A 121,896-nucleotide genomic window follows, 5' to 3' on the forward strand; every position below is an offset into this window, starting at 1 on the left:
GCCCGAACATACAATAAATTCTTTAGCAATATCGACATATTCCTACACAGTACTAAATTCGCATTCAAGACGAAGATTCTAAATCAAATAATCGAAAGTAGTGCAGTAAATAAGGCCAATTAATTAATACATAAAACTGCAATCAAACATCTTAACTAGGGGACTCAAACACTATCCTCCTTATTCATAGAAAAGTTACAATACGTTTTAACTAATAAACTGTTTTGTCCCTCTCTGTCAAAGAACAAATTGCACTTTGTCGGAGAGGGACTAAACAGTTTATTAGTTAAAACGTTTTGTAACTTCTCTATGAATAAGGGGGTATATCTTTATATATTTTATAATTTAAGCATGTGTTACTTAAAACTTATAAAGTTATGTTTGTGTATGTAAACATATGTATACCATATAATTATCTATGTAGGTATTTCTTAAGAAAATATTTATTTATATATTTATTTATATATTTATTTATATATTTATTTATTTGTGTATCTATCTTATCTTATTATTTATTCCACAAATTAGGATAAACTTGATAAATTTCAGTTCATAATCTACAGTAAGTAATTAGTATTAATTTAACTTTAATTGAGTACTTTTGTGTGCACCATTGTTTCGTGGTATATGAAGGAAAATTTGTAATTTGCCTTACTATTTAAGCATGTTAGTATATAAGCTGTTGTTGTTTACGCTGTAAATTTTCTTAATAAATAAAATAAAAATAAAATAAAATAAGATTTATTTTTTTTTCTTTTTTTTTTTTATTTTTTTTTAATTAATGGTTTTCAGAGTCACACTTACATTAGTAATGGCAACAAACTTAACAAGGACAGGGCCAATGCCAGCTGTCTTCGGAGAACTTAGTAGACACCTGGCAATGGCTCGGCCCCTCAGTCGTTATAGGTCATGTTTTGCCTGATGTTAGTGTGTGACTCTGTTCTTAAAGATAACTTATTTTAATTGTTAGTTATGATATAATAATCAATAGGTTAGTTATATAAATAATTTTCCCAATTTGACCTATATTTTGCGCTCTTAACCAAAATTATATTTTATGATTTATTCCGCCCCGTTTTGCCTTCTAACATTTCCCCAGAAAGTGCAATGACCTCTTCGTCTCGATTCTTAACTGCCATTTTTAGATTGTACTCGAGGATGCGTTTCTTTGGCGCTGTTATTGCCGTTTTAGCGAGGTTGCCGATAGCGTCCTCGGTGTCATCCGCATAGTAGGTGCAGGCGGTGGTGTGCCTCGACAGCGCCACTACTGCGTGAGGTATGCTATCGTGCAACTTTATTTTATCTTTTGTTCTTATGATAATAACGAGGTTTGTGTTAGATATTAAACTGTCACGCATTGCGGAGTTGTGTGGTTGTTGTACACTTTGGGGTTTCAACTTTACGCGGATGACGCTGATGGTCCGATTTTTTTATTGGCCGCAGAAGTGATTAATCTTTACGATATGTTTTGAAATAATTATTAAACAGACTGATAAAATTAGAATTAGGTAATAATTATCCGTAAAAGTATAATTTCGAGAAAGAGCTCCTATACATTACGGCACTATGAAAACAATAAATGCTATATTAGTAGAGTATTAAACTCTAGAACCAATTCAAATTTTAGATTAAGGTTTTGTCACGTTCCTCAACAAACTCCGTTTGTATCGAAATTGTTTGCGCACATACCATAGGGATTGAAGGATCACTTTCAAAACATTTTATTTTAAACTTTGAAGTGTTATATTTCGGATTGGAAAACTGAAATCAAACACGACAAACAAGACGTCTCGAGTCTCAACTATATAATGGATAGCAAACAAGTGAGAGAAAATAGACGCAGCTAACTCCGTAGTATGAGAGTTGTTGTGAAAAATAAGCTTGGAAATGAGAGGAGCTTTCAAAAATAAACGGGGAAGTGAATTCATGATGCACAGCATTTGCATATTATTTTCTTTTTGTATGAGATAGCGGCGTGATGAAGCAACTTCTCACCCGCACTAGACTCAAATAGATACACTCTCTTCGTAGAGGTCTTAAAGGGGAGCATTTATTTGTAGGTTTTACACAAATGATGAGTTGATCTCTTTGTTTCATAAATTAAAATCTGTTTATACAACCATAATAACATTGTGTACCTTGATAAACCTAATTAATAAATTATAGATTACAGCATCAAAGAATAGAATTTAGAAGACGCATTATTACAAAATAAACTTTAAGCGGAGAGGATCTTAACCTTTATTAACTAGCTAATTTAAAGGTGCAAAAATAAAGAGTATTCTATTCTATTATATTCTAATCATTAATATCGCAGTAATAATAAAGTTAATAGCCATGCCTAGAGGACTTCTCACACGATATTTTGTGCTCAAGAAAGAACAGTTCTTGAGTGATCTTCAAAAATAACCCGGATGAAGTAAGCTTGCCTTCGTTTGCTCGTATCATGAGCTTTATATGTACCTATGTATGTATGTATGTAGGTAATGGAATACTGCACTTTAGTAGCAACTTGGATTATAAGGAGCTTTGAGAATGTTTGAGTTTCAGCTCGGAATATTTTAATATTTGACTTCTGACGTACTTTAATAGACATCATTATTTCTATGAATTCATAAATATTGCCCGTAGTTTTTTTAACTGGAATTGCTAAACCCGACTAAACAACTTCAAATTACTCGAGGATTCTTAGACATAGTTACCTACAAACAATGTAAAAAGAACACAGTTTCACTGAAGTTTTTTTTTAAGTGACTCAAAGTCAAGTGATAAACGTGATACAAAGCTTTAGCGGTGAAAGTAAAAAACAAAAAAGATTTAGGTAGGTACTAATTATATTCTGTGAATGGCCCTAATCTGGTTCAGAAAAATAAATTATTTTTCTTACGAATACTCTCTGTTTTTTAGTTATATTACCTACTTCTATGGTTTTTCTAATAGTTTGACCCGTCTAGTGATTTCAGGAGTGCATTAATTGTTCAGTATTCATCATGGGTACATTATATAATAATAAGGTAAATAAACTGAAGCAAATAACAAAAAATCATAATATATTTAGGTAAATCTTTCCCAAATGAAAATACGAAACGCGCAGAACTCGCTACTTAAATAATGATACGTTTTCAGTATGCAAGAGTTCCAGTTAAAAGTGTAATGAGAAAACGTTAAATGTAACCAAATGCAGCTCATTAAATAACATTGATGCAGTCATTCCACTTAATAATTCACGGGATGTGGTAACAGTTGGCCGAAATGGAATTTTCGGTTAAACTTTTCGGCGTACTTTCGATTAGCTCGTTGGATTATAAATAGTCAATTGTTTGTTTGTTGTATATAACATCATATTACTTTAATAGAACACGTTATTGCGTGTAGAATGTAGAACAGATTGTAGGTGGTGGTAGCTAACATATATAATAACATTGAGGAGAGTATTGTTTTCACTAGTCGGGTGTATTGCCTTAACAAAACCTAATCCATTATTTAAAGAAACAATAAAGGTGAAATCATAAACGCAATAAAATGCTGCGGCACCAAAGCGCTCGGTATTACATAAAGAAACGCGTAAAGTGAATATTAAAATTCATGGCAATTTCATAAAGCGTTTGCAACATTTGTAAGTTAACACAATAATAAAAAGCTAAAATCAGACTGACTTGAACATATTCTCGTAAGCTATGTGCCGTCGCGTCGGTGAGAACGATTGATACGAAGTGAGAATATTAATACCTACGTTTTCATTCATTCATAATATATGTAGTCTCTAGTAGAATTGTTGTACAAATCCTCCTTATTCCATACCATTTTTATCTCGCATGTTTCTGTTAAGTAGGCAGGGTAGAAAATAAAAACAATACTAACAGCAAGTGTTGCAATAACTGTTGAAGCCATAAAAAACTACTCGTATTAATAAACTCATGATAAATGAAAAAGTTCCAGTGACATATGGAACGTCAATGGCAGGTGGAACTTTTTCATTGATCGTGAGTGTAAAGCTGTGTATCGACTGCATGCGTGCATTGGTTTGCGCGGACCCGCGCAATATGGGGACGGATCCTTAATAATTACCAAAATGTTACTAAGAGTTTTTTTGGAAGCAGTATGGATTTGTATCAGTCTGGGAGCGTCCTAAGCGCGCAGTTCCGTTCCTACACATTTATTCGTTAAGGCGACAAGACGACAGTGAGCCAAATAGCGCGGCGTCGTTCGTGAAATAAGGACCGTTCTAATTTACATTCCGTATACAAATTGCACAAATGCGGGTATGAAAATAAAATTTGGGCACGTTGTTCTCTCGTGGGGTCCTTTCTCACGGTATGTAAATTCATAATAATGATATGAATTTAGTTGAATCGTCTCATTACTTTAATTTATGTCGAGTTAGTTTGGATTGCGCAGCTTACAAATACGAGTACGTGTCTCTTTTTGTTTACTTTGAAGGTTCCGTAGCCAAATGACAACTAATAGATAAATAAAATGAAACATCGACTTAAAACATCACTAAAAAGTATCGGACCGACTCTATGTGACAGTATGAAAATACCTAAGCAGATACTATTCTTTTATGAAATTGGTACGGTTTAAACCAAATCTGAACTCATGGCAGTGGAACCAAAACACACCACACATATGATAGAACGCCCTTTTTCGCCGGGGGTTAAAAAGGCAGTGACATTAATCGTTTTACAGCAGTAATGGAACCGAGGCAAGTCAAATGAGGATCTGAAACCATAGTCATTACCGTAAAAAGTTTTTGAATAACGGTCTTCGAAGGTTAGCTGAAAGGTAGTCAAGTCTATTCAGAAGAATTATGCTGAAAAAATGGAAATTGGAACGTTGCGTTCTAACTTTTAACTTATATTATATCGAGTAACGGTTTTTTTATGTAACGTATGTACCTATTTGTAAGGTACTACACAGATATTTGTATTACAATGAGTTATTTAGGTGTGATAATGAATTCCATTACAAGAAATAAGTAGCGCTATATCTAAAATATCTGACCACAATCAATGACCGTGCCATACTTATAAGTTTTTCTAACACTGCCTATTTTATACAGTGAAACAGCTTCTAACTTGTGGGTTACGAACGGAAAAACGAACGAACGAGAGCTGTCGTGCAATCGGCACGTTTAATACAACGAGATAGGGTCGTGGCTCGCGCAGCAGCGCTCCAACTTAATAAAAAAACTTAGTTTTTCGTCATATAAAGTAACCCCTCTGGTATTATCTTCTTATCCAAGTCTTGATACGATCCGACGTGTTAATCTCACGATTGTCGGTAACATATGACGATATTATTTTTCTTCGAAGAGATGATTAATATCGTAAGCCTTGAGCGGTAATGGCATATCGGTAATATCGATAATATACTACGTCTAAGTGCTAAATAAATAGACGTCTGTTATAAGCAATATATTGAGTAAATGACTTAGTTAGGTATCTAACTGTGTGGATACTGGTTGAGGTTGGAATATAGGTAGGTGCTGTGTATTAAAATTAAATGTCTTTATAATCCCGCAGCATAAAAATACAATTTATAAAACTTTTCATACAAACCATCAATTTATGAGTTTAAGGGGATCCCTAAAGCTAAAATGCTAAAGTCGGCTTGATATACTTGATTAGATTGGAAAAACGGTGGCTTCTATCACATTGATAAAAATATATTTTGTAGCAGAGGGTATACTGAACATGTTAGTTGCTTATAAATTGGTGCAGGATTATAATAAGTATGTTAAAAAAAATTGCAAACACACCATGTCTTTTGCCATTTTTTGACTTATTATGAAAAAACCCTCGAAATCAGAGGGCCCATTTTCATGGAATCTTATATGTATGTGTAGGTAATTAAATTCTTAACAAAGTTACCTTAAAGAGTTGGATTTAATGGACCAGAAGTCAACTTTTTTTGCAAAAAACTAATAAATTCCGGTTTAAAAATGATGACACAGTGACAGATTTCAGATTTCTTCAGTCGTCGCCCTGGTGGCGGCCTGTTAGGAGCGATACCCACGCCATTTTATTTTTTATCAAATATTTCACAAAAACTGATTAAATCAACAAATTATGACTACAAGTATTATAATACATATGCATTTGCTATGGAAAGTTAATTTTCTAATCATTTTAGATGCAGAAAAGCCGAAAATTCTTAGAAAACATTTCGCCTTTTCGATTTGTTTACATTTTTTACTATAGAGTTAGGCAGCGTTCCCACTACGCCGGACCGGCAGATCTGCCGCGCCGGTAAATCTGCCGGAAGAGCTAGTGGCTGTACAATTTATATGAAGCTATTCACATTATCCCGGGTCCGGCATTTTTGCCGAGTCCGGCATTTCTACCGAACGTTTTGTCACTACGAATTGCCGGTAGAACGACCGGGCCCGGAGTAATGTGAACGAGTTTGTGCCGGTATCTGTCCCCCCCTCGCCCCGCTCGTGCGCCCCTGGATGTAAAATGAAAAGAATGGAAAATCTTTCCCGTAAAATAGGGTGTACCCAATGTTTTCTTTTATTTTGCCTTCTATTAAGATACCACCACAACACAACAATTTCGTCGTCCATTGTGCGCGCAGGTCCAAATTCAACTGAGGACTGTCTGAATTTCTTCCGGGATCCGATGTAATGTGAACACTCTGTCCGGTGTCCGGTTTTCGGCAGATCTGCCGGTCCGGCGTAGTGGGAACGCTGCCTTACAGATGCATATATAAAGGTAAACATTGCACATAATGACACTTATTAGATTCTCCGAATAAGAACTATACGGTCAATGCAGTATGCCAAAGCGCGAGCCTGTTTATATTCTGAGGGGTAATTTATTTTATTTTAACGGTTGTGTATGGTAGGTAAGCTACACAATATACAGGGTGTTGAAAAGTAAGTTCATAATTTGTTTTATTTGAAACCAAAAACCGTAGTTAATTAAAAATATATATATTTTAAGATGTGGTAGTCTGTACACTACAGGTTGTTAAAAATAAGTAAGTATTTTTAAAAATTGAAGATCTAAAATTTACATAATTTTTTAAATCTATTTAACAAGCTTTGCAAAAAAGCGGTTAAGTGCGACTGTATCTCGCCATGAAAAAAATGAAATGTTTACTGTAGCTATGAATTTTATGCGTTACAAGTGGAATAAAATACCGCATAATATTATGTACAACTATGTAAGAGCCTAGTTTTAAAAAAAAACTCATAAGAAAATATTAAATACACAGGTTTTTTAACCCCTGAAGGAAATAGAGGGGTGTTATAAGTTTAAAGTAAGGGCTGAATTTTTTTTTTAAATTAGAGTGATAGGTAATGTATATTTTTAATGATTTTTTCAAATAGATAAATGTTATACCATTTTTAAATTGCCATAAAATTACCTATAGTTATAGTTATAGAAAAGGGCAGGGCTACCAGTGCCCATTCGCCACTGCAACCTAAAAGATCTATAAATTATGACTCCCCATGCCGAGTCTCACTCTACAGGCCCAGGTCTTTTATAAACCTGATATTACCTATACAGGATGTTGCAAAAAGGGTATACTGTGCCGAAAGGGTTTGACTCAGGGGTTATTCTGAACAACTTTTGTTCTCCAAGTTTTGGAAATTCTCGAAAAATAAATTCGGTCTCTATAGTAAAAAGTCACGTGATCGAATAAGTTTCTATGTAAAAGGTTTTGTTACGTGAATTTTCAAAATTGTAGAAGAAAAGTGGATCAGAATGGCACCTAAATCCACTTTTGGCTAAGCTTTATACCCTTTTTTCAATACCTTGTATAAAATATCGTCAGCGTCACCTTAGATCGTAATCATCGTAACTCCTCGTGACCAAATTTTAGAGGAGACAAAAATACTGTTTATTTGTAGTTCTAGTTGGCATACTACCCACCTAAAGTTTTTTTTAACTAGCCTAAAAATGATTTGTTTAGACAGTCTATCTTCCTGTTCAACCGCAGCCTGAGTGCCAGTGACTCAATGACTGAAAGGAGGCCATTAGTGCTCCTAAATAAATAAAGCAGGCCTGTAGATTATCTTTCAGTGTACCGACACATCTGATTGCTGTAAGAGCCTGATAAGCTCTTCGAACGAGTCATACCTCTGTGGTGGTACGGTTTCGACCTTTCGGACAGTCAGTTTGGCATCCGAAATGCGGATTCGAATAGTGGGTACAATACTTTGCGTTCGTTCACTGTCGGAGCAGGATAAGAACCACGGGCGAGTTGTTGCGCTGGCTGTTTGCTTAAAAATAGTAACCGCGTTCAACTCTATCCCCTAGAGGGCGAACCTTTAGGGCGGCTCTTGTATACCATCACTTGTCTTCTTATCTGCAGAAAATTGACAGAGGTCATACGTGTCTAACAAGTACATTAAGGATGCGAAAAGAGAGGGTTTGTTTTCACTGAAGAAGTTCAGTTGCGGAGTTCCACAGCGGTAGGTCTTGGACCCCTCTGCTGTGGAACTTGGCATACAACGCGGTCCTGCAAATCAAGCTCGCAAACGGCGTTAGCACAGTGCATTTTTCTAATGTCACACAGGTCGTGAGGTAGGCTGAGAGCCTCCTTCGGGGATGACATCCCAATGATTCATTACGAAAAAATAGCTGCAGCTGTGCTCGCCATGCAGTGCATGGGCTACTTCCGAATCTGGGGGGCTGTTGCAAAGGAGTCCGTTGCCTCTATACGGTACGGGTTCCGTGCGATCTATGATCCTTCCGGGAGCACCTGTCTTGTCAAGTTGAAGAGAATGGCTCGTATTCGACGCAACCTGCAGTACTGGTGGGATTGGTTGGAGGACAGGACAGCAGGAAGCTGCAGCAGCCGTCATGCTGTGATTCGACGCATAGATGCAAAAAAAAGTTGAAAGTAACTTCATGTTAATAAAATATTAGATCTTAATTTAACAACATAACATTGCAAAAAAAAATTAACATTGTTGAGTATGTTATTGTAATTTACTAAAGTAGTAATAAAAACAAAGGCTTATTGCATAGTTTTCGTTCACGTTCGCCTACATCGCACGTTGTATATGAGAATAAAGGGTATAATTACTAAGTTTTCTTGTTTAAAAATCACGGTTTGGGGTTTAGAGGAAAACAAATGGTAAAATGCGGAATACAGTTTTTTTTTCGAATAAAGAGGAAAACATGTGAATTCAAAAAACGTTTCTATTGACACCAAAGAGTACTTTTCGCCGAGAAAAGTGGAGTTACAATGTTTGCGATCTAAAGTGATGATAGAACTAGAACTTATTTTTTCAGTTCACCTGCTGTGAGTGAAATCATAATTAGGTAAATGACTCCTTGACATGAACATAACTTTTTTTTTATAATCGTTATAACAAAACCGTTTTTTTTAATACAGCAATATTTGTAGGTGTACTTACAGTGAGCAAAAGAGCGCAGCAAGGTGTAAATTTTTTGGTTTTTAAGAAACAAAAATATTATTTCTATCATATCCCAAATACACATAAGTACTTAAAAAAAAAAATACACACTCTCGCCTTGTACTAATGTACTCCCTTGCGGGGGTACTTACATGTTATTATTTTTCTGGTGACCTCCCCATATCCCTTTGCCAGCTACGTAACCTTTTGTGACACCCTGTATATGCAGAGTTCTGCAAACTACTGTTCTGCTTTTGAAACACCAAAAAAAAACAGGTCGTCTAACTAAAAGGTCACGTGACCAAAAAAAAATTATATGAAGAAGCGTTTTTTTCATGAATATAAAAAATTACGTAGGATAAAAGTTTTTCAGAGTGACGCCTGAGTAACGCCCTTTCGGCTAACTATACTTTTTTTATTACACGGGGGCAGAGTTTAATACAACACCCTGAACTATTAAACTCTGATAATATTTTCGCGATTTTTTTACATTCTGATTTCATTTCCTGGCTTAGAAATAACATCAATAACATGCTGCACACGTAGGTTTCGGCATAGTATTAAACCCTTTTTGCAACAACCTGTATAAATATCGGCACGGGTACGACTTTATATATAATTAATTATTAAATATTAAAAATACTTACTTTCAAATAAAAATAAATATTTTCGTATCACAAAACAATATTACTTACTTAGTATATTTTTAACAAAGTGGCATGTCTTCACTTTTATGTTTTCGAGTACTATGTTAAAATTTCATGTCATTGTCCGTAGAACGCCCCGCATACCTCAACCCCCCCTCACTAGATTTGACAGATTCTGATTTTCTTCCAGCTTTAGTGACAGCCTTAAACACAGTTAATTGAGTAATTTTATCACGGGCTTAATCGAAATTTATACTGACACGTTATAGGTAATCCATAAGTACTTTATTTACACTAAGCTTTTATTATATAATCAATGGGGATTTCCGATGTAAAATATAATTACTTATGTAATTATGCGTTTAACAATAAAGTAACAGCTAGTCGGGATTTATTTTAACAATGGTGATCAGATAAAATTAAAATCATTGTTTTCACTCACACTTACACAATTGATATTTTTGTAAAATGTGAAATCTAGGATAAAGGCATAGAGTGATATGTAGACGTATTTTTTAATCTATTACTTTACTTCCACCCACAGACCGTTATAACTTGTCTCTTTACATTTTGGTAAAAACCTTCATAGGTTAGTTGGATATTGGTCTCCCTGACCAGGATATTATTTTATTATGCAGTCTTATTAGAGTGATCAGAAGATAACGCTCCTTTCATCCACACTCACACTCTTATTAAGAACAAAAGCTAGCCTTTGTAGATTGAAAGCCATACAATTCTATTTTATCTACATTGAGTAGCAGTAAGACCAAAATATCTGCCAGCGGCGGCGTGTTTGTAAAATATAGTTTTATAAAAAGGCGCCCTGTCCAATAGCTCGCGACTTATCGAAATCATATTTCAGGGACGTGCGGGGGCCAATGTAGGCTTCTTTATGTATTCTACTTGATCCAGATAGTATTAATTCTTTCAAGTGTACTTGCCTACTTACTTGATGTAGTGAAGTTCCTCTTAAATTATAATAAGGTTCCGTGAAACTGTTGAAATGATAATGCTCTGTTATTTATCTCTTCTAGAATTTCAGTTTTGCGAATTTTCATTTCGAGTATCATTATAAGTTTTTCTGTAAATTTTCTCAGTCATGGCAAATTGTTTTAGATATTTCCTTATTGTTCTTAAGTATGTTACAGGACTGTAGAAATAGGAATAACAATAATCTTAATAATTATAATAATATGTGGGGAAATCTCACATACGCCCATCCGATCCCAAACTACTGCCTAGTAATATGGGTTGGGTATAGGACAGCTGATATTTATCTATATAGATACATACATAACAGAATGTTAATTTTGATCGTCTTTGTATGCACAATTCTATTCTATTCTCTGTGGGGGTGTAAGTACCTGCACCTGGCTCTCTCGAATGGAATCGTTGTGTATACAGGGTTAAAGTTTACAACTTTTCGCATCGAACAGACGTGTTAAGAAACCCATTGTCACCGTAAACAGTTGAGGCGTGTTTCAAAAGCACTAGTACCTCCGTAGTTGAACTCGACTACACGGTGTAAAATGTATGGCTGTTCGTGGATCAAGTTCCCAACTTTCTATCTCGATTGATTGAGGGTTCGAAATAACCAACTTGGGCCCCTTAGTTTAACTTAGCCATTCACTTCGAGTGACTCCATCCAACAGGCACGGAAAGTGTTACTTGAAAGTTCGGCCGCAAGTTCGGTGTGAACGCACCTCAAACCCTTTTCCAAGGCATTGTCTATATCACATTGTCATGAACACCCGGCGACAAAAGATATCTGTTACGATATAAGTTAATACTTGTTTTTTTCTCCTCTATATTTACGTGGTGGCTTGAGGTGTCAGATTATGGTGTTAGTAATAAGTTCGTTACGCTCTAAAATTACTGTTTTTAAGATGAAATTAGCGATTATTAGACACAAGAACTAAATAAAAAATACGATGAATTTTCCCCTTTGTTCGCTATTGGAACCGTCATAAAAGCACGCTGAAACTTGCCGGCAGGTAAGCTGCGAGAAAGACTCGTGAATATTTCGCAACTTGCCTAAGCCTCTTAAATTACTTCTCTCTCTTAAGTTTCGTATCCGCATGTCGTCTTTGAGAGGTACTTAGCATGTTGAACGATCGATTGAGAGAGCAGCGCCTTACCTGAGACACTCGGGACTAACGAAGTAGCCTGCGAGCAGGTCCGAAACCGTCAGCGCCTAATGAGGGCGCCTTCATCGTTAAATAAATTGGATAAAGACTTTCGTGATCTCTCAAGAACCTCTCCAATGCGACTGGCAATTAACTAAATTAAAAGATTGTACGAACACTCTACAGAGCGCCGCCGCTTTTCGTCTAGCTAGACATTTTTAACTATCAAAATTGCCTTTTTATTTTCCATTTTCTTGAGACTCAAAGGCTCGTTATTTCAAACCTTTTTCTTTTAATGCGGCAATTCTCAAGTCCCCTTTTGTTGAAGCGGAATACTTTAGTGCCTAGGTGCTTACATTACCGGCTTAGTGAGTTGTTGTTCGGGCCCGAGCTTTCTGGCGATCTGAAACTTACAGGATGTATGTGTTGAAATACAATCATTGTTTTACATACTCAGTTATCATATATAATGTCATACTTATCGGTACTTTACGTAATAAATGAGAACCTACTCTAGTTTCTCGTATAATAATTTTTAATTCATCTCTAAATAGGTATAATCAGTTAAATTAAAATAAAACATCTTCATACGTTAATGTGAACTAATTCAATAAATTGTAATAATAACAATAAAGTGATCACACGCTCGCTCTATGTCAGAATCCTTAGCACAATTGCAAATAACAAATGCCGGTGGCACGGGCGGCGTATCTATTTCGCTTGTTTGTCTACTGTGAGCTTTGAACGTGTCGCTTCAAGATAAACAAAGTAGCAAATATAACATCGTTCAATATCTTAGTACCTAATCCATATTTGCCTCAGTAATTCTTCGTGAGCCAACATAACTGACGGGTCTTTGTATTGTTGTCATTATATTGCTTTATTCATTGTATTTTCCGAGTGATACTGGGTTGACTTAACGTAGGTATAGTAAATAAACTTTTTCTGTCATCGGATTTTTTACATAATAACTTAACACGTAGGCAACGTATTAAAACGAAATAGTCTAAAATGATTCAGCAGACGCTGCAGACTACTGAACGTAGATTTCTATCGAAAAAATGCCGTCATATCCACATATACGACATTTAAGTGTATTTTGTGTCACGTTAAGTCCTCATAAGGACACCATAGATAACAAACAAGGAACGTGCTGGTTTTCCTATTGCCACGTCGTCAGTTGTCTGTTTATCTCGGAAAAGATCTTGAAGATTTGGCTGACTCGCTTAGCACAACTTCTGATAAAACAACATTAAACATTTCAACAACACTAAGTTATGTAGTAATAGTACAGCAGTAGCTGTCGGATATTGGTTTAGTTACCAAAGCGTGCAGATGAACTTAATTTCAAAAAAAGTAAATTGACCCAAATCCCATCATGGGTATCGATACCAGTCCAGCGGACGGCAGTCAATAAAAATCAAATAGCAGACCTAAAAATGCAAAACAAAAGAGAGCTAAACAAAACGAGAAACAAAACAAAATCAGTGCATGGCTGTCCGCGTTCGAATCGGGCTATGACGCGCGCGAGCGACGCGGGATCACCGCGATCCAGTGATCCACCGGCGGCGTGATCCACTGTGATCCAGCGGCTCACACCATTCAAGTCTTTTAATCGCTGCGTCGCGGCAGAAGCGACACACCCGGGGTTATCGCGAGCGCCGCAAACAAACAAACGCCCACTACGCCATGCGCCAATAACGCGAGGATAAAAATTGATGACCGCCGCACTGCTCCGCTCACTGATACCTATTTTTCCTCGGCAAAATGAGTAATTGCTGTCCATTTTCGCTATTAATTATCGCGCCGCGATCATTTATCGGTTATTCCCATTTCGTGTTTGCTCGCAACAGAGTCTTTAGCTTTATAGTGATTATTAACGTAGGCGTAATTAAACTTCCGGCGATCTCTATAATTAGGTTGATAGTAGCACAATGTGTGTTTTGTGTTGTTTCAGCAACAAAGCGTGTGCTGAATAGAGTTCAGATAAAGTGGATTTACAAAATGGTTCCGTGCAGCGAGATTACGTGAAATTGCAAACGAGAATGATTTTATCGTGGCCGGTAAATATTTCAATCAACCGATGTACCGCAGGCTACTTCTTTATATATTAAAGGTTTTTGTAAATCGAAGTAGGTAATTACGAGTAATAATGAAACTAACAATGACATACTGGTAAGTATTTCAAGTTGTATGAAAGTTTTATGATACCAAAGGTAAAAAAATATTAATTAAAAAAAAAATATCCCGACGAATTGAGAACCTCCTCCTTTTTTTGAAGTCGGTTAAAAATAAAACCGTAATATGTATGTATCTTACGAGTAAATGAGCTATATATATTTTATTTATTTTATTTTACTTTATTAGGGACAATAAACAGTTATACATTAAAGTGTAATACATTGTGTTAAATTTTAAAACTTACATAAATGTACAACCCACGACAATGTCCACAGGTTACAAAGAATCAATATTTATAAAAGAGGATACGCTATAAGAATATACTTAGGATAGCATTAAACATAAATCAGTAAATACAAAACCAAATAAATAAACACACACTTACAAACAGTGCATAAAATAAAAATAAATCACTATTTATAAACATAATGTGGATTTTGTGTAAACATCAGAACAAGAACAAGAAGAAAGAGAACAAGAAATCATTTACAAACACTGTTGATTAGAAATAAGTACACGAGTGCAATGGTTTTTAAAGCAGGATGGTGAAAGGGCAAAAATATCCACGTCCACAAAAGTTCCATTATAGGTTTCAACCAGGCGATACAGGGGAGATCGTGAACCAGAAATGGTGCGATTAGTCCTCATGGCAAACAATCGTCGCACGCGCACAGCACGACGGTGAACGGTTCTTGGTACTAAGTAGCATAGACTGTTAGTTAACTGATTGCAATCAAATTTGTTGTGGCAGATTCCGTACAAAGTCATGGCTTCCAAAAGTTGGCGTCGGGACTGAAGAGAGAGAATTTTGTATTTTTCTAGTAACTGAGGATAACTGAGGGAGAATTTGAAAAATTTAAAGTGTACTGAACGAAGGAATTTACGCTGAACTCTTTCAATCATATTTATATATTTTTTGAAGTAAGGATTCCAAATGGGCACAGCGTATTCAAGTTGTGGTCTAATAATTGTTTTATAAAAATGTAGGTATGTTGAAGGTCGCTTAAAGTCTACAGCTGCTCTCATGACAAAACCATACATTTGGAAGGCCTTACTGACGATTTGTTCTATATGCTGGTCGAGTTTAAATTTAGAGTCAAGGGTAACACCCAGATCGCGCACCGTAGTAACTTCTCGCAAGGGGGCCTCACAGAGAGTGTAAGTGAAGCGAGTTATATTTTTATTTTTGGTAAATATTATTGTATTACACTTAGAAAGGCTAAGATGTAATTTATTTGTGATGCAATAATTAGAAAAGCGGTCGAGATCATCTTGAAACAGATTGCAGTCTGCAATGCTGTGAATTGTTTTATAAATTTTAAGGTCATCCGCATACAGTAAGAATTTCGTATTTAGGAAACATTTTTTTATATCATTTATAAAAATTACGAAGAGTAACGGCCCTAAGATAGAGCCCTGGGGAACTCCTGATGTTACTCGTACAGAATTGGAGGCAAATCCGTTGACCACAACTCTCTGGCTTCGATTCGAGATATATGAGCAGAACCATCGTAGAAGATTACCTCTAATTCCGTTATACGCTAGCTTATTTAGAAGGAGAACATGGTCAACCTTATCAAAGGCCTTCTGAAAATCCGTATAAACAGCATCCACCTGCTCTCGATTATCGATACTTTCAAAAATAAACGAAGTAAATAACATAAGGTTAGTAGTTGTTGAACGCTTTTTGACGAAACCATGCTGTTCGGGCAGTATGATCTTATGGAGAGCCGGATAGATTACAGAATGTATGAGTCTTTCCAGGAGCTTTGACAAGGCTGACATGATAGATATAGGTCGATATTTATCTACTTCACTTCTGCTACCACTCTTATGCACGGGAACAATGTTCGACATTTTCCACAAAGCCGGACAGGTTCCCTCCCTCAAGCATTTGTTGTAAATAATGTAAAGAGGAGTGCAGACGCTTCCAGAAGTATTCTTTAGGAATATGGCAGGGAGGCCATCTGGACCAGGTCCTTTATTAGCATCTAAATACTTTAATTCATATTGAATCTTTTGCAGAGATAAATGGATATCACTGAGATGAACATCGCTATCAGAGAGAACAGAAGGGGGTTGCCAGGAGCTGGTATCAAGTGAACTTGGTTCATAGACTGATTTGAAAAATGATGAAAACATATTGCAGATTGATACAGGATCATTTACCACTTTATTGTTAAGTTTAACTTGTGAGGGTATCCCAGACTTATGTTTACGGTTAGAAACATACGACCAGAACTTGTTGGCATCCAACTGTATACTATCCTCCACGCTTATAATATATTTATTAAAACATTTTTCACATTCGTTCTTAAATCTTTTCCTGTACAGAGAGAAAATTTCATAGTCAGAAATATTACTGTATTTCTTCCACTTTAACCAGTATCTACTTTTGTTTTTATGAATATGGATTAAAGATTTCGAGAACCAGACCGGGAAGTTCCGTGTTTTGGAACTACAGAGAGGAACGTTTAATTTAATTATTTCGAATATTTTTTCGTAGAAAACATTTAACGCTTCCTCTGCAGAAAGATGATTTAGAAGGGACGACCAGGACATATATAGAATATGATCTACTTGTATATGATAACTTTGGTCGATTCAACGTCGGTTAGCTTAGACGTTTCAATTTTTTACTAAAAATCAGGAGATTGGAGAAAAATACGTATAAACCTGTATTTATTAACGCAGAAAAATCTGAAACCCATTCAAAAATCATACCGTTAAATAAATAAAACGTACCTAAAATGAAGCGGAAAAAAATCCGCGTCTCACCTAAAACGTGGCTGACTAACGATGTATAAAATTTCCATTGTCATCAATCTCTGACGCCTCGCAGAGGATTCAAAAACTCTTCACTAATTGCGATTTGAACAAAAACTAAAACGCAAGTCATCGCGACCCGGTTTTTTTGTGCGCGCTTTTAAAATGGAAATGCCCAAAGTTGTTGTGGATTAAAAAAGTTGTGTCGCAAAGCCATTTTTATAAGCAGACCGTTCATCTTTGTTTAATATTAAATCAAAATAGCTTTATAAAGTATTTTTAATTAGCTGATCAAATAAGTACTTAATGATAAAACGTCCAATTGCATTCACTTAACAACAAGTAAACATTTACAAATCACTTGGCCGCTCAGCACAAAAACGCTTTTGTGCAATAAATCAAAATGGCCAGAGATTTTAAATCAATTATTTAAATATACTGAAAAATGCTGGGAGAAAATATTGTGTGTTTTTTTGGGCGGCGTTGGGTTGTGGGCGGGCGGCGCTTGCCCCAGGTGTGAGGATTCATGGCTCTCATTCTAGCTCTCTGTGCGCGACTGTACCCGCCTTTTATGTGCTATTGTCCTGGGTTTAAATTTCATTTGAAATTTGTATTAGGTGTTTATGTAAATAATGAAAAAAGACTAAGAGATCGTTTGGTTTTTTTATAATAAATGAGTAGGTATAGGTACTTAGTGAATTAGCGTCTAATTATAGGTTGACTTGACAATTAATTCTCAGATCAGCAATAAGAACTCGACTCTATATTAGAGATCTAAATAACACTTTATTAAAAACACTTTTTTTGTCAATGTACAGTAGCGTAAGTGTAAATTTTTATGGAGTAAACTGTACATCCAATGCATAATACCTTCTCATAAGTATTGCCTGTCTCCTCACTCTTCACACCATCGAACAACAATTAAACATCACGAACAGAATGTAACATAACATAATCTCATGTAATATTGTAAACACGGCACGTAACAAAACTTAGGGAATACCGTTACAAGATCTCGTCATGTAGAACAAAGTCGGGCAAATTAGCCGGGATACAAACTAATCCGGGATGAAGCGCCGTGTCCCGGTGTGAGCGCAGCTTTATTTGTTTTAAATATTTGCATAAGAACTTGCCTTTGTTTCACCGTGTATGTCGACTCGGCAGTATGATTATTGTTTGTTTTGCTGCCGGATAATACTCGGATTAATTTTATCGGAATCTAGCAGACTCGAAAGTATGAATATCATAAACATTGCAGCTTTTTAAGTTATAGATTTTTAATACAAGTCCAATAAGAGAGAATAGTATTATTATTTATACCTACCTAGTTTATTTTAAAGTGAATCGCCGAAGGTTTAGTCAGAGGTGTATAGAAAGCGAGCCACCCGATTTTGGCTAGATATTTTGTAATCGCCGTTTTTGAATGAATACCATGTATGCACTTAGGATACGCATCTAGAATCTAGATTTGCAGGTTTCCTCACGATGTTTTCCATCGCCGTAAACACGTTTTAAATATTAATTATGGCTCGTGCCAGAAAGCACCAGCAATATATTATTATTCGTTTTTTTCTCAAAATGTATAAATGGAGATAACGTATACCTTATACCGTTTTTACATAAAATGCTAACGCGAAATGCCTAAACAAACCGCCTGAACAATAAATAATCCTGTTTACGCATCGAAATTTGCAATCGCTATCTCGCTATCAAAGGATCAGTGTTATAGTAAAACGAAACAGTGCAGAGTCTAGTAAAAATAGCAAAAGGTGTTATCCATATCAGCATCACAACTGCATGAAGCTAGGAAAATATGGTAAACTGTATCAACATACATTTCAATATTCATTATCATCCTATATTTTATAAACATCGAGCGAGCACGATAAGTTATAATACATATTTTAAGGTACAAAAGTTGTTTGACTGGTTCTGATATGAGAGATTTTTCCTGTACCGTATACAGTAATATAAATATTTCTTACCAAGAGTATAATTATTGAAAGTGTTTCTAACCCACACTGAAATATATTACTGTACTGCTACTTAAGCTTACGGGTGTGTATTGTACACAAATAATTTTTAAATTCTCTGATATACAGAGTCTTTGCAGTCCATAGGACAGTACTCCATTAGGCCAGCAACGTGTTTTTTTTAGCAATGACATTGTCATGAATGCAGCGTTCTTACTGCCGTGACTTTACCCTTCAGAGTATTGGATGGGGGTTTTTACCAGCATGATTTGTGGTGGCCGCTGGCGATTCTTGATCCGACACGTAGCGCCCCGTGTCGGCCCTAAATGTTGTATTTCACCCTAAACAACTGTTTCTGCGCTGCCCAATTCCCTGCACTCCTATTCAGTGCGATTAAAACGTTTTTAAGGTGATAGTGAAAGGAAAAAGCCACTCTTTTCAATCTTGGTGCAGATTTAAATGTATACTTCTTGTATACTGTACAGTAATAATATTAATATAGGTACATCCATACCAGCGTATACTTCGGTATATATTTTGGTATACATTTTGATCAATGTTTAACCCCGTGCAATTGGGATTACCGATTTAGATTACAGCGTCTTTGCCGATTTTGGTGAAACTCCACTCAAACTTTTAATAAAATAAACACCATAATTATAAATAAGGTTCTACCTTTTTTGGCATAAGATTTTTTTGCCTAATCTCCTATTGCATAGTAACGTTTGGTCAAAGTCTCGTTACGCCGAAAATCGTATGGCATAAATCTCGTTTAGTAAAAAGTTATTTCGCATAACATTGTTTAGCCTAATAATGGTATGGCCAAATCTTGAATAGCCTAATAATGCTATGTCATAGGTTTATACAAAGTAATAATATTCGTTTGGCTTTAACTTTGACGGAGCGTCTCCCTACATAGCGCAAACTGGTGCCTTGTATTGTTTCCGCTGTTTGGAAAACGCTCCGCTCCGCTTCGCTGCGCTCCGCTTTGGTTTTGATGAACATGTGCACCTAACACGCTCCTCCTCGCTTTGCTCGTCGTCGCACCTATTTTAAGGTTTCGATCTCATGGGGTTTGTAATAATTATATTGGTCGTTAACTTTCGATTTTTTAATCATACAATATCGTGATTTTCGGGATGTAGGAGAAAAATACCACAATTTGTACATTTACTACATACTTACCCCCTTATTCATAGAGAAGTTACAAAACATTTTAACTAATAAACTGTTTTGTCCCTCTCCAACAAAGAACAATTTGTTCTTTGACAGAGAGGGACAAAACAGTGTATTAGTTAAAACGTATTGTAACTTTTCTATGAATAAGGGGGTTAATATATTATTTATTAAGATAACATTAGGAGAAACAAGATTATACATAGGTATAGACGAACATAAATTTGAGCAAACGAAACTTAGGTGTTTAAAGATTGTGCCTAAAGAGTTTTAGACGAAACGAGCCTTATGCCACATAAGTCTTGGCAAAGTGATGGTTCGGCCAAAAAAGTTTAGACCATACGAGTTATGCGAAATGAGTTTTGGTCAATAAAGATTATGCCAGATGAGCGGAACCCTATAAATAAATATAACGGCCCTATTAGATCAAGGTATTAAAATAGATCGAATAGAAACGAGGGTACGTTGTTTTTGTTGAACGCGTTGTTCTATGGCAAAATCCAACAAGAGTATGCAATTGCTTGGGTATCGTTTTGTTGTGCCGAATTACTAAGTTTCTAGTCAAGCCGATTATCACGTGTTTTTTTCCGTAATCCTTAGAGAAATATTAGATAGTTTTCCTTAAAGCGGAATTGTAACGCTTTGTTGATTCTATTTATAAAATTTGCTTCCTCAAAATTACAGGTTATACAAAAAAAATTGTTAGCTGAAGTATTGTAGAATTGCAGGTAGATCACGGCGGCCTGAATTTTTGCTACACAACTATTCGGAATTCGTAAAAACAATATGAACTCCCTTTGATTTGTATCTACAAAATATTATGAATATTATTTTGGCATAGGTTTTAAATTTTTAGACTTGCCAAAAGTCCTGTGATCAAAGTGATTTAGAATGGTGAGTTATTGGTAGCAATTCTGAAGCCTCAACATGTAAATTTACCAATAAAAAGGCTTTTCAGTCACATACCTATATTATTTTATGTAAAGTTTGAAATTGTTAAAATTAGATTTTTTGGCTTCAGAATCGACATCATTGTGTAACTAACTGCCGGATTAAAATAAACCTATCTCTAATTACATCATATATTTTTTTGAATCCTCTAAAGATTTAAAAGCATTTGTCGTTTTAATACTTCACTTAAGTCACACTTTACCATCCTGAGAAAATGTATTCCTATGTAGTTAAATGTAAAGATGCTCGTTACTAATACTGGTCTGTGACTCAAGATGATATGACTTGAGAAGTCATACAAGCCACTTTAGTAAGAATATATTTCTTGAAGCTTGAATATTACATTATTATTTGGGTTAAGGAACCGTAAATAAGGTAAGTATACTGGCCCATACAGTTTTACTCGTAGAAGATGAGTGGTGGAGGTGTATCTGTAATAAGGTACCTGTGTGTGTGTGTATTATGTGTGTATACCTACATAAGTCTTAGCTCACAAAAGCATACTTATTAATTAGATTTAATTTGGCAACACAATATACTTTTTACTCACTCGTAGATGATTAAAACTATCCATTATGGCTCCGTAGCCACTAACAACAGTTTTAAACCAATAAAAAAGTTATTCTCCAACTAGCAACAGCCTGAATAATAATAAAAATTTGAAATGGCTGGAATTCGTTCCCCAATCCAGTGTTTTATGGCAGCAAGCGCCCGTTGCCACCAGAGATCACAGATAGAGGAACAAATAGGTAGATAGATTTTAATTTAAAAATATTCGATTATTTTGCACTCGTTATTGTAAAATTCAATAAGTTAATAGGCTTAAAAATAAAATCTGTCTGTTTTATAGACAATAATTTTAACATTTAGGTACTTATAATTTCCTTTGTTTTATTTTATCCTAACTAATACTATAATTGTGAAAGTAACTGTGTCTGTCTATCTGTCTGTCTGTCTGTTACTCTTTCACGCCAAAACTACTGAACGGATTTGAATGAAATTTGGTATACATATGGTCTAGACCCTGAGGAAGAACATAGGCTACTTTTTATCCCGGAATTCCCACGGGAAAACTTTTTAAGGCGAAGCGAAGCTCGCGGGCACAGCTAGTTTTATATAAAGGTATAAGTATGAAGACAAAACTGTACTAAAATTTCCACAGAGTTAGTTAATTATAAATAGAAAAAGGATAAATTAAATTTTGACGTTGTGTTGTATAGTGATAATCTCAGTTTTAATGGTAAAACAATTCATATGACCGTTACATAATTGAATGAAATTAATAGGTTTATTTTGCACAAACACAACTATTGCAAATCCAAAGAATACCAATTATTGATTTGAAAATGATACTGTTGTGCCTACCTCAACGTTTGTAACAAAATAAATTGATTAGTGAATTTATATTATGCAGATTTTGATATTCTGAGGGCTATTAATTGTCCATAATTAATATTATTACATTTAGGTAATATTATTACACTTAATATAAAATGCATGCACTTATTTATTGTATAATAGTTATTAATTTGGAATATGGGGCCTTTAACCTTTGAGCCCAGTACGATCAGGGGTGGACTTTTTGAGTAGGTTGTAAGTATATAAATTATGTATAACTATATATTTTTTTTATTCTTATTGTTTACTTAAGTTATTTTGAATCACTTAATAAATTTGGAAGATAAATATACCATTGGCAGTTACATAAATCTGGATTCCAAAATCGGATTAATTGTGACGAGTCTGTTAGCTCGATGTCAATCCACCGCAATAGAATATTTTATTGAAACTTCAAATCGAGTACATTATATAGCGTGATATTGTGAAGTTAATCCGATGCTAACATTATTTGAATAACTTTTTCATTTATTAGTTCAAGCCTGTCATGTCAAAACTAAGGCTTAACAAATTTTAATTATTTTTAAAGAACAAAAGTTGCTTCGAATGACGTTCTGCATCAGCTCCTAACGGGGTTACTAACTAATGGGACATTCTGTATAAGAAAAGTCAGAAGGGCTAGCACGGGGTGCAATTAAAACGTGACAAAAGTTTTGCATCGCGCTCACTCACATCTCACATCACGCAGCCTCAAGAGCGACCGCGACGGAGTACTTTTGTCACGTCTTGCGCCCCGTGCTAGCCCTCCAATACGATTTTCCCGTGCACGCATTGTAAAGCGATTCTCCATAATGCAAACGCAATCTGCTCTGTTTATCATATCATCGAAATACAGAGTAGAATTATGGGCGAGCTAACGATTTCAATTTCCCGTATTATTGTCTCATGTAGTGCGTGAAATGTGATATTGGAAAGTGATTGGCGAAAGTTTTGTTCGGTATCAAAAAATGGGTGTTATTATTATAGCAATGTAAAAATAACCTAGCAGCAGGAAACGCTCGGTAAGGTAAGAATTCATTAAGTTTACCAACAATGTTTGGAAACATATATCCAATTACAATCATATCCACTAACAGTGAATGTACGAGTGTACAATTCCAATCAACAAAAAGGATGCAACTGAAAATTCAATCGGATTATCCGAGCACTTTTCATTCATTCAAATTCTATTTCATTGCCCGTACAACATTACAGTTGGATTAGCTTACAGCCTTTATCCCGTCATATGATGATTGCTTTGAAACAATGGTTTTTGCCTTTGATATTGCACTGCGCAGGGCAAGCAGATGGGAAGGATTATACTTTATATTGACATGTATTTATGTAAATTAGAACACAAATGTATACTGTGAAATCGTTTAGGTACTTTACTTTAGCATTCGTCAGTAGTTTTGGGGCATTCTTTGGCACCATCTTATGCACCATATTATTATATCTTCATATAAATGTGATGGGAATAGTTATCATACAACTGACTGAGGACGTCAATGAGATTAATTAACTACATATCGAAGGAAAACGGTACAACATACCTAAGTGTTTACCAACAGAATATCTACTGCTGCCGATCAATGACTTTTCTTTTAAACTACATTGGAAAATTCGTAAAGCTCTACTTTCATTACGATTAAAATAACCTTTTTGCAGCGTTTATCGAAGAATGCGCTCATCAATAAACATAGATCAATTTGCTTTATTGTCTTATCAAACCCGCTGTTGAACCAGCTAATCCGACTTTACTTCATTAAGCCGAGATAGCTTAGCAAACCGGCTTAGGCAAGCTCACAAATACGGCAAGCAAACTATTGAGTTTAAAAGGCTTGTTATTCCTCTCACACATCCGTTTGTTTGTGCCTGAAACCGAGTAAGTGGACAAGAGCACTCGGGGCATGCCTGGCCACCGCTCAGTTGGCCGGCCTCCATTCTTTATTTAAATCTCTATTGAAGCGCTGCTGCCCTGGTACCTTTCATTGAAAACTGCTCATTTTTATGAATTTTATGATATTATTTCTTAACTAAACAATTTTTTGTAATACTTAGGTATTTAAAAAATGCGTGAAATACAATTCAATTCCTTAACAGTTAGTCACGTTACCAACAATGTTTATCTATGATTGAGAAGCTAAATAGCTTTACAAACGAATTTTCAAAAGTTGCTCATATACAGTGATATATGTATATATTATAGTGATTTACCTTCTTTCGGCCTTTTTTAACACCATGTACAGATTGTAGCTTTAGACAGTATCAGTTAATTCGTCACTAGAGGAGGCAGGGACGCACAGAGTGAGAGGGTATTTAAGTGACAAAATATATCAATTCGGTCACTTCGATCACCATTTTTGTAGGTGGTACTTATTAGTGCCTTATAGGTGTCCACAGTAACACTACGGCCCGAAAGTATGTCGTGTATCTCGTAACTAAGTCACCATTTCATTTCCTAGTGGACAAGTAAGTACATAAAAGGCTGGCCGGCGCTCAACTGGCGAGCCTCCAGTCTTGATTTAAATGTTCTGTTTTCTCGAGACCGAGACGATGCAAATGGAACAACTTCACGAGTGCTGTTGTCCTAGTAATGAGGCACAAATATTCAATGGTAATTTGTAAATGTAACAAGTTACATTAAATATAAAAAGTGTATTTGCATCGTTAGTTTGATTCACAATGAGAAAAAAGGTTTAATGTTGTAAAAATCTATATATATTTTTTTTTTTTTTTTTTATTTATCATAACAAATCTTAGTTTTATAATACATTTTGCTAGCATATTTTAACCACTAAGGTTAGTATTAATGCTATACAGTCGTATAATTCTCCTTCTTATTCTATTAACGAAAAACTAATTTATGCTTCTAGTTTAAACCTTTCAGTGTTACCTACCTGTTTTGGATACGAATATAACGATAACGAATTGAAGTTTATACAATACTTATGGCCACTAACAATAACGTAATAAATGACACAAGGGAATCCAACTAATCAGTCGATCGATTTACTTAAATTATTTAACATTCACGAATGACAAACATGAGACTCGTAAATACATATAATTGCCTAATTGCCCCGAAACTCCCTCAGTTACTTACTAGAAAAGTTGTCAATTTATGAAAATGAAAGTTAAATTGGCCGATTAGTAAAGGAAGTTAGTAAGTGTAGGTATATCCCTCATTTTTAGGAACAAATATAATGCCGATATTCAATCAATTAAGTAGTAAAATATGTTATATATTTTTTTGTGTGACATACCATGCCTAGGTACAGTAAGGGGCAGATAAACCTGACCCCCCTCAGAATAATTGTTACTATGAGAGGGGGTCAGGTTTCTCTGCACCTGACCGTACTAAGTACCTACATCGTTAAGTGGGAAACTCGCTATAAGTACCTACTATACTTCAGTACTTCTCTTCAGGGAAAAGCTTCAATTCAATATCAGGAGACCCCGAGTTCGAATCCCGAATGTGACCATAATATTATTATTAACTTAACTTGTATTACGTTCCTTTGAAAATGGAATACTGTCATTAAGAGACCGTCTCCACATGCAAAAAAACCGCGAAGAGACCTTTCCATGTATGAAAGAAAATATAGTAAATCGTGGCACGACAATAGTACCGTCGCGATTTCCTCGCCTGTGGAGACTTGTCTATGAACAGCACCTGAGAATGTATTCAAACACAGGACGATTTCCAACTAAGGTATACAGGGTGTTGCAAAAAGGGTATACTAAGCCGAAACCAGCATGTGCAGCATGGTATATCTAAAAAAAATCATTACCCATAGAAACTTAGTTGGTCACGTGACTTTTTACTCGCGAATTTTTTTATCGCGAATTTAGAAATTCTGATTTCAGATTCGGGCTTAGATATAACATGCTGCACATGCTGGTTTCGGCTTAGAATACCATTTTTGCAACACCCTTTATAGGTAGTAAGTAGGTACCCATCCGAAATAACCCCGGTCAAACAAACTTAGCTATAATAAAAATGTTCCGATAGCTTGTCAACCCATTTCACGTCACAACTACGGTACGCGCCAATTTACCTTCCAAACTAACCGAAATATTTCGTCAAGTGTATCCTAATTGGAATTTTGCCTAAACTTCGTTATAGTTGTGGCATTATCGTCAATAGTGACCGGGTTTCGGGGATGCTTGCCCCCAGTTTGGCGTGAATGGGTTATGCCGTGACTGAGTGCTAGAGGACCGAACTCTGCACTAGTTGGTAAACTATCTCAGCCTAGGCTAAGGTTTTTAAACTGCTATGAATCCTATGACATTTATAAATGTATTACGATGACAGAAGAACACCTGAGGCCGCGTTGTTCTATGTTTGAGCCTTGGATGAATCCGGAGATAAGAATGACTCCTATTGAACTAGCACAAACAAACTAAAACACAGAAAAAAGTGACTTCCGGTATTTTTCCAAGTCCTAAGTACTTCCTGACTATGTAATACATAAATACTTACCACTTTATTATGTTACTTTCTTATAGTAGATAGTGAGACTGGAGAATTTCCCGTGTCCGGGGTGAATGGCTTTATCTCACACGATTGTTTGGTAATGATTGAGGCGGTGCCAGGCCGTCTAGTGTTGTTAGACAGCCAGGCGCCGATGTACGCACTGATCAAACAGCGACCGTGGCACGGGTCTGTTATCTACGGCGATATCGATAAACGCGTTTAATTCGCGTATACCAAACATAGCGCCGTATTTGTGACCATTCGCGATATAGTGACGTTTATCTACTTCGGTAAAGAATCCGTGTTGAGGCAGCAGATTGACTATACTGTACGACAGGACTTATAGATAGCGTTATAGTTTTCTTCAGTTATACGAGAAGGAAAATGTGAAGTGAAGTGTGACAAGCACATTGAAATGAGTAGATACGTGAATATTATTATTTTGGAGTCATAAGGGTGCGTTGCACCATTTAACTTTAACTATTACAAACGTCACATCGTCTGTCAAAGCATCGGTTAAGCGAAAAATTGGTTGCACCATTCAACTATGGTTAATTGACGTCATAACTTTAACGATAACCATAACCACCCCATGTTGGCCGGTTACTGTTAAAGTTAAAGTCAGGTAGCTGTCAAACCCGTTGTATAACCTCAAAGTAACAGTATTACGTACAAATATTAATATTCAATAATTCTTATCATGTCGCTTCTACGTGAAATAGTGCTTGAAACAAGTTCCTCAGAAATTGAGATTGAGGTGGAGTAAGTACGGAACTTACGAAATATGAAGAGAAAGGTGTACTTTCAGAGAACTGATAGATTCGCAGGTTCCAGGTCTCAAAAATGTGGCTCGTGTGTTGGCTTTAAAACTAGAACCTTTCTTACTGCCTCCAACGACGAAGTAAGTGCACCTATTATTATGTTGTAGGTGTAATGATCATCTTCACCACCAAATAAGCGTCCACTTCTAGCCATGGGCTCTTCCAAGGAGCGAAACAACACTGTGCCCTCGGCCTTCCTTATCCAGCCCCTACCGGCTACCTGCCGGTTGCCGGTCCAGCGCAGCAATCTAATATCAAAGTAACCTACGTAACTCTTTAATTGAATAACCTTGTTTTCAGAAATTTTGCAATCACTCAAATACAGAAATATATCAATGAAAATAAGGACAGAACTAAGAAGAGTGCAGCCCATTATTGTGGCTACGGCATAGCTGCATAATATACTATGTAAACAAAATAGAGACCCTGTGCTGTACCACCAGCTAGGTTTTTTATGATGATTCATCATCTGATGAAGAGGAACCTGTCTATGCAGTTAACAGGAATGATGAGCATAATCGAAGGATGTCAATAAATATTTATTTTAATAGATTACATCGTTAGTTTTTATTTCAACTTGTTAAGAATGAATTAATAAGATAATTAATAATAAAGGCTTCTATTCTATTCTATTCTCTGGGGGTGTAAGTACCTGCACCTGGCTCTCTCGAATGGAACCTTTGTGCATATCCCCAAGGTCTAAACTGCCTTCCAAAGCTTGGACCATTTCTCCACCACGCTGGTACACTGCGGGTTGGTGGGTTCACATATCTAGATGTGCTAAATCTAGATATGCAGGTTTCCTCACGATGTTATCCTCACCGTAAGAGCGATGGTATACATTGTACTTATGTTAAAAGAACTCATTGGTACATGTCAGCGCCGGGATCGAACCCGCATCTCTGGCGTGAGAAGCGGGCGCTTACCCGACTGAGCTACCAACGCTCTTAATAAAGGCTTATTCGAGTCTACTTTGTCGCGGGTTTTATTGATGATAATCTTTTGGTCAATATTTGGAGGAACAACAGACTTAGTTCTTATGACATGTTGACTTTGAGTGCTTTGACAGAGAATGACGGCTACAATGTACTCTGTGACGGCTTCAGTCCGACAGCTAGATTTGGTATTGCCTTACATAAAAACGTTTCCCACAATAACTTTGGGGATAATTATGTCTCAAACGAATAGCAACCCTAATAACATTAACAATGACCGACGATTTGATGGTGCAACACGTTGCAGTAAAATATTAACTGTAACGACTCTGTCATTGCTAAGTTTAACCTTAACTATTACGATAACCGGGATGTTGATGCAACCCACCCAATAGTGTGTATACTTCAATTACTTACGTAACAAAAAGAAAATAGTTTAAGCCTAAGCCTACAAAGCGCTCTTTATGAGTCTCTATTTAAAGCTGTAAAGTTTGTATAGAAACGAGGCTGCGGGTCAGAAAGATAGTAGTCCATGCAATTTTTGTGAAGCTTTCAGGCCATTCCCCTATTATCCTGAAACTGGGACGGGTTCAGAGTTCTACAACATGCAGTAATTGCCTCTTTGGACGTCATCCAAACTAATAAATTTCTGATGTAGTACAATCACTTGAACTACACTATAATATGCAAGGAATATAAATAGGGGCTTGTTTTAGCAATGCCTCTGTATACAACTCATTAAGTAAGTACTGTAAGAGAATTATAGTTTCATTTTAATCTTCTTCTTCTTCTATCGTGTAAAATGCACTAAGCTAACTTCCTCCAGTGTTTTGCTACTCTTATTGCGAGATCATTGGCCTTCATTTTAATCTAAAGGGTGTTACAAAAAGGGTACCTATAGGTACCTAATTACGTAAGCAATTATACAAAAGTCGTAGAACAATAGTTGTTCAAGTTAAATCACCTCTTATCGGCTTACATTTTGCAACACATTGTGGAGCTGCATTAAACTCAAATACCAGAAATAAACTACAATTTTATTATAATAACTAATTAATGTGCAAGTCATATTTTTTTCATACCTATACCTAAGAACTGAACTTTTTAAGTATTTTTTTGTATTATTCGGAGGGGCTCAAATAAAGTGGATGTGATTCGTCCACTTGCCGGGTAATGAACACACCACCCTCCGGAGTACACTTCAGTAAATCAAGGGCTCACCAAGATTGCATTTGGTTGCCTTTTTGAGACAGAGGAACGCATTTTTCTTAAGACAGGGGAACGCATTTTTCTTGAGAACTGGAAAAGTGTTGTTGTGAATTTAAGAAGATATTCTAATTTAATGAAAAGAAAATGTACCTACACGAAATGCATATTTTATAAGTCTTGTGTTTTGTGTTAAGGTTTTTTTTTTTAAATATGAATTACCTATTATAATACTATGTGTGCACCTTAAACAAACCTTAGGTAGGTACCTACTTTTAAAGTACATTTAAGTGCAAGATTGATATTTAAACTTACACTTTTTTACATAACTTGCGTAATAATGCGTAAACAACATCTCACACAGTTAGCACCCAAGAATAGCGATGAATGGGTGCGCATTTTTCCCGCCACGGATGATAAAACACCAGTAGTGTACCATCTGCATACATTCACTACTCACCTTAAAAAACCTATTGTAATTGTTGCATTCGATGGTTAAAGTCAGCATTTTTTTATTATAATTGACTTACTTTTAAACTGGTATTACCTACGACCCTATAAAAAAAACAAAAATCGGTTCAGCTGTTTGGAATCTACGCTACCACAGACAGATACACAAACACCTTGAACTGGTAACACCCTTCTTATACGTCGTGGGTTAAAACAGTCACAACATTACTTTAGCTAATGTTTACTGCGGGTGGTCGCGTCGTCGGTATAAAACATTCATGAAAGCGGGATATTATCACACACCGCTATGTAGACGACGACGCTGGAGTAGAAAGGTTCTGGAGTGGAGACCCCGTGTCGGCAAACGGCGTGTCGGTCGGCCCCCAACCCGTTGGTCTGATGATCTGCGGAAGGTAGCGGGAAGCCGCTGGATGCAGATGGCGGGTGACCGTTTGGGGTGGCGATCGTTAGGAGAGGCTCATGTATGTGGTGAGAAGGATACAATATTCTTATAGTGCGGCGACTGGGTACACTCATGAGCAATGACATAGCTCCAGTGACATAGCACCAAATTACTCGTAAACGGAAAAACCTACCTACCTAGGTAATAGATAATTGAATTGGTAATAGGTAATTTAACCAATAAATATTATTATTATTATTTAATTTTTTATTGTATAAATATTACAAATAAAAGTACAATGAATGTATTATATTATCAGTCTTACCTATTTTTAGATTCTATTATGCTTATTATTCGTATCTGATCGTACGTCTAGACACATTATAGGTAAGTAACCTATGAATAAATATAGGTAAAAAAAAACACCTGACAAACGTCGCGTCTCGCAAGTACCGAACAAATGAGCGCAATCAGAAACAAAACCACGAGACTGCAGTTAAAAGCGGGCAAAAGTTCCGAAAATGTGGCAAAAAATCCGACCGTGGTGGTATGTCGCACGCCCGCGATCGTCGCCGCCAACTATGCGCCGCGGGTTCTGGGCTCTGGCATTCCGCGGCAAACACTGCTCAGTGGGGTTACCACCACCGAACATTAGTCATTTTTTTTAACAAACGAGTATTGAGTAAATATTTAACTCGATCTCACTGTGAAATATTCTGATATTGTCGGAGTGAGCTGGGTCACTGTTAGTAACTTATATTGATCTGACAGATGTTTCACAGGCGAGCGAAGCTGCTTGGATTGTTAATTTCTAAGGTGTCAGTGGTAGTGGTAGGTACACATACCCTACCCAAAAAACAAACCTAACGATACTACTTATTAGATTTTCATGTGAAAAAAACCATGCAAAATTAGTTAGGTACTTATTTGTGATTTAATTGCTTTTCGCAGTATAGCGACGGTATAGCAACAAGCTATCATACTGTTCCCGTTCCACAGCGGCCATGCGGACAATTTCACAAAACCCCGCCAAGTGAGACATTCACCCTGATAAGCGAGGAGGCTAATAAATTCGTGTGGGGGGAGGTGACGAAACAAAGAGCTCGATGCGTCTTGCTGCTCTATCATCAAGATGTACTTAGGTAAAAATATTCATTTGAATTTTATTCAAAACAAAAGACTGTTCGTAATTTAGAAATAACACAAAATTTACTTTGCACTGTCAGCGAACGTGGCTAGGCATGTCTGTTGTTAAAAATATATCTCTAGCTTTTGTTTTTTTTTTTCATTTGCTGAGTAAGTTAATTTAAATATTTGCAAGTAATCAGCTGCATAACTGACGGCGTGAAATCCCTACACAAAAGCGTGGGTACTTACTTGTTTTCAGCGCAAACATGTTTATACGCCAGATTTATGTTTTTGATCCATCTGCTTCTCAGGCTGGCATAATATTGCGGACTCGGAAAATAATAAACTCAGAGAGATAAGGTTTCCGTCGGTTCCAGAGGACGCTACTAAATTGGGTTGGGACAATTTTATTTTTCATTTTCCTTAAGACAAACATACGGCAGCTTCTGTTTTAAGTAACTCCGTTTTAATTTGCATTTTTTCCGTTTTCAATACTTGGGCGAAACCTGTTAGGTACTTCCGTATCTTTATTATAAGTCGTCTAATTATTATAAAAACCGAACATTACAATTTTATTGTAAATAATCAAAAAACTTTATTAATATTAAAAAGCTCTAAAATGATTTAGTTATGTTACCAAAACTTGCTAACTTATAGCTTAGATTGTTTAATTAATAAAGTAAACTGATACAAATCGACTATTGTGTTGTGTTCAAATAAGTTACGACACAATGTCAGTTAGTAGACGAAAGACGAAGAATGATTTTAATTCCAAGAAGCCTCTCTATTACCGAAACGACGAAACTAAATATCATAACACGGGCTTAATGTCTCACAATATTTTCTCAGCCATCACGAAGATTAAAAACAAATACGAAAGAAAAATATATCAATCAAAACAGCGCAGAAAATAGACATGAAAGAAATAATGAAAATAGGTTTTAGCGTTGCAAGTTTTCCGACCGGCGGAGCGGCGAACCAATTTCGGAGTCGAAGCTTCGTTTTGTTGGAAAATAGCTCTACTTCAATCTGCATTTTCTTGCTGATTTACCAACTTTCATACAGTTGAAACTTCGGGGCCTAGTAACTTCGGCTGAGACGAAACATTATACGGGGAACACTCGATATTACTTCTACAGGGGTAGCAATACCTCCCGTGGTAGGTAGGCATATTGGATATTGCCAATAAAGCTATAGCTGAATGGGCTTGTAAGTAAACGTGTTTCGTGGAATTTTTATTGGATTTTTCGTGAATTGTGTTTTTGTGTCATGGATAATAGTTTTATAAGGAATTTCATGAACTTATATCATTTTCCTCTATAGTGTTAGGTGTCATCATAATCACGGCAAACAGTTTTGTATAAGTACTGTATATTTCTGTAACTTCTTGTCTTGCATAACCCATATTTTAAAATCTGAGTCAGGTTTGCATAAAGCATTTCAGGAAGCGGGAGGCTCCGAAACAACTCTTTTAATGCATACTGCCTGCAATGCGACAAATATTAAGCTTTAACAATAACACCATCATAAAAAATACTAGCTATTTAAGTATTGTATTAAACGAGTTTCATATATTTACTTAGTTCTCCGCCAAACAGAGGTTGGTTGGAAGAAATTGCTTTTTAGCAATAAGCCCGCATTTGTATACTTACTTTACTTGTTATTTTATGTACTTATTATTAAGCTAAGTTTTTCAAGGTACAGCGAAGGTTAGTGCTGCTAGCGTATACGTATTTTCGTAACGACACCATTTTTTTGCACACTCTATGCGTGAAAATCACAGCCTCCACAATAGCCACTTTAAGCCTTTGTCCCGCGCCGCGCGTCAAAAAACGCAATAAATACCCAGAACGCTGGGGGTCTCTCTAGTTTATGGAAAACTAATATTTACCTAGTTTCTGCGCTTACCACGATTCCAAGCTGTTCGGAGATCTTCGTATCGATGCACTATCTATCTATCTATCTATTGTATTTGTGTAGATTATATAAGCAGTCCGTACCCATATTACAGGCTCTGCCTAGTTTGTGGCGTCTGCCGTGTATGAGATGTCCCCACATACCTACTATTATTATTACATGGCAGCTAACGTTCTTGGTCTTGTTTGCCAATCTAGACTAACCCTCTTGAGTAACAAAGTTTTAACGATTTTTAAGTGCATCGTTGCAATTGGCGCGAAGCAACAGTAAAGTGGTGCGGACGGTCGTAACAAATATCGTTATCCTACATTTTGGGGTGAACAAACTGAGCGGACGCTGTGGAGGCACAGGGGGGTTACTCTATACTGACGAAAAACGAACGAATGAGAGCTGTAGTGCAATAGGTACATTTATTACTAGGAGAAAGATATTTGGAGAATATTTGGTTTTGCTTTTGTATAACTTGCTTATTTTATTACCAGTCTACACTGCTTTGTCTATTAATAATTATGTCAATAAGTTATAGCTATACATTTCAGTTACTATCACGTCTAGCTTGCATATAATCCATTGCACCTAACATAATTAAATAAGTACCTACCTACTAAAATATTTATTAGAAATTTAAAAGGTTTTATGTAATATTATTCTTATGGGAAATAAACTATCATAAAGATGTTTTTGGTATAAATAAATAGTATGGTATAGTAAACCTTAGATACAGCCATGGTTAGCGCAAAAACGCTCTGAAACTTAGGGTGCGTTGCACCATTTAACTTTAACTATTACAAACGTCACATCGTCTGTCAAAGCATCGGTTAAGCGAAAAATTGGTTGCACCATTCAACTATGGTTAAAATGACGTCATAACTTTAACGATAACCATAACCACCCCATGTTGGCCGGTTACTGTTAAAGTTAAAGTCAGGTAGCTGTCAAACCCGTTGTATAACCTCAAAGTAACAGTATTACGTACAAATATTAATATTCAATAATTCTTATCATGTCGCTTCTACGTGAAATAGTGCTTGAAACAAGTTCCTCAGAAATTGAGATTGAGGTGGAGTAAGTACGGAACTTACGAAATATGAAGAGAAAGGTGTACTTTCAGAGAACTGATAGATTCGCAGGTTCCAGGTCTCAAAAATGTGGCTCGTGTGTTGGCTTTAAAACTAGAACCTTTCTTACTGCCTCCAACGACGAAGTAAGTGCACCTATTATTATGTTGTAGGTGTAATGATCATCTTCACCACCAAATAAGCGTCCACTTCTAGCCATGGGCTCTTCCAAGGAGCACAACACTGTGCCCTCGGCCTTCCTTATCCAGCCACTACCGGCTACCTGCCGGTTGCCGGTCCAGCGCAGCAATCTAATATCAAAGTAACCTACGTAACTCTTTAATTGAATAACCTTGTTTTCAGAAATTTTGCAATGACTCAAAGACAGAAATATATCAATGAAAATAAGGACAGAACTAAGAAGAGTGCAGCCCATTATTGTGGCTACGGCATAGCTGCATAATATATTATGTAAACAAAATAGAGACCCTGTGCTGTACCACCAGCTAGGTTTTTTATGATGATTCATCATCTGATGAAGAGGAACCTGCCTATGCAGTTAACAGGAATGATGAGCATAATCGAAGGATGTCAATAAATAATTATTTTAATAGATTACATCGTTAGTTTTTATTTCAACTTGTTAAGAATTAATTAATAAGATAATTAATAATAAAGGCTTCTATTCTATTCTATTCTCTTGGGGTGTAAGTACCTGCACCTGGCTCTCTCGAATGGAACCTTTGTGCATATCCCCAAGGTCTAAACTGCCTTCCAAAGCTTGGACCATTACTCCACCACGCTGGTACACTGCGGTTTGGTGGGTTCACATATCTAGATGTGCTAAATCTAGATATGCAGGTTTCCTCACGATGTTTTCCTCACCGTAAGAGCGATGGTATACATTGTACTTATGTTAAAAGAACTCATTGGTACATGTCAGCGCCGGGATCGGACCCTCATCTCTGGCGTGAGAAGCGGGCGGGCGCTTACCTGACTGAGCTACCACCGCTCTTAATAAAGGCTTATTAGAGTCTACTTTGTCGCGGGTTTTATTGATGATAATCTTTTGGTCAATATTTGGAGGAACAACAGACTTAGTTCCTATGACATGTTGACTTTGAGTGCTTTGACAGAGAATGACGGCTACAATGTACTCTGTGACGGCTTCAGTCCGACAGCTAGATTTGGTATTGCCTTACATAAAAACGTTTCCCACAATAACTTTGGGGATAATTATGTCTCAAACGAATAGCAACCCTAATAACATTAACAATGACCGACGATTTGATGGTGCAACACGTTACAGTAAAATATTAACTGTAACGACTCTGTCATTGCTAAGTTTAACCTTAACTATTACGATAACCGGGATGTTGATGCAACCCACCCTTAGTTTTTCGTAAGCCAGAGTGACCCCCGGCGCCGTCGCGGACTCTCGCAGTGATGTCTCTGTGAATAATGAATCGGAATTCTTAATTGTGGCTGCGAGTTTTGTACTTTGTGTTACTATTATTGCCAAAAATATGAGTAAATTGTGGACTCTCCAAAGTTTCTGAGATTTTTTATTTTATATTCGATAAGTATATAGGAATATTCAACATGTCAGTATCAGAACTTATGTACGTACTATGTATCTACTCTCAACTCGTTATAATGAATACTTTTGTATGAACGCGTGCGGGGCAATCCCACGTGCGGGGTCAAATCCGCATGCAGTTAAATACAGCCTCACAAGATATTTAACATTTAATTTTAAAGTATACTTATGCCATATAATAAAAATACAAGTCCGTAGTGCAATCTCTGAGTTGCTTATAAGAAGACATCGTCGCGGCGTCGGGTTGACCGAACCTATTACTTGATCGAGGCGAGGTCCCAAGAAACTGCTATTGCTATTCACGAGATAAAATATAAAGTAACCGTCATGTTAATGGCTGTTTTAGTACAAACTTGCTGTTAATTTTAATAGCCGTTGCGAGGAGCAATTTATTGTAAAGTACTTATTAGAAAGTCTGGTTTGATATATTTTAATATTTTAGAAAATATTTTAAAATCAACGGCAGTAATTATAATAATATTAAACAATTTATCTTTGAAATTAATGAATGGACAGATTATTTTATAATTAACCGCTGGCAGTAATAAAATCGTAGAAAGTTTGATTTTTTATTAAATCAACAAAAAATATTCAATCCACGGAATATAAACTAACGTAACATACGAACCAAGTGAATAGTGAGCCAAGAGCCCAAGACAAACAAACTTATAACATCGATCGTGCGTTGAGGGTGAGAAATTACCTTACTGCGCCTAAAACACGAAAAACCATTTTAGCAATGATTGTTCGAGTTGTTTTACTTAGTATTCATGAGGCTGTAAGAGGAGGCTAACCCGGGGCTCGAGCTATTCTAAACTACGAATACATTTCATAGTTAGCATGTGCCAACTAAACATTTAGACTGAAATATTTAGATATAAGAAAGTAAATTAATACTACGACGACATAAGAGGGAAATTGTTAGAGAAAGGCATATTAAGAGCCGTTAAAAAAACTTCTATAAGGTTTCTAGACATCTAGAAGGTACATCAACATAGGTTTCATCAACCTATTTTGTAACGATAATAATATTCTCTCGAAAGTTACTTCGGTCACATTTAAATTGATCATCTAATACTTATTATAAACGGTAAAGCTTGTGAGTTTGTTTATTACTCTTTCACGGGAAATCAGCTGTATCCGTTGTTACCTATGTAGGAAACTGGCACCCACAGTTAATAACAACTTTTTATCCCGAAATTCCCAGCAAGTAGTAATAAATAAATTATAGACGAGGTAATGATTGGATGCGGAAAGCTTTAGATCGCATCCAGTGAATTTGTTTGGGAGAGGCCTAAGTCCAGCAGTGGACTGTTTGATGCTTATGATGATGATTAAACAATGAGCTCTAGTCAGATCTAGGTTGTGAAACTCCATATTTCTAGTTAGATATTTCCTGACTGTTTCCAGGCAAACAGTTCTGACTTTTACTAGATTTTATTTCTAAGATACGAGTACTCACTCATAATCTTGTTAGTTTCCTTTTCTATGGAAGAAACTTTTTAATGAGTTTTCAAAGGGAAAAAAGCTTAACATTATAATTATTTTTTTTTACTTTGTTTAAATATTTTTATACTTGCCTACCTATAATACAAATATCATCTTATTCTTAATGTGTCGAAGGCAAAAACTAAAGCTATAGATACAAAAATCAAATCAAATATATTTATTACTCTTATTCTTACCCTACTTAAGAATAAGGGGGTTAGACTATGGTGGCAGTCACTGACTACCCACAGAGCGCCAGGTGTATATGTATAAGAAAATTATATATTTAAAAAAAAAAAACGGGCGGGCCTATTGCCATTTTACGGGCACATCCAAGACCCGAGAACAAATATCTGTGTTTAAACAAATATCTGCCCCAGCCGGGAATCGAACCCGGGACCATCGGCTCAGTAGTCAGGGTCACTAACCACTACGCCATTCGGTCGTCAAATTATAAGAAATAGTTTTACATAGTCGAATTATATAAGAAATAGTTTTACATAGTGTTTTTATATGTATAACTTATTTAATAACAACGTTGTAAAAAGTAAAACAGCTGACACGTACACACTTGAGTAAAGGTGTAAAACGAACAGCTCAGCAGCTGCAGTAATAAAAAAAACTTTACGGCCGCCCTAACCTCTGCACAGATAAAAAAAAACTATTGCTAAGTTGGATCATGCGTGTATGTTTTAAAATATATTTTTTTAAGTTAAGTTAGGCATACTAAGCTATGCGGAGATTGTACATCAAACAAATACTTTTTACATTGTACACAAATTATTTAAACCAATATTAATTATTCAACGATATATCTTTGTCCAATTATCCATACCATACCAGACATTTCAAGTGCGTGTTTTAATGATACCATTTCGTTCAATACCGTTATTTAACAGTATATATCAGAATATAACCACACGCAATTCACCCTACTACTATTCCCCTATTCACTATTTTCGAAATGTTCTCGCGCAATCAAACCTCAATTCGACATTATGACAGTTGAGCTACAAACGAGAGCTCAAGTGCATCGTAACAGCCAGCGTATGACACGGCAGTAAAAATGTACGTTTGCGCTAACGCGGCTGTTGTGGCCAGCGTGGCTCGATGTGCAACTTACTCTGTTCAACGGCTTTGAAATTGCACGATAATATCTAGTGGTGGAGGGTTACTCCGGGTTTTCAAAACACGCTCGAACGAGAGCTGTTTTGCAATCAGTGCGTATAATATTAATATTATGAGTTGCGATTTCCGCAGCGGCACTCCAAAACTTAGATTTTCGTCAGCTATGCCTGTGTGACCTTTTGATGCAAAAATAACTATCAGCTATCGAAGATAGGTACAAATTATTGCGTTGAAAAAAATAAGTCGCAAGTTGCGAATAAAGTTTTGCCAATCGCATCAATTTGCAAATGCGAATCGCAAGGCATGTGGTAATGAATATAATTTATAGGGAAACATCTGAATCTATTCCTTTCAACCAATCGCGAGCAAACTATTATTCTGAGTTTTCAACACACTGGAAAGCTAAACGAAGATAGGCATAACCTGATATACAGACGGTTTTGTCGATTCTCCATGCATAAAATATAGGATCACGATTCGTACAACAGAGCAAAATCGGATTCATTCATACATTTTATGTAGACGCTTTCTAAAGATAGACTAGACAAGACAATACAATAGCCTTCAAATGTATCGAAAGATTCGAAAGCCTGAAAAGCGAATCCCAACAATGAATCATTGAGAGAGCGGTACAAGTTCAGATTTTTATAAAAGACCACAAAAATTCAACTTAACGTCCAACAACGTTTACCTCTTCAAGATATTGTGTAACATTAATTATTTAAATTTTAACCCTTCGTTATCACAAAAAGAATTTGAGAAATCGTTAACAACAAAGAAACGGTCGTCAGCTCACTCGTTTCGTCTACAAAGTATTTTAATTTGCCCGCCATTTCACTTTGCCTGTAACCGTTCATTTGGGTAAAAGCGCGCCTTCATGTTATTGTTCTTTAGTTATTCTTTTGTCTTATAATACGGTTATTGTGAGCCGGCAGTAAAGGCTGACGAGACGACTTGGATTTTCTCGCCCGTGTTTATGTCTCTAGTATACTGGAATTGGAGGAAATACCACGGGCCATTTCCTTTGTAGACTGCGGGGATTCCTCGCATGAAGGGATGCGCTAACTTGTGCAATGGTGTAAGCTTTTGCGTGCAAGCGCCCATACAGATAGTTTTAAATTTAATATAGATACCTACAGTGAAACAAAAAATACTTATAAATCCATTACATCCTGCACCAGTAATGAACCACATTATTAGCTTGACCATTCTTGCAAACGGACATTAGCACTTAAAGCAAGCCATTTCCACCACATCCGACTTACACCAGCTCAAAATCTCAGCCATCACTCCTTACTGCACCAGAAGTGTCTAGCCACATCCCCATGAATCCTTGTGCTGGGTTTATGGCAGTCAGGGGCGGTTCGGCGGCGCCCCTCGGGCGGCAGTGCCTCACTACCCGCTACAGTGATGGGACGCGCCGCCCCGCCCGCCCTCGCTCGCGCCACATCGCGCGACCTCCGCCGATGAACCTCCGATGTGACTGTCCGCAATCAAAATGACATTTTTTGTACATTTATACAGTGTAATATGGATCGTGCTTATATCCAACTGCTGCAGCACTACAGGTGAGCTGTAATTAGCATTTTTATTGCGTACTTTTGTGTTGAATAGTAAAAGTTTAAAAGCTCTACGAATGGATTGTTACTTTTTAATTTTGGACGGTTCCAGCTCCGAACTGAACATACTTGCGTGTTTAATTAATTTTCTTCGGTTTAATTGGCTTGAGTACGGTCCAATTATCTACAGTTGCGGAAATGATTTTGTGTTCCTACTCGTTATTGATGGCTGGGCACAATAATAATTGAAATTTTATTCAGTTGATCGAATCCATTGATTGGTCGCGAAAATATAATAAAAGAAAAGGTTTCCTGTAACATTGTAGAGACATAAAACTATTTGTGTTGTTGTTATTTCGCAAAAACTATAGGTACATAGTTTGTTGTATAATAATTAATAATGTTTGACCAAAAGTTAAGATTTGTTTTGGGAAATCAACATTGAAATATTTTGTTGTTGTTTTTAATATTCGAGCTTTAGTTACTTAAAATAGATTTCAGAAACTCTGAATATTTTATTATTTCTTAAAAAAATACAGTTTGTAGTTTATCATAATTATTATAATAAATACTAAGAACATTTTGTTATCTAATAGTCATGGTTGATAACTCGCTGTATTGTAACAAATAAATAAAATAATACTTTTTACAACTTTTCCTACATAAACAAATGAATAACCTTTCGATATGCATGCATTAGCAATGCGTGGTTATTCATTTATTCCGCCGCCACTGCCGATGCCGGGCACGAGGATAAATCGTATTATCTACACAACAATAAAACAAGTGCAAGAAAAATTACGTGCCTGTCAAATGCACCCTCGGCATAAATTAATAGTATTAGGTATGAAAGTATCTAGTAGATAAAATAGGTAGTTATAGATACTGCTGTGCTGAATAAAATGCATTCACAATCACAATCAATAACTAGTCGAAATCTTCTCATCGCCTTATTTTTTCCTGGATATTTTTTCTTCTAGTTTGTAAATATTACGATCATAAAGCTAAAATAAAAACTTTGTATTCGTGGGGATGTTAAGTATGAACTTATGTTTGAGTCATACTCAACCAGAATTCATCCAATCATAATGCTGCATTCCATTCTTAAGTTCTACTTAATTTAACGTCCTCAGTTGTGAAACTGACTCTGCTTACGAGTCACGACTGTACCAAATCCCCGAAAGGACTCAAAGGTAAATCAAGAGGGTCAGAGGACTCAAAGGTAAATCACAAACGTTATCAAAGTAAAAAAAAAACAACCTACTGTTTAACATTGATTCAACATAGTATTAACTATACCTAACTACGCTAAGGTGGCATTGGCATATTACCGCCACCTAATGTACTTACCGCAAGAAATACGTATTCTGAATACATTGTTGCACTGGAAACTAATTTATAACTATTCAAATTCAAAGCTTCGATGCACTACTAATCAACTATTGCAATAAAAACGCCGGCTTGACAGGAATCGTAGAACAGCACTGGGATTTCTTAGAAAACTTTTCATTTAACATTTGTATAGAGGGTTCGAGCACCCTTGTGTGCCAAAACATAACTCTGTTAGTACAATGGGGGCGGAAAACACTAGCTTCTGGACCCCCGGCTAGTTGCTGGGGGGCGGACGATATCTTTATTGCGATGGCTAAGATTAAGATGATAGGGAAACTTTGATTGTGGATGTGTATTTGAAAGCTTCAAAGAAAAAGTCCCAAAAAAAATTTACTTGTTGCCATTGAATAGGCTTTGATTCATTATTAGCTAAGGATAGGAAAATATTAATATTTTTTTTAAAACGAAACGAAGGTCACGGACCACAGGTAGTAATGAATAAACTATTGGTTCAGTAGTTTCAGTACTACTTAAATAAATAAAAAAATAAACCAACTCTAACTAGAGTGTAAACTTATGCAAAATTGCCATTACAGTAGATACTATATACTCTAGCAGACAACTACCAAATACATAGTAAAAAAATAAATCCCCAAAATGCTAAAAGCATTACAAATAATTTACCAATAACAAGAGCATCCGCTTAAATAAACGCAAATAAAAACTCAAAAATCACGAGAAAAATCAACTGCATCCCTTTCCCATGTAGAGCGTTATAAAAACTAGGGGTGTATTCTCACAGCGGCGTGACGCATCGACGGATTTCCGTCAGTAGTTTCCTGAGACCGCGAGACAGTTATGGATGCGCCCTAACCGTATCAGATGTACGTTACAGGCTGCCTGAATAATGCGATGTAGTTTTTATTCTTTTAGCTCAGTTTTTAGTTTAGCCTCCGTTATAGTTATAGATAACAATGGAAATAGTAGAAATGTAATTTTAATCACTTAGGTACGTTAACTTTTTGAAAATACAGGCATTTTTACATAAATATTATACCTACTCAGTTGGATTATAAATTAGTATATTTTGTATCTCTATCTAACTCTAAGGAGTTTTTAAAAGGTTAGGTACTTATGTTAGGTTATGTCTCCTTAAAAAGTCAAGATGACTCAGGACTCAGACGACACGCATTATGTTGATAGATCAATTTAACAATACATAAAATACCTAACTGAGAATGGTTCTAGAATAGACCCCTGTATGGAGAATATTTAAGTTTTCCGAACAAGTATAGAACATTCGCGCAACTCATGAATTTAAGCTTTGATAAAGCTCATGAAATAGATACCTACCTAGTTACTTGCTGAAACTTCAGTTCAGAACTACATTACGCATACTCATACTTGTACGTCAGGTTAACACTCCGTAATAAATGCTTCGTTCAGGTACTGTCGACAGAAAAGAGTAATTTAAGCGTAATTATAATACTGGGTTTATAAATTTAACCATAAATGATTTACTGGTCAAACTAAACAATTTATCCCAAGAAAAGACCGTCTGAATTCCTCCATACATAATTCCACAGAAGATAATATAATTATGTATGTATAAACTTTGGTTCGGTATGGGATATCGGAAAAAGAAAGTTCGTTAGTGGGAATATGTTTCTTTGGGAAAGTTGCTCAGTTTGATGAATGGAATATACGGTTTACACGTCAAAGTTTTAAGTAATAAAAAAAAAAAACAAACACTCACACAGCTTGTACAGAAGTGGATTGCTGCACCCACTTTTCGCCAATGTTATATTACTCCCAATGTAATAGGGGGCGGGCCTATTGCCATTTTACGGGCACATCCAAGACCCGAGAACAAATATCTGTGTTTAAGCAAATATCTGCCCCAGCCGGGAATCGAACCCTTCGGCTCAGTAGTCAGAGTCACTAACCACTACGCCATTCGGTCGTCATAATCTGGGGAGAATTAAATATATTTTTTTATTGATTGAAGTTTAGTTTTGTTTTGATGACGGTACAGTATAAGCAAGTTGTACTGTAAACTGTAATGTACAAACAATGTTCATACGATACAAAAGCTGCTTTGAAAAGTACCTATAGAAGTGCTGAAAGTATTATGTTATTTTGGAATGTGTAGAATAAACTTTCCTAAAAATCATAGAAAAAATATTATCTATTGATGATTCATCGATAGGATATTACGAATTACGAATTGAGAACCTCCTCCTTTTTTTGAAGTCGGTTAAAAATACGGATATTTCAATGACAAATACCACAGAATGTTGCAAAAATTGCGAAAGTTGCGAAAGAGGGTTGGAGTATAATTGTTAACAAAATTGTCTACGACATTAAGAAATTTGTGAAAAATTATCTAACTTCCCATATTAAATAGTCACGTGACCAATAAAGCGTCTATGGATAAGTATTTTTTGAGATATCAAATGGTTTTTTTTTATAAAATTTCATGACCCCACAGTCATTCAATTTCGCAAACTATACCTACCACTTTTGCCTGTATAACTAATATTTAATTTTAATTTAGATACAGCTACGATTTTCTTCACTAATAAAACTCTACCCTGTACAAAGAAAATCATACTCGCTGCCCAGTAATAAATAACTTTTTGTAAAAACACAAAAATTCACAACACTTTTTTGACAAAGCATGTCAACTTAATCTGAGGCGGGAAATAAAAGATTATGTAGTAATCTCCCGTCGACTGAATATACTTGTTTGGCTACACAAAGGATTTCTCATTACGTTAGCCATGTTATACTCGTATTATAATCTTATTATCTCGCTTGTGACTTAACATTTATTAACTTTGTAAAGCGGAACATTATACAGTAACACGACTATAAGAGTCAATATCATAATACCTAGGGAACTTTACGTAGGAGATTAATAATATCTTCTTTGTGATTTGTAACTTTTTCACTTCGTATTGAGCATATAAACTTAGTTACTTTGAGGCATATTTATGTATGTTTAACATAGACAATCCGGCTAATATTTTAAATACTAATGTTTGTTACTCTTTCACGGGAAAACGGCTTATATAATTTTGATAAAATTGGGTAAGTAGGAACCGCACATAATATTTCTATCCCGGAATTCCCACGGGAAAGCTTTTTAAGACTAAATCTAGTATTTTATTTTATTTTAAAAGTGTAATAACAGCCAATAGATTACCATATTACATAAAATTAAGCACTATAAAAAAGATTTTAAATCTAGTTATGCCCTATTGATAATGACACACAACATTCACATTAACACATGTATAGCCTAAATAAAACTTTTAAACACTACCCTAATGAAGTCTACTAGTCCGCATATAAACATAAGTTAAACAGCTACTAAAATATATTAAAGGTAGCCTTCTATTAACCGTATGCACGTGAATGGTAAGCGTCAATTCACACGTACCACAACCACACCACGTCGCAGCGACAAAATGTGGTCAAGCTGTGGTTTCGTGTGAATTGTGTGACAGCGGCTTTTTGCAGTTGCGTTGTGGCAGCGACAAAATGTCGATGTGGTTGCGTTGTCGCTGTCATTGCGATGTGGTAACCACGTCGTCGTGTGCAGTTAATACGGAAAACAGGTTGCCGCGGTGCCGCCGCCGCGTGGCGGCGTTGCCGTTGCGATGTGGTTGCGATGTGGTCGTATTACACAGGTGGTTGATAACAACGGCAAAATGTGGCACGTGTGAATTGGATTATTCATTGTCAATACAAAATATACGCCCGACCACATCGCGTGGTTGTGGTGTGGTTGTGGCTGTGGTGTGGTTGTGGTACGTCTGAATTGACCCTAATGGCATGATATTTAAATCTCCACAATGTAATATTGTAAACCCGAGGAAAATACGGACAGACCTATTCCGTATAAGTCCCCCTTAAGGAGTTCTAAGATGCAAAACAAGATACCCTGTATAATACACGGTAGTTTTACTAAAGTACTTAGTTAAAGTTAGGATGTAGAGCGTCTTTTAAGATGAAAATAAGAACGTTAGAATAATGTTTCACTGGTGTCCAGGTCTAGAGAGTTCTTGTTTGTCTTGAGATTTAGTCTTCACACTCTCAACTGAAACTGGACTATTCCTTTATGTTTTCGAGACTTTCCTTATAATTTTCGGGTCTTTCTGATTCCTTTATAATTCGTGATGTCAGAGTTGGTATCATTCATAACGTTGCTCACATTGGTATGTCGGTTACATTGACATGCAGGAAGCTCACTCACAAAAGTCAACCCTTCTTTATTACGACTAATGAGTTTAATAGAACAAACTGTATGGAATTCCCTTATTTATTAAAAACGAAAATAATTAAAGTGTTTATAGTCCTTAGGATATTTTGTAATCGAAAAACTTTATTCAAATTTGCTTTTTAAGCTCTTAAAAGTTTCTTCATAACTCATTTTATTGTAATAGCAGAGATTTAAAATTATTTTCAATTCAAAGTCTTTTCGTGTACCTTTTATTATTCTTCAAATTATTTTCTTAGAGACATTCATTGTGACGATTTAATGATAAAAATTTAAATATATAATTGAGAAATACCGTTGAAAGAAACATCATCAATACCACACTCTATAATCTCTATATACGTTATAGTCTGACACCAAGACACTATAATAATATACCTACTTAGACACGGTTATCACAGTTCAGCACAATAGTCGTGAAAATGACATTGATTCTCTGTAAACAAATGTACTTACCTACAGCTTCGGGTTCCAACTTCAGTACCGGGCCTCACAAGTTTACTAGTTTCCAAACATTGACATAACACGAGAAGAAGAAGCATGGGATCCAGAAATCTGACCAATGGCCAAAGGGCACCCGGGGGTGCACTATAGGAGCCCGCTAGAGTGACGTATCAACTGTTCCTTATGCAGTGCATCCTGTGTAGTCAATGACTGACACTTAGGCCCTGTTTCACAATGTCTGGTTAGTGGCTACCTGTGAGATAAAATACATGCTGTCACTCTCTGATATTATTTTTTTGAGAGTGACAGCATGTATTTTATCCCACAGGTAGCCCCTAACCAGACATTGTGAAACAGGGCCTTATAATAATATATGACTTCTAAATTTATCACCACGGTTGCCAACTCTTGTGTTTGTCACCGACACCACAAGAAGAAGAACAAATAACCATCTATCTATGCGCGTCAATAACATTTGATTCCATAAGCTGAACTTAAAGGTAAAGTATACTAATAAAGAATCTGACACCCACACTTCACTAAAAGCGGAATGCACTAAATAAGCGTAAACCAATTACTCAATTCACTTAGGGAGAGACGACAATTAGGGTTGGGAACCCGGGAAGTTTCCCTCTGGGGTCAATCTGACCCCAAGACACCTCGACCCCATGTCGAAATTGATCTTGCACCCTCTCCGCCTAGAAGCTAAGAAACTTTTTAGCTAAACGGGAAATTGAATTCCAAAGGCGATAAAATAAGAGTTTTAACACTTTATGTTGGTGTTGTTTTGCTCATTCACTTAAGACAAAGTCAGTTAGGACCGGGAAGCGTTTCCATTGAGGGTCATTCTTACCCCTTATTGACTGCGAGCGAGACATGAAAGGTCAGTCTAATATTGACATTGCTTTCGTAGAACTAAGAAACATGACAAAATAATACATATAATTACCAATGTATTATAAATAAATATAGAGTGATTTTTTATGAGTTACGTGCCCGTTGCCTGTGTCATGACACTAACATTTTTAAAAGTAGGTACTATTATTTTCTTTATTTAAGTTTACTTAAATAAAGCAATGTCATGTTTCATTTAGGTAAACTCAATTAGTAATATATACTATCCCCCTTATTCATAAAAAAGTTAGTGAACGCTTTAGCTATTGAACTGTTTTGAAACATAATTTTGTTCTTTGACAAAGAGGGACAAAACAGTTAAATAGCTTAAGCGTCCATTAACTTTTTTATGAATAAGTGGGTATGTATGTAAGTATACTTGTATAGGTATCATAAAGAAGTCAAAAATATATCTATTTGAATTTTTCCCAACACCGATTACCACCCTCGTTTAAACATTCTAATGGATTTTATTTTTAAATACCAATTTACCGTCGGTCGTAAGTTGAAAATTACTGTAATCGCCGTCGATTATAATTCTGTCAACACAATTTTTAAAAGGTATACGAAGTTAATAAATTGTTTAAGTATTCACTGTGAACTAAGAATACACAGCTGTTATGAAATGCTGAAGTAACCCTTATACCTATAAAAATAAAAACCATACACATGTCAGTCATTGTCAGTCATTCATTAATGTCCCTTTTCAAACGACCACTGTGATTTTTTTATTGATACATCTGGATATACTAAGTATGAACAGTTTTAAAAATACTATAGGTGCAGTTATTTTTTATACAATAATTTATTCATATTTTTCAACAGGAGAAAATTCTCATAGGTTGTTAAAAATGATTTCGTTACTTCCCTACATATTATACTATTTTTTAAATCTCATCGCACTGTGTCGGGTGCAAAGTTATAGTGAGCGGAGATGAGATAGGTAAATCAGTAGGCAATAATTAAACAATTTTGCCACGCCAAAAAATTTACTATTACGCATAAGTTGCCGCTTCACGGGTTCGTTATCGACGTTATTCATTTTAATGCGCGTTCCACCAATCACGGCGCCGTATTTATGGCAAATCGCGATATAGTAACGTTTATCTACATCGATGACGTATCCGTGTAGCGGCAACAGAAGTTCGCCCCACTTAATCAAACGCGGAAACCATATCCACGAAACTTCGCACATTCGCGGCCGTATCCCCGACTTGTCGATAATGGAACAATCCTGTTGCCAATCCTAGAGAGTGCTTGTCAGCAGTAGCAGTAATGGGGTAATACCGAGCACCCACCCAGGGCAATGTGGACCCTATGCTGATAGCAACAGAAGTGACGCTAATTAGTATGTGAGAAGTTTTGAGGACATCGCCGATAGTCGTTAGGGGTAACTTTAGCCGGAGTTTGCAAGCGCTTCAATTGGCGTAGCGTCTTGGTTTTTAATTTAAGAAAGTGTAAACGGTATATGTAGTTTGCACTTAGAGCTTATGCTGCTTTGATGCTAGCGTTTTTTACAGAGGGTGTTATAAGTTAAGCGTTTTTCGTGTACTTATCTTCTTCATTGTGGGAGCACGGATCGGATGTACAATTAATAATACATACATTTTATTTTAGAAATATGTAGATCGATTTATCTATGTACTTAATTACTGAGTATTGAGCGAACACTTAATTGAGATTAGTTCAATTATATTTTATAAACTTATAGACTATCGTCGAGATTAAGCAGGTAATTTTAATTAGAAATCAGTTAAGCTGATATAGAAGAGTATCTAATTAATAAAGTTACATGGTGCATTTGAATTACTTGGTTATTATCTAAACCTGTCCTGCTGCTATAATTGTCATTTATGAATTATGATTATAACTAATTCTTTGACCTAAATACAAATAGGTATGAAAATGTTTTAGGCAGGTACACATGAACCTGACAGTTTAGTCCATATACAGTGTGTTGTTTTTTGGACCCGACAAACCCGGGGGTTTTTTCTCGATGAAATTACTCGTAGAATCCACAAAAAAACAACACACTGTATATAAGAATCATAATGATTTTAAAATAAGCGAATGCATTTTGTTTGCAGGTCGGGAATTACCTAGTGGACAGAATGTAGTGTCTGTCGCACCGATAGAGGTACCCGATGGTGAGTCACTCTAATCTCATCTTCAGTCAGAGGGCCTAGTGTAAGTTTCTTTACTGGTCGAGCAGTGAATATCGACGCAAAACTGTAAGGTGTAGAGCTACTGCAGCGCGTAGTGCGAAGTGGTGATTCTCCCGCGCCATACAAATTCACCATCATCATCCATCATAACCCATCACGTCTCCACTGCTGGGGCACGGGTCTCCTTCCAAGGGCGGGTTGGGCAAATATACAAATTCACGATTACTCATTACTCTTCATTATTCGAACGGTGTAAAAACTCGCACTCCGTTTTCTGAACACATTGCTTCCTTATAGATATAGGCTATCCTATATTGCTACGGCTGCGTTTAAATAGTATAGGTACTAAATCTTTTTCTATTCTTACATAAATTCAGCACTATTGAAGCGTATTGAAGCAAAGCTGATTTGGAGCTTTAGGTATAAACATAGCAATTACTACGTTGCCTTAGTTATCTCTACTTTTGAATTACACTGATTTTATGAACAAAGCTTAAGCACACTCAAATAAACATCACAGTAAAACGCTATAGTACTCACCTAATTTGTACTGTGTACGTTTAAACAGACTATAACAGGCACCTAAATACAGTTTTCTGACAGCATAAATAATGAAATGATCACCTATAGTTTGCGCAGAAATATCAGTGAGTAAGCTTGATTGGGTTATCATTATCAGTTATGTAGAGTGCATGCACACTGGTGCAATATGCACATTGCGCGGTCAACCCGATAAACGAGCCAGCCATTCATTTCAACAGTATTTATCAGAAAGTAAACAATATTATAAAAAGTTCTACTTATAGGTAATAAGGAGGTAAAAGTATTATGTTTGTGTACCTTCTGTACTCATTAGTGACGAAAACTTTATGAATTGGTGGTAGAGAAGGTAATAAGTATTAGGAATATCGACAAATAATTGTAAAATTTTACGTCTAATAAACAACATTTCATATAATTAGTTAAGATTATGAAATAATGATGTTGGCCTAAGTAATATTAGAAAAGAACAAGCGACACATTATATTAATTATGTTTGTTTTGATTTGTTAACACTGTTATTGTGTTTGTATTTATAAACCTTAGGAAATAAAGTAGCTTAGTAGGCAACGTATCAGTAGCACAAAATAGCAACTTCAATAATTATTATCGATTGCCTCGAGAGCTAACAATGGAATGATGGACGCACCTGCCGTTTCACATATTAATATTAGAAACACCATTTAGAGACGTATTCTTTAAACCTGTAAATTGACTATAATGCTCTAAAGTATTCATTTAATTTTATACGCGTAGATTTCATTGTAAGTATACAAACATGGGTACCTACGGTAAAAAAATGATACCTAATTAGCATTTATAATGTATCGAAATATATGATTTGATTCAGCCTTGACTTGTGCCTGAACTGTAGTAACCCAACTCAAGATGGCCCAAGGCTCAAGGCCCAAGGACTATCATTGTCACTACCGTTAGCTAGAAGTATGACCAGCTCTTTTTACACACAAGGGTGCATGATGAAATCCTTTAATATCTTTATACTTGTCGTTATTTTATTGTCTACTGCTGGACATAGGCCTCTACCAAGGAGCGCCACAGCACTCTGTTCGGCCTTCCTCATCTAGCCACTGCCAGCCTCTTATCTAATGGGTCAATTACAACTTACGAGTACAGTAGCGAGTCAGTGTCCTCGGCCGAGCACTCGGTCACTTGTTAGCCGTTCATTGGTCGAGGATCGGCCGAGGATACTGTCTCACCACTGTACTCGTTAGGTGTAATCGACCAATAAGATCTTCATTCCAGCGGGCCGAAGCACCCCACGTTACTTCTGCCTGTTTATGGTTTACACGCGAGGACTCGTTTACCCCACCGAGTGTCGGTTTTTCGGAATATAGGGCCGGCCCACTGCCACTTAAGCTTGCAGATATTTAGTACCATGTTCATTTCCAATAATTTAATTACAGGTTCATACATTTTAGGAAACAATGGGCCAAGCAAAGTTTTCGTAAAAGCTAGGTCGGTAAAAATGTGTTTGTCGCGAGACTCGCGAGTAAGCTACGCATAAATCAATGAGCGACCGGGGCTAGACGCGACGGCACCAAACAGAGTTGTTTGTTCGAAACTTCTGTGCTACTACTGGTATCCTAGTACTCAACTCGAAAATACCATCTTACGAATATTAACTTTTATTGGATCTCAATGGTAAGAATACAGTCATATATAGGTACCTACCATTGTTAAAAATTTTGTGATAATATCACATCTAACAAATCTACATCTGAACTATCAAGGGTTTATCAAGGGTCTCTTCTTCTTGTCCTGATGAAGGCAACGGCCAGGCAACGGCCCAGTCGACCGGGTACTATATTACATACCCATATCTCATACAGAACTTAAGAATCGTATCTAAGCTTAGTTAGTTTTATTTTGTCTGTTAGTTCAGTTTTGTTTCGTGTATATCAATTGTAACTTGATTGGAAATAAATAAACACTTAATATTGTTTAGAATCGTAGGTAACGTCTTGATTTTAAAAGAGAAATGTTTAACTTGTAAAAGATCTCAATAGTGATACAGCTCTGGAACACGAACAAAATGTATCAAGTACTATTAATTTGGATCAAACTTACAACGAACTTCCGTAGTTGTAATGTAGTTAGGTGAATCTATCCAACTACAGAACAGTGTCTTTTAATTACTACTCTTTGGAACTTGCAACCTATAGTTAAACTGAGAGTTACCTACGAGTTTTGCTTACGTAGAAATTAATAAATAAGAAAGGACTAAATTGGTAAATAAATGCATAGGTAACTAAAGTAGATTAATTAAATAATGCCAGTAAAATATTATACACAATGTTGCAAAAAGAGTAAAGTGAAAGAAGGTTTAGTTTGGCCGTAGAACAAAAGTTATCCAAAATAACCCCCCGAGTCACCCACTTTTGGCTTACTATATCTATTTTGTAACATACTGTTTAATCAATCAATTAATCATAATGCCATAAGTACCACCAAAGGTAAAATAATTTCAGTACACACTAATTTTTTATGTCATTTTTCCCTCGTGACCAAAAATAATAAAGATTGAGTTTTATGCTAATAGGATTGTAGCTAACATAGTCGTAATGTGACACAAAATTAACACGGCATAATAATTATGTTATAAGTTAATTAAGTAGGTATAATGACTCATTTAATAAAATTACGAATGATCAAATATTTATACTAATCTTACGCTCAGTATTAGTAACACACACGCACTCACGCCTTGTACTAATGTACTCCCTTGCGGGGTAGGCAGAGGTGCATTGCTGCACCCACTTTTCGCCAGAGTGTTATGTTAGTCCCAATGTAATAGGGGGCGGGCCTATTGCCATTTTACGGGCACATCCAAGACCCGAGAACAAATATCTGTGTTTAAACAAATATCTGCCCCAGCCGGGAATCGAACCCGGGACCATCGGCTCAGTAGTCAGGGTCACTAACCACTACGCCATTCGGTCGTCAAACTATTAGTAACAGAGGATAGCAATGAAATTAATAAATAAATAAATCTATTCAATATGCATTAAATTGTGATAAAAAAGTACTATACCGGATGGAATATCATAAGTAAAGTTCTCATTGCCACGCCCATGTACCCGATATACTGAAAAACATTACATAACTTATTATAGACGTTTAGCGAGACCATCACTATTGAGAATATTATACTCTACAATCTTATCTTCCCTTAAAATGATTTTAATTTGTTTCAGAGTCAATGTACCCACGATTCGGAGAAGACATTCAAAATGTGACTGTCACTATAGGAAGAGACGCCTTGCTAGCGTGCGTCGTCGAAAACCTTAGGGGATTCAAGGTAATGTACCTTTTTGATGGCTCTTCCAGAAATAAAACAGGAATTTTCACTGGAGTTCGGCTCCACAGAAGAGTGTGAAACTAAAAGTTTGCCTGTAAAGTTGTAGTACATACGTCTATAGACGCTTAGATATGAATAGTTGCGGAACGAAAATATACCTACCGGTGGTTTTATACACTATACAAAGTATCTTTACTTACATACAAAATCATTTTGGCTTGTTTATAGTTTATCCTTACTTAACTTCATCACTGTCCAACGCAACACTGTTGTAAGTTTTTTTAGTTACTGCTAGTTTTTATCCCCTTATTCCCACAAGACAACATCTCAAAGAAAAGGTTCCCTAATAAAAGACTAAAATACAGAAAAAAAACTCACTCAATTTCTTTCACCAGGTGGCATGGGTCCGCATGGACACGCAGACGATCCTGTCGATCCACCACAACATAATCACGCAGAACCCGCGCATCAGCCTCTCGTACAACGACCACCGCTCCTGGTACCTGCACATCAAGAACGTGCAGGAGGTGGACCGCGGCTGGTACATGTGCCAGGTCAACACCGACCCCATGCGCTCCAGGAAGGGGTACCTGCAGGTTGTCGGTGAGTGGTGGCTCCTAGCGGGTCATGTGATCCTGGTAGATTATTATGGTGACACTATCTTACCTATGATATGATACATAAGCGCGCAGATACATACTGAAACAAAATGTAATTGGTGGAGGCACAGATAACAATAATATAAACTACGTGGAGGCTACATAAATTGAAACAGGAAACTTTATATTAACAATTTGACAGGCTTACGAATAGGGCAATAATTAAATAGTAGGTAGCTTGATTCATGAGTCATTTCAGTCCACAGCCGCTTATTAGTTTTTTAGTAGTTTTACTTTGTAATGTAGCTCCTTATTTTTTATGGAACCCTTGTTAATTATAAACACGTAAAACTCTTAATCAGTCGGTACTCATTTGTACTACATACAAGTAAATTAATATTATGTAAGACTACAAATCCAATGGCTGTTTATATGTATTAAACCGGAACAAAGTCGTTACAGTCGTTAGTTAGTTCACTGATAGAAGGTAAACTTTTTATGTGTTTCCGTCACGCGATTACATATTGGGTGTGAATTTGAGCTAGTTAATGCTTACGTAATCGTTTAAATCATTTGTACTTAGGTACCCCTGTTTCCAACTTATGACGTCATGCAATCCAATGTATCATAAATGCGTATTTATCATAAAAAACAAATCATTTCACCGGACATATTGCCGAGTTGCCACAAAAACGCAAGTCATGCGCGCCCCGGCGAGTGCGGTACCAGGGTAGCATAAAATTTGCGTAGCTCTAACTTTGTTTACTCACGCAGTGCCACCATCCATCATCGACAACATGACGTCTACTGACGTCGTGGTGCGCGAGGGGTCTGATGTGACCCTGGTGTGTCGGGCCAGCGGGTACCCGGAGCCCTACGTCATGTGGAGGCGGGAGGATGGACAAGACTTTCAGTATAATGGGGAGTCTGGTAAGTTAATTTTGGGACTTGTAAGAGCGATAAATGTACGATTTATCCTAAAATGTATTATAATTTGGTAACCTCATAAAAATATGACTCCTATTATGCAACTTTTTGTATTTATTAAGTACTAGCTGTTCCCGCGCGCTTCGCTTCGCCTTAAAAAGTTTTCCCGTGGGACTTCCGGGATAAAAAGTAGCCTATGTTCTTTCCCAGGGTCTAGACCGTATGTATACCAAATTTCATTCAAATCCGTTCAGTAGTTTTGGCGTGAAAGAGTAACAGACAGACAGACAGACAGACAGACAGACAGACAGACAGACACAGTTACTTTCGCATTTATAATATTAGTTAGGATTTCTCAAAATGCATTATTTTGTTTAATAGATTCCCTACGAACTAAATTTCAAAACACCGAATGTAAACAATGAAAATAAAAGCTATACCGCTGCACTTTCAAAGTCGGAAAGAACCATGTCGCACTAACATTTAAACTCTTGCCCCAACAGTGAGTGTGGTCGACGGGGAGACGTTGACTATTACAAAGGTGTCTCGACTACACATGGGGGCCTACTTGTGCATCGCGTCCAACGGAGTCCCGCCTTCCATCAGCAAACGAATCATGCTGATGGTTCAGTGTGAGTAGACTAGAAGCTACAATGCTAGTTAATAAATATATAAATATATTTTACATACGATATATGTAACTACACCAAATTTAAATCGTTTAACGGACTTCGGGAAAAAAGGTATGCGAACAAGGAATGCGTAATTTGCCCACACAACTTAATTAATACGTACATACCTACCTACTGATATCGCCGAAAGATGACGTATCGTATTCACTAGGCGACAAATTGTCGCAGAACCTGTCTAGGCACATGTCGTCTACGTGTCGCCGCGACGTCGCACTCTGTTCTGCGATGTCGCACGCGACTATACAGCGACATCTACGTGTCGCAGAACAGGTTCCGTGTTTTGGCTCGCGAGACAGAACTTCCTGCGACATCTGTCTAGCGACCGCTGTTGCAGAGTGTGGACGCGTGCGCGACTTCTAGCACGCAGCACTAAAGCCTCGTATTCACTAGGCGACAAATTGTCGCAGAACCTGTCTAGGCACATGTCGTCTACGTGTCGCCGCGACGTCGCGCTCTGTTCTGCGACGTCGCACGCGACTATACAGCGACATCTACGTGTCGCAGAACAGGTTCCGTGTTTTGGCTCGCGAGACAGAACTTCCAGCGACATCAGTCTAGCGACCGCTAGCACGCAGCACTAACTGCCACGACAACCTCGGGCGACATGTCGGCGGAGACTGCTGGTGTGGACAAGCAAAATGTATCACGACATGTTACCAAAATGTTCTGAGAACACGCACCGTAGATGTTCTGTAACAGTCTCAGAACTTGTGCCCTAGTGAATTCGAGGCTTAACTGTCACGACTTCCTCGGGCGACATGTCGGCGGAGACTGCTGGTGTGGAAAAGCAACATGTATCACGACATGTTACCAAAATGTTCTGAGAACACGCACCGTAGATGTTCTGTAACAGTCTCAGAACTTGTGCCCTAGTGAATTCGAGGCTTAAATAGTAAGTAACTCTTCGGACAACAGATGTTTCCTCCCAAGTCACGTTCCATTTATTCATGCAAGTATCTGACGCTTGTTGAAAGAAACAAGCAATAAAGCAAAAAAAATGCCAAGAAAAATCGGTCAACTTAAGTGAATCTGTATAGCATTGAAGCGTATAGCATTGACGGTAGATAAAGACAGTAGTCTCTCTGATTGAAACCGAGCAAACAGTAATAGACCTATTATGGCTATTGCAATTTCCCATTATTGATATAGGTAGTACCTATGTTTGTAATTATTTAGATTATGCTCTTCGAAATTAATTAATCTCATCGTATTAATTACCGTTAGTAAACACTGAAAATACACGTTTAATACTTAGATAAATATTTAACTCGCCAGTTAATTAAATTCCATTGTTAAATTTAATATCTGCTAATAATACAGTAATACGTTCCTCGCAGAAAGTAGTTCATTATGGCCGACACAATGTATTTCATAGGGTGTTATTAATATCTGACGACGGCAAAGCTAAAAGAGCCGTGGTGGCGTAATGGATAAGGATCGTTCTCTCATTCTTTTTTCATACTTTTTAATGCAGTGAGTATTTAACTTACTCACTAATCAGCATTAATAATATTGACACTCCGAACTATCTGCGGTTTCTATTGATTGCATCAGACCAACTAGTGACTGAACCGTAGGTATGCCCTGATCCCATTATTAACCCTTCACTCGTGAAAATACTCTAACGCAACGCATAAAATAATTATGTTTCTCAGCTGCCGCTACACGGGTTTTACCGACGTTTATCTACGTCGATAACGAACCGCGTTATAGTTAACGCGATTCGCCGTAAATACGGCACTTTGAATGGAGGAACGCATAAACGAGTTTATCGGCGTCTATAAGAAATTCATATAGCGGCCGCAAATCATATTCAACTTTTACTCATTACCTTTAAGGCGAAAACCGACGCCTTAAGACTTCCAACTTCTTCAAACGCCTCTTCCCCCGGCAGTTCCGCCGATGCTGTCGATCCCCAACCAGCTGGAGGGCGCGTACCTCGGCCAGGACGTGACGCTGGAGTGCCACACGGAGGCCTACCCCTCCTCCATCAACTACTGGACCACGGACCGCGGAGACATGATCATTTCCGGTAAGAGAATCTGGGAGTTTTGAATTTGGGATGAATTGTTTTATCGGCGATTCCCGTTTGAGGTTTTTGAATTTGGAATCTGTATGTTTTATCGAAATGTCGATCCCCATTTGTTTTTTTTAATTTCAAAACAAGTGTTTTATCGAAGTATTAATACGTTTGATGTTTTTTTAATTTGGAGTGAGAGGATTTTTTGGATGGTAAAAGAACCTCCTCCTTTTTTCGAAGTCGGTTAAAGAGGAAGAAACAGCTGAGACGAGGACAGGGTGGTTTAAATGTTGCTGGCTGATGATAATGTGGCACCAATATTTATTTTAACTGCTATTTTTTTTATTCTATGAGGATTATCTCGTATGACATAATTATAGTAATCTATTTGTGATCTACAAACCTACTCATGAAAATTAAAACAATTGTTGATCTTCGTTGCATCGTAAAAGAAGAACAAGCACAATTTTATTGCTGTAATCGCTATCTTAGTTATGTAAATTTTAAGAATGGTGATTATTTTTATAATAACTCGTAAAATACATAGGCGTAATGTTTGATTTAGGTTTATTTCATTCAAGATTTACAGGGTGATTTATTTTTGTGAACGTCCTCATACCATGACGATTAAAAGTAAACGTCCACATTTCGTCATAGTACCTACGCAACGGACGCATCGCATTCAGTATTCTTTGTACAGAACGAGTGCACGAGTGCATCGGCATTGTTGTCGTCATTTTTCCATATTATATTTATGACAATCCGTTTGATGCGATACGTACGATACCGATAGATGGAGCATTACCTTAATCTAGCGAACCACAATGCAGTTTCTAAATATAGGTACCTACAGAGTTTTAAAATTGTAAAATGGTAATACAATAAAAGACATTTTACATATAAATAAGCCTATCTAAAATAATGATTATTATAAGGGGTCCGTTAGGGACTTAGGGTACGATACGGTGAGATAATTTCGATACAATGATACGCAAAACTTACAACAATAAGAGCCACTATTGCTAGTTTAACAAGCTTTAGATTGTTTAATATGATTGCGTGAAGCTACTTTCATTGATACCAATAAATCAATGATTTAGCCCCTCATACCACATTTGACTAGCATACGTTATTTATGTACATGTTAATTATGAGTTTTCAATAAAATTCATAACACTGGGATACCACTGTTATTATTAAACTTAACAGTCTTAATTTTCCATTTATTTCAACGCAACATTTTTGAGGGGCTGATATAAAATAATATTATAACTAATGCGTTCACTAGTTTATATTCGTAAGTCAACGCTTATGATGTTTAGTACATTATACTAAGCTTCATTCAATTTTCGATATTGAGTATTAGAAAAATAAGGCTTTACTCGCTATGAAATAGCGATGGGCGCTGAATTTAAAGCGTTTCAGATACCTTCGTGGGAAGTAATCCTGTATAAAGGTTACATGATGTTCATTTAATTGTGTTTATGAAACGAGAATCACCCTTCAAGCCTTCAGAAATGAATGCAACAAAGTTAAAGGTGCCTTTATATATTGTGTTTGCTACCGATTGTGTTTTACTAAAATAGCTACCAGTGCTGGTATTGCACAAAGGAAATTTAATTAAACTCTCACTCAGCTAGAGCCCCGTACTAGTAAAAAAGAATATTTCATCTTGTTTTAAAAAAAATATGACAAGTCGTGCTCTTATGAAATTCAAGTATTTTTGTTTGAAAAAAACGGGTTTTATAACATGTTTAGTAAAATGCATGTTATTGTGCAGAATACAGGCTTTGTCCATCCAAATCGTATGATTTTAAAAAAACTAAAATTATATTGGCTGCGACCACTGCTCTTCTTTTGTAGATGTAGCTTGTAGGTACTTATATGTACGAAATATAGGATGTGATCTCTTTCAAATGGCTCACAAGGGAACACTTTTAAATTATAAGCACTCTACAATACATAATTATATTTTGTTTGTCCTTCTTTTACGACCGACGCAACGAAGCAAAACGGAAGGTCTACCAAATTTTATGTTGATAGGGATTTTTGGTATATTGAATACCTTTATAATTAGAAATATGAATTGAGTATACTGATACAAAAGTATCACTTCCTCAGAAACATCGTGTGTACAGATTTGATATTTAAGTAGAAATGGAAATTGTAGGTGGAAAATACGAAGCGTTCCCGATGGACAGCGGCTACAACAAGTTCATGATGCTCAAAATAAGGAACATCACTAAAGAGGATTTCGGCTTCTACAAGTGCATAGCCAAGAACTCCTTGGGCGAGACCGACGGGATCATCAAACTGGATGGTAAGATTTTTTTCTTAAAAGTAATAACCTGTCGCGGTAAATCCGTTTGAATTTCGAATGAGTTAAAAGAAAAGCTAATTCAGATTTTAAATTTATCACTGTTATTAATTTGATTCCGAATCATCATCATCATCATCAGCCTTCTATCGCCCTCTGTTGGGTATAGGTCTCCTTATTTGTACGCCAATTCTTCCGGTCCTGTGCCGCTCTGATCCACTGCTTCCCTGCAACCTTGCAGATGTCATCGGACCATCTAGCAGGTGGTCTGCCAACCGCTCTTCGTCCGTCTCTAGGCCACCATTCTGTGACCGCCTTTGTCCACCTTCCGTCCTCCCGACGAGCCAAGTGTCCCGCCCACTCCCATTTCTGTTCGGCGACCCGCATACCGACGCCGAACACTTTGGTCCTTTTGCGGATCACCACGTTGGGAATACGGTCTCTAAGCGAAATGCCTAACATGGCTCGCTCCATAGCTATGTGTGCAACTCTGATTCGGTGCACAGTTTCCTTGGTCAGCGTCCATGTTTCGGCACCGTATGTTAGTGTGGGTAAGACACATTGGTTAAACACCTTGGTCTTCAGGCATTGTGGGATCTTAGACTTCAGGACATCATCAAGTTTTGAAAAGGCGGCCCATCCCAGTTGAATCCGCCTCGTGATCTCTTTGATTCCGAATACTTATGGATAATGAATGGACTTAGATGCAGCAGAGGCAATAATAATCCAATAATCAAATACAATTTCGATAAAAAAAAAATACGTTTTAAGATTTCTAAATTTTAGGTATATTGGAGCTAATCACATAATCTTTGCTATAGCCAGTAAGCATATTTTCATATTGCAGAGATCCCCGCCCCGCCGTCAGCATTCACATCGACGCTCAAACCGATATTAGACAACCAGACTATTAGGAAAAAAGGTAAACAATTCGGTAGAACTTCATTTATGTTAGTGACCCTGACTACTGAGCCGAAGGTCCCGGGTTCGATTCCCGGCCGGGGCAGATATTTGTTTAAACACAGATATTTGTTCTCGGGTCTTGGATGTGCCCGTAAAATGGCAATAGGCCCGCCCCCTATTACATTGGGACTAACATAAACACTGGCGAAAAGTGGGTGCAGCAATGCACCTCTGCCTACCCCGCAAGGGAGTACGTTAGTACAAGGCGTGAGTGTTTGTTTGTTTTTTTTTTATAATTAAAAATATTTATTTAATTACTTAGCTCTTATTCTTATTCAACAGGGCAAAAGCCTTTATCGCCTAATGACGTCATCAGCTCAAACTTTCACGGCCAAATCTATGGGGAACAAATACGAGATTTTGGTAAGTTGTCAATTTGTCATAGAATGTTCTATAAGTATTCTATTTTCGCAAGTATCTGTGTTATGTGTACCTGCAACCCTCTCACTGGAATGGAACTTTTGTCCATATCCCCAAGTGCTAAACGTCTCCAAAGCTAAGACCATTTATTTGCCACTACGCTAGTCCACTGCGGGTTGGTGAGTTCACGTGGCTTCTCAATGTGCAAACCGATTTTTTCCTTCCCCGTAAAGTACATGGCCAAATACTAGTTAAGCATAAAGCTAAGGTATTTTTTAAAATCTTCAAGGACATAATTATGTACGTACGGTGGCCTGCGCCTAAAAGTATACAGGCGGAGTTTTTAAAATAGCGATCCCTGATGATGAAGGGACCAGCTACATCTGTTATAAATCCGGGGACGTGTTGTGTGTGATGTGTGTAGCAGTGGTGTTTATGTGGATGTGCTTGAGAAGCATGTGAGCTTGAGATCGCTTTTTTTAAAACTCTGCCTGTATACTTTTAGGCGCAGGCCACCGTACGTAGCCCGACCCCGTAAGGAATCACAGACTCTAACTCTAAACTCCAATTTCACAATAGTCGGTTAAATTTTGTATTAACCAGGTATTGGTTGATCAATTATACGTCATCTCCATACTAAATTCTTGACAGCTGTGTGAAAAGTCAACCAATAATACTTGGTTATGCTCTAACCGACAATGGAGAAATGGGCACTAAGTATGCTAATTTTAAACATTTTTCTTCCAGATTTTGATGATGACGAAAACGGCACCGGGCATTCTTCATCCCACAAACTTAGTGTAACTACTATAATTATATGTGCAATAGCAATATTAAGGTTAAATGTCAATTCCTGATAATATGTAAATTTTTAATGTTTTTTTTTTTGTGCCGAGTAAAATTATTGGAACCGCTTGATGATAGAAGTCGTGTCAAATAAAGAGTTATTTTTTTCATATTTATATTTTCCCCACATTCCGTTAAGATATAATTATATCCGTAGGTATCCTTTACTCATATGAGACCATTCAATTGAATTGTTCTATAACCTAATAATGGATAAAATCATGAAACGAAAATATGACATGATTGTCAGTCATATTTTATACAATTTGTGTGTGCTAAAACAACAGCGGATTTAACTCCAGTTCCATGTATGATTAGTTTATTACTTTGGAACGAACAGTCAACAGAAGAGATAAGTATCCCCTGTGCAAACAGTTTGATCTGAATCACAGTTTGAATCATCTGCCATTCGTCAGTAGATTTTAATAGTTATAGTTATGTCTTTTGCGGACTGTTCGTACAATGTCTCATGTTCTCCTAAATCCCAAAACCATACAAAAAGGTATTATCTAGCTGTTCCCGTAGTTTCATAGCTTATGAATGAGTTTTGTATAAAGTTTTCTACAACGATATTACTGTAATACCTAATATTAAATTAATTTTAGTCTCTAGTTAATGTTAGAAAACGTGTATATTATTGTATTTTCTAGAACTACAAATAGGTACTTACTAAATATATCAGTCCAATTGATATTAGATTTCATGTGTTCTAAGTAAATGCTACTAATGCTTTTGTAGAAAATCTACCAACACACTTGTTTTAAAAATGCAATATTTGACATTTGATTTATTCATTTATTGTATTCAATTAAAAATAAGTACATAATTACCTAGCTTTTTGATTCTTACTTAATGCTTTTGGCTAAAAATATTTTTTACTGTATAAATAGCGTACTAGATTATAATTTTATAATATGGTACTAAAAGATCTGACAATGCCAAATCTGACTATAAAGTAAAATAAAACGATTTCAGTAAAATAGTATATTTTTCATAATAAACTTAATGACGGGTATTTTTACAAATGCAAAAACAATTTCATGAGTTTTATTTAATTCATGTTTTATATGCAATTAAAAATTAAAGTTTTCCGATTCAAAAAATACCCGTCATGTAACTTACCTTTAAAATAAACCCGGTAGGACTTCTTTTTGCGAATTTCCTATTCCAAAAGTCGTACGTCAAAACTTGTTCAAGATGACCCCCTGAATCACCCCCTTTCAGCTAAGTATATATAAAGAGAACTTAAGTAATAACATACATATGTAGGTACATAGTACCTACTTATTGGTTAGTAATTCATTAGATTGATTCCTTATTCTGAGTGCAGTCGGATCTCCCTATTCTCACGGCCCCGCGCCCGGCTGCACGCTGCAATCGATACGACCACTTACTAATTTACTACAATCGAGTTTTCCACTCGAGTCCTCCTTTGCATCCACATAATGGCGGCAATCCATTGATTTATAGCAAAGATAAGTTACCGACGGCGAACGAATACAAATGGTTGTAAGATATGGGGGACGGGTACTTTAATGAGCACCCTGTAACTCGTATGAGTTCTCGTTCTTTTTTAATAAAATTCAAATCTTTGAAAACAGGTTAAGTTGTTATCAATCTCAAGATAACTCTTGAAAGTTAATTTTACTTTGGGGACAAAGAATCACAGCCATATTGGCGCTTATTCGAATATTTAAAAAAATATTAGTAAAGTAAGGGGCAGAGAAATCTGACCCCTCTCAGAAGTTACTATGAGAGGGGGGTCAGGTTTTTCTGCACATGACCGTACCGTTTTTTTTAAACTGAACACTTAACACTAAACTCCTATTAGTAGGGTTTCTGATTTCTCGACCTGTTTTCGTTCTCGAGCTTCGAGAATTCTCGAGCCCAAATTCTCGAGTCTTCTCGAGTCTCGAGCCTTTCTAAGAAAACTTTTTGAAAAAGCCTTAATTTTTAAAAAAACCCACTAAATCTCCTTTTTTTACTTTGTCAACTTAATCAAAAAGAAAATACTTTACTATTACTCATAATTAGCTGTCTAGCTAGCTACTAATTACTAGTACAAGGTGGGCCAAAAGTAATCACCCTATTGGATGTTGCTCTCATTTGTGCAAATGGCCGCCAATTTCAAATCAGTTTTGATATTGGTGGACTAGACAAATGCAGAATACAAGTTCAGAAGCCGTGAAGTGATGTACTCCCCAAGAACGCAGAATAATTGTGTTTATTAAGTTTTCGTTCGCCTTTTTTTCATTTTATCTGTCATTTTCCCGGCAATATCGCCCGATTTAATAGTTTCAGACAGTTTTTCTGCGGTTTTTTGCAGTCCCGTGTTTATGCAAATAAGCCCGTGTCTCTGGAAGCCCTTAAGGACAACACTCGACACGAGTGCGAGAATCTCTCGCTCGAAGTTTTCGATGAAGTGATGAGAAATGCCATAAAACGAGCCCGTATGGCAATCAATTGTGACGGCGCCCATTTGGCCGATATCATCTTCTCGACTTTAAAAATAAAATTTTAAAGGTTCAAATAAACATAATCAAAAATAGAATCGAAGTTTTTCATTCAGAAAAAAAATGAGAGCCAATCAACATCGGATGACTTCTTTTGGTCCACCTGAACTAAGAAACAGTAGATACGTAACTATTACTACGTTATTTTTTAATCATTCATTGGTATTATCAATACAGCGCTAGCTTAAATGGAGATGAAACATAATAAATCATAATACACACACATGGTATGCGTTTGTGTTGCTAAGCGGCTCAGGAAAATTTGAATTGAATATTCTTAATTTTTATCTCAAGGCTCGAGAAATTCTCGAGTCTTCAGATTTTTTTCTCGTCTCGAACCAAGCCGAATTTCTCGAATCTTCTCGAGCTCGAGAATTCTCGAGCAGAAACCCTACCTATTAGTGACTAGAGAATCTAATAACTAAATACTACTTATTTCATTCCATTTTCACATAAATCATAAAAGGAGCTTCCGAGGTTCCGGTTAAAATTGCAAATCACTCATAACTTTTAATTCCAATTCAAATTAAATTACTTGAGAGAGAGATAAATGGGGAGTTAGTGACAAAGTCCCAAGTTACTCTCTGTATAAACCTTCCGCGTATTAACTTGATTCGCGTATTAAGTGACCCTGTATTTATGAATTAATCATTCAGTGAGGTCTATCTGTAATAAATTCATCGTAGAGTTCAAAATGTGTAACGTTGAGTTAAATAAAAATAAAAAACTTTTGAAAAATCACATATTTACGCTATTAAGTACCTATTTCTCCAATGTGGGCGACAACTTACTAGTAAGTATTTATGTGTAAGTATATAATATTTATTGTAAACATACTCAATAAAAAATCCATCGTAAGCTTTACTATATGAAAATGTTATGGTTTGAGATTTGTCGCTAGTCGATATTTTTTACAGAATCACCCACATGATGTTTAAATCTACACACAGTCCTAGACTATTCCTTCACTAGCACCTACCAGTTCGCAATACTGTTGAACGTTTAAAATATGACTAGGACCGTACGAGGCCAGCGACCGATTTAAAATTCGATCAGAAAGGCTATTGCTACAAATGGAATGAGACAAATCCTTTGGTAGGCTTATCCAGGATTCAGCTGGAATTCTGACGAAATAGCCGGCCGTTAGCAGCGCGATAATCGGATCAAACCCTTATGTGCCACGGCATGTCCACGCTCACATAACTTAAAGAATTTTCAAAGCCGATTATGCATTGTTAACCAGCATTATTGTGGCAGAACTTTAGACGGTGCAGCTGTTTGTACTCTGGGTGAAGCGCTCAAGGTCCTCGGTTCGATTCTCGGTCTGGATAGTTGTTTTCGGGCCCTGATTGTGCCCGATGGATGGATCAGTATAGTTGTATCCGGTTGTGTCCAAAGGATGGCGATAGGCTAGCTTCCTGTGATTCTATGATCCTTGAATGACTTCATTATCATCGTCTTTTACAAAAGCTACTAGTATAAAATTATTATAAAAAACAGTTTTCAGCTTCTACTTCAGTTTGTCCCTTATGCAAACGAAGAAATCTTCTGAGTAGTTTAGTTTATGTTTATGTTATTAAATCTTTGCAAACATCTTCAGATCCGACCGTTTCTACCGCTGAATTATTCAGTACAATACCATTGGTGATGGAGACAAAACAATTTTAGTGTAAGTGGAGAATAGAGCTGCTCTCTGCGTCCCGTACATTATTAACCCTTGTGAGGGCGACGTCGAGGATGTTTACGCGCGAGAGGGGGGGGGGGGGGGCTAATACGGTATATTACTGTCCGGGTGATGCGAAGTACTGGCCCGGACCTTTCCACCAAAGTACTACTGATCCCTCAAGACGTGAGTAACAATGACAACCAGGAATGAATGAGCACGCATGTTATGTACATTTAAACTAATATAATGATTTAAATGGATTATGTACTTAGGTACATATAGCTTATAGTAAATTATATTTAATGTCTAGTGGAGCATTCTTGTAGGATTGCGATACAGCATCGTGATTTTCGTGTGATGTACTAAATAGTGTGATCGTCATTTGGCATGATGTATTTTATGTTGTGATATGATGTCTTCCGTAATACGCCATTGAATCTATCGACATACAAATACAAAAATACACCGAATGTACACTGATTTTATTGAATATCCAGGTTAGTATTTTATACTCCAAGAGTCTGTGCACATTATTCAAAGTACGTTATGATTATAAACAAACAAAGCCCAGTTATTTATCCGAGCGCATATAAAATTGTTGTAGTCAAACAAAGCAAAACGGATGTCGCGGGTCAGTGAACCGTTTTGGACACTTTAGATAATGTTGGAATCTGCGAAATGATGGCAGTTTAGCAGATTCTCTGCGAAAGAGCCACATCTGTTACCTTGAGTCAGGGGGGTCACTCTATATGACAAAAAACAAATTTTCGGAGCGCTACTGCGCAAACCACGACTCTATCTCGTTGAATTAAAAGTTCCGATTGCACGACAGTTTTCTCGTTCGTTTTCGTCAGTATAGAGTGACCCCCTGGAGTCTTGTAATAATGGAATTAACGGGCCGGTTATGAACGAACGACGTCTTCATTTCCACAGCCCGGTTTATTTCCAGCCCTTATTTTAACTGACACTCGATTTAACAGGGAACGTAATGAACTCAATTTATGGTGACGCGCTGAAGAATTCCTATTGTAGGTAATCATTAGATGACGCTCAGATTCATAAGTAGCCATACACGTTTTTACCTTGTCAAACTAACATACTGTCGGTTTGTGAGTTTAACAATTTTAATATTTGCAATGCTTGCTTATTTTAGAACGCAAACGAAATGCTGGAAATGTGTATGTTCATAATATAGTACGAGTAGGTAAGTATATGACATATGATATGCATCACAATAAGTACCTGTCTATGTATATATTATTTTAAATAATGCAACAGTAATGTATGCAATATTTAAAAGCAAAATCTGTTGAATTTCAGTTGGTACTCAAATTTAAAAGTAGGTAACGAATGATGTTAGCCCGGAACACCAAAAACCGTGAAATTATATTTTTAATAATTAACAGACAGCAACGTATTATTATTTACGACAATACGTTTGAAAACGACACTAAAATGTATTTAGTGAAAAGTGAACACACAAAATTTAAATAATGAATTCAAACTTGAACCATAGCAATCATAATGGCATGGTAGACAACACTCGCACCAAACAGTGTGTGAATCGGCCTTAAGGTGTGGTAATTAAGCTAGACTTTTCTGTTTATATTAGGAGTAATTTGGTTCTATGGTTATATGTCACTGGAACTATTAATTCTCTCGCGAGTATATTTTTATAATATCCTCCGTAGTTTCCGTATTCTGAATTGTGTGACAGCTCAAGTCAACGGTCGCGTATCTAAATGGTTATAATGCACAAACACTGACACAGTATTTAATTAATAAATTATTTTATTGACAGTAAAGATAAAAATATACTCATAATCATTAAAGCAATGAACACACATGATGTATAAAATATTTAAATTCTGCATTATTCTTTTTTTCGTTTTGAATGGGATATGTTTTCAGCCAGCATGTTTTTTTTTCAACTTTAGCTGAGGAAACCTTAATGAAGGTCAACTTCAAATCAAATCTTACATCTGAATTTAGAAAAACATTATTGAATGAAGCTAGATTTATGAGGCACTGTGTTCCCTAGAAACCCATGGTTTGGTTGTGCCTATAAGATTAATATAAGTTTCAGTAGGCTTGTAACAATATGCTAATAGTAAGCTTTGTAACTATTATAGGGAGGGCAAATAATTAAAACTACTTATCCGAGGACATTCCCATTAATAATGAAATAGTATACCTGATGTAACTTTTATTTGTATGCTAACATAAACTTTTATATGCATACATCAAAGTTTATTGTATATTAATGTACATGTACCCTTATGCAATCATTGTTATACAATGCATATAATCCGATCCACGTTATGTCTCCACGGGTGGTATATTCGACTCAGAATTGTTCTTTACTCTGTCCAGTCACTTGAATGAGTGAGTTGGTGTCTGCTTAAATTACGTTATTTTTAAATAATTATTTTCATCATGATCAACGATGAAAAATATGTTTACGGTGACCAGAATGTGCAAGTTCCTGCTCACTTGAACTTCGGAAAGTTTATTTTAAATAATCTTCGGAAACATCAGCATAATATAGCTTTGGTATGTTTATGATTATGTTATACCTCATTATATCTGAATAAGACGTATAATCATGATCACAGCCCATTACATCTCCATTGCTGGGGCACGGATCTCCTTCCAACGAAGGATGGGATTTAGGCCTAGTCCACCACGCTGGCTTAGTGCGGGTTGGTAAACCCCAACACAAGCAAGCTTGTTCTAAGAGAGTCAATACTTGACTGTTAAATGTTTTCAAGTTGACTAGCAACAGCAACCGGGACCCGCGGCTTAACGTGCCGCGCCGTCACGGAATGGCCCAGAAAAATCACCCATCCAATGAGTAACCATGCCATCTGTTACTTAATTTCAATGATCAGTTACGACGTTAGCTGGAATACGGATAGTATCGCAATTTTAACTTTTTTAAATATTGTTCACGGTTATTTTCCAACCAGGTGAACGCGACAACTGGCCAAGAGCTATCTTACAGGGACCTGACCCAGTTCTCCGTGGACCTGGCTGTAGGCCTGCATAGCCTCGGCGTCCAGCGTGGGGACACCGTGGCTGTGGGGTCGGAGAGCCGCAATGAGTTCATTGGCCTCATGTACGGTATCATCTTTACTGGTGCCACGTATACGCCCATTGATATGGGCTCTGGTAGAGGTAGGTAATTTTTAAATGAAGAAATAGATGGGATTGTATTGCAAGAGTTGGAGCAATAAATACTACTTATTTGTTAATAAATAAATAAATAAATTTATTACTTATGGATAGCGGATAAAAGTAATAAAAAATATTTATTTGTAAAAACTTACTTCATTTCTAACTCGTCTGATCCTAGTGTCGGTAAGTTGCAAGTTTGAGATTATTATAACTTTTAATTTCGTTTTTTTTTTACAGCTATCCTGCATCACAAACTAGAGTTAGCGAGACCAAGTTTCTTCATTTGCTCAAAACTTTTCTGGGATAAACATAAGGATAGCATTAAGAGTTTTAAGTTTATAAAAACTGTTATAACTCTTGATGATGAAGCTGAAGATACAATTCCAATACGGAGTATTATGAAGGAGAAAGTCGATGTAGATCTTTTTGAACCGGCACCAGTTCTTGGCCAATCAGATACAGCCATTATTCTGTATTCTTCCGGAACCACCGGCATGTCTAAAGCAATTCAACTGACGCATGAAAACTGCATTTTGAATTCTCTACCTGATGAGTAAGTATTTCCCAAATTCACTTACGTTAGATGCATGAAAGGTTAACAGTATTAAAAACTATACATACATCTGGCGCACCATGGGCAGTCACTGATTGTAACAAATCTTATTGGCTAATTCTTTGATCACAGTGAGCTAGCTCCACTCTATGTCACCGACACGCTAAGAAGCAGATTAAGCTGAAATACATAATGGTTTTAAGGTTGCCCGTAGTGGTTAAGTAGTTACCGAGTATGATTTCAAGCAGCTCCAATATTAATAATAAAAATATACAGGAGCAAATAATCCCGTTAGCGTATAAGTATTATAATAGTTTGTACACACGAAATAACGGATATTCTTCTTAATAATGATCATTAATTTTGTCTTATTGTAAATTAATATCCCTATTTATCTGGGTAAATGACTAGTTATGTGTTCATTGTTAATGTCCAATTAATTCTAGGTAGGAATGTTATCAACACATTCATTGTATTGTTATATTAATCAAATTAATTCACAATAAATAATGACCCGGGACCCAGATTACTAACCGATCAAAGATCAGGATTGAAATCTTGGGTAGGGTTAGCAAAATTCTTTCTTCTTTTAATACATAATGACTTTTTACAGTTTTAAATCGGAATCTCTGCAAGTGGTTTTCATTTATGGGGTTTGGTACCATAATTATGATACATTTACCTCTTCTAAGTTCCTGACTTTGGGAAGGAAACTTGTTTATCTTTCTGATGTTAAAAATGTACCAGTTGAGGAAATGATTAAGTGCTTCGACGAATTTTCGGTGAGATAATAATTTGAATTATAATAAAATTTATGATACCTAAATGTAGCAGTCATGCCATACGACCCATCACGTCTCCACAGCTGAGGCACGGGTCTCCTTCTCCTGACAATGAAGGAAGGGTTTTAGGCGTAGTCCACAACTCTGGCCTAGTGCCTAGCAGCCATATAACATTATAATTATTACTTAGTTCATTTTAATATTTACCTATATAATATTTCAGGTGAATATCGCAATGCTGATCCCGCCAACTTTAATTCAAATATCTAACATCAACGTAGACACGCCGTACAAATTGGATTCTCTTAAAATATTATACAGCCGAAGCTGTCCACTCCATGTAAAAACAATTGAAGAAGTTAAGAAAAGGTGAGATTTTTACTGATGAAGGTAAACGACAACGACCTATCACCTCCCCACTGCTGGGGCACGGGTCTCTTTCCAATCAAGAAAGGGTTGTTTAGGCCTAGTCCACCACGCTGGCCTAGCGCGGATTGGTGGGCAAAGCTATATAATAATTAAATTAATAAATATTGAAATAAAACTCAGACCAAATTGGTAGTATACTAAGTATTTTTAATGTACCTAATGTACCTAACTATACCTATTTTGTTATGTAAACTACGTCTTCAACAGTTTTTTCTTTATAGATTTTCTTCTGAAATCAATATCCTCCAAGGCTACGGCATGACCGAGGCTGGCGAGCTGTCGTCGGAGAGCTGGGCGCTGCGGGGGCCGCGGGGGGGCAGCGTGGGCATGGCTTCCCCTGGGTTGACTATCAAGGTAACATTTCTTGTCTTTAACATGACGTGATTATTAACTGGAAATAGGAACCTAATAGAGCTTCTGTATCATGTTTCACATTTGACTCTACACCTCTACAGCCAAACTATTATATTCTGGGCAACAAGTCTGCTAAATGTAATATGTACTTATTATGCTTTATATGCATACCTATTGTTAGTTAGTTATGGTGAATTCTGGTTAAAAAGTGGAGAAAACATTAAATCTTCTGTTTCAGGTAGTCGATCCAAAGACCCGCCAAGTCCTCGGAGCGAACCAGCGCGGAGAGATCTGCATTCGCGGCCCGGTTCTCATGAAGGGCTACATCGGAGTGGAGCCGGAGACTTATTTGGACGAAGACGGCTTCTTCAAAACAGGAGACTTGGGATATTACGACGATGACCACTACTTCTATGTTATTGACCGTCTGAAGGAAATCATCATTCATATTGGTTGTAATGTAAGTATGGCTGGTTGAGTTTTTGTTTTTAAATTAAATAGTATATTATTTTGTTTATATTATTATGTTTGTATAACATTGCTTTTGCCGCATATGCTCAGGTCTGTAAGAGATTTTAGTTTTGAATACGTAATCCCTAAAAAGCATAGTCAAATGAAATGCTAGCAACCAATAAGTATGTAAGTAACCAACTTTGTTACAAAAAAAAATGATTTGTTAAATAACCTGCCTGACCTAAACTAACACCCATCTCAATCTCAATCTAAAATTGAAACGTATCTAGCCGATTCTTCTCATACTTAAAACTACAGCGTTACTCACACTCCGTCACCACCAGGTGGCTCCACTGGACTTGGAGACGATCCTGCAGCTGCACCCCGACGTGGTCGAAGCCGGCGTGGTGGGCCGCCCCGACCCGGTGGTCACCGAGCTGCCGACTGCCTTTGTGGTGCGCCGGCCTGGAGCAGCTGTCACTGCACAGGAGCTCATGGATTTCGTGGCTGCTGAGGTATCTACAAGCACCCGTTCTTAAAACTTCGTGTTATTCATACGTATAGGGTTTAGCTGAAAGGGGCTTTCGAAAATTTCCAAAACTCGTAGAACAAAAGTTGTTCAGAATGACAGTGAGTCAACTTCTTTCAGCTTAATATACCCTTTTTGCAACACCCTGTAACTATAGTGACCTGCAATTTCCGACAATTACTGGGTCTTAACTACTGGCAGTATACAACGTTAGTCAGACAGAAGTCTGACATCAGGGATCCATGGAGCAGTGGATCTAGCCGCTGAAGCTAAAGCCGCAGTACTCTAGGAGAGTGGGCTCGGGGTGGTGAGACCTGTAGGTTAGGTACCTGTAGGCTGAGGTATGTACAGTTTGAGGCAAAGATAGCTAGCTTCTCTCGGGTAGCGTTGGGACTCGGAGAGTGGTCAGATTTCTTTGCCCCTGACTGAACGATCCGGCAATCCAGCATAAAAAGTTGGCTATAGGCTAATCCAGGGTTCAGTAGTTACTAAGCATTCTTTAACGAAGTTTTTATTTCGAAAGACTTACATGTACTGTTATTTGTATGTTTATTTATTTGCAGGTGCCTGAGTACATGGAGTTAAAAGGAGGTGTAATATTCATCGACAAACTGCCAAGAAATCCTAGAAATAAACTTCTAAGAAGAAGTCTAAGGGATATGCTGGCCAACCAGTAAATTATATTTTATTATACTTTAATTTAGATTAATCTCTTGGCTCATGTTACCAAATTAATCTCATATTTATATTATATTATCATTGTTTACGGCGTTTGTAAGATTATTTTAATAAAGACATTTTGTTACCGCACCCGGTCGGACAGAAACATCAGTTTTAAAATATAACATCCCTTATCACAAGCTAACAGCTCGAAATCGAAAACTTGCTTCACAATACTTAACTCTACTATGTGATGGATCACCTCTGCAAAACTTCGATTCACTATTAGCGCATCAGCAGGTATTTACGGACGTAATCTATTCAATAAAGTACCTATGAGTTATTAATGTAAATTACCTGGGTTTTTAGGAGATCATTCAAAATAGTTTCGTACGTAGGCTCCGGGTGATAAACAATCATTCTTCCGAACAACAAAATCGTAATAGCAAAGAAACAGTAGTAATTACAGCTTATTATTTTAAATGTATCATTCATTAAAAAAACTCAATATTTTTGTATCAAACTGAAATATTAGTACATACTCGAAACAAAACTTTTCCTTTCCAACAAAATCCATGCACACACCTATATAACTTACCCTTGTTTCGCGGATATTTGGACGAGCCAGTAGTTCCAGACGTATATTGTGCAACTGCCAAATCCGTTTCTTTCTTTCAAAACTAGTTCAGTAGTTTCAATTAAAATTTGGAGTTTAGTCTGTAACAAATTCTAACGATGTGGATTATTCATTTATTTCACAACTTACTTAAAAACTATTTTACCAAAGTTAATATGTGTAAATGACACTCTCCCGCGAAATTGTAGGCCAAACTCAATAGCATATATTATTACGTATGTCCGCGATAAATATACCATAGTAATAAACCTACAATAGAAAGAGAAAAGAAAATTTATATATCATGCTTTAAGTAAATCTAGTCTAGAAAACAGAGGGTTCCGTATCGTCAATCATAGGCACTATAATTATGTATCCAATATGAAAAGTATTAAAAAACATAATTTTATTACCTATTTGTTTCTTTTTTTATAATCATTATCCCGTAATCTTCCACAGCTGAACATACGCTATAGATTGTCAGGAAGAGACTAATCAGCAATAAGACCGCTGCCGCGCTGATTGATTTCGCTCTGTTTTTAACGAAAGAGAGGAGTGTTATAAGTTTAACGTATCTGTGTAACTGTCTGAGGCAGTATTTAGCTGCTAAACGGCCGGTCCGATTTTGGTTTTGTTTTTTTTATGATGGTAATTAATGTTACCCCGAGGGTTCTTATTGCTAATAACACTCGGAGTGTTTAATGAAAATCGGTTCAGCCATTTGAAGATTAGCTTTTGTAGTGGATGAGGGGACCAGATAAACTTCCTGGTCGATTCGATTAAGGTTGTGCTGCGTATCCCTGAAAATGCTAACGTAGTGCTTTCCTCATCTATTGAAACATATTCTACACATTCATATTGTTTGGTTTTTGTTTGGAATATTTTAAAACGGTAAATTTGAAATAAATAGACAACAAGTTTACGATAACTTTCAGTTTGTGATTTAATCTTAACTATTCTTACCACGTAACGAGTACAATTTGACTACAAGATGTTGAACAACCCACTTTATATAATGAGTGATCAAGAGACATTACTACCAGCTCATTGTCATTTCGGGAAATACATGTTAGATTGTCTACGTAATTACAGCGATGAAATTGCATTGGTAAGTACCTAATATAAATGTTTTTTTTATTCTTTCTGACGAAACCTGATACCTAACAAGAAGCAAAATTAACTGCATTTTATGAACAGGTTAACTCGGAAACAAACAAAAGTATAACGTACAAGGAATTCACTCAGTATGCAGTGGATTTGTCGTACGGCCTCCACCAGTTGGGAGTGAGGAGAGGGGACGTGGTGGCGCTGGGCTCGGAGAGACGCCACGAGTTCCTGCCGACCATGCTGGCTGTAGTTATGACTGGAGCTACCTTCACATCTCTAGACTATGACGAAGGCCAAGGTGATAAACTTTTCCATAAAAAATATACTCGTAGCATATAGCATATATAAAAATAAATAGATGAGTGGAAACCACTAACAGCCGATCTAAAGTGTCCGTTTTACCCACGATGAAATCTTTTTATATCCTCAAATGTATAAGAGTAATGTGAATTTTCAATCTTACAGTACCCTTGCTGCAGAAGTTGAACCAAATTAAGCCGAAGTATTTCATCCACACCGACCTTTTCTGGCAAAGATATGGCAAGATGATGAAGCCGCTGGACTTTATAGAAACTTGGATAAGTTTAGATGATAGTGCAGACACAGGCATTCCTGTATCCACGTTGATGGAGACAAGTGTGGACGTGAACTTGTTTGAGCCTATTGAAGTGGACGGTAAAACGGATGTGGCAGTTGCACAATATACGTCTGGAACTACTGGCACGTCCAAGGTTGTATTGAGTAATCATATCAATTGCATTTTAATGTCGGCAAAACCAGGGTAAGTTATATGGTCGCGTGTTAGTACACACGATCACTTTGTTGTTATATTTTGGATTATTCTTGTGGAAGAGTTTTTTTCGAGTACCTACTAATATTTCAGTTTGATACAAATAATTTATTGAGCAATAGATATTTTGTAATGTATACGTATCGGTTAATTCTACAAATTATGGTTTATTTCTAGCTTAATGAAAGATACATTTAAAATAATGAGCTGTAGAGCGACTTGGACAAGTAATTATGACTGTTTCTTTACTATTACGTTTTTAATGTTCGGACGAACGATTGTTTATCACCCGGAGCCTACGTACCAAAATATTTTGAATGATATCCTAAAATACCAGGTATGTACGTAATTTAAATTAATAAGTCATACTTTATTCAATTATATACGTCAATAATATACAGGGTGTTGCAAAAAGGGTAAACTAAGCCGAAACCTACATGTGCAGCATGTTATATCTAAGCCCGAAAATGAAATCAGAATTTCAAAATTGGCGAAAATAAATTTTAATTTTCCATAGACACTTTGTTGGTCACGTGACTTTTTTCTATGGAAAAGATTTTTTCGCATAGTATAGCCTTTTTGCAACAACCTGTATATTTGTATAATGTATCTAAGCAGTCTCAAGTTTACCAATAATTTTCAGGTCAACTTCGCAGTTTATGAACCTTCCTTTTTGACTTTGCTTTCTAAACAAGAAGATGTAGAGACGACAAAATATCTGCAGGTTTTTTTTTCATCCGGCAGCGCCCTACGCCGAGAAGTTATAAACAAAATTATGGAAAGGTAACTATAGAATTATTCGTGAATAAAGTGTATTAACACGTAAAAGAGTTAGGTACCACTCCTCACTACAAATGGAGCATTCAGCGAGAAGGCGGTGTTTGTGAAACTTGGAAATCAATATACCTACCTACCTACAATAAACAATAATGAATAATAGTTTAGCTTAGTATGCCTGCCTTGTAACCACTGTAACCATCAACCTCATTGAATGGTGTTGGTGGTGGTGTGATGTACCGATTCACGATCAACAGGGCCCATGAATTGCATTTTTAGGGTTCCGTAGCCAAAATGGCAAAAACGGAACCCTTATAGTTTCGTCATGTCCGTCTGTCCGTCTGTCCGTCTGTCCGTCTGTCACAGCCGATTTACTCGGAAACTATAAGTACTACAGTGATGAAATTTGATGGGAATATGTGTTGTATGAACCGCTACAAAAATATGACACTAAATAGTAAAAAAAAGAATTGGGGGTGGGGCCCCCCATACATGTAACTGAGGGATGAAATTTTTTTTTTCGATGTACATACCCGTGTGGGGTATCAATGGAAAGGTCTTTTAAAATGATATAAAGTTTTCTAAAAAACATTTTTCTTAAAGTGAACGGTTTTTGAGATATCAGCTCTCAAAGTCGTAAAAAGTATGTCCCCCCCCTCTATTTTTATAACTACGGGGTATAAAATTCTAAAAAAAATAGTGGTGATGCATGCTAATTAACTCTTTCAACGATTTTTGGTTTGATCAAAGTATCTCTTATAGTTTTTGAGATAGGTTGATTTAACTGTAATTTTGCTGCTACGGAACCCTTTGTGCGCGAGCCCGACTCGCACTTGGCCGGTTTTTTATTTTAATCTTGCAGATCTTTTGCTTAAGAAATGTTTCCTAAATATGAATTTTAAGCTTTGTTACAATGTCTATAAAAACAACCCAAGGTTTCAAGGTCATTGGTTTTATTTGGTTCATCATCATCATCATCAGCATATAGCAGTCCACTGCTGGACGTAGGCCTCTCCCAAAGCACGCCACTGGATGTAATCTTTAGCTTTATTTCGTTGCTATTGATAAGATTTGCTCTGATTTAGATATCCGAAGTTACAATTGCTGCAAGGCTACGGAATGACAGAAGGAAATCCTTTGTCTTTTGAAAAGCCAGATTTTTTCGGGAACCGACTCGGAAGTGTGGGGAAACCCTGCCATTATACGACCATAAAGGTATATTTCAACTTAATCCTTACAATTTGTTATTTTTATAAGTCTCATAGAATTGAAGTTAGGTATTAATAATAAAATAATCATTCAGTTTATTTACTTAATGAATATTTTTTATCTTCATTTAGTACGTAAAGCATATTAAATGTCTTTTCTCAGATAATCGATCGGTCATCAAGACGCGTGCTTGGTCCGAATCAACAAGGTGAAATATGGTTCCGAGGACCAGTGCTTATGAAGGGATACTTACACTACAAAGATGAAATACTGGATACCGAAGGATTCTTCAACACCGGGGACTTGGGCTACTACGATGATGACCACTTTCTCTTCGTTGTCAACAGAGCAAAAGACAGCATTGTATACGATGGCTTTGAGGTATCAGATTTCGATTTCAAATTATAAGTAGCTACCTACTTACATACATAAGTTCTTAGCCAATAAAGAAACAAACCTAAAATGGTGGCATTAAATATTCCCCAGGGCGGGTAGAGCAGGCTTGCACATCTTATATCTACCATTCTTGTTTGACACACGGTGCGAACTATAATCATACGTATAAATAACCGACTGGCATCCCAGGTGGGAGTAGTGGACCTGGAGAACCTGCTGCTGCGGCACGGGGGCGTGCGCGAGGCGTGCGTGGTGGGCGCGCCGGACGCGGTGTACGGGGACCTGCCCGCCGCCTTCGTGGTGGCCGCGCCCGGCGCCCCCGCCCCAGCCCCCGACGAACTGCGGGCATACGTCGACAGCCTGGTACTTACTAGTTTATTACCCGTACCTAACTTCATTATTTGTATTCGACAAACTTTCCCGCTCCTCTTCACTTTGCTCGTCGTTGCACCTATCTGGTCATCAGGTTTTGGTGCTAGGGGTTTTGACCATGAATTCAACAGAGATTATCTAGGTACTTACTTTTTTGTTATTGGAAGATGTGCAGACGAAGGAAAAGCGCAAGGCGTGTTTTCTTACAATATATTTGATCATTTATAAATAAAATTAGATTCTGATTGATATAAAACTTTGTTCCATGCAGGTGGCGCCTCACATGCGGCTGAGCGGCGGAGTGCGGTTCCTCGATGCTCTGCCGAAAAACAAACGAGGGAAGATCCTGCGAGAATCACTGAAAAACTTGCTGATTGATGAGTTAAAGACAGATGGCATAGAACAACGCGGACTCGGGTGTACAGATGGCATGGCAACTAAAACTAGAAACAGTAAAACCGGTTAAATTTTTTTATGTTGAATGCAATTTAATATTTGAAATGATTATTTTATTTGAAATATTAAATTGCAGAAACTTTGTTGGTCACGTGACTTTTTACTATGCAGAATAACATATTTTTTTGCGAATTTTTCAGTTTCGGGCTGAGATATACCATGCTGCACATGTAGGTTTCGGCTTAGCATACCCTTTTTGCAACACCTTGTATATCATACTTACTTTAATTTAGATTAATCTCATATTTATATTACTATGCTTCATGTTGTTATTAACATTGTTTACCGTATTTGTAATATTATTTTAATAAAGATATTTGCTACAGTTATTGTTGCTTCATTTCGACTCTGGGGCCCTATCGCGAAGTCGAAACGAAATAACATATTCTATTCTATTCTATATATTATATTAGAAAAGAAAAGAAAACAAGTTTCCGAGAGGTACACTGTGCCAGTGTGAGTTGAGCCTTACGAGTGCCTGCTGATGGGCTAATAGTGAATCGAAGTTTTGCAGCGGTGATCCATCACATAGTAAACTTAGGTTGAGAAGCAAGTTTCCTAATTCCTGCTGATATTTAAAAACTATTTCATGTACCTAAGTACTTACAATATGGAAATATTGTTGTTAAATCATATTATTTCACTTGATAAAGAAAGAAATACTTATACTTACCGATAATACCATGATTATTGAAGTCCAATATAGTTGCGCTCCGCTTTGCTTTTGACAAAAAGCCGCTGCCGCTACACGAGTTCGTAATCAACGTAGATAAACGTCACGATATCGCGATTTGACATAAATAATGCGATGTTTGATGGAACGCGCATAAAACTTTATCAATATCGATAACGAACCCATATAGCGGCCGCCAACATAACCTAACCTAACCTCCTCGCCATCAATGCTCGTCATCACGTCACACCTATCTTTAGGACTTACCTTTGCCCAATGGGGTTTAACGGCATTTGTTATAATAATAAGCCCCAGTTTCACCATAGACTTTAGATCATTAACACCACTGTTACATTGTAATGTCATTAATTATACGTCATCTCCATATTAAATTCTTGACAGATGTGTCAAAGTCAACAAGTAATCCCTTGTTATGATCTAACAGAGTATGGTGAAACTGGAACTAAAGGTTTCCGTGATCATTTGATATATTAGTCATTTTCGGTACTTATGTAGGAATAAAATATTACAGTTTTTACAAGCAAGTATATTATTTTAATTAATTATGGTAAACACTAAGGTTATACAAAAATAAATTGTACGAATAAAAGTTCAAAGTTTCGAAATTAAGCGAAAAGAGTACCTATTGGGTATTACAGGGGTAGTCAGAGTCGCAGTCGACTCGCAAGCGAGCCACTTGTTTTAAGGCAGGATTCGAACCCACAGCCTTTCGAATGAGAGCCGAGACCTTTACACTACAACGACTCTGAGTTGTATCCCATGTAAATCTTAAGGCGAAATGATTATTCGCTCATAATTATTATGGCGATCAGTGTTTTGCGAAATGCATTTCGAACATTGTATGCATATAATTTATTAAGTACCTATATGTAGATTATAACATAATATAATAATTTCAAATATTAAAAAACATTCAACATATTTTTTTAACCGGATTGACTGTTTCTTGTTTTAGATGCCACGCCATCGGTACACCCGAGTCCGCGTTGTTCTATGATGCCATCTGTCATCAACTCATCAATCAGCAAGTTTTTCAGTGATTCTCGCAGGATCTTCCCTCGTTTGTTTTTCGGCAGAGCATCGAGGAACCGCACTCCGCCGCGCAGCCGCATGTGAGGCGCCACCTTCAAGGAACAACGTTTTATTCATGTTTTACTAAGTAGATTCAGATTTTAATTTTGTTTATAAATTATCAACTATTGATAAGATAAGATAAGATAAGATAAGTTTATTTATTCATAAGAAAACACAAAAAAAATTTAATGACAATACACCGCCAAACTGCAAAGCAGTTTATTGGCAGTTATAAGCTCTCACTCATAATATAACTTAACTAATAAACTACTTAATAAACTAAGTTCTATTCTATCCTATTATAAGTACCTACACTTATAATAGGATAGAACAGAACCGGTTTCTGCAATCCACAATTGCTCTTTATGCAGAGCGAACGGACAACGACACGGACAAACATCTGCCTGTATTAAACACTATTTTAAAGGAGGTTCAGTTAATAAGTACCAGGTTGTCGACGTATGCTCTTAGCTGGTCCGGGGCGGGCGCGGCGCCGGGCGCGGCCACCACGAAGGCGGCGGGCAGGTCCCCGTACACCGCGTCCGGCGCGCCCACCACGCACGCCTCGCGCACGCCCCCGTGCCGCAGCAGCAGGTTCTCCAGGTCCACTACTCCCACCTGGAATGCCAGTCGGTTATTTATAGGTATGATTATAGTTCGCACCGTGGGTCAAACAAGGATGGTAGATATAAGATGTGCAAGCCTGCTCTACCCTCCCTGGGGAATATTTAATGCCACCATTTTAGGTTTGCTTCTTTATTGGCTTAGGACTTATGTAAGTAGCTACTTATAATTTGAAATCGAAATCTGATACCTCATAGCCATCGTATACAATGCTGTCTTTTGCTCTGTTGACAATGAAGAGGAAGTGGTCATCATCGTAGTAACCCAGGTCCCCGGTGTTGAAGAATCCTTCGGTATCCTGCATTTTGTCATCGGTGTGGGAGTATCCCTTCATAAGCACTGGGCCGCGGAACCATATTTCACCTTGTTGATTCGGACCAAGCACGCGTCTTGATAACCGGTCGATTATCTGTTAAAATAGTTTCGCAAAAATCTATTTTTTTAATCTTTAATTTTATTCTATGACACTTTTCATGTAAAAAATACCTAACATAGTACCTATAAAGATATTGCAATGTACCTTTATTGTAGTATAATGGCAGGGTTTCCCAACACTTCCAAGTCTGTTCTCTACAAAATCTGGTTTTTCAAAAGTCAAAGGATGTCCTTCTGTCATTCCGTAGCCTTGCAGCAATTGCAACTTCGGATATCTAAAAACAGAGCAAATTTAATCAATAGTAACCAAATAAAACCAATGTTTAGATATTGGGCGGTTTTTACAGAAATATAATCAAAGGGTACATCAAACCACAACCATCCGATAGGGTTAAGATTACAATGATACATCCGATTAAGTTTACAATGCCGACATACTAAGCTAAACTATAACAATAAAATAAATAATGTTTTACCTATTATACAATTTTATATTGTACGTAGTACTTCGCTTTCTCGCTGAAACCTCCATTTGCAGTGAGGAGTGATACCTAATCCTTCCACATGTTAATAATAGGCTTTATTCACTGATAATTATATAGGTACTATTACTGATAATATTTACCTATCCTTAAGTTTGTTTATAACTTCTTGGCGTAGGGCGCTGCCGGCAGAAAAAAGGACAAGCAGACATTTATTCGCCTCTACATATTCTTGTTTCGAAAGCAAAGTCAAAAAGGAAGGTTCATAAACTGCGAAGTTGACCTGAAATTATTACAATTATTTGTACACTTGGAGTAATAGTACAGAGACTACTGAGTAAGATACATTATACAACTAATCAATTACGGACGTAATGCGTGATGGACTAGGCCTAAAACCCTTCCTTCATTGGAAGGAGACCCGTGCCCCAGCACGTGATTGGTCGTGATGAATGAATGAATTGTGAGCGGACGATACTTATTCAATAAAGTATTGTTGTAAATGTTTAAACAAATTACCTGGTATTTTAGGAGATCATTCAAATTAGTTTCGTAGGTGGGCTCCGGGTGATAAACAATCATTCGTCCGAACAACAAAAACGTAATAGTAAAGAAACACTCGTAACTACTGGTCCAAATCGCATTACAGCTCATTATTTTAAATGTATCTTTCATCAAACTGGAAACAAACAAACACTAGAATTAACCGATATTTACACTATACAATATACATATATCTATTTATTAATAAACTTATTTGTATCAAACTCAAATATTAATACTCGAAACAATAAAAAAAACAAAATATACAAACAAGTGTTCCTATGTAGGTACTTATAGGTACGAATTCATCAAACTTACCCTGGCTTCTCCGACATTAAAATGCAATTGATATGATTACTCAAAACAACCTTGGACGTGCCAGTAGTTCCAGACGTATATTGTGCAACTGCCACATCCGTTTTACCGTCCACTTCAATAGGCTCAAACAAGTTTGCGTCCACACTTGTCTCCATCAACGTGGATAGAGGAATGCCTGTGTCTGCACTATCATCTAAACTTATCCATGTTTCTATAAAGTCCAACGGCTTTATCACCTTGCCATATCTTTGCCAGAAAAGATCAGTGTGTATGAAATAATTCGGTTTAATTTGGTTCAATTTCTGCAGCAAGGGCACTGTAAGATTGAAAATTCATAATCAGAACATTATTCTCGACTGATGATATGAAGAAGATGATACCTTAACTATATATTATTCTAACTCTACATTTGCGGATATAAAATGATTTTTTTTTCCCTGGCAACCCTACGAACCGGGTGTCAAAAAAACCAGCTGATTTAATTTATTTTAATATTACTAAATTTAATGTCTAATTACGTTTAAAACTAGTGTTAACTTAAAGAATATAGTGTTATACAGCTGTGCAAATGAAGACAAGCCTTCAAACCCTGAAATAAAACACTTACGGGACTCGGATATTTGAAGCAGAGGCACCTGTCAAAGTTCGAATTTGCCAACGGATATCTATCAGGGGAGTATTGTTAAAATTACATATTTTTACTAGTATTACTCATTTAAAATCATAATCACTAAATTATTTAATCATTATTCATTAGTTTGCTGCATACGTGAAATGTTTTTCACACTTCCTTAACCCACTTTTAGACTTTGTCATTTTCAAACTCTGTTGTTTTCATTTCTAATTTTCAAACTTTCTATTAGCTTTTGTATCCCTTATTCCCTATTATTACTATACCATAGTCTCCACCTACTTAATTGCTATTAGTATTAGTACTTCATTGAATAATGATCAAGTGATTGTTTTTTTTGGCTTAAAGTTTACATAATTCTAAGTCAATAATACCACTGAGTACCTATTCATTTAAGTAACATATTATGCATATTACTCCCTCCCCACCCATAGTTTGTGTTCATGACTACATTGTATATGATAACTAACAAATAAGTTACCTTTTGATCATTTTTACATAGACTTACAATATATCAAGTTTTGATTGGTTTGATCAAGTTATACCTAAAGAGGGTTATTTTGTATATATCTTGGATAAACATCCTCTCAATTCTACCTATCAACATACTAACGGGTAACCCCGGGTGGTTTCAGACATGTCGAGGATGACGACCCGGAAGGTGCAGAGCCGTGACCTGGAGATCCAGCTGAGGACAGCTTTGGAGGATCTCAAGGCATCTCGTGACCTCTCAAGCCAACTGATGGCAGAGCGGGAGGACAATGAAAAGGAATTTGATTCCCTTTTAAAAAAGAACTCCGACTTAAAGAATGACATAGCTGAAATGGACATCCAATACCAAGACTTGCAAGGCAAATGTGATGAGCTACAGATTGTACTTAGATCATACAAAGAGTGTCAGGATTTACATGAAGCTGCCTTGTCTAAGATCTATAGCCTAGAGCAGCAATTGGCTGAAGCACACGCAGAGATCCAGCAAATAAATGAAGCACATGCAAGCGAGGAAACAGATAAGACAATGGCATTGTACGATGAATTAGTCACCCTACACCCCACCCCTATGCCAACAATAGACCTCACAACTCCAAGAAAATCAACCAATATCACAGGTGCAAACAGGCTTAAAAAATATATTAAAATAAAGAAATATATCAGGAAGTCTGAGCGAGCATTGAAAAAGCATAAGACGCACCTTCCATTGACAAAGGATAGAGTGAGACTTCAACTACTGGTGAATAAATATGAACAAGAGATGTCAGACTACAACCAGAAGCTCGCAGACAACAACCAGGAGTGCGAGTTCAACATTGCCATGCTACAGTCTAGGCTGGCCACACTGAAGTCTGCCCTAGAACAGAGAACTGTGGAGTATGAAAACCAGCTGCTGGTGCTGAGTAGTGTGGGCTTAGTTCGGGTTGAGATGCTGCCGGAGAAGTCTTCACCTGCTGAAGCCACCACCAGTGGCGGCTGGTGCCTCAGATACCCGGTGGTGCACTTTATGGGTTTAGTAAATTTTGGAAGAAAAATAGATTAGGTACCTATTACAATTGAAAGTAAAAAAATTATAAGTATATTTTACCTTAATTATATTTTAAATCCATTCTGCGTTCCTTTTTTGACGCGAAATTGCCTCTCCGCCGAAACGAAAACAACACACGGAAAGCAAAATAAAGCATTTAGTCTCTCACATCCACATAACCATTTCTTTTTATTGTACATTTCACTTTTGAAAATTCAGGTATAAGTTTAATTTTTTGTTTTGCACTCCTGTTTTAAGATGAGAAAAGGCCGAGGCGGCCCAGCAGATTTAATGTCCAGTCTATTTTGAAATGTCCTATGTCCTATTGCTTTTTTTGAAGTCCATATTGTATTGTATTTTGCACTCATTTTCACTCACACACACACATATAGTGTACGAAATATTTACTACTTTCTTAGTTAATAAGTAATTAGAGTAACAAATTAATTACGTATTCGCGCGCGAAAGGTGAAACTGCGACAATGACATGACAAGTGCATCGTTCGTAGGTCACGCCACCGGTCAAGGCCGCCGCCCGCGCCTCCCGTGGCGTCATTCGTATGATTTCGGCAATTTCCGGTCGCGTGCGGCGCACGAATTTATCCTAGAACTGCATACAGTTTGTACTGAGCATCTTCCGTCTCACGCGTCGGGCGATTTCCATCCTGTTTCATACTACATGTAGGAGCTCTCTCCGTGCGACAATCCGAGCGCACGAGGCCGTTTTTGTTCAAGCAAAAATAAGATCTAATTCTTTCGCAGTAGAAATCAAAATAGGCGAGCTCGATTTAATTTAACTCGTAACGTTCGAATGATTTATGTAATTTCTGTTTAGAGTAGGTATTACGGTTGTTATATTGGTATTTTTGTGAAGTTTTCTTTAGACGTACCTAGTACCTACCTAGGGCGGCTTGCAGAAAAGAACCCGTAAGCATAGCTTTACTAAACGTTTCTTAAGACTAAACTGATTTTTATTTAAAACGATTTAAAACTGTCTTGCGCCATGGTTTTTCCAAAACGATTTAACAAAACTTAGTTTATGATATCATTCAATTTCTCATTCGGTCTATACGATTCGTTATACACTATTTGATTTAAAATTTTATAGTTTCCAATGAAGTAGGCTAATATTTTGGGTGAAATGAAATATACTCGTCGTCACATGTCAGTCCAGTCACCGAGTGTTACTGTCACTTGATAAACAAACAACCTGTGCAGTTACCGAAATATAAATACCTAATTGATACATTTTAAAAAGGAAGGTAAAAAACACCAACGGGCACCCAATTTTACATGTGACGAACGTATGCTTTTATGTAACCTCGTAGACAAATATAATTTGATAATTGAAAATAAAAAAACTGATGGTTAGACCGTAGCCGAAAAACAGAAGGCTTGGAAGATGCTGAGTAAAGAATAATATAACGCCAACACCACTTATATATGTACCCAGAACTACTGAGAATTTACTGGTAGGTACAAAAACCTGAAAACAAAGACGAAAAAACAGCACGCAAGTGAAAAAATGCAGATCTCAAGTAAGTTCTATTATTATATCTAGCCATATGGCTACTTACAAAATAAAATTGGCAATAAATTGTATAATAGTAGGTAATAAAGTATGTAGGTAGCTAGAGTACTGTGATTTACTCTAATTTTTATGACTGGATTTTTATGTTTGCAGATATACCTAGATAGCAAAGTTTTACACGCGTCTGTAGTTCAGACAGTGGAGCTCCATGGACAAGACTGGGAAACGGTGTCGGCTGATGTTAATCTCCCCCCAGAGGAATGCCAAACAACATTCAATATTTTAAGTAAAGAAGCGAAACAATCATCAAGCAAAATAAAACAACAAGCCATATTTTAAGATTTAGGTACCTATATAATATACAGTGGTAATTAATAATAATAAACATGTTTTTAAATCAACTGTTGTTTGGTACTGGTGACGCTATAACCTTGCAAAATAGTTATTGATCAGCGAAGTTCTTGCATTGTTCCCAGACTGTAAGGCACGAGAAGGTTGGTCTATATACATTGTTGTGGTATTTTTTGTAAGACGAAAGCTTTTAATAAATTCATCATCTCGATAAGCACGAAACAAATCTGTTATTTTAGTAGTTAACCCTCCTATAAAAGTAAGGGGTATTCAATCATTTCTTTATCGTCGTCTGAGTAATACATTTTTGATCTTCTTCTTCTTCTATCGTGTAAATGCACTAAGCTTACTTCCTCCAGTGTTTTGCTACTCTTTTTGCGAGGTCATTGGCCTTCATCAGGTCTCCTTGACTGCACTTTGGGGCATTAGGGCACTCTATATGGTGTGACGTAGTCTGGAGGCTTCCGCAACTGCAGAGTGCTGGCATTGGCTGGGAGCATATCCCATCGCCTCAAACATTTTTGATATTACCGAGTAAGTTAACTAGAAATTCTAATTACTAACAACAAAACAACCAAAAACAATACTTCAAAGATTGCTTTTGACATTTGACAAAGGAGTTAAATCTCGATTTACGCGTAAAACCGAGATATTGCCGGTTTAATTTTGACGTTTCTCTAAATCGAGATTTGACACTAAATCGAGATCGGGCAAGAGGATTTTGCTGATTTACGCTTAAACTGAGCTTAAGTTGAACAAAATCGAGTTTTAAGACGTTCTTGCAAGCCGCCCCTAGTCTAGTATGGTATAGGAAGAAGGAAGGTACATATTTAGAAGGTTTTTAAATGGTAGTGCGTTGCACGGGCGCACTTAAGGTGCAGCCGCCACTGGCCACCACCGCATCTCCGGAGGCCACCACCACCACCTCGGAGGCCACAAACAGCATCCCGCTGGCCACCACTGGAGTCTCGGGGACCACCACCATCTTCCCGAGGGCCACCACCACCTCGGAGGCCAAAAACAGCATCCCGCTGGCCACCACTGGACTCTCGGGGACCACCACCATCCTCCCAAGGGCCACCACCACCTCGGAGGCCACAAACAGCATCCCGTTGGGCACCACTGGACTCTCGGGGATCACCACCAGACTCTCGGGGACCACCACCATCCTCCCGAGGGCCACCACCATCCTCCCGAGGGCCACCACCAGCCTCCCGACGGCCACGCCATCCTCAAGGGTCATCCAGAGTAAATCGGCTACAGCAGATGTTTTTCCGACCTCCAATAATAAATTACATAGGATACCCACCTATGCTCAGGCAGCTAGTAGAATAGTAGGTAATAAGCAGTTACCTAAGATGTCACCCACTTACTTGACAAGGCTTACTACTGATACAAGTAGTAGCAGTTCAGCCAAGGATTACAGCACAGTTGTATACTCCGATAGGCTTGGCAAGGATTTCGGGCACATGTTGGGTAATCATGTAACTGGAAATGTTGTTAATCATTGTTACCCAGAACTTTCATTCGCACAAATAGTACAACTGATTTCAGAGAGGTCGTACACCGAAAAAACTACTATATTAATTATGGTGGGAAATAGTTTAGGTGTGTCAAATTCTGATATAAATAGAAGTTTTGCTATATTAGAAAGCATTCCTGCAAAACATATATTTGTTTGTGCATTTCCTTATTCTTGCACACTGCCTGACAAATACAATTATATGACATGTAGCCTAAATAAAAATATGTACAATGCGTGTTATAAATCTGACTGTATCAATTTCTTTGATACTAATTTGTATGTAGATAATTTTAAGTTGACCTGGGACAGTTTATTTCTGTCCTTAAATCAGAAACGACGTTTAGCTACAGAAGTAGCTCCTCTTATTAACTCAGTTATAAGCATTATAACGAAGAAAACTTGTGTCCCTATTGACACCGTCAGTAGTAATACTGAAAATAGTACAGTAGATTTAAATTAGATTTTCAGACAACGGGAGAGCATCATAGCGTTGATATAAAGATTGATTCAGTTCACTGCTCTCTCGGCTCAAAACTATCGAAGGACAAGACATTTAAGAATGAATTTAAATTGGTACATCAGAATATTCAGAGTATTTCTTCTAAATTGTTAGAAATAGAACTATTTTCGGAAAAATTTAACATTGATTGTTTATGTATCACAGAACATTGGTTAGACGAGAATAAAATGATGTTCCAATTAAAAAATTACAAACTTATAAGCTGTTTTAACAGAAATATCAACGAGCATGGTGGGTCACTTATATTTCTTAAAGAAAATTGTAAGTCTCTTTCTGTTAAACACCATATAGAAATTTCATGTGCAGAGCTTAATAAGTATATAATAGTATGTACCTACAGGCCACCTACTGGTGATTTTATTACCTTTGAGACTGTCATGGAGGATGTTCTAAGGTTAGCTTCCAATAGTAAAAAGGAAGTAATAGTGTGTGGTGACTTTAATGTTGACCTATTAGGTGACTCTCCTAATAGGTCGAAATTGTTGTTACTTTTTAAATCATTTAATCTTTTTAATGTTTTTCTGGAACCAACTAGAATTACACCCACGTCAGCCACTTGTCTAGATAACATATTCTGTAACTGTGAGTTTAAAGACAGTAGTGTGATTAATTGCCTGAGGTCAGACCACAGTGGGCAGACCATTACCTTAGTAAACACTGACAAGTCAAATAAAACTAAGGTGAGATGCAGACCGATTACTACAAAGAAAATTGACAATTACTTGAAGAAACTAGACGAAAAACTTCCGAATGTTAAATTAGATTGCAATTCTAATGAGATGTATAGTAACTTGTTTAAGATAATAGCTGATGAGTTTGAGAGTAATTTTGAAACGAAGGAAGTTTTGATTGACAATAAAATTAAATTTTGTGACTGGGCTACAGAGGGTATTCGCAAAAGCAGGGCGACATTATATGATCTGTATGAGATGAAAACATTCATACTCCGACCTGACTTTCAATCTTATGTGAAGAAATATAGCAAGATGTATAAATGTGTCTGTCACTGTGCGAAGACAATTTTTATTAATAACAAGATTAAAGACTCTGCTAACAAATCTAAGGCCGTTTGGACTATTATTAATAACGAAACGGGGAAGAATCGAACACGCGAGAGAAATTTATCTTTGAAGGTAGGCAATGACATTATAACATCGAATGATGCGGTGGCGAGGGTCTTTGAAGAGTTTTTTACGAACATTCCTTTAGAGACTACGTGTAACCTAGATTCTTCGGCTGCAGCAGCTGAAACCCTGACGAAGGAGAACGCACCTTCAACCGATAAGGAATTTAAATTCAGATATATTAATACATTAACTATTATAAAAACATTTAAGTCATTAAATATGAAGAAAACTGAAGACTTGTGGGGAATGTCAGTTAAATTTGTTCTTTCTATTATTAATAAAATCGCCCCAATTTTGGCTAACATCTTTAATAAATGTATCGCTGAAGGTGTGTTCCCAGATCTTATGAAATTTAGTAAAATTATACCTCTGTTCAAAAGTGGGGATATGGAGGACCCTGCAAATTTCAGGCCTGTCTCGGTTCTTCCAGTTTTGAGTAAAATATTTGAGAGGGTCATACTCAGTCAGATGCTTTTGCATTTCAATGATGCTCGATTGTTTCATAGCCAGCAGTATGGTTTTACAAAAGGCAAATCAACAGCCGATGCCGGTACTGCGTTGATTAAGCACATATTTGACGCCTGGGAAGACCATCACGATGCTATTGGAGTCTTCTGTGATCTGTCGAAGGCGTTTGATTGTGTAGACCATCAGACTTTAATTTCGAAACTTAGATACTATGGAATAGGAGGAAAGGCTTTAGATTTGATATCTTCATATTTAGACAAGAGACAACAAAGGGTCGATATTAACAATACTAAATCACAGGGGGCTCATGTAAAAATAGGCGTCCCTCAAGGATCTATTCTAGGACCATTTTTATTCCTCATTTATATTAATGACTTGCCTTTTATGGTTGAAAAATTGACTAATATAGTTTTATTTGCTGACGATACTTCTTTGCTTTTTAAAGTTAAAAGAAGAGAAAATAATTTTAATGAAATTAATTCAATTCTATCTGACATACACGATTGGTTTACCGTTAATAATCTTCTATTGAATTCTAAGAAAACGAAATGTATTAAATTTACACTGCCGAATGTTAGACAATGCGATACTAACATTATTCTAGATGGGAATAAATTGGACCTAGTTAATGATACTGTCTTTCTTGGGATGACTATAGATTCAAAGTTACAGTGGGGACCTCACATTGAAAAATTGTCTGGAAGGTTGAGCTCCGCAGCTTTTGCTGTACGGAAAATTAGACAGCTGACCGACGTTGAAACCGCCAGATTAGTTTACTTTAGTTATTTCCACAGCTTATTATCGTATGGCATTTTGCTTTGGGGTAGAGCAGCTGATATTGAAACTATATTTGTATTACAGAAAAGAGCCATCCGCTCTATATACAAACTTGGTTCCAGGGATTCATTGAGAGAACTATTTAAAGAAATTAACATCCTTACAGTTCCATGTCAGTTCATTTTTTCCAATTTAATGTATGTACGAAAGAATATTTCAACTTTTGATACAATTGGCAGTAATCATGACATTAATACTAGGAACAAGCATAAGCTGGCTTTTCCAGCGATGCGTCTGGCGAAAGTTAATAAATCGTTTTTAGGGTACTGTATTAGATTTTATAATAAGCTTCCAGCAGAAGTTGCTCAAATGCCAGAGAATAAGTTTAAGTGTTACATTAAAGAGAAACTCAGTAAAAAAGCTTATTATAAAATTGATGATTACTTAGAGGACGTTAATGCATGGCTGTGATAAGTAGTTAGCTCTGCTCATATTATTATAATAATAATTATTAAGCTTATATGTATTGTATACCAACTAGTTTTAAGTCTTTTTTTGAAAAGATGGCTCAGGAGTTTCTTGCCTCCGTTCTTCTCCTTAGACAGAAAGAGCCCCCCCTTATCCGAACGGAGAGTAATTTGTAAAAATTTACGTTCATCAGAAAATTTTATATTTGTACGATGAATAAAAAAAAATGAGTTTGAGTTTGAGTTTCAGTGTGGATAAAACAGATATGGTTTCCAAGAGAACTGTTGGAAACTTCAGTGGGAATGCTGAACGTGACCTTAGTCTTGGACATATATTCTTCCTCAGGCCAATCCCCAGGAATGCTTCATGCAGTTCTGCGAGCATACACTGTACATCCGAGGCGTCTTCAGCCAGAATAATGATGTCATCAGCAAACCAAAGGTGCAACAGTCTGGCATTTATGTTTACACCTCTCTGATCCCAGTTAGAGTCTACATTACATTCATTCATTCAGTTTAAGCGCGTGTTCCGACCAAAACTGTTACCTCGTGTACCTGATCCTCACGATACGGGTACGCCTAGTGTGAGGATCAAACTAATTGTCATCATTTGTACAAGAACGCACTTGACATAACAAAACTGTAATTGTATAACCACATATATAAGTATTTTGTTTGTGTACCGTACCTACTTACTTATTTTATTTCTAATTTTATGTTCTGTTTTGTTGTTATGTTATGTTATATGAAATAAATAAATTTGAATTTGAATTTGACATGTTCCAGTACATTTGTGATGAGCTTGGGTGAGAGAGTGTCACCTTGGCGAACACCCCGTTTAATAATATAAACAGGGCGGGGTGGTAAGATTGGGCATAATGTCGGACCCACACAACTTTTATAATGTGCTATAATTTATAGATTAGTTTATCACCTTGGCCTTCGTCATAGGCTAAAGATGTGAAGGTGGCTCCAGTCATGACCACGGCTAGCATGGTCGGGAGGAACTCGTAGCGAATCTCTGATCCCAGCGCCACCACGTCCCCTCTCCTCACTCCCAACTTATGAAGGCCGTACGACAAATCCACCGCATACTGAGTGAATTCCTTGTACGTTATACTTTTGTTTGTTTCCGAATTAACCTGTTTATAAAATGCTGTTAGTCTTCGTATGAAATAAAAAAAATGTATAATATTATATTATGTACTTACCAAAGAAATTTCATCGCTGTATTTACGAAGACAATCTAACATGTATTTTCCAAAATTACAATGAGCAGGAATCAATGTTTCGCGATCACTCTTTATATACAGTGGATTATTCAACATCTTGTAGACAAATTGGACTAACTATACACTCGTATATCTGAAGTAAAAGCACAAACTGAAAAAAATCGTAAACCTGTAGTCTATTTATTTAAAATATTCAGTTAAATATTCTTTGTAATTATTAAACCACATAAACCAAACAATATTTAAATACTTACCTAGAATAATTATATGTTAATAGTTGATGAAAGCACTACGACGTACATAAATATCAGGGATCCATACGCAGCGCAGCACCAAATTAATAAACTACACAAAGCTATATTTTTGAAGATGGGTCTGATAATTTAAGTAACACGTTACGAAATTTGGAGTCGATCGGACATCATGAAGTTTATCAGGCCCCTCATCCACTAGAAAAGAACTGGTAATCCTCAAACAGAGCACTATCGATCGGCGTGGCGATGGTCTTATTGTTAATAGTAGTCTCTTCCTGACCACCAAACTAGCAGTTGAGCTGTGGAAGATTACGGGCTGGTGATGTTGATCATAAAAATAATTAAGAAAATTATGAGCCTAATATATTTTTTATAACTTTTCGAATTCGTTACATCAGCAGCTGTAAGTGAGCCAATGATTGACGATACGGAACCCTCTGTTTTCTAGACAAGATAAGTTAAGCATAAATAAATAACTTTTTATCATTTAATTCTATAGTAATAGAGTATTTCTTGTGGAAATGCTATTCAGTTTGACCTAGAATTTTACGGGAGATTGTCATTTACAATTTGTTTAAGAACTTAGGTCTCTTAATTTGCATACACTATGTAAGTTGTGTTATGAATAATCCACATCGTTAGAATTTTTTAAGACATCATAATGTCCATAAAGTATTTTCCAAATTACTTACTCAACTGTTTTAAATTGAATCGAATTTTCATACGTAGGTTAGTCGTATAAATAAATATAAATAATATTATCAATAAGCCACATAGGTATCGTTACAATTTGTTTAAACAGACTAAACAAAAAAAATACAAACTCCTGAACAAAGAACATGTTTTCCTAACCCCGACAGTATTAAATTCTTATTGTTGGTAAGTACCTGTATCATTTGTAACAACTAAATTTAAACAAGAAGATTTCAAAAGTGAAATATTCAATTATTTTTAACACAGACTTGACCATTTGTATGTTTACAAACAAGATCTGTTTAAGAAGGGTTAAAGATTTATTGTGCGGTCAACGGTGGCGCCCCCTGCGCTCTTTGAACTGTACGATACGAAACTTTAGTGCTGCTTACCAGTCGATTATCGATGATAATACATCGACAGGTTGTTAATTAACTTCATTTCCTTTGTATCCTCACATAGGTTTTATCACTGGGTTTTATAATTTTATAATTACCATTATTGGTTGTTATAAAAACAATAGTTATTATTTGTTACATAACACACGTACAGTTGTTCAGATACCACTTTTGCAGATGTGCTGTAGCACTAGGTTTACTTATTTATTTAAGTATTACGACTAGGTATCGATAGATATGATTTGATTTCAGGGGTGTACGAAAATTTACTTCCCGAGTGACGTATAAACTGTACCTACGAATAGTATGGCTTGCTATGATTCTTCAAAGAAGATTACTAATAATAGTTATTCTTAGAACTACTATCGATAGCAACACACAAAGAATACGCTACTGCACAGCACCCATTAATCTACTACTTGACTAAATAAATTCGCATCTGTCTCTCTTGGGGATTACAGAGATCTATTCTAATTAGAAAAGATCAAGTGTACGGTCGATACCTAACTTATTTAGGATTGATTACTAGGTGTTGCAGACAACACAGGTACCTATTTGAGGATCAGAAGGGCTCCCAAACTCCCAAACCAGTGTGTCCTTTTCTTACCAGACATAAATCCATAGAAGGGTAGGTATGTAGGTTTGACTATAACAATATTTGGATTTACCAATTAATTCAATTCGGAAGGCTGCCCGTCGGACGGTCACTGACGGCCATAACTTCTAATTAAATTTTAGTTGCGGAATATTTCGCCCATCCCGGATCCCGGTTTACTTCAGCCGCTCAAAATAACATCAATTGAGATGATTGATTTGCGAACAACTTCGATATTTCGAAATAGACGTTTAAATTCGATATTTTTGGTTGTGCTGTCTGCGACGCTTATATGTATAGTGGAGGGAATTGGATATGTTTTGATTTAATATTTCTTATCATTTGAAATTTAAAATGTTTAAAAAAGATTTTATTTTTATTTTGACAAAAAATACGTTATGGTGACCTATTTTGGCACGGAATTTATAAAATCTTTACTTTTGTGCCCTTATTCACATAAAGATAAAACATAATACGTATAATATTATATCATCTGCACTAATATGTTATGCTTTCGTGCAAATATGCAGTTTATTGTGACATTAAATTGATTCAACAGTCGTGTCAAATTAACCGTTTCGTACACATTCCTCTGGGTCACGTCGTCCGTTTATGTGAAATCGATCCGATTTATGAGACATCTAGTTTAATAGCTAAAGGACTAGCCGATAGCCATAAAGAGGGGTGAGTATTCTGACACATCGAACAGATAAAACATTATATCCGTTTTCTGCTCAATGAGTGACTACTGCTATAAAGGCGATTCCGTAAAAATCATTTTTAGTTCATTAATGAATCTTCATCACAACCCATCACGTCCCCACTGCTGGGGCACGGGTCTCCTTCCAATGAAGGAAGAAATTGATGAGATATAGGGATGTACCCACTATAAGTTTCTAACAGAATCACCTGGCAGAGCCATAATTATTACTAAGTAATTAACTATATTACAGAGCCGGCATCTGTAATGTAATCGGCATCATCAACGTATCTCGCAGATGAAGGAAGTACCTAAAACACGATAATAATATCATCTTAAACATTGATGCACCTACAGGCTCTTTTTTAGTATTGCGAGTTGCCAAACCCGACTGAACCCTCATAGTACCTACCTATCTGTATCCAATAAGCCAAACAGTCGTCTGGCTAAATAATTCAGTAAGCAGTAACAGGTAAGTGGCACTCGCACGGTTAGTACCCGGGGTGCAGGGAAGGCTGGGCGAAATCACGGCACTATTTTTATTGCGACTTATAAATTTCTAATTGCATAAGACACGTGATGTCGCTCCGTGCGATATTATTGACCCTCCCGTTTCGCATTCACATATTTATTTATTTTATTTTAGGAACCAACAGCATTGTACTTTGTTATGTAACATAACATATTACTTATGATAAGGCTAATTACAGTTTTCCCTGGAATACATTAACTTGTATAAACGTAATATATTTATATCGAAATATGAGAAAACAATCTGGTTGCTTCACTATTAATTATCAAAACTTTTTATGGATTTATTATAAAAAATATTTTCGATATCTACCTGTATAAGATAGGTAGGTATACTTATAGGTAATAATTACTCTCATTTATTAAGTCTTCATGATTACATTTTTATAGGAATGTACCTACTGTCGTCCTACTTATGCTATGTTGATTGTGTGATTAGTTTTCATAGTTTTCTAGGTTATTTTATTTACATGACGCAGGGAACTTCTATTCTTATTTAAATATTTGTCCCTGAGTGATTATATGTATTGTGTATAAGTATTAAGCATATCAAATACATCATTGTTAGTTTAAAAAGTACGTACTTACTGCAATTATAGCACTTACTTATTCTTACAAAGTTTTAAGTTAAGTGGAAAACAAGATAATAGTTTAGTTTGACGGTGATAAACACTGGGATTAGTTACCGGTTGTCCGTCGCTGACTGATTATGCTTAGCAGACCCTGACGTACTAGTTTACTATAGCGTACCGTATAATGTAACGGGCTTAGTGAAAATTTCTCCATAGTTGGTTATCTAACCGACAGAGATTGATTTATAAATTAAACGTCATCTCCATATAAAATTCATTACAGATGTGTCAAAAGTCAACCACTACTCCCTGGTTATGCTCTAACCGACTATGGAGAAATTGGCACTTAGTTTGAGTGTAGGTATTTGTGTAGGTGAGTCTAACGGACCAAACGGTTCACGAGAGAAGCCTTCCCGAGTGACGTATCGACTGTACCTTACGTGTATACAGTATATGGGTTCCCTTCCAGCCAGTAATGTATGTAAGCAAGGATATCTAATCAGTAATGATAATGACTATCAACACCGTAACAAACGCCTATATAAATAATGTAAGTATGTACAAACTACAAACTCAGTGATCGTAACTGATCGCTGAGGTAAAACAACAACTGACATGGTCAGCCATTGGATGGGTGACCAATTTCAAGTGGTGCTTTTTTCTGGACGCTTCCGTGCTTCGGACGGCACGTTCAGCCGTGGGTCCCGGTTGCTGCTTCGGCAGCAGTCGTAAAGCCTAGTCAGCAGAGGCCTTCGGGCGGCTTGAAAACATCTGACAGTCGGGTTGCCCACTTACCCGACAACTCTCTCAGCACAAGCTTGCTTGTGTTGGGGTCCACCAACCCGCACTTGGCCAGCGTGGTGGACTAGGCCTAAACCCTTCCTTCATTGGAAGGAGACCCGTGCCCCAGCAGTGGGGACGTAATGGGTCGTGATGATGGTGATGATGTACAAACTATTAAATAGGGGTTACCTCTAATTTAGGAGCAGTGGTATATAAGTCAGGTAAGCGGTAAGCGGTTCACAGCGGTTCACAATTAGCACATCTTTAGATATGTGAGCCCACCAACCCACTGTGGAACAGCGTGGTGGCACATGGTTCAAGCTTAGGAAAGCAGTTTAGTCCTTGCACATGCACAAACTCCATTCGAGAGAGCCAGGTGCAGGTACTTACTTACACCCCCACAGATAATAGAATTAAGGGGTCACCTCAAGCATACCTATTTCTTCATGTCATTGCTCGTCCGGGATTAGCGGGAAGGTCCGGGCCGGCACTTCGCATCTCCCGGACAGTAATATAGCGTATTAGCCCCCCTCTTACCTCGCGCGTAAACAACATTCTCTACGTCGCCCTCGCAAGGGTTAATAATGTACGGGACGCAGAGAGCAGCTCTATTTTCCACTTACACTAAAATTGTTTTGTCTCCATCGACATTGTCACTGTGTTGAATAATTCAGCAGCTGTAACATACGAGTTGAAGCAATTTGTTGAGATTTAATACGTAACTTGAACCTCACACGTATCTTTTGAGTTGGAAATCTCTTATTTTGCGTTTGGCACTGTGCTTAATCAGTCTTGCGTAAGTTCTTAGCAAAAACAATGATCTTTACTTTACCTATACCAATAGTGCTAATAATATATTGTACCTATATCTGTGTGTAACTATTATAAGTTATTAAGCTTGCTGTAATGCACTTTGCTAATTTACTAAGTGATGTGGTTGTGAAGCGTGGACAGTGGACATTCCACTGGCTGGCCAAGGGTTTGATCCGATTATCATTCAGCTAACGGCCTGCCATTTTGTCAGGACTCCAGGTCGAATCCTAGATAAGAGGATTTAACCCATTTACTTTGTAAAGCAGCTCTCGGGGCATAGTTTACCCATTTTAAGTCAGGTATGGTTAAATTTGCTGTAAGCTGTTGGTAAGTTAGTATTAATGAATAACTAGTTTGTCACATTATTTTACTTTTATTGTATAAGTAATTACTTATGTACTTAATTCATTTTTATTGGTTTAACTTAAAACTATGTATCTAAGTTCTTTTACCTAAAAGTACTTTCAAGAAACTGCTACAAGCTCAAAATCTCAACAACTACACGTTCTACTGTAGAACACCGCGTACTCCGGTTGTTCCACACATTAATTCCAAATCTAACCTAACTGCCCATGGAAACCGATACATGGTTGCCTATTGTAATAAAACCGCCCTTGCCTTCGGTATAAATAAACTTTACCTATTAACACGTCAAAATTGTTGTTTAACAACCAAGCCTACGATCCCAATTGGGGCTTAATGGACCATGCGAAATAGATTGCTTTATGAGATTCTGTGATGTGGTGGGTAACTAGGTCCCTAAATTGTAATAGCAGGTCCTAATGTTACAATCACTGTAGGCATCCACCGTTAGAGGGAAGTATGTAGATCTACGAGCCATAATTTTTAAAACACTAGCGTAAAACTCTCTTCCATCCAAAGGTTGTCTGGTAGGGATTGCTATAAGCAATTAGGCCGCCTTTTTATACTATTTTATATTTAAGTGTTGTTTTTTGTATTCTTTGTTCTTGGTGCAAATAAAGTGTATTGTATTGTATTGTAGAAATACTAAGCTTTTCAAAATGGCATTCTATTATCGAGCTTTTTTTACTGTCCTCTATTATTAGGTATCATACCGCAGCGCAGGAATAAAACTTCATTTAAAATGTCAACGTTATAGTTACTACAAGTACTGAATAGATGTCATGAAATAAATAAGTAATTCGCACTTACAAAGATGAAAACCATCCAGTATTGCCTTTATCTCTATTGTCGTTATAATAAAATATTTTACCGTGGTCCGTCATAAAAAAACATTGCCACTTATGTCATAATCATAACATAAACTATCCATTACAGACCTTTTGTCTTAATCTAAATTAACCCCCGAGCTCGTAAAGAAATTACTGCTTACTTCATAAGTTTCAATGTTGCAGCGATATAAGGAATAGCTGGATTCTATGTAACACTTTGAACGAGTATATATTATATTATGTACTATGTACCTATACGAGTAGAAGGTGTATGAATATGCTAATGTTGTTATATGTAGTATTTATGTAGCAATATGTCGGTAGTGAGTTTTATACATTTCATGGGTAAGATTCTTCATTAGAACACCGCCCTCGAATGGTATACGGTAGATCAACTAGTTACTAGTTACGATTATTTTCTGTGCTACTTTTATAATAGAAGTGTGACGATTGACTACTCACATTATTTTAAGATGATTCTAAGTAATAAGAACGTATTAAACGTCACTCAAAGCCTCCTTCCTATGATACGTACACCTTTCACCGCCAATCATTTTCATTCCATAGTTATCCTGGGAACTCCGTCTCTAGTAAGGAAGAACATAATACACAAGCATAAAGCAGCCCGGCGCCTAATTAGCCCGAAAATGCATTTCGATTCCCCCTACCCCCCCCCCCCCTAACCGAAGCAGCCTCATTCGTTATGCATTCAGCGCGCCATAATGCCTTCATTACCCAGTTTAAAGTATTAAGCAAACTCAACGTCGTCTCACCGAGATTTCTTAAAGTGCTTCGTAGATTTTGCTTCGACTAACTGCCAACCTCAGAAATGTTGTGAGTCAAAACAATTTGCCTACTGCGATGCGATGCGCTGCCCGGGACCGAAATTACTTGATTTAATAATTACGTTGAAATAACCGTTGCGCAGTAAACTAAATTCCGAGAGTTTCTTGCTTTGGTTCTGTATGTGATACACCACCTTGTCCGTATTGGTAATCAAAGGTCTGAACGGTTGTCATTAAACTTGACTTTTTGTAATCCTGTAAGTGACATATTTTAATTATTTACTGAGTTTGTAATAATACCTAAAATATAAAAGCTATAACAAAGGGCCTATAACTGGAATAATGCGAAGAATTCTTGCGAAATGATTATTAAAACTTATTTTATGGATAACAAAGAAGTTATAAGGAGTGCTAAATAAATGAATAATCTGATTATACCTACCTAGGCCTGTATAAAGTATGTTAATATAACTGAGATTTGAATTTACAAATAGGTGTAAATTTGGATTACGTTAATCACTTGATAAGTACTACAAACTAGGTGATTAAAAGATTGGATTTGCTTTTTCTAGTACTAGCATGATGGGAAAGTAGCGAAGGTAAGAACTAAAGAGATATTAATCCTATGTATATTTATTATTTATTGAGTTTTTATTAGTATACCTACAGTTTTAAGAATAAAAGGAATACTTATATAAAGAATAAAGGAATAAATTAGCATTATGTTTCAACATAGGTATGTTTGCAGAAGGGTTTCATCCCCAAAAATGATAGAACCACATATACTTAAGTATATATTTTTCTCATTACAATACAACCAATCAATGTGTGCGGGGTGCACCTATTCTGGTTGAGGGAAGTACGGCGGGCAGGGATCAGGAATGAAAGACTTCTATTCTGTTCACCAGTCAGGAAGTGAGAGAGCTAGAGCTGTTGCTTGCTTGTTCTTCTTCTTGTTCTTTCTTTGCTGTTTGCTTCTTAACTGAATGACTGTGAGGCGCAAGCGTCGCCTTTTATACCATTCTCTACGGATGATAGAGTATTCCAGAAAGCTCTAGAAAAGACTTAATGTTCTACTTCTTAGTAGAAATTTCTAGTTCCGTGCTGCCATCTATTGTTGAATAGATGAACTATATAGTTAGGCTACTTCCTACTAGATGGCGCTAGTTTCCTCACTTCCTGAGAATGTTTTATTTACTATTAAGTGACAGACACAGACAACTATTTCCTATCTATTCTTGTCCCGAACATTACTCCCGCCGTGCATTGACGCCGTGGTCGTCATTGCAGATCTCGGTGAGGGACGTCTGGCTCCGCAGGCTCGGAGGGCAGGATGGCCAGCTCGCTCGTCGCTCCCTGTAGGCTCTATCATTAGTTGTTCTCGGCGACGGCGGCGGCGGCGGCGGCTGCGGTGGCGGCTGCGGTGGCGCGGCGGTTGTCTTCGTTTGTGGCATTGATCTGTAGCTGTAGTCTGGACTACACTGTGGGGGCGCCCTTTGAGTCTGTGTACATCTCGCGTAGCTGTGCTGCTCACGTTCATCTTCGATGCCCATCGTCTGTCGTGGACTGTACTATGATCTTCGATTGAGGCGTCGCGACGGGCGGCGTAACGGCGACATGAACGTGAGGCTTCTGTTTGTTTTGTACACTTGGCGAGAGTACTGGTGGCGCGTCCTTCTAAGTTGCTGTGGGGGCGTGTGGGCACGATGAGTGGCTCACGCAGGTCATCTTCACGCTTAGTCAGGTGGTTGACTCTATGGTATTTCTTGTCCACCGTTCTCGTGTGCGCTCCGTGAAGAACCCAGCCTAGAGGCGTGTGTGAGGCGACGGGTTCATCTTGCTGTCCTTGTCGCACCTCGCTCGCGATGAGAAGATGACAATTGTCTTGACCGATGAGGATCTTTGGTCTTGCTGCTTCGTATTTCAGCTGCTGTGCGATGTCACGCAGATGAGCACAATTTCGCAGATCTTCAGATTTCACCGTCTGCGCGGAGAGTCGTATGTTGTCGATAGTCCGTGCGTTAATCTTGTACTGTGTGCGTTCTCCCTGTAGAGTCACTTTGACGCGGCGAGAATGGCAGGCGTTCATCTTGGTGTCGGCGATGGCGGCTATTTTGAGCGGCTCGATGGGGCCCGTGAGGCCCGCCTGTTTCGCTATGGCCGCGTCTATGAGCGTGACGGTAGAGCCATCGTCGAGCAGAGCGTGCGTGTGTACCTCTCCCGCCGGTCCGACGATCTTGACAGGTAAGATCTTCAGGTACGCGTGTGTTTTGCGCGGCGACCACACCGACGATACTGTTACGCTATTCTTCGTTTCCGGTCCGGTTTCTGTTGATCTTGTGAAGTGCAGCAATCTATGATGGAAGTAATTGCAGCCATCTTCTCCGCAGCGGATTCGCTTGCAACTGTGGGTTTTACTCTTGTAGCGAAGGCATCGGAAACATAGTCGCTGCGATTTGGCTATTTCCCATCGCGAGTTCACATCTGTTTCTTGGAACTCTGGACACTTATTGATGAGATGTCCTTCTGTAGCGCAGTGGCGGCATTTTACTATTTTTTCTATGACTGTGGCCGCTGTAGTGTAAGCTCTCTGCATTCTGTTTTGACTGTGCTCTGTGGGTTCTGTCTCTGGCTGTGCGTAGGGCCCGCAGAGGTCGGCTTCTCTCTGTAGAAATCTGGAGAGCTTCAGTAGGTCCGGCTCTTCTGTAGTTTGAGTGGCGGCGTAGTCGAACCATCGGTAGCGTAGTACGGGCGTCAGCTTCTCTATGGTGATCTTCGTGGCCTCCGGGCTGTAGAGGTAGTGTATGCGGTCGAGAGCGCGCAGACTGGCGACTACGTTGAGCACGCGGCTGGCGAACACGCAGACATCACGCGGGTTGTCCGTGAGGCGCGGCAGCGCACGCAGGCGGTCGAGTTCGGACATGGCGATGGAGTCGGGGCGGCCGAAGCGAGACTCCAGGGTGCGCATGATGTCTGTGGCGCGTGCATTCAATATTAGCAGGTTCTCGACTGCTTCCTTGGCTCTCCCTCTCAGGCTTCGTCGTAGTCTTGCCACGTTTTCAGTCTCGGTGAAGTCCTCTGCTGTTTCGTAATAGGCGGCACGGAATGACAGCCACTCGTGTTGAGAGCCAGCGAAGTACGGTAACTCCGTGTGGTAGCGTGGTGTAGCTCGTTGTCCGGCCTTCGCGGTGAGTGCTATTGCAGATGCCAGCTCGGAGAGGTTGATTTTCTGTTGCTGACTCGCTGCGGCTGGGACGTACTGTTGCGGTTGGCTTCTTGACTGTAGGGCTTCGTAGTAGGTACCCGCTTGTGGGTACGATGAGTGAAGCGGCAGCACGGCGTCAGTCGGGTAGGCCGCGGCGGCGGGGGCGGCGTGTGCAGGTGCGGCGGCGGTGGCGGCTGCATCGGGGGCGGCCGCAGCGACGGGGGCGGCGTGTGCAGGCGCGGCGGCAGTGGCGGCTGCGACGACGGGGGCGGCCGCGGCGACGGGGGCGGCGTGTGCAGGCGCGGCGGCAGTGGCGGCTGCGACGACGGGGGCGGCCGCGGTGACGGGGGCGGCGTGTGCAGGCGCGGCGGCAGTGGCGGCTGCGACGACGGGGGCGGCCGCGGCGACGGGGGCGGCGTGTGCGGCGGCAGTGGCGGCTGCGACGACGGGGGCGGCCGCGGCGACGGGGGCGGCCGCGGCGACGGGGGCGGCGTGTGCAGGCGCGGCGGCAGTGGCGGCTGCAACGACGACGGGGGCGGCCGCGGCGGCGACGATGACAGGGGCGGCAGCAACGGGGGCGACACCGGCAGGGGCGCAGGGCGCAGGCGGCGGAGCTTGTAGCTGTGGTGGCACTCCCGTTTGATCCAGCCACTCTTCTACCTTCCAACTGTCAGACGCGTATTCCGACTGCTCTTCATCTTCGTCTTCACTACTTTCTGCTTCCAAGACGGCGATGCGTGCGGCGGCGAGCTCGAGTTGTATTCTCAGCATCTCTTCCTTGGCTCGAGCTATTCGCAGCGCACGCGCAGACTTGCTACTCTTCGACTTGCACTTCTGTGACGACGCGGCGACGGGCTGGGGTTTCTGTGACACGGCAGCAGCGGTGGTGAGAGCTTCTGCTCCGGCCTTCTTCACGGCAGCGGAAGAGGTTTCTGTGGGCGTGGCGGAGACAGAAGCGGCGGCGGCACCGGCAGCGGCAGGCCCAGCGGCATCGTCGGCGGCCTCGATACCGGCAGCGACAGCGGCGTCGGCGGTGGCAGCGACAGCGGCGTCGGCAGCGGCAGCGGCTTCGGCGGCGACAGCGGCTTCGGCGGCGGCAGCGGCGACGGCGGCGGCTCTCGTGGTGATCGGCATTCTTGATCCGACTTCCTGCAACGACGAAGTATCCGGCTCCGAATGACCAAATTTGCGGGGGTATTCCTTCTTCACGGCAGCGGAAGAGGAATGAAAAAGCTTCGTTGCGATCACCGGCAGGAAATGAGAGAGCTAGAGCTGTTGCTTGCTTGTTCTTCTTCTTGTTCTTTCTTTGCTGTTTGCTTCTTAACTGAATGACTGTGAGGCGCAAGCGTCGCCTTTTATACCATTCTCTACGGATGATAGAGTATTCCAGAAAGCTCTAGAAAAGACTTAATGTTCTACTTCTTAGTAGAAACTTCTAGTTCCGTGCTGCCATCTATTGTTGAATAGATGAACTATATAGTTAGGCTACTTCCTACTAGATGGCGCTAGTTTCCTCACTTCCTGAGAATGTTTTATTTACTATTAAGTGACAGACACAGACAACTATTTCCTATCTATTCTTGTCCCGAACACAATGTTGATAATGAGCCCCTGAATCCTTAACTAACAAGCTTTCTAAATGAACGCACGAAAACATCTATTAGAGTTAGAAACAAGTCGTATAAAATCACAATAGCATTGGGGTATCACCTGGCAAATTTGTTAGTTAACTTTAATGGACACGGGAATGAAGATGGTAGCTTAGAAAGGGAGTTTTTCCCTCCCTTTGAACATCAATTCTGAGGTGGTAATGGGTGGAATTAGAACCATGCTTATGAGTTTCATTAGGTCTACTTCTACAGACTGAGTATGTTTGTTGTTTGAAGTTTCGGTAACGATAGGATGTGTTTGTGTGGTATTATCTATCAATTTCATACAAGTTGTATCAGAATTTAACAGCCAGATTAATTTAATTCACATAAAAATATACCTAAGTCTGTTAAGCAGTCAGTAATCAGTGACTGGCTCATCATCAAGAAGATGTAAGTATACATTATTGTTTCTTGTTTAACCTAAAGGCTAACCCTCAAATTCATATAACGTATTATAAATAAAATTTACAACAAGGTTAACATTTACTTTGAAACACGCCAGTTTCGACTCTTTACGTCAGTCAAAAAGTTGAATTTCGAATAACACAATGACAATTTTAAACCTATTGTAAAGTGTCAAAATGCTCTAAGAATTTGAGGAAAAATCTTTAAAAATTGCTCAACTTCTATTGCTTGTCCATCGTACTCTGAAGGATTGAACCCGAATGATTCATATAAAAACGTGCCATTATTACAAGAGACGTGATGCTCTTAGTAATTACTCGTAAAATATACCTAATGTGTGGCGGTTTTCTCACAGCTAATACCTACCGACAATATTCTGAACTAAATAAAATGGCTCTAGTTAAATTTCCTATGATTTGTGTTTATTTATTTATTTACACAATTTACAAAGTAATAATGTACAACCAGGTGGACTTAACGCTAAAAGCATTTTCTGCCAGTCAATCTGCAGGAGGTGCAGAGAGTGAAAAAGTGTTTAGGCATGGTATGTGTATTATCGATACGTTGCCATATTATTTATCTTACCTTACAACAGGTAAACTTGAACATGGTTTCCTCTGAAAGAGATTCGGATTTCCACAGTTTCATAGATATTTCCAATGTCCCACCTTCTCTCTAAGATGCGAGACACTGAGTGCCGTGCTCCACGTCTTGTAATTTATGTATGACTGCGCAAATGCCAATTTATTGCTGAGTAATGGCCCGTTTTGGGAATCTACAAATGGCCACCCGGCAAGGAAATGGTTGACTGTGCAAAATGTATTTTGTAATTTATTCATTGCTTCTATTTTATTAAACACGGGTAAAGGATTTGGTGTTAGTAGGTGAATTTATCACTTGTGTATACGTAAACTTATTTTGTGCAAACTCTGGAAGACGATTCTCACGTTGAACACACGCTCTGCATTTTGCGTCAATGCTTGTTCGAACGTTGATAGAAAACACGCACAGTCCCTCACTCCAAACGCACACACGCACGTTGATATCTACCCTTTGCTCACTTATTTATATATTCGTGCAATAAATAATTAAATAAAAAGAATGAATGCTAGACCGCGGTCAAGACCGTCGCTGCCTCTAGGCGTACCTCATCCAAAGGTTATCCCTGGCCATACAACGGGGAAACACAGCCAGGATTATGGGTACTTCTGGGTGGGGTGCATCAGAAGAGCGCTTATGTATATGCACATTTTTTATAAATATACTTAAATACTTATAAGTTTTCTTTTATTATTTGTCTATTGTAACGTAAATGTAATGTAATGTAAATGTTTGTCCCTCGTGACAAATAAATAATTAAATAATAACACATGAGTAATTCATTTTAATTCTGAGTTACGTACATATCAATATTAGTAAGATCATAGCCTACACTACAGCAACTATCAAAGCTTAGTGGGGCCACTGATTAATGTGACCGACAAGGCATTGTCCGTATTTCCTGACAGTGATTCACCATTAACTTAATTGCGTCTCTCTGTGTCTTGTAAACGGCTTACAATTCTCCACCAGTTTATGCAGATTACCCATATCCAGATTAATCCTTAGTGTTATTTTATTGAAGATCCGACAAAACTTTGCTAGGAAAACGAGACAATAATACCTAGGTGCCGAGCATAAGTATTAGTGGTATTAGTATAGGTTTTATAGGTTGCAAAGTGAAAAAGATTTCGTATTCATCTTTCATCTGCAAAAAAAATCAGCTATACATGACAGTTTCCACTAGAGGTTCCACTTTGTTTGTATATCACAAAACATAAACTTTCAGAGTTTAAGCTTTTCGTCTGTGCGGCGCAGTCGGCGACTGGTAACTCGTAAATGGGGGGACATCCTCAGTCCACGGTTTTCTATGGTGGTAGTGGTTATATAGCAGGGCAGTGGTAACAGCCAAGCCCTTTGAACTTAAAGCTAACACCCAACGCCAAGGGGGCCGGAAGGTTAACTTCAACAAATTGTATTTCAAAGTTGTTTACCTAGGAATACCCAAATCGCGGCATCTTTATTTATCTTGTTGATAGTCGAAGTCAAGACGCAATTTATTTGAGAAAATTAAGTTTAAAATTTTAATAGGCCGAGGCTTGAACCTCTGACCCTTTTATCCCGCGGTCTTGTTAATTGGTTTTTATAGAGGGCGCTTACGTCGCGTCGTTACGGAATTTGTAGGTATTTCAAGTTTAATGTTAGCAATAACTGGATTCATTGGTATTTATGTAGAGTAACTCTTCTAAAGTTGCAAATACTCTGTAAACATAGATATAAACTATCCAAAGTTAATAATACACAAGCTGTCCTGCGACTCTATCCCTTAGCTTAGCTTGGCCTTAAAAATAGATTTCTACTTATGGTTATTTATAAATTTACTTTTTTTCTGTTATCGGGATATTTATTTAATTAGGAAAAGTAAGCAATAATAACAGCACTGCCACCACCGCTTTCCACAAATAACAAATTTGCCCCCAGTTGCATAAGACTGTACGATGTAGGTATAGTGCGCAAAGATTCGGTTTAAGCATTTTGGGAAAGCAATTTTCCCTTTTTTTTTTAAAACACAGCGTGTTAATATAATTTTCTTTTTCCCGCTCCCGGACGGAACAAACAGAGAATGACCACTCCCATACAAGGAAAGAGGGCGGACTGGTCTTTAATTAATTAGAGAGAGTTTCTTTATTGTGAGGAAGTGCGGTGAGAGTTTTTCGAGATTAACCCAGTGTCAACATCCCGGCAGTTACGCCCACGTGATATGTGCTAGGGCTTCGTGATAGGCTTTATTTATTTCACATAGCTGTTCCCGCGCGCTTCGCTTCGCCTAAAAAGTTTTCCCGTGGGAATTCCGGGATCAAAAGTAGCCTATGTTCTTTCTCAGGGTCTAGACCATATGTATACCAAATTTCATTCAAATCCGTTCAGTAGTTTTGGCGTGAAAGAGTAACAGACAGACAGACAGACACAGTTACTTTCACATTTATAATATTAGTAAGGATTGTCATCTGATAATGTACTGATGGCCTTACTACTCTCTTATTTGGGGCTTGTAAGAGCGTACGTGCATGGTAGGTATATTGTATGGATTGTTGTGTGTTGAGGCTGCAAGATAGGAGCAGCTTCCCCGAAGGGAATAGAAAGTAGTAACTGCACTGCACGAGAGTCGAGGTAAGGTCAATCCATTTATTAATACTTAAGTCAAATAATAATAAATTGCGGTACTACGCACCCACTTTTTTTTTTGTTTACAGATGCCAGAGCCCAGAAAGCCAAGTAACCCATCGAGAAAACAAACCATGATCAAAGGAATAACAACACAGGTACAAAGAGCCTCAAAAAATATTATTAAATTCAGCGTCAAACCTGAAAGTGCAGGCACAATACCTACTCGTGAATCGTTGAAATCGGTAAAGAGATTACTTTTCCAAGATCAAAGACAAACGCCGCGAAGAGGCGGTCGGCGGGAACCCACAAATATTTGCTCCACACGGGACCCTTGCTGTTAATATCTGACAGATATTTCTTTGTACTCCGCAACGGTGCCTAGAGCCTACGCAAATATGTCTACTTACCCACTTACTATTTTACTTTATATATAAAAAGGTTTAAAATTCTCAAAATACTTGGAATATATTTAATGCACAGAATGTTGTATAAAATGATGTGCAATAGGAAAAAAATAGCGGGTTTTACACTTGCTAGTCACCCATGATTAAAGGAGAATGCAGTTGTGATTACACTATGAAATTTGAAACTTTATGTGGCAAAATATTAATAAGGTGAGACTGAACGAAATCCGTAAGCGATGAAGGCAAAATATGAGTGAACTGAAAAGTGGTTTACATGAGAGGTACGATATATAAACGATTGAATGCCATCCAACAATATTTATAACACACACACCACATTTAATCTACATATTAACATCACTGTTTAAGTCTACGTACACACCCGAGTCCGCGTTGTTCGATGTCTACAACATCTATCAGCTCAATAATACTATCAGAACTATAAAGTTATATGTTCTCATTAATTAGAATTTTACTGCACGTACCCAGGGTCCATAATGTGAACCATAAATATTTATTACCATAGACGGAAAAGTGTAGTAAAGACTTTACAGTGACCATATTAATTACCATTAAAACCGCAGCGTTATATCACTGCCCACTGGTGTCTTGGCGGCATAATAACTATTCAGGGTGTTACGTGCTTTTTTAACTATTATTTTCATATTGCGAAGTTCCAAATTTCAGCGAGCAGAATAATAACTTCCTTTCAGGTTGCTATAGGTACTTACCGCTTTTTCAACACTCTGTATAAAATTTACGCGGCGCTGTGGATAACAAAGCTGCCGCACAGAAATAATTGTTGTAACATTGGGCATCCCATATCTACCGAAAACCGTGGGCTATTGAGAAAAACGAGTTTGCAAGTGGGACTAGGCAAACAGATTGTAAGACGCTCTCCATCCTGTTGCACTCACTGGCGATGAGTCGATGACGAATATGATGAGGCAGGTGAAGACAGAGGGTTGTGGTGCTCCCTAGTAGCTAGTAGGGGCGAAGTACTGAAATTGAAGATTAAGGACACTTTACTGATTACTATGATGATGATAAGTGACACCATGAGAGGTTACCTTCCTGCAAGACTTTATAATGATGTATAAACAAGTTACATCATAACAATATTGCTATGTTACATTCTCAATTTCAAGCCACCATAGAGCCCAATCCATATTGAGATTGCAACTGTGTATAGCATTTTATCGCTACAATGTTTTCTTTTCCGGGCACGCTCGGTGGTGATAAGTTAGTTAACGTATATCGTGTAGTAAACCAACCGGTTGCCAACGAATCTGGACGTGCTGCTACCTCGAGTCATTGACGGATGTAGCCGCCGCGTGACTGCCGTCCGTTCAACCCCCAGTGCCACACACTACGCTAGCCTTTTATTTGGTAAAGCTAGGAATTGATGCGCAGCAGGACCGTTCCGCGCTATTTCAACTTGAAAATATAAACGAAAAAGTAGAAATGCATTCGCTGCAACGGAGCAATGCAATTATTCGCGCGCAGCAGTAACATAACTTTACATAACCAACAACAATTAGGTGGCACGGCTTGGCTTTTGTGCGGCGGCGACACTCGCGGTGCGGGCTGGTGACGTCATTCCTGCCCACTACCGACTACCCTCACTACCCGGTATCCACAATGTGTGCGCAGACAATGTGGGCCCCGAGAGAGAATAATTTGATAACTTTTTTTGTAGCGACGCCAAATTTTGCGCACCGCAGGGAATGCTAATGTCGCTTGTACTTTAAAATTTGAAACGAAATGGTAACAGAATAAGGTTATTGTTTTATTGTCTACGCGTTTGCGTCTAAATGAGATTTTGAGCACGTCTCACTTTGTGTCTCAATGGCTGTCGGGAGTATTTCACGAATTAACACCTGCTTTGTACGTAATTTGTGTTGTATTTTGCTAACGAAATATTTTCCACTTTTGTTTTCGTTTGCGTCACCAAAGAAATTACTTTGAATTTGATAGGAATAATGGGGCAAGGACACTATTGAAATAATACAAAAATCTACTTACACATACATACACTGTCTGCAAACCTAGAGGGTTCGCTAAAAGTTAACATTCTTGCGTGACCGCTTACGTGAAAAAATGGCCGGCCGTCTTTTTAAAAGTTGTGAAAAATAACTTTTCTTTTCCGGACCAGGAAATATTAGTTTCCGGTCGAACAAAGCTGCACTGACCCACGTCGCCACTGGCTTGTGTATGTTGTTCAGAAGAATGTTTAAAAATTTAAAGTGGACTTCTCGAAACATAGAGTATGGGAAAATGTAATGAAATATGATATAGAGAGTGGAATGCTGCTTACAAAATCAGACTTAAATTCTGCCCTGTCTTCTTGTTAGCGTGTCGGTGACAAACACTAGAGCGAGACTAGTTTATGTTGCTGAAATCATTATTAGCCAGTTATAGTCCCTAAATACTCAGGGTTTGCCGGACTTTATATAAGATACAGTACTTATCTAATATAAAGCCCTGCAAATCCTGAGTATTTAGCGACTAACTGGCTACAATTTGATACGTTACTCGGGTTACCTTTCATGCTCCCCATAAAATTTACTGTCGAAAGCGCCCACTATATTAGCGTTAAACAGAAAATCTAGGCTCTTCCTGATAAACATCCCCGGGCGTGACCCCATCCCGCCCCCGCTCCACTTTGTTTACCGCCGTGTCTCACCCTGTATATGTGACTACCGACTACCAATATTTACATATTCAACCACGGGGGGAATACATAAATACCTTCTTACAAAAGCTTTCTATTGTGTGACTGCGGTGTAACCTACGGGCTACGATATCAAAAATTAGAAGTGGACAGTTATTTAAAAAGTGGTATCTTGCCACATGAGACTGCAAAGCTCTACCAAGACGAAGATCGTACACAAGAAACACAAATGGAAAATTACACAAGTCTGAAACAAGTTTTAATCTATGGACAAAACCAAGTTTAGTGCAATTTGTATGTGACACACCATCTTGTTCGGTATATCTTTAATCGCTTTATGCAGTTAGGTGTTATGACTAGTTCTGATAGAAGTGTCAAATTTTATATGGACTAATGTTTCTTAAATCGAGATTTGACACGAAATCTAGATTAAATATGTTGGTGCAAGTGGCCCTAAGAAAAAGATCACCTATAATTTATCAGAACTAGTCATACATAACACCTAACTGCATAGCTGCATAATAAGTAAGTACATAAATAATACCAGAATGATGAATTACTTGAAGCATCCTTTGAGCCATTCAAAATCTCTTGAACCAGAGCTGGTGGGCAGACAGTTTATTATTATATAGGTATCCCTGTTTCACAATGTCTGGATAACATTGACAATAATCTACTGTAAACGTCGGTATTTATTAAGCCTTAGGCCGAGTTTTTTGATCCGTGGTCAACTTTAACCATTAGTCAAGTCACTTGTCAAACATGACAGCTCCATACGAATTTTGTTGGATTTTAACTAATGGTAGGCATTTTTGACCAATGGTTCAGTTAACTGGCCCTTAGTGGTACTAATGTTAAATTTAAAAGTGATATCTTTTAGACATAAGTACCACAAACGTTTAAAACATGCCAACTCTACTACTTTTTATAAAAGGGGTAGAATCTGAATCTTAAATAGTTATATTCAAAGTTGAAAGCAAATAAACTAAGAAATTGTATACAAAAAGTATCAGAACGATATTATATATAAAAAAGATATGTCTTTGAAAAGCTGACTTTAAAATGTGAAATATTTCTGCGGTGGTTGTTGTAGGAAAATTTATAGTTGTCGCTGTAAATCAAAATTGAAATTCATAACATAACACTTGCTCTTTGAATACAAAAGGTTTATTCTATAAAAGTCCATTCAACCGCTTCAATGCATTTTGTTGAAAAATCTCAAACTTATTTGGTAAATAAATAATATATTTTACAAAATCTAGACATCCAACATACATATTCTTCATGAATTATTGACCTAAGTATTTGATTTGTTTACTTACGTGATTTTTAACTCTGTAAGTAAGTACTTACTTAAAATTCCAAAGAAATCGTTGGTATACCTACATGTCAACGGCTCGGCTGGGATTTGAACCCGCACTTCAGACGTGAGATGCTTGCGCTTACCCACCACACAAGCGTACCTTTATCCGAATTAGTTTAGTTTCCACCGTAGTAAGAATTAGACGTTTTTGTACCACTAGTTATTTCTGTAGTCTGACACATTACATAAAATTGGTGAGCATAAAAGAAGATTGTCACCTAACTAGGCGTCAGTGAAAGGGCGAGATAAGTCCTAAGTACCTTTTCCTCGTTGACTTGTAAATATATTTATGCAGAGCAAATAGCTAGGCCCTTACGACAATGGCCGCCCGCGGTGGCTTGAAGTGAGGTTAATTGCAACAGAACGTGTCTAATTAACCGTGAACGATAAAAGGGGTTACAATTATAATTATGGCATATTATGCTCACGACTGTAATCGCCAAAGGGGTAGGCAGTGGTGAACTGGTGACGCGCAACTTGTTTTGCCATTTTCACTTACCTGCCTACATTTTCATCATTTACCTACCTCGCTAAGATACATGGACTGAAATAAGAAATAATTATATTTATTTCTAATTATTGGATAGTTATTAAATTTGAATTACCTATGTACTCATATTACATTTAAATGACTAAATTTATTTATTATTCATAGCACCAGTCATATACCGGACCGCCCCCAATAGGTCAGTTTTAGGTTTCAGTTTCATACATAAATATTATTCTAATTCTTAGCGTTTTTTTGTCTATATTTTCATACTTAGCCCCTGTTCCACAATGTCTGGTTAGTGGCTACCTGTGAGATAAAATACATGCTGTCACTTTCTGTTATTATTTTTTTGACAGTGACAGCATGTATTTTATCTCACAGGTAGCCACTAACCAGACATTGTGGAACAAGGCCTTAGTTTAATAATTTAGTTAGTTATTAGTGCCTATTTAATTTTATCTAGTTATAAGTTTTGTGTTAAATTGTATTAGTTATATATTCATAATCTTATTAAATAAACATTTACCCATTTATTATTTTGGATCTGATAATTTTTGTACATTTGATATTTTTCACATATTTTTTACTTTGCTAATCTACTTTGGTAGGTAGATAATAATATCTAAATACTACATAACAGACTGTTAATGTTTAATAAAATTAATTAAATACATAATAATATCCTAGCCTAAAATATAAACTTAAGCTTGCTTGTTTCAGATACTGTGGCACTGAATGATGTAGGTAATTTGAATTTATTATAAAATATGATTGAATTTATTATGTGTAGACTAGTTCAAACCTACCTATGCCTACACGCAGGATCATAGGGCTTATCCAGACAATTTTTCCGGTGTCTTATAAATAAATCAAATTACTTTCTAGACTTACTGTAGGCGTATGAGATGAAAGAAATAAAACACTTAAATATGTTGCTTTAATAAGTTTTATTATAAAGTAGTAGGTAACTAAGTTATATAATTCTTGTTCTATGTTGAATCCTTAATATCAATGACATGGTAATGTTCTAATGAAACGTCCGTTTTCAATTCAATGTCCAGAAGCTGTTTTTCTATGAACTCAACCTTGGTCTTGTACCTCGTCCATGTTTCTTCGGTAATGCTGCTAAACAGGTGTGCCATCATTCTTTTAAATTCATTCAACCCGACCTCAGGGTTTAACCGAAATTGTCTGCTGTTTACCTGTATAGCTTCCCACGCCAACTCTGGTACGGATAAATCGTATAATGTGTGTGGTAGAAGCAAAATTTGGTGACCATATGGTTTCAGTAACTTTTCTAGAGAATGATATGTCGTTCTCCTGAAAAACCTTTGAGTTAGTTTATACAACTCTGCCTTGTGCATCTTAGGGCCATGCGGGATGTTGTTTTCTCTCAGCCACTGCATCATTGTCGCCTTCGAATCGTATTTCGAAATAGGTTCTGTGGTTATTATCCGATCGTTGGCGGTCTTTGCAATGACGAGGACACTAGAAGGCTCGAGAAGCGGTATAACGACCTCAGTAAGCCATTTTTCAAAGTTTTCTTTAGAGAAATGATTGCAGAATAGTCCATTCATGTACCCTGATTGAGATACAGCGTGGTAAAAGACAAAACCACCTTTTATTTCTTCAGTATCCTTCGTCAACGACTGAACTGTCCAAGGTCGGATAATCTTACGGGTAGCTTGCAATAATCTTTCATCGACATAATAAATATGCTTATTGGCTTTCCTAGCTTTATTAATGTTATCCAAGTAAAAATAACGTTCGTAGGCATCGTCCGGATTCGACATAAGAATATATTCACTGTTTGGTAAATTTCTGTACTCCAATTTCATTTGATGTATCAGTTTACCAAGACCTTCAAATGTTATGTTAAAATTATCGCAGCTTATTGATGGTTTCCGTCCTGACTGTTTTACTTTAAGTAATGATTGATAAATATTTTCTGGTTTAAAAACGTTATCTTCCGTTTTTTTTGATTTTGCTGTATACATCTCTGCCAACAATTTGTAAACTAGTAGACGGTTCGATATCGTGAATTCAAATTCTATCGTCTCATTCAATGGAACTATAGCAGCATGAACTGTAGCCCTTGAAACACCCAAGTAATCTGAAACCCTTTCTATTGGATTCATCAATGCGTTGTTCAGTTTGTTATTTAGCATTTCTTCTTCGCATTTTCTGAATACTTTTATTATCATACCAGGTATATTTACCTGGTTCTCTGTATAAATTTTCGGATCCATTGCGTTACACCACTTCACTTTCTATAGGAATGAACACTTTGGGGAAAATATGAAAAAAAGAATAATTTATGAGCGCACAAAAAGCGAGTAGCCCCTAGCTCTGTCAGATAGTTACTGACGCGATGCGACGCGGGCGGGAGCGGGGCAGGGCGCGGGGCAGGGCGCGGGGTAGCGGGTTGGGGCGCGGGGGAGCGGGAGCGGCGGCACGCAGACATAGTGCGGGAGGGGGGAGGAGCGGAGAGGACGTGATCACCCGTCGCGCGGCATGGTGACCGCCACTAACTACTAAGTACTAAACAAACGCAGGACCAGGAGGTACCTAACCTATGTTTTAGTAAGTACATTCACATTCACAATTATAAATATTTTTTTTAGTAACCAACCAGTAGCTTGCTTTATTTATTTATTTAATTTATGACTTACTAACTGTTTCCTGGTAGCTGGTAGGTAGGTAAGGAGGTAGGTATTTGAGGAGGTATACTTAGGTAGAAATTCCGAACCAGTCGATGACTCAAACTCAAATTATGTTGCCGTATACAAAGTCTATTTTTTTTTTATTACTAAACCTGTTTTTAATGTAACCTCATTGTTTATATGGGGGCACGGCAGTGCCCCCACCAAGTCGAGCAAAAAAGCGGCACGGCCGTACCATCCTTTTCTCGAAGCAATTCAGGTAATTTTGGACCCCCTGTAACTTTGTTGTGGATAAAACTAGAAGACTGAATTTTCACTAACCATGCAGGCATTGTAAAGACACGGTATATTTCAAATTTCATTCAATTTGAACCAGTAGTTTAAGAATTATAACGGGTCGCACTAAATAATTTAATTAACACGTGTTTCCATGCGATGGCCGAGTCAATATATTTATATAAAACATTAAAGATTTTTAAGATTGAGATGCGTGCGTGGATAAGACTGTATTACATGGATCTCACAACTTTTTACCTTGGACTTGGTTTTTTTGACAAGTATTGTTTGTGATAGGATACTTACTTAGCCTCACCAGCACCATCAGCACACCTCAGCACCACAACCGGCCTGCCATAAAGTATGACAGGCCGTCGGAAATTATCGTCTAATATGAAATTGAAGAAATTGTGTCTCCTATGAAACATTAGTCTACAATAATAGTCCTAGTGTTTCTCACCGGCACTGCGGCACGATAAGAAAATAATTGATAATTTAACAATAGTACTTAACTTATAGAATAACTATGTAAGTACCTACGTATGTACCTAAATACACTTACCGATTTTTTCCATCCCTAGTGACATAACAATAGGTCAAGCTGGTGACCACAACACTCTGTCCTCGACCTTCCTAATCCAGCCCGACCGAGTCGAACCGACGTAGGCCAGACCACTGGGTCCACCCCCCGCGCAGCCCGCCCCCGCAGGCCACAAGTGGTCCCATTGTAGTTAGGTAGGTGGATTAGTGAATGGTATTAAGACTTGAGATTATTAACTTAAACCTATTTTTTAGTGAGTAGGTAATTAAGGTTTTATTAATTAATTAGAGGTTCATTGCATGATTGAAGTTAAGTACCTACTTATGTGCAAAACGATAGATGAAAGTCAAAGTAAACAAGGAGTCTCAAATCTCAATCTTTAATTGATATACTTACCTACCTAATAATCACTAGATTAAAATAAGTATAAGCGTCTTTTTTATTTCACTTACAATAATTATTATGAAATTCACGATTAAGTACACTGTGCGCCAATTAAATCTAAGTGATTGATTGGATAATAATTTTAGAAAGAGTAACCCCTCTTTTACCTTTTTTTATAGCACACGGATTTTCATTTGGCTACTTATCTCAAAACACGGACACGGACTCGGATGCACCCAGAAAGAAGCGTGGGTTGTTTTTGATAATGTATCGGTTGACAATGAAATAAACGTCATACTATGGTAGCAATAGTACCCGATTAGACTTTTCAACAACGTGGTTATCGGGGATATAGCTCAGTGGTAGAGCAATCGACTGCAGATCGATAGGCCCCCGGTTCAAATCCGGGTGTCCCCTTCATTAATATTTTTTGTGAGTACTATTTTTATTCATCTCGTAGCTTATTTTTAGTGGCTGTACCAGAATATTTTTTATCGCGGAATTTAAACGGATGCTTACGGAAGAAAGAATAGTTTGTTTCTAAATAATACATAATTTATATGTATTTCCAATAAAACTTTCGGAAACTGGCGAAAACGCCAACCATCGATAAAAGGTTACGGTAAAACGATAACCATAACCCATGGGGGCATTCATGAAGGAAAACTTTACGTGGTTCCCAACTTGAAGACATGCCATCAGCGCCGTATTCTACTAAAAAGGTTTGTGACTTAACAGTGCTTAAATTCGATTTGTTTATAATAGATTTATTTAATTTATTCTCTTTGAACAATCTTAATTCACATCGAGCGTACACCCGAGTCCACGTTGTTCTATAGATAGTTATTCATAATTATTATGATGTTGCCTTTATCTTTGGCAAGGGATACAGTTCATGTGCATTTAGAATATAATTACTTGACACTGATCAGTTGATCAAATTCATTCAAGAAGGGATTCAACTTTCAACAGATAGCAGAATAGGAACGCTGACTCCCCCATAGGAGTCACGCAAGGCAAAACGGTAAAATAGCACCCATTTGTCACCTATATGCTTTCGAATATATCATACGCGACGCGACATCGTCGAGTTTTCGTATACTTACCTCAATAAATGAAAAAACAAAATAACGAACGGAAAGTAAAGACAGACATACGTTTCAGGCCATCCTAAGTTTAAAGTTCCTTTGGAAAAGTCGGCATTAGTCTACTACGGCTGCCGGCTGGTGAAAATTCCTGGACAGAGGACATGAGCATATCATATAAGAGTGGATCTAAGGAAAGGTTTAAGATATTTTATTTCTCATAAAGATATTAAGTACATAAATCACAGTACAGTACATTCACTTAAAACTTATTGTTAAAATATATAAAACTATTGCGGAAAACAAACTCCAAGGTATTATGGAAATCCAGAATACCACCTCAACCCTAAGCGACCTCAGCCACGTACGCTCTCATATTAATCCGCACCTGTTTTTTCCAGGAGTTCCAGATTTTCCAGCAATTGGCAGTGTTAAGACAATTTTCGTTGTGAATGCGGTCAGCTGTGCACTCCGGGGCACGTGAAATAAGAACTTGGTTTGTAGGCAAACAGTTAGGGGTGTGGGAAGTGGGAACTTCATGGACGAAAAGCATAATAAATACTAAGGCAAATAAGGATAAAGTTATGATTTATATAATACTTAGGTACTAGATACAACTTGATAGTTTCAGATATATAAATAGTTTTTTTTAATTACTTCTTTATTACGTACAAGTACGTGGTGGTACAGAATATCCTAGATGCGAGATGATAATGATGCTGAAAGACAAGAAGACATCAAAATAAAGGGATGAAATATATGAAATAATCAAAATTATAGAGGTTCTTACTCACTTAAAACAGCAGCTTTTTCATAGTCACAAAGTTTTACTTAGCGATGCGATGCTTAACGGTATTCTGTGCTTTCTTACCTGCTTATATACATCATTTTTTCATACTTGGCATGAAACATAAACAATCTTTGTGTGTGTAGATGTTGTCTCTCCTATAATACATACTAAGTACAAACCTAATCAGACTACACGAATAAGTCACATCCCTAGTTTGAAGTTAGGGGTTTCCGAGTACAAGCAGACGTGACTATTTTCATATACATCGGATTTACCATAGTACAAACTACATTTTGATAATACGGTTGTATGAATATGAGTTTCAGAACAAGGTTGTGCTAAAGCTATTTAGTGGCTATCGTGTTTATTTAAAGACACACCACTAACCTGTACTAGGCCCCTACTATACAGAACCTATCTATGTAAGTACTTATAGACAGTCTACACTCATGATCAATGAAAAAGTTCCAGTGACATAATATGGAGCGTCAATTTCCGGTGGAACTTTTTATTTTAAGTGTAATATTATGATTATGAAAAAACATTCACTTTTTACACCGAAATAGGTGGGAAACACCTCAATAACCACTTGCTAAACAACTAAAATACTTCAAGGTCCCCGAATAATACTTGTAGCGAATTTCCCGGAATTTTCCACTTTACGCTAAAAGATTGTTGAACAGAAAAAGTTTGTAAATTTGTCCCGCCCCCGCGGCACGCATTATCTGCGCTCACATTACCCGTGTTACAAATGGATGCGATCAAACAAAACCTGGGGGTATCACTCTATATGACGAAAAACTAAGTAGCCACGATTCTTTGTCGTTGTATTAAACATGCCGATTGCACGACAGCTCTCGTTCGTTCGTTTTCATCAGTATAGAGTCACCCTCCTGCAAAGGCTATGTCAGGATAAATCTTTTTATTTTGGTGAAAAAAACTATGTGACTATATCTAAGGTATTACGTAAGTTAGAAACTGTATATACTGAAAGTTCAAAAGTTTTCAACATCGCATTGGACCGACACAACAGCCTAAGTCAGGTAGCTGGTAGATCACAATTATTAGATAATGATGATAATATATTAAACTTTACATACATTTTTTTAGGGCTACAATTTCCCAACTTAGATACATACCTACCAGCGCCCTACCCCTAGTTTCAGGGAAGCACACGTCATTTGTTTAAAAAAAAAAACTAACATTCTTACCGTCTTACTTATTTTATACGCAGCACACCTAGCACGCGCGCCATACTACAGAAGTTAGCTCCACCTTTCAACTGTGGCTCTCAACAAGCACCCCGGGATTTATTCTATTCATTTTTCTCCTGGATCCGGTCAAATCCCCCAACGGGGCAGTCGTTACGTTGCACGTCGAAGAACTGGGGGGTCACTCTATATGACGGAAAACTAAGTTTCTGAGCGCTTCTGCGCAAGCCACGACTCTATCTCGTTGTATTAAACGTGTTGATTGCACATCAGCACTCGTTCGTTCGTTTTTCGTCAATATAGAGTAGCCCTCCTGGGATCCCGGGATATCCAGGGCTTTACCATCCTGGCTGCGACTTGGAATCCTTCTAGTTTTGTTGCAAGCTGCTACAGAGATGTTGGCGGTATTGCCAAACGGTTTTAAGAGGCAAGGACGAAATTGTTTACACTGCTACACTGTTTTAAAATTATAATCGTGAATTAAGCTTTTATGCCTACAGGGTTAGCGACCTGGAAGGTGGGAATTGAAGTACGCACGAAATTGTGAATTGTAAATAACTTGATTAATGCTCATAGCATAATAGTAAGACATTAAACACCTACAGTCATGTAAGATATTATTACCTTACTAGTTATTATTCTATGCCTAGGTATAACTAGCATGTGCTAGTATGATAGGTAGC

The 121,896-nt window shown here is 37.5% G+C and overlaps 6 protein-coding genes, 1 long non-coding RNA gene and 1 other non-coding gene across 10 annotated transcripts; 4 read left to right on the forward strand and 4 right to left on the reverse strand.

The window, feature by feature from the left end:
• Positions 1-40,583: 40,583 nt before the first annotated feature.
• Positions 40,584-62,837, forward strand: LOC105391717 (lachesin). 3 transcript variants are annotated; one of them, XM_038120133.2, is made up of 11 exons: positions 40,584-40,755; positions 49,789-49,848; positions 53,622-53,725; positions 54,121-54,328; positions 55,099-55,254; positions 55,755-55,883; positions 57,838-57,975; positions 60,119-60,283; positions 61,128-61,202; positions 61,526-61,606; positions 62,351-62,837. In XM_038120133.2, exons 1-11 carry the CDS (start codon positions 40,686-40,688, stop codon positions 62,458-62,460), a joined length of 1,296 nt encoding a protein of 431 aa, XP_037976061.1. In that variant the 5' UTR covers positions 40,584-40,685; the 3' UTR covers positions 62,461-62,837. The 3 variants fall into 3 exon arrangements, with proteins under 3 accessions (XP_037976061.1, XP_037976062.1, XP_037976063.1); XM_038120134.2 differs by having other exon boundaries at positions 60,134-60,283; XM_038120135.2 differs by lacking the exon at positions 49,789-49,848.
• Positions 62,838-68,952: 6,115 nt separating this feature from the next.
• Positions 68,953-79,299, forward strand: LOC105391714. The gene is made up of 18 exons (XM_048621853.1): positions 68,953-69,181; positions 69,598-69,805; positions 70,043-70,358; positions 70,972-71,140; positions 71,364-71,509; positions 71,791-71,923; positions 72,162-72,383; positions 72,721-72,891; positions 73,469-73,578; positions 75,151-75,289; positions 75,379-75,586; positions 75,754-76,069; positions 76,256-76,415; positions 76,722-76,861; positions 77,941-78,070; positions 78,227-78,445; positions 78,650-78,823; positions 79,104-79,299. The coding sequence occupies exons 1-18, from the start codon at positions 69,065-69,067 to the stop codon at positions 79,296-79,298; spliced, it is 3,273 nt and encodes a 1,090-aa protein (XP_048477810.1). The 5' UTR covers positions 68,953-69,064; the 3' UTR covers position 79,299.
• Positions 79,300-80,349: 1,050 nt separating this feature from the next.
• On the reverse strand, positions 80,350-93,725 carry LOC119694189 (luciferin 4-monooxygenase). The gene is made up of 9 exons (XM_038120055.2): positions 93,526-93,725; positions 93,249-93,456; positions 83,399-83,714; positions 83,057-83,216; positions 82,681-82,820; positions 82,201-82,330; positions 81,871-82,089; positions 81,504-81,674; positions 80,350-81,106 (listed from the first exon to the last, which is right to left on the reverse strand). The coding sequence occupies exons 1-9, from the start codon at positions 93,640-93,642 to the stop codon at positions 80,909-80,911; spliced, it is 1,659 nt and encodes a 552-aa protein (XP_037975983.2). The 5' UTR covers positions 93,643-93,725; the 3' UTR covers positions 80,350-80,908.
• Positions 83,823-89,214, reverse strand: LOC125488630. Its single transcript, XM_048621694.1, has 2 exons — positions 88,329-89,214; positions 83,823-85,487 (listed from the first exon to the last, which is right to left on the reverse strand). Exons 1-2 carry the CDS (start codon positions 88,671-88,673, stop codon positions 85,290-85,292), a joined length of 543 nt encoding a protein of 180 aa, XP_048477651.1. The 5' UTR covers positions 88,674-89,214; the 3' UTR covers positions 83,823-85,289.
• On the forward strand, positions 86,460-87,480 carry LOC125488631. Its single transcript, XR_007266360.1, has 2 exons — positions 86,460-87,086; positions 87,233-87,480. It is a non-coding gene; the product is annotated as an uncharacterized LOC125488631 (long non-coding RNA).
• Positions 93,726-102,113: 8,388 nt separating the features above from the next.
• On the reverse strand, positions 102,114-105,202 carry LOC125488674. The gene is made up of 3 exons (XM_048621854.1): positions 104,729-105,202; positions 102,398-104,122; positions 102,114-102,344 (listed from the first exon to the last, which is right to left on the reverse strand). Exons 1-3 carry the CDS (start codon positions 105,200-105,202, stop codon positions 102,114-102,116), a joined length of 2,430 nt encoding a protein of 809 aa, XP_048477811.1.
• Positions 105,203-115,172: 9,970 nt separating this feature from the next.
• LOC125488689 lies at positions 115,173-116,611 on the reverse strand. Its single transcript, XM_048621902.1, has one exon. It carries the CDS (start codon positions 116,510-116,512, stop codon positions 115,253-115,255), a length of 1,260 nt encoding a protein of 419 aa, XP_048477859.1. The 5' UTR covers positions 116,513-116,611; the 3' UTR covers positions 115,173-115,252.
• A 1,861-nt stretch (positions 116,612-118,472) lies between these two features.
• Positions 118,473-118,544, forward strand: Trnac-gca. Its single transcript has one exon. It is a non-coding gene; the product is annotated as a tRNA-Cys (tRNA).
• Positions 118,545-121,896: the final 3,352 nt, after the last annotated feature.

Source organism: Plutella xylostella, chromosome 6 (genome assembly GCF_932276165.1).
Source record: "Plutella xylostella chromosome 6, ilPluXylo3.1, whole genome shotgun sequence".
In the NCBI taxonomy this organism is placed as follows: Eukaryota; Metazoa; Arthropoda; class Insecta; order Lepidoptera; family Plutellidae; genus Plutella; species Plutella xylostella.

Coding starts and splice junctions, on each gene's coding strand:
- LOC105391717 (XM_038120133.2), top strand. CDS start 40,686: ATGACATTTTTTGTACATTTATACAGTGTAATATGGATCGTGCTTATA. Junction 55,884..57,837: donor AATCATGCTGATGGTTCAGT/GTGAGTAGACTA, acceptor TTCCCCCGGCAG/TTCCGCCGATGCTGTCGATC. Junction 61,607..62,350: donor GGAACAAATACGAGATTTTG/GTAAGTTGTCAA, acceptor TTTTTCTTCCAG/ATTTTGATGATGACGAAAAC.
- LOC125488674 (XM_048621854.1), bottom strand. CDS start 105,202: ATGCCGATCACCACGAGAGCCGCCGCCGTCGCCGCTGCCGCCGCCGAA. Junction 104,123..104,728: donor ACGCGTCTGACAGTTGGAAG/GTAGAAGAGTGG, acceptor CAACCGCAACAG/TACGTCCCAGCCGCAGCGAG. Junction 102,345..102,397: donor GATGGGCATCGAAGATGAAC/GTGAGCAGCACA, acceptor GCGCCCCCACAG/TGTAGTCCAGACTACAGCTA.
- LOC119694189 (XM_038120055.2), bottom strand. CDS start 93,642: ATGTTGAATAATCCACTGTATATAAAGAGTGATCGCGAAACATTGATT. Junction 83,715..93,248: donor AGCCTATGACGAAGGCCAAG/GTGATAAACTAA, acceptor TCAATCTTACAG/TGCCCTTGCTGCAGAAATTG. Junction 82,090..82,200: donor GCCATTATACTACAATAAAG/GTACATTGCAAT, acceptor CTATTTTAACAG/ATAATCGACCGGTTATCAAG.
- LOC125488630 (XM_048621694.1), bottom strand. CDS start 88,673: ATGACCCTTGAGGATGGCGTGGCCGTCGGGAGGCTGGTGGTGGCCCTC. Junction 85,488..88,328: donor TGGTGGCCTCCGGAGATGCG/GTGGTGGCCAGT, acceptor CAGCCGCCACTG/GTGGTGGCTTCAGCAGGTGA.
- LOC105391714 (XM_048621853.1), top strand. CDS start 69,065: ATGATCAACGATGAAAAATATGTTTACGGTGACCAGAATGTGCAAGTT. Junction 72,384..72,720: donor TCATTCATATTGGTTGTAAT/GTAAGTATGGCT, acceptor CGTCACCACCAG/GTGGCTCCACTGGACTTGGA. Junction 78,446..78,649: donor TTGTATACGATGGCTTTGAG/GTATCAGATTTC, acceptor CTGGCATCCCAG/GTGGGAGTAGTGGACCTGGA.
- LOC125488689 (XM_048621902.1), bottom strand. CDS start 116,512: ATGGATCCGAAAATTTATACAGAGAACCAGGTAAATATACCTGGTATG.